The sequence below is a fragment of the Stegodyphus dumicola genome, chromosome 8 (genome assembly GCF_044657685.1).
Source record: "Stegodyphus dumicola isolate Sdum_Otavi_A_Nest chromosome 8, ASM4465768v1".
Classification (NCBI taxonomy): Eukaryota; Metazoa; Arthropoda; class Arachnida; order Araneae; family Eresidae; genus Stegodyphus; species Stegodyphus dumicola.
In genome coordinates this window covers 122,682,438-122,826,616 of record NC_140775.1, presented here as the reverse complement: position 1 = coordinate 122,826,616, position 144,179 = coordinate 122,682,438, and the positions used below count along the sequence as shown (strand labels likewise).

Here is a 144,179-nt window from a genome sequence, read left to right as displayed (position 1 = left end):
TAGGAGACTCAGCAGGCAATCCCAATGTCAAGAAAATTTGCGTGCTCAAGTAAGTGAAGAAGAAACCAGTAGGAGGCACAGACTGGACTCTCATCGTCATCGTCAAGTTCGAGCGGAAGAGTCGGAAGAGGACGCTGCTACACGAAGAACGCGAGACAGACAAGTCCCATCCGAAGAAACAATGTCCGTACGAGAAGACAGGCTACGCATGAATGCAGCACAAAGTCCACGCAGCACTCTTCACAATGCAGGAAGATGTGGACTCGAAGTTTATGTTGAGCAACACAGCGCCGGTTCAATGGAAGCTTCCTGCGATCTCTGCAACGGATTGTTCTTTACGGGAGAAAGGAATGCAAGAGCAAGATACATGCACTGCTGTAACAATGGGAAAATTGTCGAAGCTGAAAGAAGATATCCAGAAGAATGGCACAATTTAATGAATGGGAACCACCCGTTTTCTGAAGAGTTTTTTGCCAACATACGTACTTACAACTGCCTGCTCAGTTTTGCTTCATTGGGTGCCAATATAGAAATGCCTTCGGGTTCGGGTCCCTACTGCTTCAGGATTCACGGTGCCATATATCATCGAACGAGCCACCTTCATCCGCCTCATCCCGGTCAAGAACAGTATGCTCAGCTGTACATTTTAGATTCGGATCTAGCCCTCAGGCAGAGAATGAACATATTTGGAAATGTTGCTCTGAACGCCGAACTCCTGAGACAGTTGGACACAGTTTTAAGGAACGTTAATCCATATGCGGAAGCCTACAAGATGCTGAAGGAATTCGAAGAAGAAACTGTACGAGAGCAAGGTGCCGAAACTGCTGCGGATATCCGCATGTACATCAAGGGTGAAAGTGTTGCTGCAGGCGAGCACAGGGGACGTTACAATGCTCCGAAAGAAAATGAAGTTGCAGTCGTCTTCAAGAGTACGGACGGCGCTCCTCCATCGAAACCGAGACATCGTGATCCATCCGAGAGGTGGCGGTCTCATCAACATCAGTACCTTAAATCCCAACTTGGAACCCATGACGTACGTACTTTTCTTTCCTCACGGCGAGCAAGGATTCAGAGTCGGACAGCAATACACAGAGTTACAGTTTTACAGTCACAGGGTGTCCGTACGACGAGATTGCTACAACCCGATTTTGTATGGCCGGAAATTGTTTCAGCAGTATCTCGTGGATGCATACGTAAAAGTTGAAGGCAACAGGATTGCGTACCTCCGGAGCCATCAGACGAATCTGAGAGTGGAAACTTACATGATGTCTTGCCGATCACATTTACAGAGTTGGTCAAGAGACGGGCGTCCGCCCTGGAATACCGGTTATACTTCCGTCAACGTTTATAGGAAGCCCTCGCTGCATGCAGCAAAACTATCAGGACTCGATGGCCATTGTGCGCGACTTTGGTAAAGCGGATCTGTTTTTGACTTTCACGTGCAACCCTAAATGGCCGGAAATAACAGAAAACTTATTCCCAGGACAGAAGGCTCACGATCGCCCGGACATCGTTTCGAGGGTATTTGACCTGAAGAAAACGGCTTTGATGCAAGATTTGACAAAGAATCACATCTTAGGTGCGACCATTGCAGATATACACGTCATCGAATTTCAGAAGAGAGGATTGCCTCATATGCACCTTTTGTTGTTTTTAGCGGAAGAAGACAAAATAAGAGATGCAGAGTGCATCGACTCGCTGGTGTGTGCTGAACTTCCAGATGCTACTCGACATCCGGAGCTACACAACATTGTGAAGTCATCGATGATTCACGGACCCTGCGGTGAACTGAATAGAAACTCATGAGTGATGGTGTATGTTCGAAAGGATTTCCGAAACCGTTTCGGGCAGAAACTAAAGAGAACGTGAATGGCTACCCACTCTACAGAAGAAGGGACGATGGAAACTTTATCGTGATCAAGGGTCATGCCATCGATAACAGATGGGTCGTTCCTTACAATCCGTATTTATCGAAAAAGTACAACGCCCACATAAACGTTGAAGTATGCAGCTCCATAAAATCGGTGAAGTATTTGTTCAAATACGTGTACAAGGGTCATGATGCAGCTAAAGTTGTTCTGGAAGAATCTGGAGATAGAACTTTAATGTGGGACGAGATCAACTGCTTCTTAAATGCAAGATACGTGTCTGCCCCTGAAGCAGCGTGGAGGCTGTTTGAAAAAAGAATGCATTCTAAGTCGCACTCCATCATACGACTACCGGTTCATTTGGAAAACCTGCAGCCCGTCTATTTTGCCGAATCCGAAGAAAGGAATGCTTTCCAGAAAGCTGCCGAGAAAAATACCATGCTCACCGGATGGTTTGAACTGAACAGGACAGTTCCCGAAGCGAATGGTTACCTGTATGCCGAAATTCCTAAACATTTCACCTGGAGGAATCATGCCTGGCAGACACGAGTTAGACTTGGAGATTACATCATTTCAAGAATGTATTCTGTTAGCCCGAAAGATGTTGAGCGTTTCCATCTGAGGTTGCTGCTGTGTCACGTTAAAGGAGCGAAGAGTTTTGCCGACTTAAGAACTTACGAAGGTGTGGAGTATTCAACGTTCAAGGAAGCCTGCCGTGCAAGGCATCTGCTGCAAGACGACGAAGAATGGAAAAATACTCTGGCAGAAGCATCAGCTTTTCAAATGCCACCGCAGCTAAGACAGCTTTTTTGCTTCATCTGTGTTTTCTGCAACCCTGCGGAACCCGTCGCTTTGTGGAATGAATTCAAAGAGTCCCTTTCTGAAGATTTTGCGAGATCTTACTCCTTAGAAGACAGTTTCAGCCTTGCACTGAGAAGTATAGAAGACCAGTTAGAAGTGCACAATGTTTCGCTATGTTCTCTTGGTCTCCCGCAACCAACATTGACTGATGCTGTTTCTCTCGAAGTCCCGCAGTTCGATGTCCAGTATGAAAACGAACAAGCCGAAGTGTTGAACGGGATGTTGAATCCTGAACAGAAATTAGTTTACGACTCGGTTTTGGAAGCTGTACGAGATGAGAATCCTAACACACCGAAGACATTTTGTGTTAATGCGTTTGCCGGAGCTGGAAAAAGTTTCCTTTTTAGGACGATCCTTCATGCTGTTCGAGGAATGGGCCACGTTGCCATTCCCGTTGCGTGGACAGGCATTGCTGCTGTGCTGTTGACCGGTGGAAGAACTGTACACTCTACTTTCAAGTTGCCCGTTCCACTTCTGGAAAATTCTTCGTGCCGTGTGAGACAAGATAGCGCTGAAGGAAGGTACTTGAAGACTGCGAAACTTTTCATATGGGATGAATGCACCATGACACCATGACGCCTCATTACGCTTTGGAAGCTGTCGACAGATTGCTGAGAGACTTGACCGGACTGGATGTTCCTTTTGGCGGTAAAACCTTAGTTTTAGGAGGTGACTGGAGACAAACATTACCTGTTGTCGCACATGGAAACCGAACTTCTGCGATCGAGAGCTGCCTCAGGAACTCCTTTTTGTGGTCACATTTCAAACAATGCACGCTTTCCACCAATATGCGATTGAATCCGGAAGAACAAGAATTTTCAGAATGGCTTCTGCAGTTGGGAGACGGTCGTCTTAAAAATGACAGTGGCTTGGACGAAGACATTATCGAAATTCCATCTTTGTGTGTGGTCAACAGATCGATAGTAGAAGAAATGTTTGGCTGCGGTAATGAATTCGACTTACAAGACTTGGCCAGTAAAGCGATTTTATGTCCAAAGAACGAGGAAGCTCTGAAGCTTAATGAAGAAATTCTTTCCACGTTTCCAGGTCAAGTTTTCACGCACTACAGTGCAGACTCGGTTATTTGCGATGACGAAGAAGAACAAGAAACGTATCAGCTGGATTTCATCCACAGCCTGACGCCTTCTGGAATGCCACCTCATCGTCTGAATTTGAAAGTTGGAGTTATAGTTATGCTTCTACGAAATCTACATCCATCGGTTGGACTCTGCAACGGAACAAGGCTCATTGTGAAGAGAATTATGCCAAACGTTTTAGATTGTGAAGTCATCTCTGGACAGAATGCTGGATCGAGAGTTTTCATTCCACGTGTTGAACTTTCACCATCAGATTCAAACCTCCCCTTTCAGCTCAAGAGAAGACAGTTTCCCATCAGGCTTGCATTTTGTATGACTATTAATAAGTCACAGGGACAGACACTTAAGAAAGTTGGGATTTATTTACCGCAACCAGTTTTCAGTCACGGAATGCTTTACGTAGCTTTTTCAAGATGTTCGTCTATGAGGAATGTTCGTGTTTTAGTGAAAGACACCAAGAAGCAAGGCCGTTTGATGCCCGCATGTTCTAAAGTATTCACAAGAAATATTGTTTACAGGGAGGTTCTGCAGTAAAAAAGTTACTCGAGACATTGAAACAGTGAGATTTTTGCAACACAAAATGAAGTTAATCAAGCCAAAGCAAAAATGAAAAAGATTTGAGGTTTTTGGATGACTGGGATAAATTGAAGCAAGTCAAGATGAAGCTGAAACAGTTTGAGAATGATGCATTAGTCGGCTTTTATGTCTGTTGTTACAAAGTGGAATTTTGGAGTAGTTAGGCAATCGGAAGCTGTATTATTTTTTCAATGTTGTAAATATTTTTTATAAATTTTCCTTTTCAGGTCTACATACAATTGCGTTAATTAATTTTAAAACATTTTATGTATTTTTCTTTTTTAGGTATGTATGGAACTGATTTCAATCACATAAAAATATTTCTTTTTCAGGTGTATATAGAAATGATTTGATTCAAATTAAAATGTTTTTATACATTTCTTTTCAGATGTACATAGAACTTGTAAATACTTTTTTTCAGGTGTATATAGAAATGATTTCATTCAAATTAAAATGTTTTTCTTTTCAGGTGTACATAGAACATGCTAATTTTCCTTTTCAAATGTAAATAATTTTTCTTATTCATTGCCTGCATTTTTGTAAACACACACAAATATATATATATCTTAATTGTGCGTGTGTGTATATATATGTATATACAATTGCATCAATATATATATATATATATACATATTTATATATAGTGATGCAATTTTGTCTATGATTCTGTAACAGCAGACCAGGGAAGGGGCTGATACCTGGGAGAAAAAATAACCCCCTGGTCGATGAGATTGCAGTGGAGACCCCAGGTGTCAGGCAGTTTATGCCGTCAAAAGCCCACCAATTTTTTTCTGTTTAATTTTTTTTTCTGTGCAAGTTTTTAAGTTTAATATAAACTTATAACTAAGAAATTATTATTATTATTATTATTTCTTTTCAGATAAATGCGGATTGTAGCTCGCCCATCTGGCGTACTTACTCGGTAGATTTAAAAATTATTTTCTGTTTTTCTTTGAACTATTGACGCAATAACTGATTTCATTCATATAAAATATTTTGTTTTGCATGATATTTAATATACTCAAGGGATAGGCCTGTAATGTCTTTCCCAAAGTTGTGTCTTTTATAGACATAGGTACAGTAAAATATTTTACGGGTTCACACGACTGACATTTTATGAAACGTTTGGAAAAGTTTCTGTGTGCTGCCCTACTGTGTTATCCAAAGAACAACAGTTGCAGTAGTTGATGATAATGTGTGTACAGCCCCAAATAATTGGAGACAAGGACATTTTGGAGTTTGTTCAAAGCTAAAAAAATATCATTGATGCAGATTCCGACAAAGAAAACGAAATGAATAATGCAGTTCTTGTGAATGATTTTGTTTCATTGATTTTTTATTAAATACATGCCTATATGCATATCTGTGCAAATAAAATGTACTCTAATAAACTTAATTTTGTTGAAAATATTTTTTTTTTTTTTTTTTTTTTTCAATATCCTTTAACACGAAAAAATTCTTCAGTCCCTTCAGTTTCGTGTTAATAATAATGAAAGTGAGAAAAACAATTTTAATCATAGATTTAAAATTATTTTTCTGTTTTTGATTTAAATATAAAATATTTCCACAAATTTCACACAGAGACTATTTTAGACACCAGCAAAGAATTGAGTGGGTGCAGCCCGCCCATCTGCAATACTTACTCGGTAGATTTTTAAAATTATTTTCTGTTATTTATTTATTTTGAATGCGATAAAAACAGGCGACTAACTAATTTGGTTTATATGTATGTACATATATATTTTCAAATGTATATACAGGGGATATTGGACACATAAAAGACTATTGACACAATATGAGCTATATCCACACAATGATGGAACAAGGTGTGCAGCAGATGCAAGACATGGGCATGATTCACATGATATTTGATATACTCGAGGGATAGGACTGTAATGAGCAAATGAGTTTGTTCCACAAAGTTACGTCTTTTACAAACACCCAACATTCGAATCCCAGTGAATGGGGTGGCTGCATGGGTGTTTTTGTTATTTTCCCCATGCCACTTTCCTTTTCCTTTAAAAAGCCGACAAGAAGGCATCCCTCCCCTTAGGCAGATTGCACTCGAGTGCTTTGCCGTAGCTGAATACGCTACACCACTACATTACACACGGAAGTAAAAATGACACTTCCTGTGGTCGTTGCCTAATTATTCAAAATATTTTGATAATTGTTATCTGTTCTTAGAATTTCCATAGCATTGCACATATTATTATTTAACATTCTGTTATTTACCAGCAATTTTATAATCTGCAAGTTTTAGTTTTACAATTTTTGATTTTTTAAAATTAACACCTTCTTACACAATTTGCAAACGAGTTCAATAGCCAAACATTCCCTTTCATATTACATCTGAAGAACTGTTGTAGCATTATGCAAGAAACATTTCGCTGTTCATTAAAATATAGGAACACTTTTCAATCAAATTTTGATTAGAATTTGATGTAGATTGAAAAGTTGTTTTCAACTCAGCTGTCTTTACACCCGCAGTTGTATTCACAATTGATTTTCACGCTGGACTTTTATCATTTGTCATATCCACTAAATTTTAAGTGTCAGCAATTTTTTCTGCGGTAACAGCATCTACAAATGACCATCTGCCATGAATATTCTTCACACATGCACGAGTTTTATTTTAGAACCGCTGATGCTTTGGGTTTATGATACTACTTGCTAATAGTATGCATTATGATAGCATAAGTAAAAAAAAAATTTACCAGTATAATCAAAATAGAACAAATTCACGACTAAAATATTATCAAGAGTCTTAGAAGACCCTTCGAAGAACATTTTTAGAAGGTAAACAAAGATAACTGACGAAAACTGATCAGCTCGAAAACCCACGCTTGAAAAATGTAAACAAACGCCGCCGAAAGCAGTTACAGTTACGACTAAGATCAAAGGTTTGCTCGCAGTTAAAAGTATTACTTCCGAGCATGAAAAATTTGTAACATAATGCTTTTAAATGTTTTCTACTATTTTAAAGGCATTTAAATGCCAGTATATATTTACTGTTATGAAACATAATTACAAAAGAGATGTTAAGTATAAAATATATAGACAGCAGTTGGAGTTTACCAAAAAGAATTTAAATAAAGGAATTTTAACAACGAGTATACTGTTGGAATATCACACCCGAAAATTTTCGCGATTACACTTCGTACAAGCAGCTGAGCGGTAAAATCGCTGAACACTGGTAGTTCGGTCCAACTTTCTGATCCCGGCGAGCAGGCTGGCTGCATGTGTGTTTTCGTGGTTTTCCGCATGCAGTATCTTCTGCATGCATACGTTAACAAAGCGCGCGCAGCAAATGTAAAATCACTGTACACTGGTAGTTAGGTCCAACTTTCGAATAGCACGAAGGCATCCATCCCCTGAAGTAATGGGCTTCAGCCCGCTCAGCTGGCGGGCTTGCCCGCTAGTCTATACTATTAAAATCTGTGTGCCTCTGTCTGTTTGTGTGTTTGTAACATCATCTCCTCGGGAACGGCTGGGTGTAGAGCTTAGCGGAAGGTACCGTTGGATTCAGAATGCCCGTGGCTCGCCGGATTGACCATCGGCATCTTCGTGCGACTTTAATTAGCCGAGATATTAATTAAAAACTGATTTTCTCCCTACATTTCCCTACGTTTTGCACTTTCTTTCACGGGTTTCCCCTATTTTAGGGATTTGGCCGAGTGCCAAATTCGTTTTTCTCGAATATCTGCGGAACGGCTCCGAGTTGCGATTCGAAACGCATATCCCCGTATTCGAAAAAAATCAACGAATCCATCGATACCGGTCCCATCTTCGTACGACAATAATCGGCGGAGTTATTAATTAAAAACTGCGAAAACGTTATTTCATTTTTCGGAGTGGCAACCGTCTCGGAATTAGCTGAGATAAAATTGCTTTTTCGAAAGCGCCGGGGGGATGACAATTGCTTCCGCTCGAGATTTGTGCTGGCGAAAGGTCACGTGTCAATTTCTTTTTTCTTAAATATCTATGGAACGGCGCTGAGTTGGAATTCGAGACAGGTGTCTGCGGATTCCAAAAAATTCTACGAATCCAATGATACCATTCTCATCTTCGTAGGACGTTAATCAGCTGAGATATTAATTAAAAACTGTGAAAACGCTAATTTTCGGGCTCATTTTTCCGATTGCAACAGTTTCTTGAATCGCCGCAGATACAAATCAAGGTTATATTCTAAAGTTGAATAAAGCACGCGATTGCATGTTACCTAACTGTATTTTAAAAATATTTCGTTAATGTAGGCATTTTAAATAAACAGCTGCTTTTCACAATTTTTTTTTAATTTCAGGTTAGGATGATTGTCACGTTAATTCTTTTATTGATATTGAATAAAAGTTATTATATTACATTAAATTTAAATGATGACGTTCTTGAAGTTGTACAACTTTAATCAGCTGGGATATTAATTAAAAAATCTGAAAAAGCTATTTTTTAAAAATATGTTGTTATTTTTTTAATAATAAATTTGATTTTTTGGAATAATATATTTTTTTATGTTATTAGATACGTGCACTTAATTTAGATATTATCTTTTAATGCAAATGATATTTTAAATAAGTTCGCACCAATAAAAATTAAATTCACACTTTTTTTTTTTTTTAGATTAAAGATTTTTCTTTGCTCCTTTGAGATGGTATACGGTAACTTTCGAATCCCGGTGAGCAGGCAGGCTACATTCATGTTTTTTGTGATTTTACGCATATCTGTTGTGTACGCAGCATCTTCTGGATGCATAAGTGAATAAAGCGGCCGAAATTCGCTCAAAACCTCTGATTACTGGTAGTTCGGTCCAACTTTCGAATCCAAGCGACCGTGTTGGCTCAATGTGTGTTTTCGGGATTTTTCGCATGTGTAACGTGTATGCCGTATCTTCTGCATGCATACTTGAATAAAGCGGGAGCAGCCCGCGCAAAACTACAGAACACTGGTAGTTCGATCCAACTTTCGAATTCCGGGGTACTGTACATAAAATTTGGTCGCATACGTGAATACAGCGCGCGGATACCGGGTAAAACCGCTGAACACTGGTAGTTCGGTCAAACATTCGAATCTCTGCGAGCGGGCTGGCTGCATGGGTGTTTTCCTGATTTTCCGCATGTGTATAGTGTATAAAGTGATTTCTGGATGCATATGTGATAAAAGTGGGCGCAGCCTGCTCAAAACCTCTTAACGCTGGTAGTTCGATCCAACTTTCGGTGTCGGCGAACGAGCTGGCTCCCCGGGTGTTTTCTTGCTTTAACTCATGTGTATCGTTTATGCAGGATCCTCTCCATGCTTATGTGTATAAAGCGGGCGCAGCCCGCTCCACAAAATCGCTGAACACTGGTATTTCGGTCCTACTTTCGAATTCCGGGGTACTGTATATAAAATTTGGATGCATACGTGAATACAGCGCGCGGATACCGGGTAAAACCGCTGAACACTGGTAGTTCGCTCAAACTTTCGAATCTCGGCGAGCGGGCTGGCTGCATGGGTGTTTTCGTGATCGTTCGCATGTGTATCGTTTATAAAGTATCTCATGGATGTATACGTGAATAAAGCGGGCACAGAATACTGGTAATGCGGTTCTGGTAATGCGGTAATTTCGAATCCCGACGAACTGGCTGGCTCCATGGGTGTTTTCGTGATTTTACGCATGTGTATAGTGTATGCAGTATCTTCTGGGTGTATATGTGAATAAAGCGGGCAGAGCCCGCGCAAAGCCACATAACACTGGTAATTCGGTCCAACTTTCGAATACCGGCGAACAGGCAGGCTTCATGTTTGTTTTAGTGATTTTACGCATGTGTATCGTTTATGTACCATCTTCAGCATGCATACGTGAATAAAGCGGGCACAGCACGCGCAAAATCGCTGAAAAATTGTATTTCGGTCCAACTTTCGAATCGGCAGCGGGCTGGCTGGAGGGGTGTTTTCGTGATTTTACGCATGTGTACGGTGTACGCAGTATCTTTTGCATGCACACGTGAACACTGTTTTGGGCGGGCTCCCGCCCAAAAGCGCTGAACACTGGTATTTCGCTCCAAATTTCGAATACCCGCGAAAGGGCTGGAAGCATGGGTGTTTTCGTGATTTTCCGCATATGTATAGTGTATGCTGTAACTTCTGGATGCATAGGTGAAAAAAGCGGGGGAAGCCCGCGGAATGCCGCTAAAAAATGGTAGTTCGGTTCAACTTTTCAATACCGGCCAAATTTAACATAGGATATCTTTTAAAAACGAACAATGATAAGCGGGCTTTAGCCCGCTCAGCTGGCGGGCTTGCCCGCTAGTCTATACTATTAAAATCCGTGCGCGTCTGTGTGTTTGTTTGTTTGTTTGTTTGGATGTTTGTTTGTTTGTAACATCATCTCCTCCGTAACGGCTGGGTGCAGAGCTTAGCGGAAGGTACCGTTGGATTCGGAATCTCCGTGGGAAGCCATTTTGACCATTGGCATCTTCGTGCGATTATAATTAGCCGATATATTAATTAAAAACTAATTTTCTCCCTACTTTCCCTACGTTTTCACTTTCTTACTCGAGTTTTCCCTGTTTTAGGGATTTGGTAATGTGCCAAATTCTTTTTTCTCGAATATCTCCGGAACGGCGCTTAGTTGGATTTCGAAACACATATCCCCGGATGCCAAAAAAATCGACGAATCCATCGATACCGGTCCCATCTTCGTACGACAATAATCGGCGGAGTTATTAATTAAAAACTGTTTAAACGTTATTTCATTTTTCGGAGTGGCAACTGTCTCGGAATTAGCTGAGATAAAATTGCTTTTCGAAAGCGATGGGGAGGGGAAACAGCTGGCATCCGCTGTAGCGTTTTGTTGGCGAAAAGGTCAAAGTTCACGGATTTACACGTGGAGAATTATTTAAAAATTAATAACTATGCTTCTAATTAACTTACGGACTTGAAACAAATATCAACATTTAGATTTTTGCGATATGTTTAATGTTTTGCTTCCTATTTTTTTAAAGATCCATTCATTCGTGTTGTATGTTTCTGTTAATGTTCCTTTAAATATTACATTCACGGTTTATACAATTTCAATTTTGTGTGTGATAAAATAAAACAATAAATAGAAACTGTCTCTTCATTTAGTTGTTGCGAATTGATTACAGGTTGGTTTATCCCATTGATAAGTGGATTAATCTGCAATAAATGAAAACAGCTACATTTTTTTTCAAATATTTAAAATTTATTTTTGATATTTTTTAGATTAAACATTTTCTATGCAGATATTTAAACAAGAAGTTAAAATTACTAGATTTTTTTAGATTAAAAATTTTCTATGCAGATATTTAAACAAGAAGTTGAAATTACTATTTAAAATAGTAGATTAAATTTTCACTAAAAATTTCTTTTCGTTCAGGGATTTAAATTATGTATGTTTTTCTTGGAGATGGTATATAAAAACTTTTCTTATTATAATTAATTATGAATTATTAATTGCATTAATGTATATATTGATACAGTTTTGCGTGTGATCATATTGAAGTTTATAAAATAAAAAGAATTTTAATAACGAATCTACTGTTTGAATAATAAATGCGAAAATTTACGCGATTACACTTTCTACAACGGGCCATTTAGCGGCTGAGCGGTAAAGTCACTGAACACTGGTAGTTAGGTCAAGTTTCGAATCCCGGCGAACGGTTGGCTGCTAAACGGGCTAGGTCCGTGGGTGTTTGCGGGATTTTACGCGTATGCATAATTGAATAAAGCGGTCAAACTTCGCGCAAATCAGCTGAACATTGGTCTTTCGGTTCAACTTTCGAATCTCGGTTAACGGGTTAGCTGCAGGGGTGTTTTCGTGATATTCCTCATGTGTATAGTGTATGCAGTATTTTCTGGATGCATATGCGAGTAAAGCGGGCGCAGTCCGCGCAAAACCGCTGAGCACTGGTAGTTCGGTAATACTTTCGAATCCCGGAAAACGGGCTGGGTCCATGGGTGTTTGCGCGATTTTACGCATGTGTACCGTGTATGCAGTATCTTCTGGATTAATAGGTGAATAAAGCGGATGAATCCCGCAAAAACCCGTTGAACGCTGGTAGTTCGGTCCAACTTACGAATCCCGGCTAGCTGGTTAGCTGCATGGGTGTTTTCGTGATTTTACGCATGTGTATCGTGTACGGAGTATCTTCCGGATGAATACGTGAATAAAGTGGGCGTAACCCGGTCAAAACCGTTGAAAGCTGGTAGTTCGGTCCAACTTTGAATCCCGGCCAACAGACTGACTCTATGTGTGTTTCAGTGATTTTCCGCATGTGTATCGCGAATACAGTATCTTTTGGATGCACAAGTGAATAAAGCGGGCGCAGACCGCGCAAATCCGTTGAACACTGGTAGTTCGGTCCAACTTTCGAATCCCGGCGAGCAGGCAGGCTACGCATGTGTAATGTGTATGCAACGTCTTCTGTATGCATAAGTGGATAAAGCGGGCGTCATAGTCACTGAACACTGGTAGTTCGGTCTAATTTTCGAATCCCGGCGAATGGGCTGCTGCATGAGTGCTTTCGTGATTTTCCGCATGTATATAGTATATTCAGTATCTTCTGGATGCATACATAAATAAAGCGGGCGCAGCCCGCACAAGAAAGCTGGACACTGGTAGTTCACTCCAGCTTACGAGTCCCGGCGAGCAGGCTGTCGCGTGGGTGTTTTCATGATTATCCGCATGTGTATCGTGTATGCAGTGTCTTCTGGATACATATGTGCATAAAGCGAGCGCTTCCCGCCCAAAATCGATGAACACTGGTAGTTCGGTCCAACTTTCGAATCCCGGCGAGCAGGCGGGTTACACGGGTGTTTTTGTGATTTTACGCATGTGTATCATGTATGCAGTGTCTTCTGTATGCATAAGTGAATAAAGCGGGCGCAGCCCGCGCAAGAAAGCTGAACACTGGTAGTTCGGTCCAAATTACGAGTTCCGGCGAGCAGGCTGGCTGCATGAGTGGTAACCGCTGGACTGGTAGTTCGGTTCAACTTTCGAATCCCGGCGAGCAGGCGGGTTACAAGGGTGTTTTTGTGATTTTACGCATGTGTACCATGTATGCAGTGTCTTCTGTATGCATAAGTGAATAAAGCGGGGGCAGCCCGCGCAAGAAAGCTGAACACTGGTAGTTCGGTCCAACTTACGAGTTCCGGCGAGCAGGCTGGCTGCATCAGTGGTAACCGCTGGACACTGTTAGTTCGTTCCAACTTTCGAATCCCGAAAATTTGCGGGCTGGCTGCATGGGTGTTTTCGTGATTTTACGCAAGTGTATCGTGTATGCAGTATATTCTGGATGCAAAATTTAATAAAGCGGGGGCAGACAGCGCGAAACCGCTGGACACAGGTAGTTCGTTTCAAATTTCCAATACCCGCGAAATTACATTAGGAATTCTTTTAACAACGAACAATGATAAGCGGGCTTCAGCCCGCTCAGCTGGCGGGCTTGCCCGCTAGTCTATACTATTAAAATCTGTGTGCCTCTGTCTGTTTGTGTGTTTGTAACATCATCTTCTCAAGAACGGCTGGGTGTAGAGCTTAGCGGAAGGTACCGTTGGATTCAGAATGCCCGTGGCTCGCCATATTGACCATCGGCATCTTCGTGCGACTTTAATTAGCCGAGATATTAATTAAAAACTGATTTTCTCCCTACGTTTCCCTACGTTTTGCACTTTCTTTCACCCGTTTTCCCTGTTTTAGGGATTTGGCCGAGTGCCAAATTCGTTTTTCTCGAATAACTTGGGAACGGCGTCGAGTTGGAATTTGAAACGCATATCTCCGGATTCGAAAAAAATCAACAAATCCATCGATACCGGTCCCATCTTCGTACGACAATAATCCGCGGAGTTATTAATTAAAAACTGCGAAAACAATAATTTCGGCACTCAGTCTCAGTCTTCCGAGTGGCAACAGTCTCGGCAGTCGTCGGAGATAAAAATGCTATGGGAACGCCAAGGCCGTTCGCCACTAACAAACTAAGAATAAAAAATTAAAATAACTTAAAGGAATAAACTGAAAAGCTAAAATAAAACTAAAAATAGAAACATTCTCTTCATTTAGTTGTCGTTAGTTGAATGTAGATTGGTTTATGCCCTTGATAAGTCGAGTAAATGACGTCATAGATAAAATAAAAAGTTTTGTTTCCCGGTCTGGCAACAGATCAAATAGAATCAAAAGTTTAGTTTCCTGGTTTGGCAACAAAAAATTTATTTACGAATTTTGGATTTGGAAGGAGACCGTCGCAATTTTTTCCAGCATTTCAAATTTCGTAAATATTCTTATTATTACTCATTGCACTTAATCTTTATTTCTTTTTACAGGATATTTGATTGTTTTTTGCATTTATATTTGTAGTTTCAGTAATTTAAAGTAGTATTTTAGACTTTTATATGCTCCTGTTAGTTTAGAACTTGAGAATTCTTCGGAACATTAACTTGGTGACTCTTTTTATATATTTAATGTATTATTTTGTATTTTTTTAAAGATCTATTCATTCGTGTTTTATATTTCTGTTATTGTTGCTCGATAAATTGCATTTACATTTTATATTTTTGACATTTTCCTGTGTGCGATAACAATTATCGTTTTAAGGCGATCGAATGTTCTATATTTTATTAGATTTGTTATTTTGTTAGGTTTTGTTATTTGAATTTCAGAATTGATTTCAGAAGTTCCTAATTTATATTTGTATTTATACCTTTTATTTATTTTGTGTTTAGGTTTTAATTTCTGTTTATGTGCATTGTTCTCAGATTGACCTAATTATTAGAAATATTTTCATAATTTTTATCTGTGCTTGGAATTTTTCATAATATTACCCATATTATTTCTTATTTGCCAGCAATTTTTTAACAGGGAAGTTTTTGTTTTACATTTTTGATTTTTTAAAATTAATTTGCTCTTAAGTGGAAAATTTTTCATTTAGTCTAGGATTATTTTAAAATTTGTGTTGTATACATATAGAATGCATTAATTTTTTTTCCATCAGTATTGGTTTAATGAGTAATTTTTTTCTTTCATCTGCGTCGTCGATTTTTTGAGTCGAGTTAATATTTTAGTAGTGCTTTTTTTAACGTACTGAAATGCCGAAACGGAAAAGAGGCACTACAGGAGATGCATCAAGAAGACGAAGAGCTGATGCACAGAGTTTACGGCGAGCTGCAGAAAATGAAGAAGAAACTGCTGCGAGACTGAGCACGCAAGCGCGTCGGCAAGCAAACCAACGCGCTCAAGAAACGGAAGAAGAAACCGCTACGAGACTCGGCAGGAAAGCTCAACATCAAGAAAATTTACGTGCTGCAGAAACGGAACAAGAAACCATTAGGAGACTCAGCAGGCAATCCCAATGTCAAGAAAATTTGCGTGCTCAAGTAAGTGAAGAAGAAACCAGTAGGAGGCACAGACTGGACTCTCATCGTCATCGTCAAGTTCGAGCGGAAGAGTCGGAAGAGGACGCTGCTACACGAAGAACGCGAGACGCTGCACGCCACAGACAAGTCCCATCCGAAGAAACAATGTCCGTACGAGAAGACAGGCTACGCATGAATGCAGCACAACGTTCACGCAGCACTCTTCACAATGCAGGAAGATGTGGACTGGAAGTTTATGTTGAGCAACACAGCGCCGGTTCAATGGAAGTTTCCTGCGATCTCTGCAACGGATTGTTCTTTACGGGAGAAAGGAATGCAAGAGCAAGATACATGCACTGCTGTAACAATGGGAAAATTGTCGAAGCTGAAAGAAGATATCCAGAAGAATGGCACAATTTAATGAATGGGAACCACCCGTTTTCTGAAGAGTTTTTTGCCAACATACGTACTTACAACTGCCTGCTCAGTTTTGCTTCATTGGGTGCCAATATAGAAATGCCTTCGGGTTCGGGTCCCTACTGCTTCAGGATTCACGGTGCCATATATCATCGAACGAGCCACCTTCATCCGCCTCATCCCGGTCAAGAACAGTATGCTCAGCTGTACATTTTAGATTCGGATCTAGCCCTCAGGCAGAGAATGAACATATTTGGAAATGTTGCTCTGAACGCCGAACTCCTGAGACAGTTGGACACAGTTTTAAGGAACGTTAATCCATATGCGGAAGCCTACAAGATGCTGAAGGAATTCGAAGAAGAAACTGTACGAGAGCAAGGTGCCGAAACTGCTGCGGATATCCGCATGTACATCAAGGGTGAAAGTGTTGCTGCAGGCGAGCACAGGGGACGTTACAATGCTCCGAAAGAAAATGAAGTTGCAGTCGTCTTCAAGAGTACGGACGGCGCTCCTCCATCGAAACCGAGACATCGTGATCCATCCGAGAGGTGGCGGTCTCATCAACATCAGTACATTAAATCCCAACTTGGAACCCATGACGTACGTACTTTTCTTTCCTCACGGCGAGCAAGGATTCAGAGTCGGACAGCAATACACAGAGTTACAGTTTTACAGTCACAGGGCGTCCGTACGACGAGATTGCTACAACCCGATTTTGTATGGCCGGAAATTGTTTCAGCAGTATCTCGTGGATGCATACGTAAAAGTTGAAGGCAACAGGATTGCGTACCTCCGGAGCCATCAGACGAATCTGAGAGTGGAAACTTACATGGGTCTTGCCGATCACATTTACAGAGTTGGTCAAGAGACGGGCGTCCGCCCTGGAATACCGGTTATACTTCCGTCAACGTTTATAGGAAGCCCTCGCTGCATGCAGCAAAACTATCAGGACTCGATGGCCATTGTGCGCGACTTTGGTAAACCGGATCTGTTTTTGACTTTCACGTGCAAGCCTAAATGGCCGGAAAAAGAAACAGAAAACTTATTCCCAGGACAGAAGGCTCACGATCGCCCGGACATCGTTTCGAGGGTATTTGACCTGAAGAAAACGGCTTTGATGCAAGATTTGACAAAGAATCACATCTTAGGTGCGACCATTGCAGATATACACGTCATCGAATTTCAGAAGAGAGGATTGCCTCATATGCACCTTTTGTTGTTTTTAGCGGAAGAAGACAAAATAAGAGATGCAGAGTGCATCGACTCGCTGGTGTGTGCTGAACTTCCAGATGCTACTCGACATCCGGAGCTACACAACATTGTGAAGTCATCGATGATTCACGGACCCTGCGGTGAACTGAATAGAAACTCATGAGTGATGGTGTATGTTCGAAAGGATTTCCCAAACCGTTTCAGGCAGAAACTAAAGAGAACGTGAATGGCTACCCACTCTACAGAAGAAGGGAACGATGGAAACTTTATCGTGATCAAGGGTCATGCCATCGATAACAGATGGGTCGTTCCTTACAATCCGTATTTATCGAAAAAGTACAACGCCCACATAAACGTTGAAGTATGCAGCTCCATAAAATCGGTGAAGTATTTGTTCAAATACGTGTACAAGGGTCATGATGCAGCTAAAGTTGTTCTGGAAGAATCTGGAGATAGAACTTTAATGTGGGACGAGATCAAATGCTTCTTAAATGCAAGATACGTGTCTGCCCCTGAAGCAGCGTGGAGGCTGTTTGAAAAAAGAATGCATTCTAAGTCGCACTCCATCATACGACTACCGGTTCATTTGGAAAACCTGCAGCCCGTCTATTTTGCCGAATCCGAAGAAAGGAATGCTTTCCAGAGAGCTGCCGAGAAAAATACCATGCTCACCGGATGGTTTGAACTGAACAGGACAGTTCCCGAAGCGAATGGTTACCTGTATGCCGAAATTCCTAAACATTTCACCTGGAGGAATCATGCCTGGCAGACACGAGTTAGACTTGGAGATTACATCATTTCAAGAATGTATTCTGTTAGCCCGAAAGATGTTGAGCGTTTCCATCTGAGGTTGCTGCTGTGTCACGTTAAAGGAGCGAAGAGTTTTGCCGACTTAAGAACTTACGAAGGTGTGGAGTATTCAACGTTCAAGGAAGCCTGCCGTGCAAGGCATCTGCTGCAAGACGACGAAGAATGGAAAAATACTCTGGCAGAAGCATCAGCTTTTCAAATGCCACCGCAGCTAAGACAGCTTTTTTGCTTCATCTGTGTTTTCTGCAACCCTGCGGAACCCGTCGCTTTGTGGAATGAATTCAAAGAGTCCCTTTCTGAAGATTTTGCGAGATCTTACTCCTTAGAAGACAGTTTCAGCCTTGCACTGAGATGTATAGAAGACCAGTTAGAAGTGCACAATGTTTCGCTATGTTCTCTTGGTCTCCCGCAACCAACATTGACTGATGCTGTTTCTCTCGTAGTCCCGCAGTTCGATGTCCAGTATGAAAACGAACAAGCCGAAGTGTTCAACGGGATGTTGAATCCTGAACAGAAATTAGTTTACGACTCGGTTTTGGAAGCTGTACGAGATGAGAATCCTAACACACCGAAGACATTTTGTGTTAATGCGTTTGCCGGAGCTGGAAAAAGTTTCCTTTTTAGGACGATCCTTCATGCTGTTCGAGGAATGGGCCACGTTGCCATTCCCGTTGCGTGGACAGGCATTGCTGCTGTGCTGTTGACCGGTGGAAGAACTGTACACTCTACTTTCAAGTTGCCCGTTCCACTTCTGGAAAATTCTTCGTGCCGTGTGAGACAAGATAGCGCTGAAGGAAGGTACTTGAAGACTGCGAAACTTTTCATATGGGATGAATGCACCATGACGCCTCATTACGCTTTGGAAGCTGTCGACAGATTGCTGAGAGACTTGACCGGACTGGATGTTCCTTTTGGCGGTAAAACCTTAGTTTTAGGAGGTGACTGGAGACAAACATTACCTGTTGTCGCACATGGAAACCGAACTTCTGCGATCGAGAGCTGCCTCAGGAACTCCTTTTTGTGGCCACATTTCAAACAATGCACGCTTTCCACCAATATGCGATTGAATCCGGAAGAACAAGAATTTTCAGAATGGCTTCTGCAGTTGGGAGACGGTCGTCTTAAAAATGACAGTGGCTTGGACGAAGACATTATCGAAATTCCATCTTTGTGTGTGGTCAACAGATCGATAGTAGAAGAAATGTTTGGCTGCGGTAATGAATTCGACTTACAAGACTTGGCCAGTAAAGCGATTTTATGTCCAAAGAACGAGGAAGCTCTGAAGCTTAATGAAGAAATTCTTTCCACGTTTCCAGGTCAAGTTTTCACGCACTACAGTGCAGACTCGGTTATTTGCGATGACGAAGAAGAACAAGAAACGTATCAGCTGGATTTCATCCACAGCCTGACGCCTTCTGGAATGCCACCTCATCGTCTGAATTTGAAAGTTGGAGTTATAGTTATGCTTCTACGAAATCTACATCCATCGGTTGGACTCTGCAACGGAACAAGGCTCATTGTGAAGAGAATTATGCCAAACGTTTTAGATTGTGAAGTCATCTCTGGACAGAATGCTGGATCGATAGTTTTAATTAAACGTGTTGAACTTTCACCATCAGATTCAAACCTCCCCTTTCAGCTCAAGCGAAGACAGTTTCCCATCAGGCTTGCATTTTGTATGACTATTAATAAGTCACAGGGACAGACACTTAAGAAAGTTGGGATTTATTTACCGCAACCAGTTTTCAGTCACGGAATGCTTTACGTAGCTTTTTCAAGATGTTCGTCTATGAGGAATGTTCGTGTTTTAGTGAAAGACACCAAGAAGCAAGGCCGTTTGATGCCCGCATGTTCTAAAGTATTCACAAGAAATATTGTTTACAGGGAGGTTCTGCAGTAAAAAAGTTACTCGAGAAATTGAAACAGTGAGATTTTGCAACACAAAATGAAGTTAATCAAGCCAAAGCAAAAATGAAAAAGATTTGAGGTTTTAGGATGACTGGGATAAATTGAAGCAAGTCAAGATGAAGCTGAAACAGTTTGAGAATTATGCATTAGTCGGCTTTTATGTCTGTTGTTACAAAGTGGAATTTTGGAGTAGTTAGGCAATCGGAAGCTGTATTATTTTTTCAATGTTGTAAATATTTTTTATAAATTTTCCTTTTCAGGTCTACATACAATTGCGTTAATTAATTTTAAAACATTTTATGTATTTTTCTTTTTTAGGTATGTATGGAACTGATTTCAATCACATAAAAATATTTCTTTTTCAGGTGTATATAGAAATGATTTGATTCAAATTAAAATGTTTTTATACATTTCTTTTCAGATGTACATAGAACTTGTAAATACTTTTTTTCAGGTGTATATAGAAATGATTTCATTCAAATTAAAATGTTTTTCTTTTCAGGTGTACATAGAACATGCTAATTTTCCTTTTCAAATGTAAATAATTTTTCTTATTCATTGCCTGCATTTTTGTAAACACACACAAATATATATATATCTTAATTGTGGGTGTGTGTATATATATGTATATACAATTGCATCAATATATATATATATATATACATATTTATATATAGTGATGCAATTTTGTCTATGATTCTGTAACAGCAGACCAGGGAAGGGGCTGATACCTGGGAGAAAAAATAACCCCCTGGTCGATGAGATTGCAGAGGAGACCCCAGGTGTCAGGCAGTTTATGCCGTCAAAAGCCCACCAATTTTTTTCTGTTTAATTTTTTTTTCTGTGCAAGTTTTTAAGTTTAATATAAACTTATAACGAAGAAATTATTATTATTATTATTATTTCTTTTCAGATAAATACGGATTGTAGCTCGCCCATCTGGCGTACTTACTCGGTAGATTTTAAAAATTATTTTCTGTTTTTCTTTGAACTATTGACGCAATAACTGATTTCATTCATATAAAATATTTTGTTTTGCATGATATTTAATATACTCAAGGGATAGGCCTGTAATGTCTTTCCCAATGTTGTGTCTTTTATAGACATAGGTACAGTAAAATATTTTACGGGTTCACACGACTGACATTTTATGAAACGTTTGGAAAAGTTTCTGTGTGCTGCCCTACTGTGTTATCCAAAGAACAACAGTTGCAGTAGTTGATGATAATGTGTGTACAGCCCCAAATAATTGGAGACAAGGACATTTTGGAGTTTGTTCAAAGCTAAAAAAATATCATTGATGCAGATTCCGACAAAGAAAACGAAATGAATAATGCAGTTCTTGTGAATGATTTTGTTTCATTGATTTTTTATTAAATACATGCCTATATGCATATCTGTGCAAATAAAATGTACTCTAATAAACTTAATTTTGTTGAAAATATTTTTTTTTTTTTTTTTTTTTTTCAATATCCTTTAACACGAAAAAATTCTTCAGTCCCTTCAGTTTCGTGTTAATAATAATGAAAGTGAGAAAAACAATTTTAATCATAGATTTAAAATTATTTTTCTGTTTTTGATTTAAATATAAAATATTTCCACAAATTTCACACAGAGACTATTTTAGACACCAGCAAAGAATTGAGTGGGTGCAGCCCGCCCATCTGCAATACTTACTCGGTAGATTTTTAAAATTATTTTCTGTTATTTATTTATTTTGAATGTGATAAAAACAGGCGACTAACTAATTTGGTTTATATGTATGTACATATATATTTTCAAAAGTATATACAGGGGATATTGGACACATAAAACACTATTGACACAATATGAGCTATATCCACGCAATGATGGAACAAGGTGTGCAGCAGATGCAAGACATGGGCATGATTCACATGATGTTTGATATACTCGAGGGATAGGACTGTAATGAGCAAATGAGTTTGTTCCACAAAGTTGCGTCTTTTACAAACACCCAACATTCGAATCCCAGTGAACGGGGTGGCTGCATGGGTGTTTTTGTTATTTTCCCCATGCATATACGAGCCAATTTCCTTTAAAAAGCCGACAAGAAGGCATCCCTCCCCTTAGGCAGATTGCACTCGAGTGCTTTGCCGTAGCTGAATACGTTACACCACTACTTTACACACGGAAGTAAAAATGGCGCTTCCTGTGGTCGTTACCTAATTATTCAAAATATTTTGATAATTGTTATCTGTTCTTAGAATTTCCATAGCATTGCACATATTATTATTTAACATTCTGTTATTTACCAGCAATTTTACAATCTGCAAGTTTTGGTTTTACAATTTTTTGATTTTTTAAAATTAAAACCTTCTTATTCAATTTGCAAATGAGTTCATTGCCAAACATTCCGTTTCATATTACATCTGAAGAACTGTTGTAGCATTATGCAACAAACATTTCGCTGTTCATTAAAATATAGGAACACATTTCACTCACATTTTGATTAGAATTTAATGTAGATTGAAAAGTTGTTTTCAACTCAGCTGCCTTTACACTCGCAGTTGTATTCACAATTGATTTTCACGCTGGACTTTCATCATTTGTCATATCCACTAAAGGAGATTTATTTTTTAAGTGTCAGTAATTTTTTCTGCAGTAACAGCATCTACAAATGACCATCTGCCATGAATATTCTTCACACATGCACGAGTTTTATTTTAGAACCACTGATGCTTTGGGTTTATGATACTACTTGCTAATAGTATGCATTATGATAGCATACGTAAAACGAAAGAAATTTACCAGTATAATCAAAATAGAACAAATTCACGACTAAAATATTAACAAGAGTCTTAGAAGACCCTTCGAAGAACATTTTTAGAAGGTAAACAAAGATAACTGACGAAAACTCACGCTTGAAAAATGTAAACAAACGCCGCCGAAAGCAGTTACAGTTACGACTAAGATCAAACGTTTGCTCGCAGTTAAAAGTATTATTACTTCCGAGAATGAGAAAATTGTAAAATAATGCTTTTAAATGTTTTCTACAATTTTACAGGCATTTAAATGCCAGTATATATTTACTGTTATGAAACATAATTACGAAAGAGATGTTAAGTATAAAATTTACAGACAGAAGTTGGAGTTTACCAAAAAGTATTTAAATAAAGGAATTTTAACGAGTATACTGTTGGAATATCACGCCCGAAAATTTTCGCGATTACACTTCGTACAAGCGGCTAAGCTGTTAATTCGCTGAACACTGGTAGTTCGGTCAAACTTTCTAATCCCGGCGAGCGGGCTGGCTGCATGTGTGTTTTCGTGATTTTCCGCATGGAGAAAATACTGCATGCATACATTAATAAAGCGGGCGCAGCAAACGTAAAATCGCTGTACACTGTTAGTTCGGTTCAACTTTCGAATACCACGAAGGCATCCGTCCCCTGAAGTAATGGGCTTCAGCCCGCTCAGCTGGCGGGCTTGCCCGCTAGTCTATACTATTAAAATCTGTGTGCCTCTGTCTGTTTGTGTGTTTGTAACATCATCTCCTCGGGAACGGCTGGGTGTAGAGCTTAGCGGAAGGTACCGTTGGATTCAGAATGCCCGTGGCTCGCCGGATTGACCATCGGCATCTTCGTGCGACTTTAATTAGCCGTGATATTAATTAAAAACTGATTTTCTCCCTACATTTCCCTACGTTTTGCACTTTCTTTCACGGGTTTCCCCTATTTTAGGGATTTGGCCGAGTGCCAAATTCGTTTTTCTCGAATATCTGCGGAACGGCTCCGAGTTGCGATTCGAAACGCATATCCCCGTATTCGAAAAAAATCAACGAATCCATCGATACCGGTCCCATCTTCGTACGACAATAATCGGCGGAGTTATTAATTAAAAACTGCGAAAACGTTATTTCATTTTTCGGAGTGGCAACCGTCTCGGAATTAGCTGAGATAAAATTGCTTTTTCGAAAGCGCCGGGGGGATGACAATTGCTTCCGCTCGAGATTTGTGCTGGCGAAAGTTCACGTGTCAATTTCTTTTTTCTTAAATATCTATGGAACGGCGCTGAGTTGTAATTCGAGGCAGGTGTCTGCGGATTCCAAAAAATTCTACGAATCCAATGATACCATTCTCATCTTCGTAGGACGTTAATCAGCTGAGATATTAATTAAAAACTGTGAAAACGCTAATTTTCGCGCTCATTTTTCCGATTGCAACAGTTCCTTGAATCGCCGAAGATACAAATCAAGGTTATATTCTGAAGTTCAATAAAGCACGCAATTGCATGTTACCTAACTGTATTTTAAAAATATTTCGTTAATGTAGGCATTTTAAATAAACAGCTGCTTTTCACAATTTTTTTTTAATTTCAGGTTAGGATGATTGTCACGTTAATTCTTTTATTGATATTGAATAAAAGTTATTATATTACATTAAATTTAAATGATGACGTTCTTGAAGTTGTACAACTTTAATCAGCTGGGATATTAATTAAAAAATCTGAAAAAGCTATTTTTTAAAAATATGTTGTTATTTTTTTAATAATAAATTTGATTTTTTGGAATAATATATTTTTTATGTTATTAGATACGTGCACTTAATTTAGATATTATCTTTTAATGCAAATGATATTTTAAATAAGTTCGCACCAATAAAAATTAAATTCACACTTTTTTTTTTTTTTTTTTTTAGATTAAAGATTTTTCTTTGCTCCTTTGAGATGGTATACGGTAACTTTCGAATCCCGGTGAGCAGGCAGGCTACACTCATGTTTTTTGTGATTTTACGCATATCTGTTGTGTATGCAGTGTCTTCTGGATGCATAAATGAATAAAGCTGAACTCTGGTAGTTCGGTCCTAATTTCGAATCCCGGCGAACGGGCTGGGTCCATGGGTGTTTGCGTGATTTTACGCATGTGCCTCGTGTACGCAGCATCTTCTGGATGCATAAGTGAATAAAGCGGCCGAAATTCGCTCAAAACCTCTGATTACTGGTAGTTCGGTCCAACTTTCGAATCTAAGCGACCGTGTTGGCTCAATGTGTGTTTTCGGGATTTTTAGCATGTGTAACGTGTATGCGGTATCTTCTGCATGCATACTTGAATAAAGCGGGAGCAGCCCGCGCAAAACTACAGAACACTGGTAGTTCGGTCCAACTTTCGACTTCCGGGGTACTGTACATAAAATTTGGTCGCATACGTGAATACAGCGCGCGGATACCGGGTAAAACCGCTGAACACTGGTAGTTCGGTCAAACATTCGAATCTCTGCGAGCGGGCTGGCTGCATGGGTGTTTTCCTTATTTTCCGCATGTGTATAGTGTATAAAGTGATTTCTGGATGCATATGTGATAAAAGTGGGCGCAGCCTGCTCAAAACCTCTTAACGCTGGTAGTTCGATCCAACTTTCGGTGTCGGCGAACGAGCTGGCTCCCCGGGTGTTTTCTTGCTTTAACTCATGTGTATCGTTTATGCAGTATCCTCTCCATGCTTATGTGTATAAAGCGGGCGCAGCCCGCTCCACAAAATCGCTGAACACTGGTATTTCGGTCCTACTTTCGAATTCCGGGGTACTGTATATAAAATTTGGATGCATACGTGAATACAGCGCGCGGATACCGGGTAAAACCGCTGAACGCTGGTAGTTCGCTCAAACTTTCGAATCTCGGCGAGCGGGCTGGCTGCATGGGTGTTTTCGTGATTGTTCGCATGTGTATCGTTTATAAAGTATCTCATGGATGCATACGTGAATAAAGCGGGCACAGAATACTGGTAATGCGGTTCTGGTAATGCGGTAATTTCGAATCCCGACTAACTGGCTGGCTCCATGGGTGTTTTCGTGATTTTACGCATGTGTATAGTGTATGGAGTATCTTCTGGGTGTATATGTGAATAAAGCGGGCAGAGCCCGCGCAAAGCCACATAACACTGGTAATTCGGTCCAACTTTCGAATACCGGCGAACAGGCAGGCTCCATGTTTGTTTTCGTGATTTTACGCATGTGTATCGTTTATGCACCATCTTCAGCATGCATACGTGAATAAAGCGGGCACAGCACGCGCAAAATCGCTGAAAAATTGTATTTCGGTCCAACTTTCGAATCGGCAGCGGGCTGGCTGGAGGGGTGTTTTCGTGATTTTACGCATGTGTACGGTGTACGCAGTATCTTTTGCATGCACACATGAACACTGTTTTGTGCGGGCTCCCGCCCAAAAGCGCTGAACACTGGTATTTCGGTCCAAATTTCGAATACCCGCGAAAGGGCTGGAAGCATGGGTGTTTTCGTGATTTTCCGCATATGTATAGTGTATGCGGTAACTTCTGGATGCTTAGATGAAAAAAGCGGGGGAAGCCCGCGGAATGCCGCTAAAAAATGGTAGTTCGGTTCAACTTTTCAATACCGCCCAAATTTAACATAGGATATCTTTTAAAAACGAACAATGATAAGCGGGCTTCAGCCCGCTCAGCTGGCGGGCTTGCGCGCTAGTCTATACTATTAAAATCTGTGTGCCTCTGTCTGTTTGTGTGTTTGTAACATCATCTTCTCAAGAACGGCTGGGTGTAGAGCTTAGCGGAAGGTACCGTTGGATTTAGAATGCCCGTGGCTCGCCATATTGACCATCGGCATCTTCGTGCGACTTTAATTAGCCGAGATATTAATTAAAAACTGCTTTTCCCCCTACGTTTCCCTACGTTTTGCACTTTCTTTCACGGGTTTCCTCTATTTTAGGGATTTGGCGGCGTGCCAAATTCGTTTTTCTCGAATATCTGCGGAACGGCTCCGAGTTGCGATTCGAAACGCATATCCCCGTATTCGAAAAAAATCAACGAATCCATCGATACCGGTCCCATCTTCGACGACAATAATCGGCGGAGTTATTAATTAAAAACTGCGAAAACAATAATTTCGGCACTCAGTCTTCCGAGTGGCAACAGTCTCGGCAGTCGTCGGAGATAAAAATGCTATGGGAACGCCAAGGCCGTTCGCCACTAACAAACTAAGAATAAAAAATTAAAATAACTTAAAGGAATAAACTGAAAAGCTAAAATAAAACTAAAAATAGAAACATTCTCTTCATTTAGTTGTCGTTAGTTGAATGTAGATTGGTTTATGCCCTTGATAAGTCGAGTAAATGACGTCATAGATAAAATAAAAAGTTTTGTTTCCCGGTCTGGCAACAGATCAAATAGAATCAAAAGTTTAGTTTCCTGGTTTGGCAACAAAAAATTTATTTACGAATTTTGGATTTGGAAGGAGACCGTCGCAATTTTTTCCAGCATTTCAAATTTCGTAAATATTCTTATTATTACTCATTGCACTTAATCTTTATTTCTTTTTACAGGATATTTGATTGTTTTTTGCATTTATATTTGTAGTTTCAGTAATTTAAAGTAGTATTTTAGACTTTTATATGCTCCTGTTAGTTTAGAACTTGAGAATTCTTCGGAACATTAACTTGGTGACTCTTTTTATATATTTAATGTATTATTTTGTATTTTTTTAAAGATCTATTCATTCGTGTTTTATATTTCTGTTATTGTTGCTCGATAAATTGCATTTACATTTTATATTTTTGACATTTTCCTGTGTGCGATAACAATTATCGTTTTAAGGCGATCGAATGTTCTATATTTTATTAGATTTGTTATTTTGTTAGGTTTTGTTATTTGAATTTCAGAATTGATTTCAGAAGTTCCTAATTTATATTTGTATTTATACCTTTTATTTATTTTGTGTTTAGGTTTTCATTTTCTGTTTATGTGCATTGTTCTCAGATTGACCTAATTATTAGAAATATTTTCATAATTTTTATCTGTGCTTGGAATTTTTCATAATATTACCCATATTATTTCTTATTTGCCAGCAATTTTTTAACAGGGAAGTTTTTGTTTTACATTTTTGATTTTTTAAAATTAATTTGCTCTTAAGTGGAAAATTTTTCATTTAGTCTAGGATTATTTTAAAATTTTTTTTTTATACATATAGAATGCATTAATTTTTTTTCCAGCAGTATTGGTTTAATGAGCAATTTTTTTCTTTCATCTGCGTAGTCAATTTTTTGAGTCGAGTTAATATTTTAGTAGTGCTTTTTTTAACGTACTGAAATGCCGAAACAGAAAAGAGGCACTACAGGAGATGCATCAAGAAGACGAAGAGCTGATGCACAGAGTTTACGGCGAGCTGCAGAAAATGAAGAAGAAACTGCTGCGAGACTGAGCACGCAAGCGCGTCGGCAAGCAAACCAACGCGCTCAAGAAACGGAAGAAGAAACCGCTACGAGACTCGGCAGGAAAGCTCAACATCAAGAAAATTTACGTGCTGCAGAAACGGAACAAGAAACCATTAGGAGACTCAGCAGGTAATCCCAATGTCAAGAAAATTTGCGTGCTCAAGAAAGTGAAGAAGAAACCAGTAGGAGGCACAGACTGGACTCTCATCGTCATCGTCAAGTTCGAGCGGAAGAGTCGGAAGAGGACGCTGCTACACGAAGAACGCGAGACGCTGCATGCCACAGACAAGTCCCATCCGAAGAAACAATGTCCGTACGAGAAGACAGGCTACGCATGAATGCAGCACAACGTTCACGCAGCACTCTTCACAATGCAGGAAGATGTGGACTCGAAGTTTATGTTGAGCAACACAGCGCCGGTTCAATGGAAGCTTCCTGCGATCTCTGCAACGGATTGTTCTTTACGGGAGAAAGGAATGCAAGAGGAAGATACATGCACTGCTGTAACAATGGGAAAATTGTCGAAGCTGAAAGAAGATATCCAGAAGAATGGCACAATTTAATGAATGGGAACCACCCGTTTTCTGAAGAGTTTTTTGCCAACATACGTACTTACAACTGCCTGCTCAGTTTTGCTTCATTGGGTGCCAATATAGAAATGCCTTCGGGTTCGGGTCCCTACTGCTTCAGGATTCACGGTGCCATATATCATCGAACGAGCCACCTTCATCCGCCTCATCCCGGTCAAGAACAGTATGCTCAGCTGTACATTTTAGATTCGGATCAAGCCCTCAGGCAGAGAATGAACATATTTGGAAATGTTGCCCTGAACGCCGAACTCCTGAGACAGTTGGACACAGTTTTAAGGAACGTTAATCCATATGCGGAAGCCTACAAGATGCTGAAGGAATTCGAAGAAGAAAGTGTACGAGAGCAAGCTGCCGAAACTGCTGCGGATATCCGCAGGTACATCAAGGGTGAAAGTGTTGCTGCAGGCGAGCACAGGGGACGTTACAATGCTCCGAAAGAAAATGAAGTTGCAGTCGTCTTCAAGAGTACGGACGGCGCTCCTCCATCGAAACCGAGACATCGTGATCCATCCGAGAGGTGGCGGTCTCATCAACATCAGTACCTTAAATCCCAACTTGGAACCAATGACGTACGTACTTTTCTTTCCTCACGGCGAGCAAGGATTCAGAGTCGGACAGCAATACACAGAGTTACAGTTTTACAGTCACAGGGTGTCCGTACGACGAGATTGCTACAACCCGATTTTGTATGGCCGGAAATTGTTTCAGCAGCATCTCGTGGATGCATACGTAAAAGTTGAAGGCAACAGGATTGCGTACCTCCGGAGCCATCAGACGAATCTGAGAGTGGAAACTTACATGGGTCTTGCCGATCACATTTACAGAGTTGGTCAAGAGACGGGCGTCCGCCCTGGAATACCGGTTATACTTCCGTCAACGTTTATAGGAAGCCCTCGCTGCATGCAGCAAAACTATCAGGACTCGATGGCCATTGTGCGCGACTTTGGTAAACCGGATCTGGTTTTGACTTTCACGTGCAAGCCTAAATAGCCGGAAACAGAAACAGAAAACTTATTCCCAGGACAGAAGGCTCACGATCGCCCGGACATCGTTTCGAGGGTATTTGACCTGAAGAAAACGGCTTTGATGCAAGATTTGACAAAGAATCACATCTTAGGTGCGACCATTGCAGATATACACGTCATCGAATTTCAGAAGAGAAGATTGCCTCATACGCACCTTTTGTTGTTTTTAGCGGAAGAAGACAAAATAAGAGATGCAGAGTGCATCGACTCGCTGGTGTTTGCTGAACTTCCAGATGCTACTCGACATCCGGAGCTACACAACATTGTGAAGTCATCGATGATTCACGGACCCTGCGGTGAACTGAATAGAAACTCATGAGTGATGGTGTATGTTCGAAAGGATTTCCGAAACCGTTTCAGGCAGAAACTAAAGAGAACGTGAATGGCTACCCACTCTACAGAAGAAGGGAACGATGGAAACTTTATCGTGATCAAGGGTCATGCCATCGATAACAGATGGGTTTTTCCTTACAATCCGTATTTATCGAAAAAGTACAACGCCCACATAAACGTTGAAGTATGCAGCTCCATAAAATCGGTGAAGTATTTGTTCAAATACGTGTACAAGGGTCATGATGCAGCTAAAGTTGTTCTGGAAGAATCTGGAGATAGTAACTTTAATGTGGGACGAGATCAAATGCTTCTTAAATGCAAGATACGTGTGTGCCCCTGAAGCAGCGTGGAGGCTGTTTGAAAAAAGAATGCATTCTAAGTCGCACTCCATCATACGACTACCGGTTCATTTGGAAAACCTGCAGCCCGTCTATTTTGCCGAATCCGAAGAAAGGAATGCTTTCCAGAGAGCTGCCGAGAAAAATACCATGCTCACCGGATGGTTTGAACTGAACAGGACAGTTCCCGAAGCGAATGGTTACCTGTATGCCGAAATTCCTAAACATTTCACCTGGAGGAATCATGCCTGGCAGACACGAGTTAGACTTGGAGATTACATCATTTCAAGAATGTATTCTGTTAGCCCGAAAGATGTTGAGCGTTTCCATCTGAGGTTGCTGCTGTGTCACGTTAAAGGAGCGAAGAGTTTTGCCGACTTAAGAACTTACGAAGGTGTGGAGTATTCAACGTTCAAGGAAGCCTGCCGTGCAAGGCATCTGCTGCAAGACGACGAAGAATGGAAAAATACTCTGGCAGAAGCATCAGCTTTTCAAATGCCACCGCAGCTAAGACAGCTTTTTTGCTTCATCTGTGTTTTCTGCAACCCTGCGGAACCCGTCGCTTTGTGGAATGAATTCAAAGAGTCCCTTTCTGAAGATTTTGCGAGATCTTACTCCTTAGAAGACAGTTTCAGCCTTGCACTGAGAAGTATAGAAGACCAGTTAGAAGTGCACAATGTTTCGCTATGTTCTCTTGGTCTCCCGCAACCAACATTGACTGATGCTGTTTCTCTCGAAGTCCCGCAGTTCGATGTCCAGTATGAAAACGAACAAGCCGAAGTGTTCAACGGGATGTTGAATCCTGAACAGAAATTAGTTTACGACTTGGTTTTGGAAGCTGTACGAGATGAGAATCCTAACACACCGAAGACATTTTGTGTTAATGCGTTTGCCGGAGCTGGAAAAAGTTTCCTTTTTAGGACGATCCTTCATGCTGTTCGAGGAATGGGCCACGTTGCCATTCCCGTTGCGTGGACAGGCATTGCTGCTGTGCTGTTGACCGGTGGAAGAACTGTACACTCTACTTTCAAGTTGCCCGTTCCACTTCTGGAAAATTCTTCGTGCCGTGTGAGACAAGATAGCGCTGAAGGAAGGTACTTGAAGACTGCGAAACTTTTCATATGGGATGAATGCACCATGACGCCTCATTACGCTTTGGAAGCTTTTGACAGATTGCTGAGAGACTTGACCGGACTGGATGTTCCTTTTGGCGGTAAAACCTTAGTTTTAGGAGGTGACTGGAGACAAACATTACCTGTTGTCGCACATGGAAACCGAACTTCTGCGATCGAGAGCTGCCTCAGGAACTCCTTTTTGTGGCCACATTTCAAACAATGCACGCTTTCCACCAATATGCGATTGAATCCGGAAGAACAAGAATTTTCAGAATGGCTTCTGCAGTTGGGAGACGGTCGTCTTAAAAATGACAGTGGCTTGGACGAAGACATTATCGAAATTCCATCTTTGTGTGTGGTCAACAGATCGATAGTAGAAGAAATGTTTGGCTGCGGTAATGAATTCGACTTACAAGACTTGGCCAGTAAAGCGATTTTATGTCCAAAGAACGAGGAAGCTCTGAAGCTTAATGAAGAAATTCTTTCCACGTTTCCAGGTCAAGTTTTCACGCACTACAGTGCAGACTCGGTTATTTGCGATGACGAAGAAGAACAAGAAACGTATCAGCTGGATTTCATCCACAGCCTGACGCCTTCTGGAATGCCACCTCATCGTCTGAATTTGAAAGTTGGAGTTATAGTTATGCTTCTACGAAATCTACATCCATCGGTTGGACTCTGCAACGGAACAAGGCTCATTGTGAAGAGAATTATGCCAAACGTTTTAGATTGTGAAGTCATCTCTGGACAGAATGCTGGATCGATAGTTTTCATTAAACGTGTTGAACTTTCACCATCAGATTCAAACCTCCCCTTTCAGCTCAAGCGAAGACAGTTTCCCATCAGGCTTGCATTTTGTATGACTATTAATAAGTCACAGGGACAGACACTTAAGAAAGTTGGAATTTATTTACCGCAACCAGTTTTCAGTCATGGAATGCTTTACGTAGCTTTTTCAAGATGTTCGTCTATGAGGAATGTTCGTGTTTTAGTGAAAGACACCAAGAAGCAAGGCCGTTTGATGCCCGCATGTTCTAAAGTATTCACAAGAAATATTGTTTACAGGGAGGTTCTGCAGTAAAAAAGTTACTCGAGACATTGAAACAGTGAGATTTTTGCAACACAAAATGAAGTTAATCAAGCCAAAGCAAAAATGAAAAAGATTTGAGGTTTTTGGATGACTGGGATAAATTGAAGCAAGTCAAGATGAAGCTGAAACAGTTTGAGAATTATGCATTAGTCGGCTTTTATGTCTGTTGTTACAAAGTGGAATTTGTAGTAGTTAGGCAATCGGAAGCTGTATTATTTTTTCAATGTTGTAAATATTTTTTATAAATTTTCCTTTTCAGGTCTACATACAATTGCGTTCATTAATTTTAAAACATTTCATGTATTTTTCTTTTTTAGGTATTTATGGAACTGATTTCAATCACATAAAAATATTTCTTTTTCAGGTGTATATAGAAATGATTTGATTCAAATTAAAATGTTTTTATACATTTCTTTTCAGATGTACATAGAACTTGTAAATACTTTTTTTCAGGTGTATATAGAAATGATTTCATTCAAATTAAAATGTTTTTCTTTTCAGGTGTACATAGAACATGTAAATTTTTGTAAATAATTTTTCTTATTCATTGCTTGCATTTTTGTAAACACATACAAATATATATATATCTTAATTGTGCGTGTGTGTATATATGTATATACAATTGCATCAATATATATATATATATATATATATATACATATTTATATATAGTGATGCAATTTTGTCTATGATTCTGTAACAGCAGACCAGGGAAGGGGCTGATACCTGGGAGAAAAAATAACCCCCTGGTCGATGAGGTTGCAGAGGAGACCCCAGGTGTCAGGCAGTTTATGCCGTCAAAAGCCCACCAATTTTTTCTGTTTACATTTTTTTTTTTCTGTTAAAGTTTTTGTGTTTAATATAAACTTATAACTAAGAAATTATTATTATTATTATTATTTCTTTTCAGATAAATACGGATTGTAGCTCGCCCATCTGGCGTACTTACTCGGTAGATTTTAAAAATTATTTTCTGTTTTTCTTTGAACTATTGACGCAATAACTGATTTCATTCATATAAAATATTTTGTTTTGCATGATATTTAATATATTCAAGGGATAGGCCTGTAATGTCTTTCCCAAAGTTGTGTCTTTTATAGACATAGGTACAGTAAAATATTTTACGGGTTCACACGACTGACATTTTATGAAACGTTTGGAAAAGTTTCTGTGTGCTGCCCTACTGTGTTATCCAAAGAACAACAGTTGCAGTAGTTGATGATAATGTATGTACAGCCCCAAATAATTGGAGACAAGGATATTTTGGAGTTTGTTCAAAGCTAAAAAAATATCATTGATGCAGATTCCGACAAAGAAAACGAAATGAATAATGCAGTTCTTCTGGATGATTTTGTTTCATTGATTTTTTATTAAATACATGCCTATATGCATATCTGCGCAAATAAAATGTACTCTAATAAACTTAATTTTGTTGAAAATATGTTTTTTTTTTTTTTTTTTTTTTTTTTTTCAATATCCTTTAACACGAAAAAATTCTTCAGTCCCTTCGGTTTCGTGTTAATAATAATGAAAGTGAGAAAAACAATTTTAATCATAGATTTAAAATTATTTTTCTGTTTTTGATTTAAATACAAAATATTTCCACAAATTTCACACAGAAACTATTTTAGACACCAGCAAAGAATTGAGTGGGTGCAGCCCACCCATCTGCAATACTTACTCGGTAGATTTTAAAAATTATTTTCTGTTATTTATTTATTTTGAATGCGATAAAAACAGGCGACTAACTAATTTGGTTTATATGTATGTACATATATATTTTCAAATGTATATACAGGGGATATTGGACACATACAACACTATTGACACAATATGAGCTATATCCACACAATGATGGAACAAGGTGTGCAGCAGATGCAAGACATGGGCATGATTCACATGATATTTGACATACTCGAGGGATAGGACTGTAATGAGCAAACGAGTTTGTTCCACAAAGTTACGTCTTTTACAAACACCCAACATTCGAATCCCAGTGAATGGGGTGGCTGCATGGGTGTTTTTGTTATTTTCCCCATGCCACTTTCCTTTAAAAAGCCGACAAGAAGGCATCCCTCCCCTTAGGCAGATTGCACTCGAGTGCTTTGCCGTAGCTGAATACGCTACACCACTACATTACACACGGAAGTAAAAATGACACTTCCTGTGGTCGTTGCCTAATTATTCAAAATATTTTGATAATTGTTATCTGTTCTTAGAATTTCCATAGCATTGCACATATTATTATTTAACATTCTGTTATTTACCAGCAATTTTATAATCTGCAAGTTTTAGTTTTACAATTTTTGATTTTTTAAAATTAACACCTTCTTACACAATTTGCAAACGAGTTCAATAGCCAAACATTCCCTTTCATATTACATCTGAAGAACTGTTGTAGCATTATGCAACAAACATTTCGCTGTTCATTAAAATATAGGAACACTTTTCAATCAAATTTTGATTGGAATTTGATGTAGATTGAAAAGTTGTTTTCAACTCAGCTGCCTTTACACTCGCAGTTGTATTCACAATTGATTTTCACGCTGGACTTTTATCATTTGTCATATCCGCTAAATTTTAAGTGTCAGCAATTTTTTCTGCGGTAACAGCATCTACAAATGACCATCTGCCATGAATATTCTTCACACATGCACGAGTTTTATTTTAGAACCGCTGATGCTTTGGGTTTATGATACTACTTGCTAATAGTATGCATTATGATAGCATAAGTAAAAAAAAAAATTTACCAGTATAATCAAAATAGAACAAATTCACGACTAAAATATTATCAAGAGTCTTGGAAGACCCTTCGAAGAACATTTTTAGAAGGTAAACAAAGATAACTGACGAAAACTGATCAGCTCGAAAACCCACGCTTGAAAAATGTAAACAAACGCCGCCGAAAGCAGTTACAGTTACGACTAAGATCAAAGGTTTGCTCGCAGTTAAAAGTATTACTTCCGAGCATGAAAAAATTGTAACATAATGCTTTTAAATGTTTTCTACTATTTTAAAGGCATTTAAATGCCAGTATATATTTACTGTTATGAAACATAATTACAAAAGAGATGTTAAGTATAAAATATATAGACAACAGTTGGAGTTTACCAAAAAGAATTTAAATAAAGGAATTTTAACAACGAGTATACTGTTGGAATATCACACCCGAAAATTTTCGCGATTACACTTCGTACAAGCAGCTGAGCGGTAAAATCGCTGAACACTGGTAGTTCGGTCCAACTTTCTAATCCCGGCGAGCGGGCTGGCTGCATGTGTGTTTTCGTGGTTTTCCGCATGCAGTATCTTCTGCATGTCATGTTGTTCCGCATGCAGTATCTTCGTTAACAAAGCGGGTGCAGCAAATGTAAAATCGCTGTACACTGGTAGTTAGGTCCAACTTTCGAATACCACGATGGCATCCATCCCCTGAAGTAATGGGCTTCAGTCCGCTCAGCTGGCGGGCTTGCCCGCTAGTCTATACTATTAAAATCTGTGTGCCTCTGTCTGTTTGTGTGTTTGTAACATCATCTCCTCGGGAACGTCTGGGTGCAGAGCTTAGCGGAAGGTACCGTTGGATTGAGAATGCCCGTGGCTCGCCGGATTGACCATCGGCATCTTCGTGCGACTTTAATTAGCCGAGATATTAATTAAAAACTGCTTTTTCCCCTACGTTTCCCTACGTTTTGCACTTTCTTTCACCCGTTTTCCCTGTTTTAGGGATTTGGCCGAGTGCCAAATTCGTTTTTCTCGAATATCTGCGGAACGGCTCCGAGTTGCGATTCGAAACGCATATCCCCGTATTCGAAAAAAATCAACGAATCCATCGATACCGGTCCCATCTTCGTACGACAATAATCGGCGGAGTTATTAATTAAAAACTGCGAAAACGTTATTTCATTTTTCGGAGTGGCATCTTCCGCTCGAGATTTGTGCTAGCGAAAGGTCACGTGTCAATTTCTTTTATCTTAAATATCTATGGAACGGCGCTGAGTTGGAATTCGAGGCAGGTGTCTGCGGATTCCAAAAAATTCTACGAATCCAATGATACCATTCTCATCTTCGTAGGACGTTAATCAGCTGAGATATTAATTAAAAACTGTGAAAACGCTAATTTTCGGGCTCATTTTTCCGATTGCAACAGTTTGTTGAATCGCCGCAGATACAAATCAAGGTTATATTCTAAAGTTGAATAAAGCACGCGATTGCATGTTACCTAACTGTATTTTAAAAATATTTCGTTAATGTAGGCATTTTAAATAAACAGCTACTTTTCACAATTTTTTTTTAATTTCAGGTTAGGATGATTGTCACGTTAATTCTTTTATTGATATTGAATAAAAGTTATTATATTACATTAAATTTAAATGATGACGTTCTTGAAGTTGTACAACTTTAATCAGCTGGGATATTAATTAAAAAATCTGAAAAAGCTATTTTTTAAAAATATGTTGTTATTTTTTTAATAATAAATTTGATTTTTTGGAATAATATATTTTTTTATGTTATTAGATACGTGCACTTAATTTAGATATTATCTTTTAATGCAAATGATATTTTAAATAAGTTCGCACCAATAAAAATTAAATTCACACTTTTTTTTTTTTTTTTTTTATATTAAAGATTTTTCTTTGCTCCTTTGAGATGGTATACGGTAACTTTCGAATCCCGGTGAGCAGGCAGGCTACACTCATGTTTTTTGTGATTTTACGCATATCTGTTGTGTATGCAGTGTCTTCTGGATGCATAAATGAATAAAGCTGAACTCTGGTAGTTCGGTCCTAATTTCGAATCCCGGCGAACGGGCTGGGTCCATGGGTGTTTGCGTGATTTTACGCATGTGCCTCGTGTACGCAGCATCTTCTGGATGCATAAGTGAATAAAGCGGCCGAAATTCGCTCAAAACCTCTGATTACTGGTAGTTCGGTCCTACTTTCGAATCCAAGCGACCGTGTTGGCTCAATGTGTGTTTTCGGGATTTTTCGCATGTGTAACGTGTATGCGGTATCTTCTGCATGCATACTTGAATAAAGCGGGAGCAGCCCGCGCAAAACTACAGAACACTGGTAGTTCGGTCCACTTTCGAATTCCGGGGTACTGTACATAAAATTTGGTCGCATACGTGAATACAGCGCGCGGATACCGGGTAAAACCGCTGAACACTGGTAGTTCGGTCAAACATTCGAATCTCTGCGAGCGGGCTGGCTGCATGGGTGTTTTCCTGATTTTCCGCATGTGTATAGTGTATAAAGTGATTTCTGGATGCATATGTGATAAAAGTGGGCGCAGCCTGCTCAAAACCTCTTAACGCTGGTAGTTCGATCCAACTTTCGGTGTCGGCGAACGAGCTGGCTCCCCGGGTGTTTTCTTGCTTTAACTCATGTGTATCGTTTATGCAGTATCCTCTCCATGCTTATGTGTATAAAGCGGGCGCAGCCCGCTCCACAAAATCGCTGAACACTGGTATTTCGGTCCTACTTTCGAATTCCGGGGTACTGTATATAAAATTTGGATGCATACGTGAATACAGCGCGCGGATACCGGGTAAAACCGCTGAACACTGGTAGTTCGCTCAAACTTTCGAATCTCGGCGAGCGGGCTGGCTGCATGGGTGTTTTCGTGATTGTTCGCATGTGTATCGTTTATAAAGTATCTCATGGATGCATACGTGAATAAAGCGGGCACAGAATACTGGTAATGCGGTTCTGGTAATGCGGTAATTTCGAATCCCGACGAACTGGCTGGCTCCATGGGTGTTTTCGTGATTTTACGCATGTGTATAGTGTATGCAGTATCTTCTGGGTGTATATGTGAATAAAGCGGGCAGAGCCCGCGCAAAGCCACATAACACTGGTAATTCGGTCCAACTTTCGAATACCGGCGAACAGGCAGGCTTCATGTTTGTTTTAGTGATTTTACGCATGTGTATCGTTTATGTACCATCTTCAGCATGCATACGTGAATAAAGCGGGCACAGCACGCGCAAAATCGCTGAAAAATTGTATTTCGGTCCAACTTTCGAATCGGCAGCGGGCTGGCTGGAGGGGTGTTTTCGTGATTTTACGCATGTGTACGGTGTACGCAGTATCTTTTGCATGCACACGTGAACACTGTTTTGGGCGGGCTCCCGCCCAAAAGCGCTGAACACTGGTATTTCGGTCCAAATTTCGAATACACGCGAAAGGGCTGGAAGCATGGGTGTTTTCGTGATTTTCCGCATATGTATAGTGTATGCGGTAACTTCTGGATGCATAGGTGAAAAAAGCGGGGGAAGCCCGCGGAATGCCGCTAAAAAATGGTAGTTCGGTTCAACTTTTCAATACCGGCCAAATTTAACATAGGATATCTTTTAAAAAAGAACAATGATAAGCGGGCTTCAGCCCGCTCAGCTGGCGGGCTTGCCCGCTAGTCTATACTATTAAAATCTGTGGTCGTCTGTTTGTTTATAACCTCATCTTCTCAAGAACGGCTTTATGGAGATCTTAGCGGAAGGTACCGTTGGATTCAGAATTCCCGTATCTCGCCATATTGACCATTCGCATCTTCGCGCGACTTTAATTAGCCGAGATATTAATTAAAAACTAACTTTTCCCTACGTTCTGAGCTTACTTTGTTGCGTTTAGGGATTTAATGGTACTCAATAGCCACTTTAGGGATTTGTTCTTACGTTTTCCCGCTTGGCTTCCATTTTCGAAAGACGTAGGGATTTGGCACCGTGTCAAATGTGTTAAAAGCTTTTTGTTCTAGCTTAGAAAATTATTTGTTATTTGATTTTTAGTCAGTAAGTATTCTTAGACAGTAAGATTTCGTTATTAAAACATTATTTTGAAGTCGGATTAAAAGATTAAAGTTTCAAATAATGACGTCATGTATATTATGTAGGGAATCAAAAGTTTTCTTTTCTCGGTTTGGCAACAAAAGTTTATTTAGGAATTTGTGAATGGGAAGGGAAGTGTGCCGAAATTTTCTCTGATTCCATATTTCGTAAATATACTTATTATTACTTATTGCACTTAATCTTTATTTCTTTTTCTAGGAGATTTTATATCTTTTTGCATTTATATTTGTATTTTTACTCATTTACAGTAGTATTTAGGCTTTTGTACTTGTGGTCAAATTTAGAGCTTGAGGGAAATCGCCATTTTCTTAGGCACATTTAACTTTTCGACTTTTGTGATATATTTAATGTTTTGTTTCGTATTTTTTTAAAGAGAAATTTACTCCTGTTATATATTTCTGTTATTGTTGCTCGAAAGATTGCATTTACATTTTATATTTTTGACATTTATATTTTTACTGTGTGCGATAACAACTATCGTTTTGTCATTTTAAGGCGCTCGAATGTTCTTTATTATTTTGGATGTATTAGTTTATTTTTGCTTTTAAATTTCAATTTTTATTAATTTATCTTTGTATTTATACTTTTATTTTGTGTTTATAATTTTCATTTTCTTTTTATGTGCATTGTTTTCAGCTTAACCTAACTATCTAAAATATTTTCATAATTGTTATTTGTGCTTAGAATTTTCATAATAATACCCATATTATTTGACATTTTGTTATTTACTAGCAATTTTATAATTGGCAAGTTTAGGTTTTACGTTTTTGATTAGTTCTTGAGTGGATAATATTATTTTAATTGTCTATTATTATTTGTGATATATTATCATTTTAAGGCGCTTGAATGTTCTTTATTTTTTTTTTAGATGTTTTAGTTCATTTTTGCTTTTTAATTTCAGTTTTTATTGATTTCAGAATTTCTTAATTTATCTTCGTATTTATACTTTTATTTTGTGTTTATAATTTTCATTTTCTTTTTATGTGCATTGTTTTCAGATTAACCTAACTATCAAAAATATTTTCATGATTGTTATCTGTGCTTAGAATTTTCATAATAATACCCATATTATTTGACGTTTTGTTATTTACCAGCAATTTTACGTTTTACGTTTCTGATTTTTTGAAATTAATTAGCTCTTGAGTGGATAATTTTTTATTTAGTCTATTATTATTTGTGTTATATACATTTAGAACTGCGTAGTTACTTTTTTAGTAAAGTGGTATTTTTTTTTAATGTTCTAAAATGCCAAAACGGAAAAGAGGCATTACGGGAGATTCATCAAGAAGACGAAGAGCTGAAGCACAAAGGTTACGGCGAGCTACAGAAAATGAAGAAGAAACCGCTAGAAGACTCAACATGCAGGCAGTACGCCAAGCAAACCTACGTGCTCGAGAAACCGAAGAAGAAAACCGTAGCACACTCGACAGGATAGCGCATCGAGAATCAATTTTACGCACTCAAGAATCGGAACAGGATGCTACTATACGAAGAATGCGAGACGCTGCACGTCACAGACAAGTCCGATCGGAAGAAACGTTGTCAGTACGAGAAGACAGGCTACGCATGAATGCAGCACAACGTTCACGTAGCACTCTTCACAATGCAGGGAGATGTGGACTCGAAGTTTACGCTGAACAACACAGTGTCGGTTTAATGGAAGGTTCCTGCGATCTCTGCAATGGATTGTTCTTTATGGGAGAAAGGAACGCAAGAGGAAGATACATGCACTGCTGTAACAATGGGAAAATTGTCGAAGCTGAAAGAAGATATCCAGAAGAATGGCGCAATTTAATGAATGGGAACCACCCATTTTCTGAAGAGTTTTATGCCAACATACGTACTTACAACTGCCTGCTCAGTTTTGCTTCAATGGGTGCCAATATAGAAATGCCTACGGGTTCGGGTCCCTATTGCTTCAGGATTCATGGTGCCATATATCATCGAACGAGCCACCTTCATCCGCCTCATGCCGGTCAAGAACAGTATGCTCAGCTGTACATTTTAGATTCGGATCAAGCGCTCAGGCAGAGAATGAACATATTTGGAAATGTTGCCTTGAATGCCGAACTGCTGAGACAGTTGGATGCAGTTTTGAGGAACGTTAATCCATACGCTGAAGCCTACAAGATGCTGAAAGAATTCGAAGAAGAAACTCTACGAGAGCAAGGCGCCGAAACTGCTGCGGATATCCGCATGTACATCAAGGGTGAAAGTGTTGCTGCGGGCGAGCACAAGGGACGTTACAATGCTCCAAAAGAAAACGAAGTTGCAGTTGTCTTCAAGAGTACGGACGGCGCTCCTCCATCGAACCGAGACATCGTGATCCATCCAAGAGGTGGCGGTCTCATCAACATCAGTACCTTAAATCCCAACTTGGAACCGATGACATACGTCCTTTTCTTTCCTCACGGCGACCAAGGATTCAGAGTCGGACAGCAATACACAGAGTTGCAGTTTTACAGTCACAGGGTGTCTGTGCGACGAGATTGCTACAACCCCATTTTGTATGGCCGGAAATTGTTTCAGCAGTATCTCGTGGATGCATACGTAAAAGTCGAAGGCAACAGGATTGCGTACCTCCGGAGCCATCAGACGAATCTGAGAGTGGAAACTTACATGGGTCTTGCCGATCACATTTACAGAGTTGGTCAAGAGACGGGCGTCCGCCCTGGAATACCGGTTATACTTCCGTCAACGTTTATAGGAAGCCCTCGCTGCATGCAGCAAAACTATCAGGACTCGATGGCCATTGTGCGCGACTTTGGTAAACCGGATCTGTTTCTGACTTTCACGTGCAACCCTAAATGGCCGGAAATAACAGAAAACCTATTCCCAGGACAGAAGGCTCACGATCGTCCGGACATCGTGTCCAGGGTATTTGACCTGAAGAAAACAGCTTTGCTGCATGATTTGACGAAGAATCACATCTTGGGTGCGACAATTGCAGATATACACGTCATCGAATTTCAGAAAAGAGTATTGCCTCATATGCACCTTTTGTTGTTTTTAGCGGAAGAAGATAAAATAAGAGATGCAGAGTGCATCGACTCGCTGGTGTGTGCTGAACTTCCAGATGCTACTCGACATCCCATGCTACACAACATTGTGAAGTCATCGATGATTCACGGACCCTGCGGTGAACTGAATAGAAACTCATGAGTGATGGTGTATGTTCGAAAGGATTTCCGAAACCGTTTCAGGCAGAAACTAAAGAGAACGTGAATGGCTACCCACTTTACAGAAGAAGGGATGATGGAAACTTTATCGTGATCAAGGGTCATGCCATCGATAACAGATGGGTTGTACCTTACAATCCGTATTTAACAAAAAAGTACAACGCCCACATAAACATTGAAGTATGCAGCTCCATAAAATCGGTCAAGTATTTGTTCAAATATGTGTATAAAGGTCATTGTGCAGCTAAAGTTGTTCTGGAAGAATCTGGAGATAGAACTTTAATGTGGGACGAGATAAAATGCTTCTTAAATGCAAGATACGTGTCTGCCCCTGAAGCAGTGTGGAGGCTGTTTGAAAAGAGAATGCATTCAGAGTCGCACTCCATCATACGACTACCGGTTCATTTGAAAAACCTGCAGCCCGTCTATTTTGCTGAATCAAAAGAAAGAAATGCTCTGCAGAGAGCTGCCGAGAAAAACACCATGCTCACCGGATGGTTTGAACTGAACAGGACAGTTCCCGAAGCGAATCGTTACCTGTATGCTGAAATTCCTAAACATTTCACCTGGAGGAATCATGCCTGGCAGACACGAGTTAGACTTGGAGATTACATCATTTCAAGAATGTATTCTGTTAGCCCGAAAGATGTTGAGCGTTTGCATCTGAGGTTGCTGCTGTGTCACGTTAAAGGAGCGAAGAGTTTTGCCGACTTAAGAACTTATGAAGGTGTGGAGTATTCAACATTTAAGGAAGCCTGCCGTGCAAGGCATCTGCTGCAAGACGACGAAGAATGGAAAAATTCTCTGGCTGAAGCATCAGCTTTTCAAATGCCATCTCAGCTAAGACAGCTCTTTTGCTTCGTCTGTGTTTTCTGCAACCCTACGGAACCGATCACTTTGTGGAATGAATTTAAAGAGTCCCTTTCTGAAGATTTCACAAGATTTTACTCCTTAGAAGACAGCTTTAGCCTCGCACTGAGAAACATAGAAGACCAGTTACAAGTGCACAACGTTTCACTCACTTCTCTTGGTCTCCCTCAGCGAACATTGAATGAAGTTGTTTCTCTCGACGTCCCGCAGTTCGATGTCGAGTATGAAAGCGAACAAGCCCAAGTGTTGAACCAGATGTTGAATCCTGAACAGAAATTTGTTTACGACTCGGTTTTGGAAGCTGTACAAGATGAGAATCCTAACACACCAAAGACATTTTGCGTTAATGCGTTTGCCGGAGCTGGAAAAACTTTCCTGTTTAGAACGATCCTTCATGCTGTTCGGGGAATGGGCCACGTTGCCGTTCCCGTTGCGTGGACAGGTATTGCTGCTGGGCTGTTGACTGGTGGAAGAACTGTACACTCTACTTTCAAGTTGCCCGTTCCGATTCTGGAAAATTCTTCGTGCCATGTCAGACAAGATAGCGCTGAAGGAAGGTACTTGAAGACTGAGAAACTTTTCATATGGGATGAATGCACCATGACGCCTCATTACGCTTTGGAAGCTGTCGACAGATTACTGAGAGACTTGACCGGACTGGATGTTCCTTTTGGCGGTAAAACCTTAGTTTTAGGAGGTGACTGGAGACAAACATTACCTGTGATCGCACACGGAAACCGAACTTCTGCGATCGAGAGCTGCCTCAGAAATTCCTTTTTGTGGTCACATTTCAAACAGTGCACACTTTCTACGAATATGCGATTGCATCCGGAAGAACAAGAGTTTTCAGAGTGGCTTCTACAGTTGGGAGATGGTCGTCTTAAAAATGACAGTGGCTTGGATGAAGACATTATCGAAATTCCATCTTTGTGTGTGGTAAACAGATCGATAGTAGAAGAAATGTTTGGTTGCGGTAGTGAATTCGACTTACAAGACTTGGCCAGTAAAGCAATTTTATGTCCAAAGAATCAGGAAGCTCTGAAACTTAATGAAGAAATTCTTTCCAAGTTTCCAGGTCAAGTTTTCACACTCTACAGTGCAGACTCCTTTATTTGCGATGACGAAGAAGAACAAGACACGTATCAGCTGGATTTCATCCACAGCCTGACGCCTTCTGGAATGCCACCTCATTGTCTGAATTTGAAACTTGGGTTATAGTTATGCTTCTACGGAATCTAAATCCATCGGCTGGACTCTGCAACTGAACAAGGCTCATTGTGAAGAGAATTATGCAAAACGTTTTAGATTGTGAAGTCATCTCTGGACAGAATGCTGGATCAAGAGTTTTCATTCCACGTGTTGAACTTTCACCATCAGATTCAAACCTCCCCTTTCAGCTCAAGCGAAGACAGTTTCCTATCAGGCTTGCATTTTGTATGACTATTAATAAGTCACAGGGACAGACGCTGAAGAAAGTTGGAATTTATTTACCACAACCGGTTTTCAGTCATGGAATGCTTTACGTAGCTTTTTCAAGATGTTCATCTATGAGGAATGTTTCTGTTTTAGTGAAAGACACCAAGAAGCAAGGCCGTTTGATACCTGGATGTTCTAAAGTATTCACAAGAAATATTGTTTACAGAGAGGTTCTGCAGTAAAAAAAAAAAAAAAAAAAATTCCTCAACACTGTGAAGATGAAACATTGAGATTTTTGCACACAAATTGAAGTGAATCAAGCCAACGTAAAACTAAAAAAGTTTGAGATTTTTGGATGATTAGGATAAACTGAAGCAAGTCAAGATGAAGCTGAAACGGTTTGAGAATTATGCATTAGTCGGTTTTAGGTCTGTCGTTACAAAGTAGAATTTGGAGTTGTATTATTTTTTCAATGTTGTAAATATTTTTTATAAATTTTCCTTTTCAGGTCTACATGCAACTGCGGTCATTAATTTTAAAAAGTTTTATGTATTTTCTTTTTTAGGTACTTATGGAACTGATTTCAATCACATAAAAATATTTTTTTCAGGTGTATATAGAAATGATTTGATTTAAATTAAAATGTTTTTATACGTTTCTTTTCAGATGTTCATAGGTATTTATGGAACTGATTTCAATCACATAAGCATCCACACCAACTTGTAAATACTTCTTTTTCAGGTGTACATAGAACATGTAAATTTCACATGTAAAACATGTAAATGTGTCAGGCAGTTCATGCCGTCAAAAGCCCGCCAATGTCTTTTGTGCAAGATTTTGAGTTCAGTATAAACTTATAACTAATTTATTTATTTTATTTATTTATTTATTTATTTTTTAATATTTTAGATAAATACGGATTGTAGCTCGCCGTTCTGGCGAGGTTGCAGAAGATACCCCAGGTGTCAGGCAGTTCATGCCGTCAAAAGCCCGCCAATGTCTTTTGTGCAAGATTTTGAGTTCAGTATAAACTTATAACTTAATTTATTTATTTATTATTATTTTTTAAAACATTTTAGATGAATACGGATTTTATCTCGTCGTTTAGGCGTACTTACTCGGTAGATTTTTAAAAATTATTTTGTCTTTTTCTTTGAACTTATTACCGATAACTGATTTCATTCATATAAAAAAATTGTTTCACATGATATTTATTATATTTAAGGGACAGGCCAGTAATGAGTGTAATATGTCTTTCACAAAGATGTTTCTTTTATAGACATAGGTAGAGTAAAATATTTTAATGGACTGTCCTACTGTGTTATCCAAAGAATCCGTTTCAGTGGTTGATGATAATGTGTGTACACCCCCAATTCCCAATTATGGCAGACATTTTGGAGTGAGTTTGCTCAAAGCTAAAAAAATGTCATTGATGCGGATTGTAACGACAAAAAGGAAATGAATAATGTAGTTCTTGTGGATGTTTTTGTTTCATTGATTTTTTTTTATTAATTACATGCCCATATGCATATCTATGTAAATAAAATGTACTCTAATAAACTTAATTTTGTTGAAAATATGTTTTTTTCCTTCAATATCCTTCAACACGAAAAAATATTTCAGTCTTTTCAGTTTCATGTTAAACAATTTTCATTGTACAGTACAAAGTCTTTAATCCATGCGTCCATAACGGCACAGCAATTACAGAACTTGAACAGCGGAACTTTGTAACTGAACAAGAAATTATGTATGTTTATAGAATTAAAGAGAAAGTATTAGCACATAAAACAAAGCAAATTAAACAACTTATATTGAAAGAAATATTTAATAAAGTAAAAAAATAAATGTTAAGCATTTTTTTTAAAATTTTGATACCCTTTAGATCATAATTTCTCTTTATTTCATATAAATTATGATTTCATATTTTTAATTTCACAATTTCTGCATGCCATCTTACCAGATTTAAATTGATGATCTGTAATTCACAACAAACCCCTAAATCCAGAATCGCCAAAGTCCCGACAAGTCCGGATTACAGACTTTGTACTGTATGTATATTTTAAATAATCATAGATTTAAAATGATTCTTTTTTCCATTTAAATATAAAATATTTCACACAAACTATTTTAAACACCAGCAATGAATTGAGTGGGTGCATCTCGCCCATTCGGAATACTTACTCGGTAGATTTTAAAAATGATTTTCTCTTATTTGTTTTAAATGCAATATAAACAGGTGAAATTTGTTTCGCATGATATTTAATATACTCAAGGCATAGGCCTGTAATGAGTGTAATACGTCTTTCACAAAGTTCTGTCTTACAAACATAAGTAGATCATAGATTTAAAAATTATTTTTTGTTTTTCTTTTAAATACAAAATATTTCCGCAAATTTCACATAGAAACTACTTTAGACACCACCAATGAATTGAGTGGTCGCAGCTCGCCCATCTGCCATACTTGAGTCTGTAGATTTAAAAAATTATTATCTGATTCACATAGAATTATTTTTTCAGGTGTACATGGAACCTATAATTTTTTCTTTTCAGATGCAAATACATTTTTCACTCATTGCAATCATTTTTGCACACACAAATATATATATATCAAATTGCATTAATAATTTTGTGTACTGCAACTTTTCAATACTTTAATACTGCAACACCGCTTAACACTAACAGTGTGATTCTTTTGAAGTTTACCAAAAGGAATTTCAATAACAAATCTACTGTTGGAATATCGTACCCGAAAAATTTCGCGATTAGCGGCTGAGCTGTAAAATTGCCGAACACTGGTAGTTCGACTCAACTTTCGAATCTTGGCGAACGGGCTAGCTGCATGGGTGTTAATTTTCACATTCAAATGTATGGTTTTCAAACCAAACATTAAATTCAGCACTAACTGCGCAAAGACACCTTTTAGTACCAACATCGGCACAATATTCTGATCATATTTCAAAACTGATTACAAGTCCCGTCTAACATTTACAACTACTGGAATATCGTTCAGTGATGTATGACCGTGTTTATGCCATGTCCCATCGTATGAAACAGTGATGTCGATAACTGATTTATTTAAAAGGTCGACATTTAATTCTTCATGCTTCTTTCGCACTATGTTTCGAACATAGCACATAAAACAAAGCAAATTAAACAACTTATATTGAAAGAAATATTTAATAAAGTAAAAAAATAAATGTTAAGCATTTTTTTTTAAAATTTTGATACCCTTTAGATCATAATTTCTCTTTATTTCATATAAATTATGGTTTCATATTTTTAATTTCACAATTTCTGCATGCCATCTTACCAGATTTAAATTGATGATCTGTAATTCACAACAAACCCCTAAATCCAGAATCGCCAAAGTCCCGACATGCAGTATCTTTTGGATGCATACGCGAATAAAGCGGGCGCAGCCCGGGTAAAATCGCTGAACACTGGTAGTTCGGACGAACTTTCGAATAAAGGCCAACGGGCTGGATCTATGGGTGTTTTCTTGAGTTTCCGCATGTGTGTCCTGTATGCAGTATATTCTGGATGCATAATTTAATAAAGCGGGCGCAGCCCGCCCAAAACCACTAGACACTGGTAGTTCGGTCCAACTTTCGGCAAGCGGGGTGGGTGCAAGGGTTTTTTCGTGATTTTACGCATGTGTAACGTGTATGCAGTATCTTCTCGATACATACGTGAGTTAATCGGGCGCACCCTGGGTAAAATCGGTGAAGACTGGTATTTCGGACAAACTTTCGTATACCGGGGAAATTTAACACGGGAACTCTTTTACACACGAGCAATATATAGCGGGCTTCAGCCTGCTCAGCTGGCGGGCTTGCCCGCTAGTCTTCTACTATATATTAAAATCTGTGCGCGTCTGTTTGTTTGTAACCTCATCTTCTCAAGAACGGCTTTATGGAGAGCTGAGCGGAAGGTACCGTTGGATTCAGAATTCCCGTATCTCGCCATATTGACCATTGTCATCTTCGTGCGACTTTAATTAGCCGAGATATTAATTAAAAACTAATTTTTCCCTACGTTTTTGGCATTTCTTTCTCTTTCTTTGTTGGGTTTTTCCCTATTGAAGGGACATTTCTCCGCGGGAAGGGGCGAAATTAAGGTACTGGAGCATTTTTAGTCATGTCGCTAATTAAGCGTCTAATTGGCCGATCGACTTGGGACAAACGGCATCCGTCATTTGAAGATCCGAGAATTAAAAATTTCGAAATTTCAAGAAAATTGGATGATTGGTTCCCAAATTACGAATTTTCCTTAATTAAACAAAATGAGTCGGAAAAATGCACCAAAAATACGTATCTCCCGATCTAACCGACCGATGTTTTTCAAATTTTGAATTTTGCACTTCCCGGATGCTCAAATGAACGTTAGCGTCGATTGTAAACTGTTTTGCTAATGAGGAGCCTAATTAGCAGGTTCATTAAAAATGCGCTACTACGTTTATCTCCCCTTCCTAACTGGTGGTTGACGGCCTTCGACTCGGAAAGCGACGGGTGTCGGGGGGGGGGGAGATGGTATCCGCTCCACTGTTGGAATCGTCAAGGCCATTCGCTGGGAATGAAATTAGCGTAGTGGCGCTTTTTTATTCATTATGCTAATTACTGATCTAATTTTCCAATCAATCTAGAACAAAGAGCATCTTTCATCTGACCATCTATCAGTTGTAAATTTCTAAATTTGGAGCCGATCGCATGATTGGTTCCCGAGATACAAAATTTTTCTGAATTTTTCTTAATTAAAGAAATTGAGCCGGAAAAATGCACAAAAATACGTAACTTTTCAAAGAAATAACCGATTTCTTTCAAATTTTGAATTTTGCATTTCCCGGAAGATCAAATAAAGGTTGGCGTTCATTGTAAACTGTTTTGCTAATTAGAAGCCCAGTTAGAAGGTTCATTAAAAAAGCGCTACTACCTTATCTACCCTTCCTAACTCTTGGTTGACGGCCTTTGATTCGAAAGCCACTGGTGTCGCTGAATGGGAGATGGTTTCCGCAGGACTTTTGGAATCGTCAAGGCCATTCGCCATGGATGAAATTAAAGTAGTGGAGGATTTTTATTCATTATGCTAATTAATCTTCTAATTTGCCAATCTCTCTGGAACAAAGACCAAACCTCTTTTCAAAATCTGGCAATTATAAGATTGTAAATTTCGAGCCGATCGGACTGTTAGTTGTTGAGATAGTATTTTTTGTGCATTTTTCGACCAATTCGTGATTTTTGGATCTGAATAAGAAAAGCAACTTTGAATAATACAAATTAATATTTCTAATAGCTTAAATCAGCGTGCTCATTTGTCTTACTGAGCTACGTAATCATTCACTGCTTTTGTTATTATATATAAATTCATTAATTAATATATATACTGTCGTATTTTTGGTAACAAATGTTTCTGTTCGCATAAAGCTAATATTAAATATAATTTTAATTAAGAAATTTTAATTGCAAAAAAATAAATATAAATATAAATAAACTATTTATTTAAATTCCGACTAATTATTTTTTCGTTCAGGATTTTAAATTAAATTTCTGTTGCTTGAACATGGTATATGGAAAGTTTTCTTAATATAAATAATTAAGGTTGATTAATTACATTAATAAATATTGATGCACTTTTGTGTGTGATTATGTTGAAGTTTATCAAAAGGAGTTTTAATAACGAATCTACTGTTTGAATATTATACCCGAAAAGTTTTGCGGTTACACTTGGCAAAAAGCCTGAACAGTAAAATCGCTGAACACTGGTAGTTCAGTCCAAATTTCGAATCCCGGCAAACGGGTTGGCTCCATAAGTGTTTTCGTAATTTTGAGTATGTGTAACGTGTATGCAGTATATTGTGAATGCATACCTAAATAAAGCGGGCACAGCCCTCCCAAACCGCAAAACTCTGGTAGTTCGGTCCAGCTTTCGAATAAAGGCGATCGGGCTGGCTGCATAAGTATTTTCGTGATTTAACGCATGTGTATCGTGGACGCAGTACCTTCTGGACGCATATGTGAATAAAGCGGGCGCAGCCCGCTCAAAACCGCTGAACACTGGTAGTTCGGTCCAACTTTCGAATAGTCGTTAAAGAGCTGTCTGTATGGGTATTTTCGTGATTTCACGCACGTGTATCGTGTATGCAGTATCTTCTGAATGCATACGAGAATAGAGCGGGCGAAGCCAGCGCAAATCTGCTGATCACTGGTAGTTCGATCCAACTTTCGAATCTCGGCGAACAGGCTGCCTCCATGTATGTTTCATGATTTTCCGCATGTGTAATGTGTATGCAGTATCTTTTGGATGCATACGCGAATAAAGCGGGCGCAGCCCGGGTAAAATCGCTGAACACTGGTAGTTCGAACGAACTTTCGAATAAAGGCCAACGGGCTGGATCTATGGGTGTTTTCTTGAGTTTCCGCATGTGTGTCCTGTATGCAGTATATTCTGGATGCATAATTTAATAAAGCGGCCGCAGCCCGCCCAAAACCGCTAGACACTGGTAGTTCGTTCCAACTTTCGCCAAGCGGGCTGGGTGCAAGTTGTTTTCGTGATTGTACGCATGTGCAACGTGTATGCAGTATCTTCTCGATGCATACGTGAATTAAGCGAGCGCAGCCCGGGTAAAACCGGTGAACACTGGTATTTCGGTCCAACTTTCGTATACCGGGGAAATTTAACACGGGAACTCTTTTACACACGAGCAATATATAGCGGGCTTCAGCCCGCTCAGCTGGCGGGCTTGCCCGCTAGTTTTGCTATTAAAAGACGAAAATTATTTTATTTATAACTAAACAATAATTTGATTTAGCTTTTCTTTTTCAAAATGACTTATTATATAACTATCAAAGCAGTATTATTTGTCAGACATTTTTGAGAAAGTAAACAGTTTCAACTTGCTTTTTCAAAGAAAAGATAGCAATATGCTTACTTCAAATTAAAGAACTGAAGGTTTTATTAAAAGAAAGTATATTTGGACGAATAGGGTGGAAAATAATTCATTCAAAATTTTTTCGACTCTCAACAATTTTATAACTGAAAAAAATAATTGTAAAATCTAAATTTCTATAGATCATATTATGACCCTAGAAACACAGTTTTGCAAATACTTTATACTAGATTTTGATTTCGAAAAATTAAAATGGGTTCACAAAACTCTGATTAACATTAGTGAGATTATAGCCCAAGAAGAATTTGCTCAGCTGTCAAGCGATTTACAGTTTGAGTTTCCGCAAAAATTTTGTGTGAGAGCTAGAAGTAAATTTTCATAATTTCTGTAACGGCATTAAATGTGTTTCTACCATTCGGTACCACATACTTATATGAAATGACTTTTTCAGCTTCAACGCTTGTTAAATTCAAACATGGTTTCAACGCTGAAATACGTTGAAGATGCTTTATATCCAGCAGTACCAAATATTGCACCAAGATTTAGTTTGTTATGCAGCAAAAAATAAGTGCATCCGTCTTATTAAAATATTATTTTCTTTCATTAATTTTTGTATACTTCAAACAAATCCTAAACTATTTGTTTTCATATGTATATTGTGCATCAAAGAAACAAATCGTTTATGGGAAAATATTTATTTTTATATCTTTATTTCATATGTAACATCTTGAGTCGCAAAAAATCTCGGTAAAAGTTTAATAAACCATGGTCTGTATTATCACATTTGGTACTGCTGGTACATTTGGTACTGCATATCAATATTTCGTACTGCTGGATATACTAGCATGATAAAGACTACAAGCTGCAGCTGCCTGGACTGCAGTATCCCAAAATGTTATCTGAAGTTTCTTCGACTATATAATCGCCATATAGTAGCAGTGGTTATTGTTCATGCTGCTCTCATTTAGCATTGATTATAAGACATTCCATCTTTCAAACATGCCTGAAATTTTTATAATTTTATATTTATATTATAATAAATATGTAAATTAAACTTAATTGTATTGTCCTTTCTAGTTCTGCAATTTTAATGACTTTTAGTGTATTCATATCTTATTTGAAATTAATAAAAAATCCTTTGAAAGTAATGTAGAGTGTTAACCAGAAGAAATATATTTAGACTTGTCTGAACTTCAATGAGATCCAGCAATACAGGAAAAGAAAATCTGATTCTATAGTCAACTGAGTCAATTTGAAATTACACATTTAAGGATTTTACTTACTTTTGATAATGCTTATGTTTGTGAAGTAACTTTTTCTACTATGCAGGTATGAAATCGATATTTAAAAATAGATTAATTGATGTAGCATTGTCAAATATTCTCAGGTTTACAAATCATAGGTACGATATTTCATCAAACCACACCTTTCCCATTAAATGTCATGTTTAATATTTCTTTAAAAATTCGTGTTGTTGTAAATCTTAAGTAAATGCTTATTTATCGGACATCTAAATAAGTTATTTGATTAGAAGAAATTATCTGATTGCTCTGTGCATGCTATTGTAGTTAAGTAGAAGGAAATCAAGCTAGCAATGGATAATTAGTAGTTGGAATTCCGGTGCAGGCATAATCGATTTCTCAAACTATTTGACAGCAAATATATATATATATATATATATATATATGCTACTACAGTATCGACTAAACTAAAATTATGGACAGTAATTCGTCACCACTTGGATTTGGTCGACTGCATTTCGTGTTTCTCCCTACTTGCCTCTTAAGTGAGGGAGAGAATGCAAGGAAGTCCCCCATTCCTCCATGCTTGCTGTAGTGGGTAACTGGCAGCATTCCCAATTAACAGTGAAAGATCCGTTTTTCCAATCTCGACCAGAGCATATTTAATTTTTCACATTTCCTGTTCTAAAAAACTTAATACGCTTTCCAAGATAATGTCTGTATTTTAATATATATTTTTATGAAATAATGATAAAAATTGTTATGAAATCCTTATGAATTTGGCTTTCCGCTGGTTGAATTTATGATTTTCTGGGTTTAGGCCAATTCTGATTAGTCATCACTACTTTAGATTATCACATTATTAAGTCTTTATTTCTATTAGCAACCTATAAAACCGATTAAAGTATGATACAGTAAGAATTTTCTACTTGTAGCTCACATGCGCTATGTAGCATCAACCAAACAGGCTTTGGTTCATTGACAGTTATACAGCATTTTAAGTCTTTTCTCATCTGATGCTGCCATCCCGGGTTTGTTGTAGGCTTCCGGCAAGTGCCTGCCGTCCGTGGATTCCATACTCTTGCCAATTCCGTCGATGCTAAAAGACTTCTCACCATAAAGCATAATGGATTCGTAGTCGAAAGGAGTCAGGAGACGATTTTCAAAAGGCTCTAACTTTTTGAAAGCATAATGCCACTCTGCAAATAATAAATAAATGAATAACGTATGGTGGGTTAAAAAGAATCATCTTTTTATAAATATTTATCTCAAAAGTTGCACATATTTACATGCGATGTATCAAATTCAACTTCAACTACCCAAGTTTCTTATCTCATACTACAGAGCCAAAACGTGAGACTTTTTGTCATGCGTCGCATATTTATCCAATGTTTAGATTAAATTACGTTATTTAATTATGGCAAAGCACTCATTGGGCTATTTTGGGGGAATATATTAAGAGCGGAAATTGCTGAGTAGTCAAATTGTTCGATTTAAGTTTCTAAAATATATGTTTCAGAGTACAAACAAAAATGCTTTATGAAAACATTTTTAGGTTTGGATTTGAGCTCCATTTCTCACTTTGAAAATTGGTTAACGGCTTTAAATCATTTACAGAATTATAAAAGGATTCTCTTGAAAAGTACTACAGAATGAAAAAACAATGGATAGAAGATTACCTTTTGCAAGTTAAAAGTATTTTATCTAAGGAAAATAATCTGAATACAGAGTATTCAATGATATATCGTATTTAAAGAGATTTATAGCCACTGAAAAATTAAACAGTTATTCAGACGCGAAATTTAAATTGAACCGAAATGGAATGAGATATTTCCTTTTCAAAGAAATCATATTTGTTTCGAATCTGTAGCATTAATAACTAAAGTGTGCTAATTGAGAACAATTTTTCTAATGAGACTACCTCTACAAAAGACCAAAAGTCTGGAATCATGAGTGGTGGTCCCAGAGAGTTCTTTTACTGCGAAATTATTGTATGACTAATGATATCTTTATAAAGGATTGAAAAGTATTTTCTTCCGGTAATTAAAAATAAAATATTTTTCCTTACGAAAAATAGTTAAGCCACAAATTTTTGAATGCAATTCCTTAAATAGTTATGCTAAGTTTTGCTTTACAATTTTGAATAAATTTAATAGAATAATTTTAGCCCGCCTATCCAGCTGCCTCTTAAGGAACACTGGAAGAGTTATCGGTGTTTACCTGTTTTTAGCACTTGTAACTAATTTATAGGTAGATAAATTCGAAAATACATAGTGAAACTAATTAAAAATGTGTAGCATTACATATACAGCTCTTAAAATATAAACTGAATAACTCTCTCTAAGCCGATGATCTTTTGTAAATATGGTCACCTCGAAGAAATCTGCTTGAACGTATAGTTTATGACAGTGTTAAAACAACATGTTAATGGCTATTAAACTGGTGCTGGAAGTAGCATTATAGTACTTAACTCGGTACTAAAAATATTTCACTTACTTGGGTCAATATTATGCCAGTTAATGATTAGGTAATCATCTCTGTCAGACCTATTTTGTTCATGCCAAAAACCAAGGGCGTGAAGAATCTCATGAACCACAATTCCAAAATTCTCGCATCCGCGACCTAATGACAATTTCTGTTCACCATTGCCTAATCTGCCCACGAACGACCAGCATCTGCGGAGAAGAAAGTAGGACAGAACATTTTTTTTAATTTTGAATTATGCAGCATAAATAAGTAGAGGCAATTTACAAAACTAGCATATACATTAATTACTGTTACTGTAAATTGATTGATTGCTGTTGTTGTTATAGTCTTATTATTATGAATTGTTCCTTTGGCCTGGAACTACCAATCTTAAGATTAGAATACAAGGAACGGGTTATATTTAGCTTAAATTATAAGTGTAACGACTGAAGTTTGTTTAACCACTTTTGCAGTGAAAATGAACTAGAAATAAAACGTCCCTAGGTGATCTTCCATAGTTTTTAAAATGAAAATAAAATAATAATATAAATGATCTCTTAAATATGATGGCATTCCTTTGTAACTTGGACGAATGCAGTGCTTGCAAAAGTAGACTATTTATATATTTCCAATGTTTGTCATTATTTGAAATGCCGATTGCGCTGCACTGCCTCTTTCCGTGATTTTGGTAGTTGTTTTTTCCAGGGTTGAAAAATGCTGTTTTATTGGCTGCGTATCCAGTAAAATGACTAAACGCTAAATGACAGCTGTAATGACGTTGTCCCGAAAATGATATACTACAAGTTCACGTTTCTATTTAGAAGCCATCGCTACACAGGCAAAGGCATTTTATCAGTCTTTCAGGTGTCCTTGCTAATGATGACCCCAAACCATCATTACGTTGAAAGTGCGTGTAATGAAGGGAATATCCAGGAATATTTATGTGCTACAAGAATTCCGTATGAAACATTCAACAGTCTTGGCATTACTTGAATAGCTTGCAGGTTTTCCATTACTGTTGTATGGTTAAATTACATTTTAATTAATTTTAGATTAAATTTAAAGAGCGTCTCTTTAAATATTTATATAAGCTCAATTTAAGTTGATTAAGATGAAAATAGGAAACTTATATATCTGGCTGAAAGAAAATACTAGTGCTTGTCAACTTGCATTAGATCTAAATATAATAAACACTTCTCATACCTCTAACATACCAAATATTATAGTTCACCCTAACCTGATTAAAATGGTTGCAAAAGATGTGCGTTAACTTGAGTTGGACAAAACCATTTAACATTCTGCCTATCTCATAATGAATTCAATTTTCAATTTCAAAAGTACATTTTTGAATGCTATGCTAAACTTATTGAATATTATGTTAAAAGTGAGAAAACATTTCTGCTGATTGCATTATCTTGATTTTATTTGACTATGGATAAAAACATTAGAGAAATCTAGTACATCTGTGTGATTTTATGGTTGTTTACCATTAACAATCACATCGTCAAACGTTCTAAATCCAATGAATGCTCGAAGTGAGCTTACATTAATTGATGGATTTCTAGATGCCTTGTTCTCTCTTCTGAGGGTCAAGAAAAGCTCGTAGAAAACTCTGAATGATCTACATTTAATTGATGTTTAGATGACATGGTGTTCAAGTTTTCGATCTAGAATTATCCGTTCATATTAATATTATTTTCTTGTAATAATCTACATAAATGCATATTTGTTTTACAAAATTATCATCTTAAAGCATTTACTTTACCATACCGTATCTTGTAACCGATAGACAAAAAAGATCAGTATTAAAATTACTGTTTCGAATAAATACTTTACTTAAAACCGCCATTTTACAGTTCAAATGACTTAATGATTGGGAGTGGGACAATCTGTAACGTAAGAATGAAATTAGGGTTCTTTTTACCCATTAGATTGCACCATTCGGATATAATCCTTTTCATCTGTTTTATGCTTGAATCGAATGCAAGTCCTGTCTTCGATGTGACGTATTGCTCTCATCAAAAGATTCCAGATAGGATCTACGTTACAAAATAGGCAAAATTAGAAATCCCGTATATTTCCATACATAATCCGAAGAATTTTAGCGAATTTTAGCAACTGAAATTTGAAGGTCGGCTTATGTAAGAGTTCAAAATGATTTATAAGTAATTCTATCAGAAAAATAGTGACATATTTTAAATGATTAGAAAATATTAAAGTCATTTCATTTTATCCTAATTATTTATTTAGGGTAAAACAGAATTTACAACATTAGCTATGGAGAAATGTCTTGAGGTGGGACTCATATAGACACCGCTGGAAACAACTTTGCAGATTTTAACATTAATAAGGATACTCGCATTTTCATTACATTCCTTACGAACTATGAAAGCGGTTTCAAACATAATGACATCATTTGAAGCAGTATATTATATTTTAATTTATTTTATCTATTAAGCGAACATTTCAGTATCGGTGTCTCACTGAGAATTTTCGAAGGCCTTGGGTTTTTAATATCAGCAAATAACTTGGAATTTTCAAGCAATTCTCCTTCGGTGGAGGCAAATCTGTGTGAATGTCATTGATTCCTGTTTCATCATTAGCGTCATTCTTATATGCTTCACAGATAATATCATCTTCAATTTCCTCCATAGCATCGTTTAGCAAAAGTGATAACTTTTAGTTTTACAATTAGTAAAATACGCAATCCTTTTCCGTCGGCAGTTTACACTATAGAAGTAATGATAAATAGTGTTTTATTCGAAAAAGCGAGAGTGGTATTTCGAGGATGAGAAAATATAATGACTGCTGAGAACTCAGGTAAAATTCGACATTCTGTTCCCAGACTCCGAATTATATTCATCCTTCATGTCCTCAAGTTGGGAGAATTGAAAAAAAAAGTAACTTTTGCCACCGCCAACAATATCCTTTAATTCTACAATGTTCTCATTCCTATATATAGTGGAAACTATGGCATTCATCTTCAGCTCGTTTAATAAGTCTGCCTATATTAGAATGACAAATTATTCTATTATTTAAAGATATATAAAGCTGTATTTATAAAGTAATTTTAACTTCAGCTTATACATATATTTTAATGTTTGAAGAGTTTTTACCGTAAAATTGTATTTGTCGGCTAATTCACCGATCGAACTATATTGAGAAAGTTAAGGCAAACAGATCTTAGTTAGCTTTCAGATATTTATACAAGTCTGAATATTCCGTGGCTTTTTTTTTTTTATATTACAACAGGATTTTATGGTTTTAAATGACGAATGTTGTTAAAATTATAATAGGTTTTGTAACTTTTCAGATAGAGCTCGACTTACTATCTAACCTCATTCTTTATTTGTATTAAAAGCAATGCTTCGTTACAGCAAGCAAAATAACCCAGCTAGTATTCAAAAAGGAGTTTAAGCCTCTTAAGGCGATTATTAGCTTTCTTGCACAGCTTGATACTTATGGTGTTTGTATCCGTCGAAAACATTGTGTCAAAAATATCGCGGACGAAAACAACGCAAGGCGAAAACGTCGCGGTACAAAACATCGTGGGAGAAAATAAAGCATCGCAGTTCTAAAACGTCTGGTACAAAATATGGTAGTCGAAAAGAAAGCGGTTAAAAAATTTCGCCGTTTAAAAACATAGTCGTCGAAAATACCATAGTAAAAAATAAAGTACCTACAAAATCATCGCATGACGGTAACATCGCACACACGCGTTTTTCGAGTTTGAAAAGTTGCAAATGCGTTTTCACATAATAATTTGGGAGCGCAAAAAGGAGAAAGAGACATTTTTACTTCTATATTTCATATTTTTGAAAGAATTAATTTTTGTTGAAAATGTAAAAAGGAAATTTAACTGTTTATAAATTAAAAATGAGCAGAAAATTAACGCAACTTATAGCACTTAAGAATTTTAAATTTACATACTTAATTAACAAAGGCTATTAATATATTAATATTTTTTTGTAAAGTTTTACTCATAATTTAGTCTAATAGTGTTTAGAAAAAGGAAAATAAATAACTGCATGAGATTACCTCTATGAAAATTGCTTAGTTAATTAGCAAGTTATTTTCTTTCACGTTTGTTAATCTGATATTGTTTTAGTGAAAATTATATCTTGTTTTGTTTCCGTTTTTTCCACATGATGTACAATGAAAATGTCATTAACATTTTCATTGTACATCATGCGGTGATGAATGCCATAGATTCCACTATATATAGGAATGAGAACATTGTAGAATTAAAGGATATTGTTGGCGGTGGCAAAAGTTACTTTTTTTTCAATTCTCCCAACTTGAGGACATGAAGGATGAATATAATTCGGAGTCTGGGAACAGAATGTCGAATTTTACCTGAGTTCTCAGCAGTCATTAGATTTTCTCATCCTCGAAATACCACTCTCGCTTTTTCGAATAAAACACTATTCATCATTACTTCTATAGTGTAAACTGCCGACGGAAAAGGATTGCGTATTTTACTAATTGTAAAACTAAAAGTTATCACTTTTGCTAAAGAATGTTATGGAGGAAATTGAAGATGATATCTTATCTCATGCAGTTAAAATCAACATCCAAATAAATTATTGCATGATGTACAATGAAAATGCCATTAACATTTTCATTGTACATCATGCAATAATTTATATGCATGTTGATTTTTTAGTTATGACGAAAGTCAGTTACGTAATATATCAGTATGAGATTTGCATTTCCTGAATTATGCCAAAGCACCTAAAGATTATCTGCTTAAGAGGTCATTAATTTACAATAACATTCGTTAATTAACTATGTAAATTTAAAATTAAGTGCTATAAGTTGCTTTAATTTCCTACTCATTTATTATTTCTATTTCATTCTATTTTTAATATTTATTATTTTCATTCGAAGCACAATTAAGCTATGGTTATAGCATGCGCAGTATATGACATATTTTCTTACGCTTCTGTACTATTTGAATTTTATTTCGCTTATGTCGATTTCTTAAACTGAGGGACTCTTGAAGTACCAAAAGGACAAATCATACATCTATTTATCTCAGTTATACACTCATGTCCATAAATTAAGGATAATTCGGAGTCACGCGGAAATAGAACTCTAAAATAAACATATCACCTGTAAAATCACTACACACATCTTCAAGAATCATATTATGCAAATTTCAGGAAGTAACCAGATGACACCGATGGTACGTAAAAATGACGAGAGTGTAAGAGAGTGATATATAAGGAATACAGGAAAAGAAGAAAAATTGTTCGCCGGCGCTTTATAAGCATTTTAGTGCAATAACCGAATAGTTATGACACAAAGGACGCATTTGGATGATTTTTTACGTCGTAGAATTATCGGCCGTCTGGAATGTGGGCGTACCCAACTGGAAGTATCAGACGAACTTGGAATTTCCCAGAGTGTCATCTCCAAGCTTTGGCAACGATTCCAAGATGATGGTAATGTGAGTAGACGGCACAGGTCGCCCCAGACTTACAACGCCGAATGAGGACCGGTATTTGGCAGTTACTGCCAAAAGAAACAGGCGGAGCACAGCCTCAGACCTGTCTCGTCAGCTCACTTCAGCCACTGGTACGACAATTTCAAGGCAGACCGTGTACAGACGGTTAGGGCAGATTGGTCTATATGCTCGTAGACCTGTCAGATGCGTTCCACCTACTGCAACTCACTGTCCGTTAGCCTGGAGTAGAGAGCATGCATTGTGGGCACCTCAACAGTAGGCTTGTGTGATGTTTTCCGACGAGTTTAGGTTTAGCTTGCAGTCTGATTCTGGCCAGACTTTCATATGGTAGCTCAAGGTACCCGTTACCACCAAGAAAACATCATTGAACGACACCGTTACGGTGGTGCAGGAGTGCTCGTTTAGGGTGGAATTATTCTGGGTTCCAGAACTGACCTACATGTTCAAATTGGAACCATGACAAGCCAAATCTATCGGGACGTCATTCTGGAACAACATGTACGTTTGTTTCGGGGCGCCATGGGCGCACAATTTGTGTTTATGGATGACAACGCCCGTCCTCACCGTGCAAACATCGTCAGCGAATGTCTTCAATCGGAGGATATCACCCATATGGACTGGCCAGCATTCTCACCGGACTTGAATCCAGTAGAGCATGTGTGAGACATGCTTGGCATACGAGTTGCAGCCCGTTAACCTCCTCCTGCATGTCTACCGGAACTTCGGAGAGCATTGCTTTTTGAGTGGTGTAATATCCCCCAAGATCAGATCGATAATTTGATACTCAGCATGCCTAGGCATTGTACGGACTGTATTGCATCGTCTGGGAGACATACAATGTATTAACAATTATACCAACCATGTAATATTGGTTTTTTGTAAATAGGTTTTTTTTTGTAATTTGCTCCAGGGAGAAAAAATCGCTAATTTGTTTTAATAATATCAAACATATAGCATCCTTTTTTGCTCTTTACGTTTTGTTTAATAAATAAGCTTTACAAATAAGTCAAATTTGTTTTGCTTCTAACTCTTCCTTTGCCTGATTTTGCATTATCCTTAATTTATGGACATGAATGTAAATCATTAATATCACGAGTGAAAATAATGACTTTTCTTAGTTCCGTTTTCAGATCTAATTGGGAATCCTCAGAGAATGAGATTCCTGTCTTCCCTTTTATTACCGATGTTTTAAACAGACTTCTAGACCAACGGATTTTAACAGCGTGAAGTCCTTGTAGACAGGACTTTAACAAATGACCGGGCTTTAACCTGGATCGGAACCTTTGCAGATTGGAAAGGAAACATCCTGTTCTGATTGCCACATTAATTGGACAGCACGTTCGAAGTAAATTTATGTACACTGGAAGTTACTTTATAATTATATGCAAAAATATGTCAACGAAATGTGTTTTTTGTACGTGCTGGTGGTGTTTTACAAAAGAAGTCACATAATGTAATGTCCTTTGTCCTCGGCTATTTTGATAATATTAGCCGACTAAAAAGATTAAACTATGAAAATGGTATCTTTCAAACTAACAATGGAACTTAACTAATTTAATATAAATCTTGTTAGAAACATATAAATAATTTTGCAGCATTTTATTTAGGAATGTTATCTACAACATTTTACTTAGAATATCATTACAAGTAGAATATCTCCAAGTATTAATTAGATCATTTATTAACTGTTCATAATATTTCTAGAAGTTATTTGACAGATCCTCTACCCTGGGACGACCTCTACTCTTACAGAAATTTTTTGATGCAAGAAAAAGAAAAGTCTGTCGAAATAGTTTTTGACTCTGAAGAAACTGTACTTGTGCCTGAACTGCTTCGAAATCGATACTGTTATTCAAAATTTACAGTAAATCAAGGTTGCTTTTCTGCTTAGTTTTAAATGGATGATCAATTAATCCTTTGGTGATAGTTTGTGTCATTTGATAAGTTTGTAATTTATTTTGGCCTTAGCGAATTTACTTTAGTTTGAAAAGTTCATTCTATAATACTTTGATCACATTATCCGAATTGTTGATCGTGTTAAGCGAAATACTTACTATGTTTTTATATAGAAATGGGTGGGACTTTGCCAATTGGATGATGATAACATTAACGACGATCGTGATCACATTAAGCAAGGTCTTCTGAATAAGAGGTGACTTATTTCGCTACTTATGAAAAAAAAAAATGGCAAGAAAAGAATTATTACTTACACAGGGCTTCATCCACCTCGTAAGGCACTACGCCGTTGGGCCATCGTCGGGAATCTCTTGGAATGGCATTTCTGTCCTGTGTAGAAAATGAATACTGAAACTGATTATTATATTTCTTTATTAAAATGTAATGTATTTGTCTATGCTATTAGTTTGCTTTAATAAGTATTCCAAATTTTACTGTACAGAGACAAAGAGAAAGAAACTATGTTCTCAAAACGCATTTTGTGAACTTCTTGCAATTCAGAACTTTGATTCACAATTCAAGTATACTTTGAATACGCCAACCTTTAGATTCTGATACATTTATGTCTAGACAAGGATTGATCTTAAAATATGGGGTGTTCTCTGTACCTACGTTTGTTACTTTATCATGCTTTATGAACAAAACGCGTTCAGGCAAAGGGAAATTTTTCAATTATTTTCTAATTCATAGTACTTGTTGGCTATTTGAAATAGAAATGATAAACACTTATGGCGGAACTTTGCAGTGAAATTGCTCAATATTCATGTTTCTTATTGAGGAAACTTCATGAAGCCTTACTCTTATTGTCAACCGAACACTGAATGAGCTACCGGTGTATGACTGCACTTCATTCGAGTCAGAATAACATGAAATGCAAGGATGATACTTCTTGCGTCGAATGATACTTCTTGTGTGGAATCTGATAACTATATTTTTCCTTTATAAATTGATATCGTATTCAGTTTAGTCTCTATATTCAGAGAATATAGAGACTAAACTGACTTTTGTCCAGCGCATCTACTTGTGATAATTTTACTAAATGTAATCCTAGAATCTTCTTTATAGAATATTAGTAATAAATTTAGACAGAACCAGAGATCATACAAACAATTGGATGACTTTCAGAGGGGCCGAATGATCGAACTGTACAAAGCTAGCTGGCCATATCGAGCAAAAGATCGCTACTTGAATTGTACGTACATGGCCGTACAAAGTTGCTGGCAACAGTGAATTACGCAAAATACGTATCAACGAATTTTTCGATTATTTACTGATTCAAAGTACTTGTTGGATATTTGCCATAGAAAGGATAAACATTTATGAAGCAACTATTAAGAGAATCTGTCTTCTAATCACGTTTCACATTGAGAAAACTTTATGAAGCCTTTCTATTACTGGGAACCGAACACTGGATGTGCTACCTGTTTATGGTAAGGTGAAAATTACTGCACTTGTTTCGAGTCAGAATAATAAAACCACTATTAGTCCTTTGAATGATCTTTAAGTAATTATATAATTAGCAAAAAAGACGGATTTTGCAGATCTGAAAGACCCTCAGCTTTCGATTTCTTCTTGTGGTGAATCTGACAACTATATTTTCCCTATATAAGACGATAACGTTTAATCCATTGAATATATAGACTAAACTGAATTTTGTCTAGCGTATCTACCTGTGATAATTTTGCTAAATGTAATCTCAGAGTCTCCTTTATAGAATATTAGTCATGAATTTCGACATAGTCATACACACAACTGGGTGACTATGAGGGGGGCCGAATGGTTGAACTGTGCAAAGCTAGCTGCCCATATTGAGCAAAAGATCGCTACTTGAATTGTACGTATATGGCCCTGCAAAGTTGCTGGTAGGAGTGAAATCCGCAAGACATGCATCAATGAAATAGACTCCAGCAGGCCAAGGTGCATAAATGGGATGCAAGATTCTAATTGTGCAATAAGCCCAAACTGCTCCAGCATCCCTACTGTGCAGAGCATACCGCGCTTTTGCTTCTCTCATACCATCTAAAATGCCCTGTGTAATATACTAAAAAATAGTGACCAATCTAGAAAAGCCATAAGGCGAGCTTCGGCTTGCCAGGAGTTTGGATCTCGCCATACCAACCTACCATCAGAAATACTTTCCACCAATTGGCCCCGCTTGTCTGAATCAGATTATGTTTATGTCGTACTTTTGTAAGGATCTTAAGTTTTACTAACGTTTATTTTATTTTAAATCTTTACTATCACTTCTTATTTTCTACTTCCGGCCAGAATTATAAGCGTGAAGGAGTTTATGCAAAGTTGTCTGGCGAACGCCAAGTATTTAAGTGTGGCCTTTTTGCCAAGCAGAAGAGAGGAAGCCGTGAGTTCGAAGCAGGCCGCTTACCTTAGAAGTTACGCAGTTGCTACTTTGCCTTCCAGGCCAGAGGTTTTAATCCTCTTGATAAATTAAACGTATTGTAAACGTATTGTAGTGTTCACAGTCTCTGTGCTACATACGCTTTCTGTTATTATAAGGCCAATCTTATTCTAAAGTTAAATTAGAGTTTAGTTTTATTTTGATATCTTTTAAGTTAGACCCCGAGTGGAGGGTCATTGTATTCCGAAGTACGGAAGTCATTGTATATAAAGAAAAAATAAAGGGTTTTGTATACCCTTCGTCTGTATCCTGTCTACTTACTACAATTAGGGAACATAGCTTTAGTAAGCTCTCTGTTCTAGTCAGGTCATTGTATGTTTCCGAAGAAGGTTAGAAGAAACATTGAAACTGATAGTGGCGCCCGACGAAGAATAACCATGGCCGAGTTTCAAGAAGAACCTGTGCTGCCTGCAGAAACAGCTCAGAATCCAGAAATGCCAGCTGCCGCCCTGGAAGGATTTGGGTATATTGTCCAGACCATGCGCGCTTCGATGAAACCAGAAGCAACGTTTAATGGAAACTCACAGGTAACCAGTTTTTTGGAAAAATTGGATGACCACTTCATGCTCTACCCCGTGCACGAGTTTCAAAAAGTTACCTTAGCTACCAGCGCTTTGAGGGGCCAAGCGCTTAACTGGTTCAAATATATCGGCAGAAGTCTCTTGGGTCAAGCAGGAAGTCCCACCTATACCTACGAAAATTTCGAGACTGCCCTACTAAAAGCCTTCCCTGTTGTAAGGGATCGTGCGAAATTAGAAACAGAACTTTTCAGTATATATCAACAAAGAATGGAAAACATCTCCAGGTTTATTTTAAGAAAAATTCACGTTTTCAAGCTCTTGTATGGAAACCGTCCGGATCCTGAAATAATTCAAGTGATTTTGCCGAGGTTACTACCCCAAGTGCAAGACTTTATTGAATTGAGAAATCCGACTACACTGGAAAAATTATTTGAGCTAGCAATCCAGTTTGAAAGTAGAAGAACGGCGGACGTCGAAAGAAGACGCCAATATCAACAGCGAAACCAATTTGGTACGCCAAGACTACAGCAAACTCAAGCACATGGCTACGGAGAAAAAGCGAATCAGTGGGCAAGGAAACCCGAGCATTCAAAAACAGCCGGCGAACGTCGACAGTTCAATAGCAACCCAGGAAAAAAGTCTCAAGGCCAGTGGAGAAAGAAGGAAAGCACCGAAAGAAAAAATAATTTAAACTAAAACGGATTTCTGCTGACGAGAGGGTGCGGAAATCCGAAGGCCACGAAAACCCCTCTTCCTACAAGTTAAATACAGTAATGGTGAAAAATTTAACTCTTCCGAAGATTGAAGTCTTGGTAAATAATATCCCGGCCACCGCGCTCCTGGATACCGGCGCGCAGTGTTCCTGTGTGGCAGAAGTCTTTTTTAGAAAGTATTTTCGCAAATACCGCATATATAATGCGGATAATACAACAGTATTAGCGGCGCAAGGAGAACAATGTAAGTGCGTAGGTAAAGTACCTTTGTACATCCGTATCAAGGACGAACAAGTAAAGGTGATGTTTTTTATAGTAAAGAATTTGCAAGCACACTTAATACTAGGAATAGACTTTCTTTCAGACGCACAAGCTACACTGGATTTTAATGAAGCGTCTCTTAAGCTGACGATGAAACCAGTGCATGTAGAAAAGGTTGAACCGCCAAGGTTAAATCTCGACCACCTGCCTAATGACGAGCAAGATAGAATCCGACAAGTGGTAAGTGAATTTGCTTCCTTATTTAGTGATATTCCAGGATTTACCCAGGTTACTAACCATAGTATTGACACCGGAGATGCATTGCCGGTTCGTCAAAAACCATACCGGTATGATAAGAATAAGGAAAAAATTATAGAATGGCATATTACCGATATGCTACGTAAAAAGATCGTAACGCCTATCTCAAGTAGTTATGCTACTCCGGTGGTTTTATGTAAGAAAAATAATGATTATCCTTTGGAGCATCCAAAAAGGTGGAGATTCGCTATTGATTACCGTAAATTAAATTCCATAACGAAATATCCGGTATATCCCTTACCGATTATAGAAGAAATTTTAAGGAACATAAAATCAACCAAATTTATGACAACTTTAGACTTAACGAATGGTTATTTTCAAATAGGGATCAGGCCTGAGGACGTGCCTAAGACTGCTTTTATAACCAAGTCTGGCACTTATGCATTTTTGCGAATGCCGTTTGGCCTTTCAGGCGCCCCAGCAACATTTCAGCGATGCATGGACATTGTGTTAAGACCTGTTCTCGGAAAGTCCACATTTATCTATTTAGACGATATCATTATTACTAGTGATAATGTAGACCAACATGTACAGGATTTAAGACAGGTGTTTTCTTTATTAAATGAGGCCGGTCTAAAATTTAATGTCGAAAAATGCAAATTTACAGCCCCTGAATTAAAATATTTAGGTTACAAAATATCGCAAAAAGGGATCGAGACAGATGAATCAAAAATAATCGCTGTACAAAAGTATCCGACTCCAAACACGGCAAAGAAGCTCTCTTCTTTTCTAGGACTTTGTTCATATTATAGGTCCTTTATAAAAGATTTTGCGGCTATCGCTGAGCCGTTGTTAAAATTAAAAAGGAAAAAGGCAAGATTCTCGTGGACGGCCGAAGCCAATAGTGCTTTCGAAAAATTAAAACAAGCATTAACGCAAGCCCCTGTGTTGAAATTTCCTGAAAAGGATGAAAATTTAGAAATTTCAGCGGATGCTTCGGATTATGCGGTAGGAGCGGTACTTTCGCAAAATCAGCAGCCAGTAGCATTTTTTAGCCGAACTTTAAATCAAATACAAAGAAACTATTCCGCGACCGAGAGAGAGGCACTTGCAGTTCTGTTAGCAGTGCAAAAGTTCCGAGTCTATTTTGGAAAGGCGCCGATAACAGTATATTCTGATCATGCGGCGGTAACTAGATTGTACTCTGGAAAAAATTTATCCCCAAGGTTAATAAGATGGGCACTCAAGCTGCAAGAATATAATCTGGTAATCAAGCATACCCCCGGAAAGGAAAATATCGTAGCAGATGCCCTGTCACGAATTAAATTAGACGAACAGGGTAATACCGTAAAAGTTGCAATGCTGACAGCGTGTACAATAAATTCCCGAGAAACTGTAATAACCGAACTGGGTAAGGATCCTGAGTTTGGAAGTATTTATGAGTATTTGAAGGATCCTGAAAATTTTAGCCACCAAGATATTGTGGCGATAAGAAATAGGGCGGCCCATTACGAACTAATAGATGGTCTATTATTCTACACAAAAACTACGAATTCGAACAACGAATTTCGACCTGTTATCCCAGCTAGTCTTAGATTAAATATCCTGCAAGAGCTCCATGACAGCCCTTTAGCTTCTCATGCTGGTATTCGAAAAACTACTCAACGCGTACGCGAGGCAGTCTACTTTCCTGAACTGCAAAAGTTAACAAGGGCGTATGTCCAGTCCTGCCCAACATGTCAAGCCGTTAATTATATTAATTTCCGCCCGGCCGGGTTTCTAAATAGTATTAAATCCGAATTTCCAAATGAAATAATCGGCATCGATTTATTGGGCCCTTTCCCAAAAAGTCAGTTAAACAAAAGTCGCTATCTCCTTGTTATAGTTGATCATTTTAGTAAATGGACCGAAATTGTTCCCTTAAAACGAGCCTCCGCGAAGTTAGTTACCGATTCTATTTTAAATAAATATATTTTAAAATACGGGGCGCCCCTAAAAGTTATATCGGATAATGGTCCTCAATTTGTAAGTAATATATTTGAAGACATGTGCCAAAAACTGGGCATACGTCATTTAAAAATGGTCCCGTATCGGCCGCAATCAAATATAGCGGAACGGGTCAACAGAAATATAGTGAAAATTATCCGTAGTTATGTTAAAAATTTTCATAAAAGCTGGGATAACTATGTCAATGAATTTGCTTTCGCCCTTAGGACCGCAAAACATGATACAACGGGCAAAACTCCTGCTGAGTTATTTCTAGGCAGAAAGGTTATAACACCGTTAGATAAACTATTTTATGTGCAACAAAGAGCCCCGGAATTTAAAATGGGTGATATAGAAAAACTAATAAAAGAAGCAAAAAAGAATACGGAAGTAGCACAAAGAAAACAAAAATTGTATTATGACTTGAAACGACGGGGAGTAACTTATAAAGTAGGGGATGAAGTACTAAAAATTAAGCATTCACTTTCTTCAGCACCAGAAGATAAAACTGCCAAATTTTTTCCACGCTTTGAAGGACCATATGTTATAGAAAAAATAACTCACGCTGTTGTAGTATTAAAGGCAAGAAATGGTGAAACCTGTTCCGCAAACATTGACCAGATAAAACCATTCTATGACCGTAATAAAATGCAAATCTTTTCAGATCTTTTGCAGGATCCGGTACGGCAGACACCGCAGGTACAAGTTCCAGAGGTGGGAAAACGACAAGTACAAGGGCAAGCCAATGAGAGACAGAAGCAAGTGAAAAGAAAATTGCCCCGCGGAAAAATTGAAGGAAAAAACAGAGTTCACGAACACCCCCAGAATGAAGAAGGGAGAAGGACGACGTATGTGGAAAAGACCGGGAGAAAGGACGGCAACTATAACCCGGCTGTGAAACGGAAGATTGACTCATCCGACAGAACTCTCCGCAGCAAAAGTCGCCGAACTGCGGAAGGGCCATCAGCGGCGGAGGAAAAAGTACAAGAAAAATTTGAACGGCCAACAACGAGGTCCAAGCAGGATCACGACAGAAGTTTCCCGGTTCCACCAAGACCAGCTGCCTTCAAACGGCCAAGACCACAAGCAGAGGACAGAAGGAAGATGTTCAAGGGTGGCCGTAGTGGTGAAAAACGGAAGCTTCCAGAGGAAAGCACTGAAGGGCGAGCCCGTACAAGAAGGAGGATCAACCAAGCTACGGTCTGCAGCACCTTTAAAGACTGGGCCCAGAAAAGGATGTCTGAATTTTACAAAGATAAGTAAAATTTTATGTTACTTTACAAACTTAAGTTAATCTTTCATTCTTACTGCAAGTGGCAGATTTCAAGAAGTTTTACCTCATGCGAGGTCTACCTTTATCGCCAAAAGGGCGAGAAATGAGTTGTGACCGATTTTCTTATTATGTTTTTCAATTACTCGCGCGTAAAACTAAAGTTGATGTATAATAGCGTTGTATAAAGACTTAAATATTGTAAAAAGTTATTGTATAAATTTTATTTAAAACATTCTAACAAGAAAGACGTTTTAGTCTGAAAGACTTTTTGAAATGTAGTATTATTTCAATGTAGAAAGAATTGGCACTTGCTTTGAAAAGAATAGAAGTTAACAATGTACTACTAATGTATGTTTTCAAATGTGTAAAATTAACGGCATCTTGATATGTTCTTGTATACATGTGAACTGTTATTTTGAATGTTTAGAAATACCGTGATATGGTAAAAGTGAAAGTAATGTTAAAAAAATTTGTTATTCGTGTGACTGTAAAGATTAAATCATGGTGAATATGTGTTAAAGGTTGAATGATGTAGTTAGGCTCTCTGACGCTACACTTTAGAGTTAGCCACTTTCAGAATAGTACCTCAGGGTCTAGAGTTGAAATTAGGGTGTGTTAAGAGGTCTCGTATGTTGAATTTTAACACGTTAGTGTTTTGATTGTAGGAGGAAGTGTTGAACACATAGACAGAAACACATTCGTGTTTGGTGTTTTTACAACACATGTCAGAGAGCACGGGGAGAGATAATTAAAATAGTCATGAATGAAATAAGAATGTTAAGAAAAGTATATTCTATATGTTATTTACAATGTCATTCTGTAACATTTCATTAAACTAGTTTTCCTTCCAGATCTCTGGAAGGAACCAGAATTGAATAAAGCTCCTGTTTTGATGCAGTACAGATGAAAAAGAAAAAAGATTGTTGTATATTCCGGGAGCTGCTATTGTAACAAATTTCTTTCTTTTAAAATTTTCTAGTTTCTAGCTAAGTTATGTTTGTAAAAGGTTGGTCTCGCGTTAGTTTCTAGAGCTAAAAGTTTTCAACAAGGTCGTTTTAGACCTCAGTTTCAAACTAATTAACTCTGGCGGGAAGTATGTAAGGATCTTAAGTTTTACTAACGGTTATTTTATTTTAAATCTTTACTATCACTTCTTATTTTCTACTTCCGGCCAGAATTATAAGCGTGAAGGAGTTTATGCAAAGTTGTCTGGCGAACGCCAAGTATTTAAGTGTGGCCTTTTTGCCAAGCAGAAGAGAGGAAGCCGTGAGTTCGAAGCAGGCCGCTTACCTTAGAAGTTACGCAGTTGCTACTTTGCCTTCCAGGCCAGAGGTTTTAATCCTCTTGATAAATTAAACGTATTGTAAACGTATTGTAGTGTTCACAGTCTCTGTGCTACATACGCTTTCTGTTATTATAAGGCCAATCTTATTCTAAAGTTAAATTAGAGTTTAGTTTTATTTTGATATCTTTTAAGTTAGACCCCGAGTGGAGGGTCATTGTATTCCGAAGTACGGAAGTCATTGTATATAAAGAAAAAATAAAGGGTTTTGTATACCCTTCGTCTGTATCCTGTCTACTTACTACAATTAGGGAACATAGCTTTAGTAAGCTCTCTGTTCTAGTCAGGTCATTGTATGTTTCCGAAGAAGGTTAGAAGAAACATTGAACCTGATACTTTAACCTGTTAACCGAATAAAATTTTGTGAAACTCTTTTCACACTGGGGACTCTTTTGCAGTGATGAGTAATATCATCACACCTCAAGTAATAAAAGGAAGTTCGATTTTTTATTGCCATTTAATATATAAATAAAGTGTTTTCAGTATACAAAGAATTAATTTGCCGTGTCACACTCCTTGAAGCCATGTGGCATACTTTTAAACAAATAACCTTTAGCCATATTTTGAAGAAAATAACAATTACTAAAATCACAAATACATGTTAAATACATATTAAATATATATAAATCCATATTAATTACATAACAATTGATGTATTAGATGTTACATTACCAAGAGCTTTGTAATTGGGTAACATGTTACGTACTTCTGATAAGTCAATATATGTTTTAGTTACTTTTCACTATTATGGTACATTTGAACTTTTCTTTGGCAAGGGAGGTCCCCAGATATTTCACCATTCAAACATGTATTGACATACTAGTAATTAAGAATTTAATTAAGAAATGACTTTAATTAAGAATTGAACCAGGCAAAATTGATCTTAGAATGACATTATAAATCTTTAGCATACCTATGCAGCAACAAGCATCACAGTTACTTGAAATTTCATAAATTACTAATCGTAATATTGCAGATGCAGCTTCTAGCTATTTATTTTCAGAAACTTTGAAATCATAATCATTTCAGGTTATTTACACATGTTTAATTTACACATGCTCTATGCATGGGATTTACAGATGTTTAATTCGTCAATAACATGCACTTCCTTCATTTATTTTTGAAAAGGAATGTATAAAGCTATGAAAAACATAAACTCATTTTTTAAAGGATCTAATATTGCATACGAAAATATAACTTTTCTCATTGAATTCAATTTCACAATATAATTTTAATGCTACAGAATGCTTCAAGTCACTTACCGTATTAGGATCTATGCCCATTATATCACCTTCAAAGAGACTTTCGTTCACCATCGGATTTTTCATCGCTTAAGGAGAGATGAAAAATTAATGAATTTTAAAGTGTTAAATCATTGCAAAAATATTACATTTGCAAAATTTGAAGAATTTGTTTCGTACATTTTTTCGGAAGAAATGAAATAATACAGAATAAGTAATCTAGATATAACCTTCAATTTGAAATTTAGATTTCATTGTACTTAATTTCCTTTCTTTTGAAGTAGAGAAATTTAAGAAAAAAATTTCAGAAATCATATATTTGTGATAAATTATAATATACTGTTATTATTTTTTGACTGAAATTAATTATTTTAAAATGAGTTAGTTAAAAGTAGCTTATTAAATGAAGTAGAGTCTAAAAATTTTAATAAAATGGATTTGAATATATTTTTAAATAGCTGTTTGAAACTGGGAGCATTATCAGACGGAAATTAAATAACTGATGTCTAGTTTAATAAACGTACTTCAGTTTGTTTAATTGTATCAGTGATCTGAACCTAATAAATTTGCCAGTTTTTCTTTACTCCTCGGCGGTTGTGATACTAAACAGTCCTTTCTTCCCAAAACGCGCGATATCTATCAGTCTTAAATTTGTAATGCGAGCTGTGTTCGTTTGCACCGTCTGCTGTGTGTAATTAAAATGTGAGCTGAGCTGGTTGATGACCATCCAAAGCAAAGAAGCAGTTTAGTCATACTTATGAAGAAAACAAATTTCGCATTCTTTTGAAATAAGAAATATGATCAATCGAAGAATCATAATATTTATACGTATTACGGTTGATAATAAATTGATCGTAATAATATTGTTAATAATAACAGAAGGTTCTACAAAAGGATATATGATATTGTTGCGTGCGTACGGGTTCGTTATGAAATGAATGCACAAGTCCGATGAAAAATGAACAAAAATTTATTATTATCACAACAAAAATGCTTAAATTTTCTCAAATTATCATGCAGTATTACAATATCTCACAGTAGTTTTCTTTTAACTACTCAAATGTCCAATAGAACGTAATTCGAAACAGCTAAAGAACGCTAATCCGCGAATTCGCTACAATCAACAAGAGCAGTTTTCTAAACAACAACGAACTAAGCAACAACTACAAACTGAGATGTTTTCCTCCTTTTGTAATATTTTAAAAATCACGCGCTAGAATTTTCCAGTACTTTCTCGAAATCAAAAAGAGATATTTATTTATTTAATGCACGCGCTCTTGTATTTTCAATTTTCCGGCTTAGCTTTCTTTTAATATTGCGCTGCACTACGCGAGAAATAAAACCATTTAATTTATAATTGAACTAACATTAGCTTTTTAAATACCAAATTCGTAACAATTTCTTACAATACGTAGGAGGCTTTTTTTTTGAGTAAATAAATTTTGATATTACTTAAACACAAGAACAATTTTTAAATTTGCACGAAATCCCGGCCTTAATTTACTTTCCAGTATACTTTTTATCTACATTATCGCACTTATCGAACCGTACCATCAGCTTCTGAATTCCAACTTTATGGAAATCTACCGTCTGATTCAACTACTATCTTTGTGCCAAGCAGGAGCCCAACTTTCAATAATTTTAGAGTTCTCTAACAATTTCATACTGAACACTTCTTAACACTGGAGGTACTTCTTTAGAAAATGACGAAATCATAAATCATATCTATTTTTTGAAAAATTATCTCGACTTTCTGCACCAAATCATGGGCGATCGCTCGCTATATCCTTCTTCAACACACTTTAATTTAAATGAAGATCTAAAATTATGAAAATAAGAATGCACTTGTAGACTACATGCTTGTAAAAATATTTTTGTCAGATCCGTTCTTTTGCCACCTTGTCTCGAATATAAACTATTGTGTACTCTTACCTCGCATTTGCTATTTTTTTAGGCAGTTTTGAGATTATCATTTATATATTTCATTATTTATACATTTGATTTATTCATTTACATATATATTTATATATTTCCAAGTATTCCTTTGTGGTGGATCAGGTTTTCTCGGGCTGTTAGCACTATTTGGTAGTGAACGTGCTAGCTGTCGTCACTACGAAGTTGCTATTTGTGGCGTAGCCGTTACGGTAGTGATGGTCTTGCGCCGTCGTGAAGGTCGAACCCCTATCTATTAATTAGATATCGAATATTTTACCTCTTAAGTGTAATTATGCATCTGAAAACAGGATTTCGGTTTCTTCATGAATATGAATGCTGGTTGGTCGTTACATGCTAGTTGCTTTGTTAGAAGGGATATATTTTGATGACGATGGTGATATAAATGGTCAGAGAAGTTTCTTTTTGATATAATTAAAAATTAAATTAAAAACTTCGTATCGAAAATTTGTGGCAAAACGGATAAAATCACTGATCATTGATAAATCGATGCTAGTTTGAATCCTACTGGGATTCGAACTAGCAGCGATTTATCAATGATCGGGTCACTGCATGGATTTTCCCCGGCTTTCTTGTATGTAACATAAACAAGGTTCAATTTCCCTTAACAGATCCTTGACAGAGACATCTATCCCGTTGTAAACTGTCACGTGTTTTGCCGTTTTAAATTAAACAGACAGCAAACAAACTCATCTAAAATTTAAGCAAACTGCCGGTTTTTCCTTACGAAATGGGCACCCCAAAACCCACAGCTAATACTGGGAAGCTCAATGGTGCAAGTTGAAAGTATCAGCATGCTGATTTTAATTGTTAAAAAAAGAAAATATAAGTGATAAAACTTTTAAGAATATGAAAAATGTGGGAAACATACCTGGTATTGCCCATGTTACGGCCACCAAAAGTGAAAAAATGAAAGTCCTCATATTGCTTCTGAGATCATGGAACATCTACATTTTTAAAAATTCTTTCTGATTTTATAGCTCTTTATCTCAAAATGCAAATGGGAATGAAAACAGCTGTTACTTCTTCTTCCAGATGAGGATTTAATCAAATCTTTCAGGTAACGCGATAACAGATGATTTAAAAAAACTTAGAATGTTTATATATATATATATATATATATATATATATAAATATATATATATATATATATATGTCTGTATTATGTAGGGTTACATTTCTGATAATATGACAAAATTCAACAAGGACACAAAAAAATCTTGAAAGTAGCTTCATTTATAATGCCAGTAAAATAGCTTTCGAAATTTGGTGCAGAAATCTAGTAAGAGTGTCTTGTAGGAAAATCACTGCAGTGTACCGGATCTGTTTGGAATAGAATTCTTTACATTGGGTTGTAGAGACATTAAGTTATTTCGAGGCCAGAGAGATGAAAAAGGATCATCTTCGCCTGTAATCGAAACACGGACCTCTGGAATACGTGCCCAAAGTGCAGACCACTACACCACGAAGACACTGCAGAAGTTGGGAGAAATACCTTATATACTCCCCCTTTTAAATCGCGACTGGGATTTTTTTAGGGGATCCAATCGCCAAATCCTGGTTGGGGAGAATCATCATCCACCACCCTTTTATTTCGGGCGCCACTGTAGAGACATTAGGTTATTTGGAAGCAGGAGATGTGAAAAATGAGCAACGCCTTCTCCGGGAATCGAACCACGGACCACTGTAATACGTGCCCAGCGTGCAGACTACGACACCACGAAGGCATGCCAAGAAGGCGGGTGAAATATCTTATAGAATTTAATTCGAACTACAGCCCATCGAATGCTCGAAGCATCAAGATAATTGTGCAGTCCTTTGTTTGTAGGGCAAATGCGTGGGCAGAGATAGTGTAGTGTCAGTGCTGGCAAAGTGTAGATTAGGTCGCTTGTATCATAAAATTTTTGTTTCATTGCCGCTTTAAAGAAGCAATCAGTCTTGCTCATTTTATTGTTTATATATATATATATATATATTTATTGTTTATATATGTATATATATAAATTATTAATTGTTTATATATATATATTGTTTATAATATATATATATATATATATATATATTTTTTTTTTTTTTGCCAAAATTTTGATAAAAATAATCATGAAACTTATGCAGATAGCTTGCATGCTTTGACTAAATTTAAATTAGTTCAACTTGCGGTGATTTGTTTCTATCTGATATCCTTGATTTGGCTATAGGTCGAATTCTTCCTCAAAGTAAACATTTTTTAGCCCCCATTACATCAATGTTTCACATATTCCTTCTTGGGCCATTTTCCAAAGTCCGTTCAGTGCTCCTCGATGGTGTTATCTTAAACATCATTTTAACAAACCGAAAGCTAAGCCCATAGAAGAAGCGTTAGGGAATTTTATAGGCATTTCATTAAATGGAATGTATTTTATTCCTTTTCTGATTCTTTATTTGCTAAATAAGCAGTATTTGACCTGTAACTAGAGGCTTTGTCTATATGAAGCTCAAATTTATGGTTGTCCTTTACATATAAGACTGAACATTCTTTTCCTTTACATATTTTTTTAAATACTATTCTGATAGTACAATGGATTAATTTTAGCCTTACGCGGATAAAATTAATTATTTTTTTTTTCAATTTAATTTACTGTTGTAACAAAATCCTGAACTATCATGATTGATATTGGGAACTTTTCTCTACATTGACGTAGCCATTTCGGACAGTCAGTTTCGTCAGTTGAGCAATAAAACTTACCTTTTTCATTACAGTCACTTAAATATACCCATGCTTCATCGAGTGTTACTACAAAGTTTTATTTTTAATATATTAGTATTTTGCATATATTTTTCTATAATTTGTTTTCCGCAATAGATTTTGGTTAAAGTAGATGAACTTTAGATTTAAACTTCTTTTTAAGTTCAAATCTTTTTGAATAAGATCCGTATAGATATTTTCCTTATAGTGCCATAAGATATATTTCATTCCGATGCAATGGATCTTAGTGTCAGTGGATTATTTTTCAGGATCAGAGACTTCACTTTCTTGATCCGCGTTTGATGCCGATAACAACAATTTTTACACCATAATACAATTTGTTGCATTCGGAAAATGCATTTATGTAACCTTTGAGTCATTTGTCAATTTTATCAGACATTTCCAAAAATAAAAATAAATCTATTATTTTGCAATTCTCTTATTTTATCCGATCAAAGCGAAAGAACAGCAGACTATGCTAACGGAAATGCCAAATCTTTACCTCAAAATACTAAGATGAAAACTGAAATAAAAAGTCATTTCCATGAAATGTGAACAATCTTCTCTACTAACCACTTCTGAGAATTTTGCCCCATGATTTTTATCGCTGATACAAAATTCGTCCTATCTAAAATTTTCCCATATTCTGTATCGTTAAAGACTACTGCATTTTAAAACTATCTATCTCAGAAATTTCTCTTTTAATGTCAGATATGTCTTTATCGAAATGCTTTCAAGACTCTTGAATCGCTGCATTAAGCTACTACGCGTTTATCATCCATGCGGACTTTGCAAATTTTATCTGTGCCTGAAGCTTAAATGTTTCATTTACCTTCATACAGAATAGTTGTTTTGCTAATAGCTAGCTCTCCGAATACTGCCATTTTCGACAAAGAATATATATGATATTTAATTTATACTTGAAATTAAATTATGGAGTAAATGATTAAGAGGCTGAGATAATAAAGCAATAAACATACTTTATAGAGATTTTAATTGTTTATTATTTAACAATATTTCTAATTGAAACAATTTAAAATAAACTTCATTAATAATATAACCAGCTAATAATTATAAATATTTATTTCATACCTCTAACCTTTTAATGTTGTGTCTATTTCGGTGATGTATAATTTGTTTTTCCTTCAGAATGTTCAAGTATGCCTTCAAATTTTTACATTTAAGGGATAGATTCTAAATTTTCTCTACCGTTAAAGATTTTCAATTATTGTATTGAAACCAAAACTAATATTAATTTATTCAATTAGTCTCATGCCTCTTACTTTAAGTCTAAAGCCAGAAAGGGTTAATTAAAGTATGACAAAGATATATCGAATGCCGAGATAATACATTGTCTAAAGCCAAGCGTTTAGTCCAGTTGTCAATGCAAAGAAACTATTCACGAAGGAACGCTTTCGCTTATTTTATTAAGTTCTTAATAATGAACCCAAATTATTTTACTTTGAAAACCTGAAATAAAATTCGATTTTTAATTTACAAACTTCAAATACTAGATATCTTCCCTTTATTTACGAACATGAGGAAGTGATGCAATTCATTTTATAAATTTAAAACGTCTGTGACGCTATTAAGTCATCACTTTTAAATATGAAGATTTTAGAAAGCATTATATTCTAGTATTACATTTGAAATTCAGAGCTGATATCACTTTATTTTATTTTAACGTAGACTTTAAAGATGAAAAATTTGAATTTTAGTAACATAATTTTATATAACAGACTTAAACATCAAATCTTGCTAGATTTTCGTTTTAATATCAGAAACCAGGTATTATTGTTTTCATTGCACGAAAACTTTGCATCCGGCATTAAGTAAAATACTCCCTTTTAGCGTAATCGAAAGCAGTCTGCCAATTTACTCATGCAAGATCTTGCATGCAATATTTGACTATTCTTAATTTGCGAAATTAAATATACAGAATAGTTAAAATTTGTCTTAATAACATCGCGATACCTTCCGAAGTCTGCAGATGTTTTTGTTTGTTTTGGTTTATTTATGTCCTAATTTAATTTACTGTACGGCTCTGAATTCTGTTATATTGTGTTTTGATTTGCTTCCTGGAAAATTAATTGTATAAGCAAATACTTACCGAAAGCAAAGATTCGTTTTGATTTTTAACTGTAAATTTTCTGTCATGTGATAAAGTGGAATCTGTAAATGTGATTGTAAGAGTCATCTGGCAATTTTATTCATTCATTTATTTATTTTTAGTTTACTGGGTATAATAGCATTTAAAAACAGCAGTTCGTAAATTTAAGATAATGATATTTGGAATTATTTTATAGTTTAATATTGAGTGCAAAAAATATCTTTGGGAAATTGTCCTTAGGTGACATACAAATAAAATACAGCATAAAAAGATAAAATTCAATATCAGATTCAGAATTCGGAAAACAGAATTTTAAAATACAAGAAACAAAAGTTTAACTCTCTCGAAGTTAATTGTCAAAGTCCTTGTTTTATATTATTTTATATTATAAAGTCTTTTTAATGCTATTTTAGGCATTACAAATAAAGAAACTTGTGGTCCATAACCCTACAAGTTGTATTAAAAGATGTTTTATTGGATATATTCTGAGCTACTTTCATACCCTTCTTTACCAATTGATCCGCTACCTTAACTTAATCCCAGGTATTCCACAATGAGAGGGTATGTATAGCCTCTTAGATGGAACGATTCTTTTTTGGGTATCTTATAGATAATGGGGTAATAATCACCATTCTTGAACTTTTAAGCATAGAACTGCTTTACTTTGATTCGTTGTGCTTTGAAAGGTAAAGGAGAAATCTAAGAGGAAAGCAGAACTTGAGAAATCTTGAGGTCTATATTTTAGGGTTAAACGTTTTGCTTGAATGGACTCAAACTCACCGTCAAAGGCCGTGCTTCTAAAATCAGAATGGAAGTAATGGGAGAGAACTGAGTTAAAAATAGCAAGGACGCCGGTACCATATTCATCATGTGGAAACATATGCAAGCATTTATCATTTGATATCAATTTTTATTTGTTTACATCTCTAAGGAAAATAAAATTTCTAGACCTCAGTTCAATTTCAAATAAGCTGAAAGGATACAATCACTTGTATAATGTAGCAGAGCATTTATTGGTGCTGTTTTTACATCTCCAGTAACAAGGGAAAGAGCTTTGATTTTAAAATTTTCCAGCTTGTTCTTTGTAGCAGTATTTCATGAAAGGTTCTGTAAGCATTTTATAAGTTCTTAAAAGCACACCGCCGAGGGATATCTGTTAGGACTTGAACTGAATTTAGAGCTTATTTACACTTAACATTAGTTCTTTCACCTAGGAAATCCATGACAATTTTCCATATAATAGGACAGTTAAATATTTAAAATTCTGGCTTTGATGCATGGAGCTATTAACTATTATTACCTTAAGATTGTTAGGATTGTGACAGAATGAGAAAATCAGACAAGTGATGTTTCCATTGTTTTCATTCATGTTATTTAATTTTGTACTAAATACACAACTTCTTAATAATTCCATTTATTTTATCTTGTAACTTCTCCTGTGAACCATTTTATGGGGGGGGGTGATCATATCACAAAATCGTCAGCACAAATGAGTACATTTACACTGTTTTATTTAGCATTCGTATAAAATAATTGATATACTCATTAAAAAGACAGCAGTTGGTCACTGCAACCTGAGGTAGACCTGGCTAAAGTTGCTTGTGACGATATATAGAATTTCCATAACTAATGTGTAAAACTCTTTGGCCAGTAAAGATATTGATGCATTTTAGCATATTTCTGGGTCTTCCAAATTTCCAAAAACACTTGAGCAAAAAACTCCTCCGAGTGCAACCATATTCTATTTTAAAATAAGAAAAAAGCTGAGACAAAAGCTTCATCAGGCACAATCATATGTTTTTTAAAAATAAATTAATAAAAAAAAAACTGCAGCTACAATAAGAGCCTTGTCTAAATCATCCTTTATATTTCGACTAATATCTTCAATATGCTCCTCTCCTGATTGATGCTTCCTAAAACTTACTTGGGCAGGATTGAATACTCCAGGAGACTTTCTGAGAATTATCTTTGAAGGATATATCTAGTTCAGATTCTTATCCTCTGGGCTTTATTTCGGAGTCTTATTTCGCTCTTTTTTCATTGCTTTTAATTTAGTACTCCGGAAACATTTGCATTGCTTCAGTTTTAATCAATTCAATAACTGGAATAGGATCATTAATAAAAAATGAGTTAAAGACGAATTGTTTTTATTTCTAATCATCTCTTAATCAGAAACTTTTATTTATTGTGCTGCTTCTGACAGAACTAAAATATGATGATGGTATTAATTTTTTTCTTTCTGTCAATGGTAAGGCTGTTCTGGAAATTTTTGTTTATGGTGTCAGAAATAACACTTCATCGTAATAAGCTATCTGGGTAATTTCATTATCATCGTACTTTCTCATCCTACTGCTTGGATTTTACATAAATTCAAATTCCAAATTATTGCTTTTGTATCAAAATTTTGGAAATATTTTAGTTATAGGAAATGAATAAATGAGTGTATCACAAAGCAGTAAGTAGCGCTGTAATAGGCTCGAAAGTAAATTCCCATCTCGAATTTCTCCAAAGCAGTTGTTAAGAGAGGAATATCTATAATTTTTCCATTAGCATATACATCCAGAGGTTTAGAAACCACTAGAAAAAGTCAGAAAGGTCCACAACTTTATTAGAACATTTTGTAAAAACTTAAAAGGACTATTGCTTTTATTTTCGATGTTATATTTCTGACTGTCTGACTTCAATAACATCTCTCATAACCATTATCTTGATCAAAATTGTGCCTTTTAGTTTACATTTTTGATGCAGCATAATAATAAAATAATAATAAGCTGTAAAATTACTTAAATATGAGTTAACTAATTTATTTTATTAATTTCTGCCAGTCAGGTTCTTTTACTAAACATTTGTTATTGGTCTATCTAAGATAACAGGTTCCACTGAATGTTTAATTGCTCCTTTTAATAGTGAAGGTAGGGGGAACAATTATAAATTGTAAAAGTAAAAGCTGTTTCTTTGTAAGCTCTAGATCAAAATTACATACAGATTTAACTAATTTAAATAAAATTTATTTTAGTAAAAAAAATTCCCCATGTACAGCAAAGTATCATATGGGGCTTACTGAAGTAAACATGAAACACAATACAGAAAAATAAAAAGCAAAGGAAAATTTAACAGAATTTATGAAGGATTACAATAACTTATATTTATTAAAATCTCAAAGTACTTTCCTCAGAAATAAACTGATGAAAATCTGGAGGCCAGTTAATATTAAGTATTTTTAAGTGCTAGTTTTAAGACCTTTCACTGTCACATTTGGAACATAGAAGACGCACAATTTCAACATTTTCCTCGCCACCGACCCAGATTTCTATTATATAACAATCTGATTTTGATGGAAAATCTCTTAATTAAGCTCTTTTTATTTGAACTAACGTATTCTTGATGCCCCAACTCCAAAATACTCTCATCCATGAGCGTCTTATAAAACGATTTATGGATATTGACTAAAATGGGTAAATTCGCACTTGGTTTCTGTGTGAAAAAAAATCGGCCCTTTCATTCTCAAGAGCATCCGTATTTTCACGAACCAATTCAAAAGCAACCAAAATGTTTTATTTTTCAGGTTTTTAAGTTGTCATTGATCTCGACGATTTTGTGATTAGAAGAAGAAATATATTTGAGGTCCTCCAAGAAGGAAAGGTGATCGACAGAAATGCTATGCGACTGAAGCAACACTATTTTATTATCAGTCCAAAGGTGAAATTTTCCCTGAAGGACTATTAATTTCGTTTCGGCTTTTTGTCTTGAAAACTATAAACGGCGAATCACTTTTCAAATTGTTGCCACCAAATATTATTGCCTATTTAAAGAAATTAAATAATGAAGAGTCTGCATGAATGTATGTATATTGTGATAAAACAACGGTACAAAGAGCCTTCAAAATTTGAATAACGTAATCAAATTAGGGCATGTGGAAGCCCTAATTTGATTTTGAAGTTTGTTTTATTATCGATTTCATATTTCTTAATACTTCAACGAATTTTTGTTTAAAAATTAAAATATTTCAAAGTGAGAAATCATAGCACTGTATGAAAAAAAAAAAAAAAAAAAAAAAAAAAAAACATTTTTATATCCAGCGCGCGAGACTCTGTAACGGAAATTCTAAACATATGCTCATTTTAAAATTACTTTGCGGTATTGCTGTTGAACTGAATTTTATGGCTTGAGTACGTAGAACATAATATTTAATAAATAAAGGTAACACACAAAAAGTTTAAAAAACGCCCCTTTGGACGTAATTTAAAATCTGAAACCTTTAAGATTTTTTATTTTTTCAGTGGTTCATTAGATGGCGAAGCTTTAAAACAAAAATTCAGCTATAAAAATCGTGTATTCATCTCGAATTCTAATCTGAAAGTGCTCGAATTCAAGATGATTTCCGAAGACAACAAATGTGAAACAAATTTTGCGATCAATTTTATTGCCATCAGTATAGTAAGTTATCAGAAAATCGTCTACAACTTTAGTGATAAATTGAATAAATTATCAGCATTTCTTTTTGCGGAATGAGGAAGAACAGATGGAGGCAAATCAGAACCAGAGATAGAAGAAGCAGAGAGATTTTTCCCTAAAGGCAAGACTGTAAAGAATGGCAAAGTCGAGAGGAGGAAAAGCAGTATCTCATTAAACAGAGCACATGGTACGATATCTAAAAATGACCCCTAGAAATATCCGTCTTTGAATGCGTCGCAGATATTTATAATTTACTTTTTTAAAAGCCATAGCTCGAACTCTAGAACCACACATTATGAAGAAATCAGTTGTTTGCTTATGGATGAAAGAATGTATGTTGAAATTAATACTGTACATTTTGAGTGCAATTTGACTTAATGCACTCTGTAATTTATCACATTTCTCATTTTCATTGTAAGTTATATGCCGTTTTGAAGAAAATTTACAATCAAGGAAAATCCCAAGATATTTCGTTTGCTTTAACACAGCCAATGGTGTTTACGTCGAGAAATAACTGAAATGCATCATAAAAAACGTTTCGCTTTTCAGCAGTCATGATTTTCGTTTTGTCAGGAGATTAAAGTCCAAAATTTAAAACATTTTGGCTAAACGGAGTTGAGGTTTAGCGTCTTCTGTGAATGGGAAAAAGTAGTATAAATATCTTTATAAGCAAACCACGATATAATCCGCAATTGCTATAGTATCGCAACAAGGAACAGTTTTAAGCTCTGAGAAGCGATCCTTACGAATATGTCAAAAGGTAGGTCCCGAAATTGAGCTTTGAGGGCAACCCATTTCAAGGCGAGGGATTACAAAACCCGAGCACAGTTGCAGTTTGGTGGACCTATCCTTTAAAAAAAGTCAGCAGTAAGTAAAATAGCATTCCTTTAAAATTCCGATATTTTTAAGAAGGGTTGAGAATACAAGGTAACCACGCATTTTCGAAAGAAACTTAAATGAATGAAAAACAAACTTTGCAAAAAACCGCAAATTTTTTTCTTTTCTTGTCTGAACAGTCCCATTCAAGCGTAATAGAGAATCTCCAGTACTCTTCTGTGGTGTAAAATCGTATTGATCACCAGAAAGAAAGTCTCATCGGCCCAGATACCAGTAAAATTTGTTAACAAAAAGTTTTTACAAGCACTTAACTAGAGCAGGAAGTAAGTTTATATATACATAGTTATCCAAATCAGGAACACTAGACACATTTCCCTTAGCAACAAGTATCACTTGAGCATGATTCGAAACACGTGGAAAAATACCAACATTTAGTCAAAAATTAAAAAGTATGAAGAAGAGAGGAAAAATAGAGTGAAATTGTTTAATAATCTCATTTGATGTAGAATGAAAAACAGATGATTTATTTTGTTCCAGCACAGAAATAACTCTGTTAACTTCATCACAAAAAAGAATAATAATAATAAACAATAATAATAATAATAATAATAATAATAATAATAAAACAAGTCGTATACGCAAACCGAAGGCACTTCTGTAAATCATTATTATTTTCCTCCGGGTTAGTAGGGAAGGATTTCTGAAGCACAACATTTATTTTCTCGTCTAAAGCGTTGGTTGCCTCTCTCGTAGATAGATGAATATTAGTTATTTCAATTCTTTTTCACGGTTTGTCTTTTAACCCTTTCCGGCACGCTATCTTTCAAAGTCGGAGTTTTGATAAAAAAAAAAAAAAAGGTAGGCAGTCTAATTAGGCCTAGAGGAGTACACAAGTAAAATTTTGTGAAGATAGCACTTATCGCTTTAATTCTGTGGATGTGTCCAAAGTGGCACACTGATTGAATAGAGCTTCGAAAAGAGTGCTAAAACGAGCATTGTTGTCAATGAACTGACCGATGAGATGCGAAGAAACAAAGAATACAGACTCTCAGTTGACCTAGATTATCGGCGAGCCTTGTCTGGACACACCTAGGGTTCGCCGTTTGATTTTAGGAAAAAGGTAAAAATTTAAAACTAATATAGAATAAGGAGATTAGCATACAGCCAAAAAATAACATAGAAATTTCTTTTCAAACAATTCCTTTTATACCCTAAAAAAATCTGGAAGATTTCTTTGAAAATGAGGGTCTTAAAAAACTAAACATGGCTAAAATATATGGACTGGTTTGTGTTGAGCTGCCATCTACTATAAATAAAGAAGGTTCAGAGTAACCTATAACCTATAAATTCTTTTCATTCAATTTTTCTGTGCGTACAGAAGGAAATATTTAGGTGGGTCCAATACCGGGCACACTGTGCCCGTGTGTATAAATTTTTTTACCACACATCCTGAGCATCAGTGGTCGAAAGGTTTTTGATATGGCAAAAACTCAAAATGAAAAGTTATCTAAAGTTGATAACTTCAATTATTTGCTTAGTTCATTAGATGCTGAAAAAACTATCGGAGGAATTTCATTATCGTCAGAGAATTATGATGAAGCGCTTAAAATTCTTAAGAAAAGATTTTGTCGGAAAGAACTCTTTATTAATTTATATATGCGTAAACTGTTAGATTTACGACCTGTTCGAAGTTCCACTTAAATTTGTGTTTTGAGAGAATTGTATGATACATGTGACGTACAAATAAGATCACTAAATTCACCAGGAATGAAAACTTATAACCATGCAAAAGTTTACCCTTTATTAATGAAATGTATTCCTAGGGATATAGAGCTCGATTTCACACATCAGAAAGCAAATGCTGAAAATTTTAATGTCGAAAACCTCAAATTTCTAAAACGGGAAATCGAATGTCTTGAACGAACTTCATTTACGAGTATTTACTCCAAGAGTTATGCGACTTTGTTTGAAAACTTTACTTTCCTAAGGAAAACGAAACCGTTTACACACTCAACGTACTGTTACAACAAACCGTACTGTTACAACTCTCATTCCGTTCAACGCCAATCTGATTACCGGCGCCATTCATTGTAATAATGTAGACAAAATTGCAGCTAATCGAAGTTTTTCCTTTTTTATTGTCTTTCGCCACCTGGAAGTGTTATTCTAACGCCAGCGTTCGGACAATCTTCAAAGGCTCCCCTCACTTGCTTACCTCTATCGATGTATGTATTTTGAAAATAGTAAAATTAAGTCACCTGTTTTTATAACATGTCCAACGGCTCATAGTTATGCAATGATTTACTTTTGTCGAAGTGCTTTTAATGAGTCAAATGGAAATAATAAATTGTCATTAGATTTTAGGCTACTTAGGAGATTAGTTTTTTTTTTTTTTTTTTTTTTTTTTTTTTTTTTTTATTCAGTGCCCACGCCGGGACTCGAACCCGGACCTCTCGAATATGCGCCGACGGTGCTACCGTTATACCACGAAGGCATCTGGAAGGAGGGAGAAAATACCTTATAAAATGAGAGTTTAATTTTGAATGCAAAATTATAAACATTATTAATAATAGATTTGTTGAAATGCCTTTTTATGAAATTGGAAATAATGACAAAATACCGGGTGGCCATAATTAAACTGACAGTGCTCACAGTGTTCTGTAGCGCGATCTATTTGCCAGAATGACGCCACATTTTGTAGGAAGATTAAACAAGACGGGGAACGAAGGATTCCGCGAAAATACAAATTAGTTCCAAAAGTCACTGCTAGGGGAATATTTGGCGCTGCGTAATAGAAAATAGAGCGTTAAAAAATGCAGATTAATACGGAATAAAATTACCTTTTATTATGCGCATTTTCTGATTTAGTTCAAGTGCGATATGGCAACACTTTTAAAAAAGCGTAAAATCTACATAAACACTGATAAAGTCTCGTGATCTGCAATATCACATGGAATATCACACACCGATAAAGTCTCGTGATCTGCAATATCACGTACGCTGAGCAGAAGTTCTTTATTCAAATTTCACGTTACATCCATCCGCAGTGTTCATAGTAGGAGTAATTACGTCTTAAATGAGGAAAAAAATATATGTATATAAACAATATAACATATACAGATTGTTATGTGACCAGACTACATTCGCGAAAGTGATGTTATACTAGAGGTACGGATATATTGGACAATTTCTACGACCTATATGACATATAAAGAGTTCGGGTTAAATGATACAATACAGTACAGGTTATAATATTACGTATAGATTTATTACAACGACGCTGTTCACGTAAACTACAACATAATATACAATAAGTATACGGCCCCCACCAAATGGGACAGCTCTACGTCTTCCATTCTACCGGGCTGATTGACGAAATTCAGATTGCGCCTTCCACGTCTCTAAATGGCGACTTAGGACATAAGCCCATAATGTAGGGATGTCCGAAACACGCGTTGTGATATCGAACTGAAAATGTGTCTAATGCGGTATAATCATCTCTTACAACAGACAGGTCGCGCATGTGACACAAAACTGGATAGGAGGCAGTTGAGATGTCCCTGTGGCAGTCGATTCCACTCCTGCAGCAAGGCAGTTTTCAGTTCCGGGTTGGTTCTGGGAGGGAAAACGCCAACATTAAATTTCCTTGCTAAGAGTGCTAACTCAGAAGTCAAACAGCAACAACAACAACAACAACAACAAAAAATACAATTGTTCGGCGTGTTATTGTGTCTCCTAAGAGTGTTCCAGACATGCTATATAGGGTCAAGGTCAGGAGATCCGGTTGACTAAAACTTGCTGTGGATATCCTCATTTACCACGTAATCGTCGGCCAGCTGAGCCCTATGTAAACGAGCATTATCTTCCATTAACAGGAATCTGGAACCATCTGCTCCACTAAAACCTCAAACATAGAGCTTTAAGATCTCCTCTCTGTACGTAATAGTTGCCACGGAGCCTTTGGCAAACCCATTCAGCTGTATGAGCCGGTCCCACATAATGTCTCCCAAATCATTTTACAACCACAACTGTAATGATACTTTTGCTTGATTACAGAGAAATGGTATCGTGTTTCAGGCTGTTTGCAGATACAGGCACGCCGATGATCAGTGCCCAGGCTGAATCTCGATTCATCTATTAAACGGACGGTGCTCACTGTTATCTGTTCCAAGGCGCATATTATCTGCACTATGCTAAACGCGCTCTCTTTTGTGCTGCAGTGAGCAGGACACAAGCAGCGGGTTTTTTAGAATATAACTCTGTCTCAGGAAGCCTTAAAGCAATTGTAGACAGTGAAAATTTGATTCCATTGGCAGCATACAGCTCATGTGTGAAGCTGTAGCATCCTGTGTCGCCGAATTGAAAATGCCAAATAACGATCCTTGATCGTCGCCCCCTACGCATCTTTGATGATCTTATCTAGGTCCTTACGTTATGAATCCAGTGTCCTGAAACTATTTCCGTAAATGACCGAAGAGATTAGGCGTGACAATGAATTCTGCAGCCACCTGCGCTTATAACAGGCTTGCCTTCAATCTATTGACAGTTCTTCATTTCATTTAGTCATCCATACGTTCGTAGTTACTACTTTTTTCTGGTATCTTATAAAATTTTGGACATAGCCCAATAAAGTCATAAAACGACTTGATTAGGTGGGCTGTGCTAGGCCCAATTTCAGTACCTTTGAAAATTTCTCCAACTCTGAAAAGAAACCCGGCGATGGTCGTGAAGAAGAACGAACACACAAATCAGAGAAAATTCCTTGTGCGCTTGTACCCTTCCACAATGACAACTGTGCAGATACGCACGTGTACGCTTATGTAGTCGACTCTAAATATTCTCATATTTTTAGGCGGCATAATTTGTACATTTGGTTCAATGCTTTTGGTAGAAATTGACATAACTTTCAAATTTTCTTAGCCGTAGAAAGAAAAAGCCGTAGAAGTTCTTTTGCACACGAATGTAGTAGCCTATTAAAGGCATTCACTTTTAAATTTTATGCATATTGTTTGCTTGTAATTTAACACTGCAAGAAACAGAAAAGGTAAATAAAGTCTTAAATACTGTTTTCATAAAACTGCATGTTCGAAGCGAGGATTGAGCCGGTTTCGCATTCAGACCACTGGATTGTCCGAGTGGAGGTTTTCGTGGTTTTCTCTGCGTGTAAAATAAAGACGCTCCAGTTGTGTCTGTAAGGTATTTTATTTTAGTTAACCATTTATTATGATTTAATTATAAATTCTTTTTTCTGAAATTTATGAGAATGCGAATGTGTTGTTCCGTGTATTCAAGCTGAGGTTTTTGAATGTTTAGAGCTTCAGCCAGAGGCATCTTGCTGTTATTTAATATCCCGGCTCTGTCAAAGTTGTATTCCGACTTAAGCTTCTTGCTAACTGATATTTAAAAATAGAGCCACTAAATATCTGAGCCAGCTTAAGAAGACTATTTATATGTGATGTCCAACTACTTTATCTTTATTCGAAATAGAACTTTCTGTTTTGTTAATTTAAATGCTTCTTCAAAGCCGTAGAAGTTCTTTTGCAGCACAAGCTGTACATTTCTTTTTACTTTAAGATTAAATAAAAAGGTTATTTTAACATTCTTCGGACTTTGTGATTCTTTCATACTCAGCGATAACTAGCCAGCAATCTAGGATGTCTGCAGGACCCAAGCATATGTTTGTAGTAACACAAGAACCCTCACACGTTTCGAAAGTCCTTTTCAAAGGAATCATTTCCCTTAGATAGATAGTTTTCGTATGTTTTCATCTAAACAAACAAATATAATAGAAAATAACGCTTTCTCCACAGAAAATAATGGAATAAAATTTCTGAAATCAAAAGTACTGGCGTGGAATGTGGGCGGAGTCAGACGAAGTGAACCACGGGATTTGAGACAAGTCTATTAGGAAATCGGTTTTTAATTTTATGCATATTGCTTGCGTGGAATTTAATACTGCAAGAAACAGAAAAGATAAATGAAGTCTTAAAAACAAAAACGAAATTTTTAAAAGTGCATGCTCAGTAAAGGAAACCTTTGAAAAATGGCCATTTTTCCCCATAAAACATAAATTAAGTAATCAAGTAGAGTGGTAGAGTTTGAAGAAATTACTTAGCAATTTGCTTCTTTAAAAAGGAAAATATAAGTTAAAAAGCTTAAAATTATCACAGTGCTAATTCAGAAGTCAAACAACAAAAATCAGCGTTATATTTACAAAATTGTAATTTGTAAATATAACGCTGATTTTTGTTGTTTGACTTCTGAATTAGTATTTATTCGGCGTGTTATTGTGTCTTAATTATCACAGTGCTTTTTAGATTAATTATATTATTTATGCTGTTTTGATGTTATTTGCTGTTTTTAAAATATATTTTTTAAGGTTTTCATTTAAAATTATAAAACATTATATATATTATTTTTTTAAATATATGAAGCTACGATTAAAAATCTTGTAAGAATTCTGATGTTATGATTTTAGATAGTTTTCCTTAAATGAATTCAAGAGTTTATGGGTACTTTTAATTTGAATGTCTACATGTCACCTGTTTTCGTTTTTCGCCTCAGGTGACAAATATATATATATACACTGTCATGCTATAGATGTTTCTGACTTGAAAACTCTCTGTTTATAGGGTTTTTATTTTTTACATTCTTTATTTAGATTTTTATCAGATGTGCCTTCGATTATCTGTACAAATCAGTGCATTAATTAACATGGATAATTGGAAATTTTATGTAGTCGCTAGGAAAAAGGTATTATAGACATAGTGATTCGTGTCTGACAAAATGATAATTTGAGATTTGCATGTTGCATTACTTACAGAAGACGGAAGAGAAAAAAAATTCATTTTGGATCATTAGAAGTATTTATTTTGATTAGTTATATGTAAATCTGGTTAAGAAAAGAAAGCAGGAAAAATGAGTTTCAGAAAAGATTAAGTCTTGATACTGCACTAATCAAATAATTTTTGCTTTATTCACAGTTGTATAGCATTTTAAGTCTTTTTTCATCAGAGGCGGACATTCCGGGTTTCGAAAAAGGGTCTTGTAAATGCCTTCCATCCTTGGCTTCCATACTTTTCCTTACCTCGCCGAAGCTAAAAATCGTCTCACCATACAGCATGATGGAGTTGTAGTCGAAAGGAGTTAAGAGGCGATTTTGGTGGGGTTGCAACAATCTGAAGGCATAATGCCACTCTGCAAATGACACAGAAATGAATGAAAATTTTGCATTTAATACTACATAGATTGACGCTGTTAGGAGATTTTATATTAATTTCCATAACGGAATGGAATGATTAACAAGACATTACGTTTTATTGACATAAAATAGTATGTATTGATCATTGTATTACACATATGAAAATTATTGTTTTAATTTTCATCTGGAGAAAGAGGCTTTGCATTATATTTTCCACTAGTAAAATTTAATTTTATTACATTAAATATACTTTGTTTAACGGAAATAAAATATTTTCTCCTTTTAATTTTGTATTCTCCGTTTGAATAAAACAGGACAAACAAATAAATAAAAAGAACCCTCTCAACAATCATAAAATACGTATATAGCCTAGAGATAAAAAAATAATCCATTCATTCATTTTTCTGATTATAAGGACAGACAGTGGTTTTATTTATAAAGAAAAGACATACAAGAAGATAGTTATTAATCCTCTTGATTATCCGCATAGGTTTTGGCCTTACACTGGTGTGCAAAAATTAAGGACGAGACGGTATTTTTCAATATAACTTTGTACAAAAGCTTTCCAAATCAACACATTTAATACCGTAAGATCCCCAATACGTAAGGACATGAGTAATGTAAACAACACTTACTAAAAGAGAAATCAGAGGGATAAAAAGAAGCTCTATTGAAAAAGTAGCAGGGAAAGCAATGCGAATGAAAGCCGAAACATCCCTGTGATGGGTGTCCAGCAAGAAATATCCGGTCTTTAATAGGGGATATGATCTCCCCTGACTGCTAGGCAGGTTTCACAGCGTCTGCCCATGCTGAGAATGAGGGTGTCAATGAGTTGTTGAGGCATTGCTGCCCATTCGTCTTGCAGCGCCAATCGAAGCTCCGGAATCGTTACTGGTGGTAAGGTACGCGCTGCCAAGCGTCTGCCTAGAAAATCCCATACATGCTCGATGGGATTGAGATCCGGAGATCGTGCAGGCCAATCCATACGTTCAATATCCTCACTCTCTAAGAGCTGTTCGGCAGCTACTGTGCGATGACATGGTGCATTGTCGTCCATGAAAAGGAACTGCGGACCCATAGCGCCTCTAAAAAGACGCGCATATGGAAGAAGAATCTCGTTACAATAACGGGTCCCGTTGACTGAACCTGCGTCGAAGATGTGAAGGTCTGTACGACTACCAAGCATGATGCCTCCCTAAACGTGAACACCCTCACCTCCATACCTGTCTCTTTCAATGATGTTCGAGGGATGATTGCGGCTCCCCGCTGTCTCCAGATGAGTATGCGATGAGAATCGCTACTCAGACTGAATCTGTATAGAGTACTCGTCCCCATTCATTGTCTCTCCAATTCCGGTGTTCCCGACACCACAGAGAACGCCTTCTCCGATGGGCAGGCGTTAGAGGTACACACCGTACAGGGCATCGTGCAAACAGACCACCACCGTGCAGTCTTCTGGCCACGGTAAAACGCGATATCGGTCGTCCAATCGCCTGTGTCGTGTGTCTAGCCATTTCTCCCGCTGTCTGCCGCCTGTTTCTTCTGGCCTGTAAGGCAATATACCGGTCATCATCGGGTGTGGTTCCTCGTGGACGACCACTACTAAACCCCCGGATAGCTGTTCCTGTAGTTTGAAATTGTCTCCAAAGTCTTGAAACGATGCGGTGAGCAATTCCGAACTCTGCAGCCACACTTGTCACACTGCGGCCTTCCTCCAACTTCCCAATGATTCAACCTCGGGTAAAAGCATCCAGATGTCGTCTAACAGATTGATTATTCGCCATTTCTCGCTGAGGCAGCAACTCGGTGTGATTTTAACTGCTATACGGCGTTCAATCTCTTTGCCAGAAATACTGATCTTACACCGACAACATGCTTTATACTACTCAGACACTCCCCCATTACGTCTACCTGCATATCTGCGCATGTGCTACCGTACATCACCTTACTTAATCTCCTGATTGGTCTTTCTGTCAGCTCTGCCTCTTCGTTCAGCTTATCAGGTTCAATGTTCCGTCTTACTTTCTTTGGGAACATGCACAGACCTGACTCGGAACAGGAAGCTTACTAAAGCTATGTTCAATAACTGTGGGAAGTAGACAAGATACACAGGAAGGGTATACAAAACCGTTTATTTTTCACTCTTTACAATAATTTCCGTACTTCGGAATACAGAGACCAACTACTTGTGGTCTGAACGTAAGAATATAAAAATATAACTAAACTCTAACTTAAATTTGGAATAATAAACGTGGAAGATTGGCCTTATATTAACAGGAAGCCGTATGTAGTACAGAGAACTGTTAACACTACAATACGTATAAAATATTATCACGAGGATTAAACCTCTGGCCTGGAAGGCAAACAGCAACCGAGTAAAACTTCTAAGGCAAGCAGCCTGCTTCGACTAACTCCTTCCTCTCTCTCGCTTGGCAAAAGGCCACAACTTAAGTACTTGGCGTTCGCCAGACAAATTTTGCATAAATAAGTTAACGCTTTTAATTCTGGCCGGAAGTAGAAAATAAGAAGTGATAGTAAAGATTTAAAATAAAATAAACGTTAGTAAAACTTAAGATCCTTACAAGCTGATATGCTAATTTTTCGACTTCGTCCTTAATTTTTGCACACCAGTGCATTTGAATAGAAAGATTTGAATATCAAGTAGAGTATATATCAAGTAAATTGCAAGTAGACAATAAAGCTAGTTATCCGTTTTCCTGAGCATACAGACAGGCTATGAGTTCATTTAAAAACCACACACACACACACACACACCAAAAAAAAAAAAAAAAAAAAAAAAAAAAAAAAAAAAAAAAGCTCAATTATCCATTTTTCTGACTATCCAAAAAAGCTGTAATTTCATGTTCCGGGTAATTGTAATTCAATTGCTTCTAGAATTTAATCTACTTTTAGGAATGAATGTTACTCTGCATCCTATTTCCTAAATTTGTGCGTCATATAAGGTTCTTTTTCTGAGAAATTATTGCATGACCATAATTTAATATTAATTCTATAAAAATTAGAAAAGTATTTCCTTCTTGTAATAAAAAAACTTTTTTTTTACTTACGAAAAATAGTTAAACAACCAAGTTTTTAATGAAGGTCATTAAATACTTACGCTAAGATTTGCTTTATATTGTTGAATAAATTTATTTGAATATTTTTAGCCCGCCCATCCAACTGCCTCTTAATGAGGCATGGGACGAGTTATCGGTGTTTCCCAGTTTTAGCATTTATGAATAAGTTATAGATAGATAACTTTGAAAATATGTAGTGAAATTAATTAAAAATGGGTAACATTACTCGTAGTTTTTAAAATGTAAATTCAATAACACTCCCTAAGCCGATAGTCTTTTGTAAAGTTAGTCACCTGGAAGAAATCTTGTTGAACGGTAGTTTATGCTAGTGTTGAAACAACATGTTAATGGCTATTAAACTGGAACTGGGAGTACCAGTAAAATACTTAACTCGGTATTAAAAATATTTTGCTTACTTGGGTCGATATTATGCCAATTAATGGTTAGATAATCATCTCTGTCAGACCTATTTTGTTCATGCCAAAAACCAAGGGCGTGCATAATCTCGTGAACCACAGCTCCAAAATTCTCGCATCCATGACCTAATGAGAGTTTCTGTTCACCATTGCCTAACCTGCCCACGAAAGACCAGCATCTGGAGAGAAGAACATAACAGATAGTTTTTTTTTAATTTTGAATTAAGCAGCATCATTAAATTAAGGCAATTTACAAAACTTGCAGATATATTACTTAGCGTTACTGACTGATTGTTTTGTTATAGCCTCATTATTCCGAATTGTTCCGTTGGCCTGAAACTACTAATCTTAAGATTAGAATACAAGGAACGGGTTATTTAGTTTAAATTACTAGTCGGATGAATGACTGAAATTTGCTTAACCCTTTTTGAGTATTGGAGTATCTTGATAAAATGAAAATAAAATAATAATATAAGTAATGTGTTTATATGATGACATTTATTCATGACTTGGATGAATGCAGTTATTTCAAAAATAGAATAGTTATATACCTGCAATGAATGCCATTATTTGAAATGCCAGTTGCGCTGCGATGCATCTTTCGCTACTGAAAGATGCTGTTTTATTGGATGCGTTTCCAATAAAATGACTAAATGCCAAAGAACAGCTGTAAAGACGTTGTCTCGAAAATGAAGTACTACAAGATCACGTTTCAGCTTACAATCATTCGCTATGCAGGCAAAGGCATTTCACCAATCTTTCAGATGCCCTGTGCTAATGATGAGATCAAACCATCATTACATTGCAAATGTGTGTAATGAAGAGGATATTCTGGGACATTCATATGCTGCAAAAATCATCATATGAAACATTCAACAATCACTTGAATACCTTGCAGTTTTTCCGTTATTGTTGTATGGTTGAATTAGGTTTTCTGGTAATGACCGTGGAGATATTTTTTCATTTCCTTTCAGTTTTTGCATAACAGATAATTACTGTTATTATTAAATCTTAGTCTTTTTAAATTATAGAGACATTAGGTACTTTTTGGAAGCAGACAAAATGAAAAATTAGCAGCGCCATCGCCGGGAATCGAACCGTGGACCTCTCAATTACGCGCTGAGGTGTGCATCTTCATCCAACACTCCTTTTTAGTTCTGGCGCCGCTGTAGAGACGTTGAGTATTTTTTGGAAGCAGGCAAGATGAAAAATTAGCAAAATATACCTCTCAATTACGCGCTGAGTGTGCTACCGTTACACCACAAAGGCTCGTTAAGAAGGCGGACGAAATACCTTCTAAAATATTTGTCTAAGCTAAATTTAAATTCAAATTTATTGAAATGAGAATAAGAAACTTAAACGTCTGGCTGAAAGAAAATACCAGTGCTTGTCAACTTGTATTAGAGCTAAGTACAATAAACATTTCTCCATACCTCTAACATATTACAGTTTGCCCTAACCTAGTTTAGATAGTTGCTAAAGATAAACATTAACTTGAGCTGGATAAAATCATTTAATACTCGGCCTGTCTCACAATGATTTGGAAAATTAAAGCACATTTTTTAACGTTATGCTAAATTTATTGAATATTGTATTAAAAGTGAAAATCCAAGTCTCTTGATTGCGTTATCTTGAATTATTTGACTAGGATAAGAACATTCGAGAAATCTAGTCCATCTCTGCGGTTGTATGGTTGTTTACCATTAACAATCTCATCGTAAAGTGCTCTGGATCCAAAGAATGCTTGAAGTGAGCTTACATTAATTGATGGACTTTATCGATACCTTATTTTGTCTTAATCTAAGGACAAAAAAACAAAAGAGTTCGCAGAAAACTCTGAATGATCTACATTTAATTGACAGTTCAGATCAGTGCTTCTCAACCTTTTTTGGTCCACGGACCGGTAAAACTTACGAAAACATTTCACGGACCGGTGGTGTTTTTTCCCCCTCCCTCTCCAAAAAACTTTACAAGGTATTCAAGAATTACTACATAAGTTAATTGTAATATTTTTGTTACCATTTGCTACGATCATATTAAAATATAATGATAAGTAAATATTGTAATTTTTACACATCAGTATAATTATCATATATAAGTAAATAAATCTTTGAGAAAAATCACACAATATTACAAAAAAATAATCACAAAAACCCTTGCATATAAAAACGGATCAGTGACGGTCCCTGGACAAGAGAATGAGGAACCCTTGTATACCATACCTGAAGCGCCACTTGTCAACCTCTTCTCGTCCTCAAGTGGCAACAACTGAAATAATCGGAATTCATAATAATGCTTTCGTTGGAAAGAACATCTCTACAAACAACACATTCAGGTTTTGGACAATTTTCTTCTGATTGTGGACAAAGAACAAAACCGTATTTCAAATAAACTGCAATATTGTGCCTTACAAAGCTTTTTCTGTGTTTTTGGCAGATTGTGGACTATATTCACCTTCATCTGTATTCGAAGGGGCGGACGACGTATTTGGTTTTGGAGAATCCTTTCTTTGCACGAAATTTAGTGATATGCCTTTCGTTTCCTTCTTACTCTTCCTGGTTACTGATTTTTAATCTACCTAAAGTTACAGAAATAGTAGTTAATTATAGCACCGTATTAAATTCAGAAGTTATTAAAAACAGTTATTAAAAGCGGGCAGAAGAATGTAAGCAAGATACAAAGCTAAACCTAACCTAAGACGCCTTAAACACTACGATAGATATTCAGCGTTCAAGTAATCAGCGATACTCAAGGCAGACAGGGGCACACTAACTGGTGTACTAAGTGTACGGCACGGCAATTTATTAAAGGTACATAGTTCCCAGTTTGTTATATTTTTCATCATCGATCATATTATTTTCTAAACTAGTAAACTATTGCTATTTTAAGGTAGGTGCTGTTGTAATATCGGTTGTCGGCCGATCACACTTTGGGTTTTGGAAAGATAACTGGATATTTCGCGGACCGGCAAATATTTATTGAGGACTGATGCCGGTCCGCGGACCGGCGGTTGAGAAACACTGGTTTAGATGACATAGTGTTCAAGTTTTGAATCCAGAATTACGCATTTATATTAATATTATTTTTTGGAATAGTCTACATAATTGCGAATTTATTTGACGATATCATCATATAAAGCTATTTTTTTACCATTCTGTATCTTGTAACTGATATACAAAAAAGATCAAAATTCATAATTACTGTTTATATTAAATGCTTTACTTTAAAATAGACATTTTATAGTTACAATGAATTAAATTGAAGTGGAGTGCGGATAATCTGTAACGCTGGGAGTGCGGATAATCTCTAACGTAAGAATGAAATTATTGTTAAATTATTTTACCCATTAGATTGCACCATTCGGATATAATCCTTTTCATCTGTTTTGTGCTTGAATCTTATGCAAGTCCTTTCTTCGATGTGACGTATTGCTCTCATCAAAAGAGTCCAGATAGGATCTACGTTACAAAATATGCAGAATTAGAAATGCCGTATATTTTCATGTATAAGCCGAGAAACTTCGAATTTTTGCAACTGAAATTTGAAGGTTGGCTTATGTAAGAGTGCGAAATGATTTACAAATAATTCAAGCAGAAAAATAATGATGTATTTTAAATGCTCAGAATGCATTAAAGTCATTTTATTTTATCCTAATTCTTTATCTAGTATAAAAATAAATATACCACAGCAGCTGTGAAGAAATACCTTGAGATGGGATGCACATAGACCCCCTTCCCGAAAAAAAGTTCACAGATGTTCAGGTTAATAAGGATACCCGCATTTTCACTCATATCCTTACGAACTATTCAAGCAGCAAGGAATATAAAAAATAATGGCATCGTTCGAAGCAATATATTAAGTTATTTTATCTATTAAGCAAACGTTTCAGTATCGGCGTCTCACTGGGAATTTTTAAAGTCCTTGGGATTTTAATATCAGTAAATAACTTGGAAATTTCCAGTAATTCTCCGAAGTCTGTGTGAATGTCATTGCCTCCTGTTTCATCATTAGCATCACTGTTATATGCTTCACAGAAAACATCATCTTCAATTTCTTCCATAGCATTATTCAACAAAAATGTTTAGTTCAAAATTAGCGGAATACGCAATCCTTTTCCATCGGGCAGTTTTCGTATTAAAGCAAAGATGGATAATGTTTTATTCGTAAAAGCAACCTTGCAACTGCGAGGAGGGGAAGAATCTTATGACTACTGAGAAAGATTAACGCAACTGAGAATTCAACTAAAATTCGACATTTTGTTGCCAAAACTTCAAATTATATTCTGCCTTCATGTCCTCAAGTTGGGAGAATTGAGATAAAGTAACCTTTGTCACCACGAACAATGCCCTTTCATTCTGCAATGCTTGCATCCATATCTAGTGGAAGTTATGGCATTCATCTTCAGCTCGTTTAATAAGTCTGCCTATATTAGATGACAGATTATTCGCTAATATGGAGGCACATATAACTGTATTTACAAAGATTATACATAGATTCAATATTTGAAGACTTTTTACAGTAAAATGCTATTTGTTGGCCAATTCATCGATCGAACTGCATTCAGAAAAAGGTAAGGTAAAAAGATCATAGTAGTTACCTATCAGATATTTATACAATATCTGAATATTCCGTAACATTTTCTGATATTACAAGATTTTCAGGTTTCAAATTATGAGCATTGTTAAAATTACAATGGATTTTTTAACTTTTCAGATGGAGCTTGACTTACTGCTAAAATTCAGCTTTTATTTGTACTAAGAGCTGTGCTTCGTTACAGCAAGCAAAGTAATGCAGCTCGTATGTAAAAAGAAATTTAGGGCATGAAATCTGTGGAATATATCAATAAATGTGGTAGCTGATCTAATTGAATGAGACTAATTTGTTTTTCTAGTTAGGAGGCTCGATGTATGAAATTTCAGTTTTGGAGATAATTTATTGAAACTTACTTATCTATGAATTATTAGAAGCACAATTAAGCTACGGTAATTGTATGCGCAGTAAATGATATATTTTTTTGCGCTTCTTAACTATATGAACTTTATTTCGCTTATGTCGATTTCTTAAGCTGACTGTCTCTTGATCAAGCATGAAAGGATAAGGCATTCATCTATCTATCTCGCTCATAATTCTTTGAAAGCAAGAGCGAAAATAATTATTTTTGCTTAGTTCCGTTTTCAGTTGGGAATATTCAGAGAATGAGATTAATATCTCCTATCTTCCCTTTTATTCCCCACTTTTTAAAAAGACTTCTAGACCAACGGATTTTAACAACGTCAAGTCTTTGTACATAAGAATTCAACAAATTAATTGAATTGGAACCTTTGCCGTTTGGCAAGGAAACATCCTGTACTGATTTCCGCATAAATTGGACAGTACTGTTCGCAGTAAATTTATGTATACTGGAAGTTATATTATTTTAGATTCCATTAACATATGCAAAAATCTGTCAACAAAATGCGTTTTTTTATACATGCTGGTATATTCTACGGAAGGCTTCTTTAATCCCATAATATTGGGCGTACAAATAGGTTTTTAGGGATTTACATAAGATGGCATTATTGGTATTAAATCCTATCAGACAGTCTTGTAACTATACTCATGTTAAAGCGCCAGCATTTCCATCTAAAAATCAGTCTGCTACATGTCGCTGAAATGTAAACAAACTTTCTTTGTGCTCAACCCATGTCAACATTTGTACTAATAAAACAAAATTTGCGGGAAGCGGTTCTTTTGTGTTTTAATTTGAAGAAAAGAGCAGTTGATGAACATCGATTGCTGTGTGAAGCATATGGGGAACACGCTCGATCAATAAAAACATGTGACCGGTAAAGCTTGAAGAAGCTGAGTTGGAGGGGTTATTGGACTAAGATTCATGCCAAATTCAAGAGGAGCTTACCCAAACCTTGGGAGTGACTTTTTTAGAGTGTTTTAGAACTTTTTTAGTGAAGCGATTTTAAAGCGTCTCAAGGCCATGGGTATGATGCAAAAAGAAGGAAACTGGTTTCTGTATGAACTCAAGCCAAGAGACGTCAAATCCCGTTTTTTCACGTGTGAAAAACCCTCCAAAGGCAAAATTGGAAGGGTTTATTGCGTCGAATCGCGACGGGGGACGAAATATGGATCTAGTGCGACACTCTAAAGCGCAGAAAATTGTGGGGAAGAAAAAGCCCGGCCATGCGTCAAACTTCAACGGCCAAACCGAATATCCAAGGAAAGAAGCTAATGCTGTGCATCTGGTGGGATCAGCTCGGAGAGATCCATTATGAACTATTCTATCCTTACGAAACTATCACTGGGTAACGTTACAAACTACAGTTGATGCAAATGAGCCGAGCATTGAAGCTCAAACGCCCCCGATATTCGAAAAAACATGACAAAATGATCTTTTAGCACGACAACGCTCGCCCACATGCTGCAAATGTCGTCAAGGAAACTTTGGAAGCTCTTCAATGGGATGTCGCACCCCACCCACCATATTCACCAGACACTGCTCCTTCCGACTTCATCTAGTTTCGGTCGATGACTCATGACTTGGCCGAAGAAGAAAAAAATTGGGTCAGTTCTTGGATCGCCTCAAAAAAGGAGGAATTTTTTAAACGCGGAACCTGTATGCTACCTGAAAAATGTGGACAATAGTTTGAACAAAATACATTTTTCCAATTTCTCTAAATAAAGCTTCAAAGTTTAAAAAAAAAAAAAAAAAAAAAACTTCGCTGGAAACTTATTTGTACACCCACAATAATGTTTATCATGCACATCACGGTAATGGCATTATAAAATAATTACCTTTGTCCACGACTATTTTGACAGCATTAACAGAATTAAAGATTAACCTATGAAAACGGTATACTTCAAAATAGCAATGGAACATAATAATAATAAATAGCAATGGAAGATAACTAAGTTAATGTAAATCTTGCTAGAAACACATAAGTAATTTCGCCGAATTTTAATTAGGAATGTTATATCACATCATTTCAACTGGGAAGAAAATCATTACAAGTAGAATACCCTAAATTGTTAAGAAAAAGTTTATTAACTACTGTTCATAATGTTTCTAGAAATTATTTGACCGATTCTGTACCTCTAATCTTAATATTTGGAGAGCATCTCTCATCTCACCTATTGTAGGGAATTCACCCGATTCATTATAAGCATTTTCGTAAAGTTTTGTTACATGATGTGCTTGGAGTTGTTTCAGAAAGCGACTGGTAGATTCCATCTTCGTTAAAGTGATGGTCAGCACATCTTCGTAAAACTTGGAAAATGTACTGACTTGGCTGAATTAATAAATCTGGAAGAGAACATGCCAATATCAAATTTAAAATTAGGTAAGAAAGCAACCTCAGCATGCTATAAATTTTAATTGTTTTCACAGAAATCTTCTGCCGGAAGAAAAAAAAAAAAAAATGTGTGTAGAATTTTTTTGATTCTGAAGAAGATGCACGTGTGTCCGATCGGCTGCCAAATCGATATTCTTATACAATATTTATGGTAAATTAAGGCTGTTTTTTTGCGTAATTTTAAATGGTTGACCAATTAATCCTTCGGCGATATTTTGTGTTACAAATTTGTAATTTATTTGGTCCTTAATTAGTGAATTTATTTCAGCTTACAAAGTTCATTCTATAATACATCGATCACATTAACCAAATTGTTGATCACGTTAAGGGAAATACTTTCCTTGTTATCATGTGAAAACGGGCGGGACTTTGGCAATTCGATAACAATAACCGAATGAAAACATTAACGGTGATCGTGATCACATTAAGCAAGGTCTACTACATAAGAGGTGACTTATCTTGCTACTTAGGGAAGGAAAAGAAAAGAATTGTTACTTACATAGGGCTTCATCCACCTCATAAGGCACTACTCCGTTGGGCCATCGTTGGGAGTCTCTTGGAATGGCATTTCTGTCCTGTGTGGGAAATGAATACTGAACTGATTATTATATTTCATTATTAAATTACAATGTATTTGTCTATGCTATTAGTTTGCTTTAATAAGTATTTCAAATTTCAAATTTCACTATTAGTTTGCTTTAATAAGTATTTCAAAAAATTAAGTAAAGAAACAAAGGGAAAAAAATTATTTCCTCCAAACGCATTTTGTGATTTTTTGAGAACTTCTTGCAATTCAGAACTTTGTTTCACAATTTAAGTACATTTTGCACGTGTCAACCTTTGAATTCTGATACATTTACGCCTAAGATAGACTTGATCTTAAAATACGAGTTTTTCTGTATCTGTATTTGTACAATGACATATACATGATTCGTCAGAAATATCATGCCATGTAACCACGCTAGGATTAAATATGTAAGAACTAAATAAAACGTAATGCATTCAATATAATACGGTTAATTTCAATGACGAAAAATGTGGTCATTCGCATATTGGTAATCCTCCGGGCATGACGAAAATTGTCGTCATACTCAGTTAACAGGTTAAGATGTTTGGTAAGATAATAGATTGTTTCTTAAGGGTCATGTCCGTAACTTTAAAAGCGCAGTAATGTGTTGATCACATACTGCGATTAATTGTGTTACCTTTAACGGCCACGTGGTTGTATGAAGTTTCTGAGACCATTTTGTTATAAGATAATGCTCCGCTTCATACAGCTTTAATAACTCTGGAGGTTTCCGAGCTTTCGTTCTTTCCTCCATCGACCGAACAGCTGGCTCGCTGGGTTAGGTGCTCTTCAGCCTGTTGGATTCCTTCGATGGAATAAAAGAAAAGAGCTTAGCACTGTATACTTCGGGAAATGATTACATTCAGATCTTAGTGCTGTGTCCTCCAGAATTTGACTACGTTAAGTGAGGAATACTGAAAGAGGTACCAGAGCATGGAATTAAAGAGTATGTTGGGGTCTGTTGAGACTTAGGGGAAAATGCTGACCACCACCTATCTTGAGCACTGTAAGATTGCTGTTGCTTGCAAGGCAGTAATATTATTGTCAAGTTCAATGTGTTGTTGTAATGTGTACTGACAGTTATACAATTAAATTAAATACATATTAAATATATATAAATACATATTAAATACATATAAATGCATATTAAATACATAAAAATGGCGTTGTAGATGTCAGATTACCAAGAGCTTTGCAAATTGGTAACATGATACGTACTTCTGCTAATTCAATATAATATATTTTAGTTAATTTTCATTATTATGGTACATTTGAAATTTTGTTTGGCAACGAAGGTCCCCCGATATTTCACAATTCAAACATGTATTAACATACTGAGTAATGAAGTGCAAGCGCAAAAGAATATCGAAGACGTGGAAGAGCAATTGAATAACACCTGAGAAAATTTATCTTAGAATGACATTATAAATCTGTAGCATACTTATACAAGTACCACAGTCACTCCAAATTTCGTAAATTACTAGTCTTAATATTGTCGTAAGATGCAACTTCTAGCTATTAATTCTCAGAGGCTTTGAAATTATAATAATTTCACGTCTTTTACACATGTTTAACTTACACATGCTCTATGAATGGGATTTACAGATATTTAATTTCTCAATAACATATAATAAGGAATATATAAAGCTATGAAAAACATAAATTCATTTTTTAAAGGAACAAGTATTGCTTACGAAAATATAACTTCCTTCTTTGAATTCAACTTTTCAATTTCAATGTTTTAATGCTACAGAATGCTCCAAATCACTTACCGTATTAGGATCTATGCCCATTATATCACCTTCGAAGAGACTTTCGTTCACCATCGGATTTTTCATCACTTGGATCACTTGGAGAGATGAAAAATTAATGAGTGTTAAATCATTCGAAATATTACATTTGCAAAATTTAAGGAATTTGCTTCGTACTTGAAAGAAATAAAATAATAGTGGAAAAATTAATCTTGATATAACCTTTGCTTTGAAATTTATACTTAATTGTACTTGATTTCCATGCTTTTTGTTTAAAAAACAATTATCAGAAATCATATATTTGCAATAAATTATAGTATCTTATTATTGTGTTTTATTCTTTGACTGAAATTTATTATTTTAAAATGACTTCACAGCAAGTGGAAACAGTCAAAAAAGTGTCCTCGTCCCCCAAAACAACCCGTTAAAAGGGAGGACGCTGGACTGCCAAGTTGGCACAACTCACTCTTCGTTAAAAGTTAAAATAGTTGCAACAACAACATTCCCTCCTGTTAGCAAACTCGCCAAATCCACCACTTTGAAACCTCAACGGAAATTCTATGTCGCCAAACCCTCTCCAAAATAACCCGCCTTGTGAAAGGGGAAATTTGGAATTTCAACAACCCTGCAGCAGTCCCAACGAAAGAATGCTGAAACTCGCAAAAAGTGACTTTTCAACCGGAAAAGGGCATTTCATCCCCCATTACCGAAATCAGAATGCACAACGGAAAAATCTACTAATTAAAGCTCATAACTGAAATACAATTAAAGTTAGAAAAACGAAAGTTATGTCAAATTAAAGAGCTAATTTTTCTGCAACTAATGATATTAAATACTAAGAAATCAAATTAATTTTTGATATGAAAACTGAGTTTATTACGTGAAAAAATTCACCTAAATCCATTGTTTGCATGTACAAGATTGAAGACGCAGTTCGCGTAAACTCGGAAAGCCAAAATATATTACACTAGAATTAATAAGCCAAAAAAGAATATAACCAAACTTGTGTAGCTCAAATTTTGAATAATTACAAATTAAAATTTTTATTTTTATGAATCACTTAATTAAATTAAATTAAATTCGCTACACAACAGTATAAGTGCTCTGAATATAATGCACTTGCCAGCTTTTACTAACTCTTAAGCGGCTGTGATATTATGAAATTCTCTCTTCTCAAAATGCGCGATATCTGTCAGTCCTAAATTTGTAACGCGAGCTGTGTTCCTTTCGCCCTCTGTTGTGTTTAATTGGAATATGAGCTGAACTGGTTAATCACCATCCAAAGATTAATATGCAGAGTACAGAAGCAGTTTAATCATACAAAACAAAATTCGCATCCTCTCGAAATAAGAAACATAATTAAACCACGAACCGCAATATTTCTACGTATTACGATCGATTAAAAATTGCTACGTAATAACAATAAAAGGTTCTATAGAAGAATAAAATGTATTAGTTTAGCTTTCTTATAATAGGTAAGTGACATATTTTTTCAGTAAACACAGTTTTCCTATTACGTAAACATTAGGAAAATTTTTAAATTTACACGAAATTACGGGCCTTAATTTACTTTTCAATATTATTTCCATTTACATTAAGGCACATCGAATCGTGCGATCAGCTTCTGAATTCTATCTTTACAGAAATCTACCGCCTGATTTGATTACTATTTTTGAGCCAAGCAGGAGCTCAACTTTCAATAAGTTTAGTGTTCTCTTGCATTTTCACACAGAACATTTGTTGTCACTTGAGGAATTTTTTTAGCAAATGAAAAATCATAATAAATCATATCCGTTTGCTCAAACGTGTTTTCGAGATTCTGCACCACGTCATGAACGGTGGCCCGTTCGTCCAATCACACTGTTATGGAGTTTTTGAATTTACCTTTAAATTTTTCAAAGTTACCAAAAGGTACCCTACAAGTTGACCATAACATATAAAATAAAACTCAATTCAGCAATAAGATACTAGTAACAATAAAGTTGAAAGTTTTGCGTTGTGTTTCTCCGGATTAACCCTTAAATCAATTTGAGTAAAAGACTGGTAAAAATCATGAGCACACAAAATAAATTTAACCATTGAATGATCTAGAAAACTTATTTATTTAATTCTTATGCATTTAGTATATGCATTTCTTAGAAAATCAACACAAATTCAAACAGTTCAGTACTACTGAGATTTCAATCCATACTCTTACTGAGTAATATTACTTTAGCCTTAGAATCACTATTAAAATTTACCTTTACAATCTAGTAAGCATATCAGAAATAAACTATGAATAAATGGACAATACCCTCCCCGGGGAGTGAAAAAAAATAATTTAACAAGTTACACTTTCCAAAAAAAGGAAACACTTCACACAGAATAATCAATACAAAAAATATATTGCATACTATTGCACTCAATCACATCAGTTAAGATACTGCTATTGCACATAATAATTTTCTATTTTTTTTATAGTTTAACCGGATAAAAGTCAAGTAGTTACGCTATTACAATTCAACAAACAAAGTTAATCCCTGAGAGGAGCAAAAGTGCTCAGATACTGGTACTATTACAAATCAATCCTCACCATGAGAGATCTCCAAAAGTTCAATTAAATAATTTCATGAAGAACTTATTTTTCTTTTACAATTAAGTTCAGTTACAATAATTAAAAAAAATAAATCCTTAGTCAATTTAACGCTTTACTTCAACTCAACAAACAGAATTAATTCCCTAACCATTAACTATTAGGGAAAAAAAAAAAAAAAAAAAAAAAAAAAACATAATGACTTAGCTGAAACTTTACAGGAGCCTGGTTAGCGAGAGTAAGAGGCGGTGGAACTCCAAACCAATTACTTGAAACCAGCTGTTAACACACCAAAAGAGACGTTAAGAAACAGTTCCTGTAGGCTATGGTCACGGAATTCCTTGAAATAGTAACTTTAAAATTTTTGAGTCCCAAAAGTCTAATAGAAAAGTTCTTGGATGCTATGGGCAAGGAATGTCCTTAATTAGAAGCTTTAAAATTTTCTTGAAAAAACCGCACTGATATCTGTTGAAGAAATTTGTTGTCGAAAAAAAATCTTGACATTCTGGAGATAAGGACAGTATTCAGTTATCAACTAATATTTTCCTTTTTTTCTTAGTAGGGATCTTGAAGAAGGCACCAACTGGTCAACATTTTTAAGAGCTATTATCGATGCTTAAAGTATTTAGCTATTGCAGATCATACATTTTAAGAGCTATTATCGCTGCAGTAGGAATTCACCTTATAAAGATGCCGAACATTTTTCTCGGGCCGCGTGCCACGAGAAACGGCTACTGGAGCCAACATCATTAGGGTAATATCGGAAAGCTACGGCCTAACAATGGCCCTTCAGAAATTTTCATGTCGAACATGGCTCCACAAGAAAAATCAGCTGCCGGCTAGCTCCTTCACGGCAAGTGAAAACAGTCAAAAAACTGTCCTCGTCCCTCAAAACAACCCGTTAAAAGGGAGGACGCTGGACTGCAAGTTGGCACAACTCACTCTTCGCGAAAAGTTAAAGTAGTTGCAACAACAGCATTCCCTCATGTTAGCAAACTCGCCAAATCCACCACTTTGAAACCTCAACGGAAATTCTATGTCGGTAAACCCTCGCCAAAATAATCCCGCCTTGTGGAAGGGGAATTTGGAATTTCAACAACCCTGCAGCAGTCCCAACGAAAGAATGCTGAAACTCGCAAAAAGTGACTTTTCAACCGGAAAAGGGCATTTCATCCCCCATTACCGAAATCAGAATGCACAACGGAAAAATCTACTAATTAAAGCTCATAACTGAAATACAATTAAAGTTAGAAAAACGAAAGTTATGTCAAATTAAAGAGCTAATTTTTCTGCAACTAATGATATTAAATACTAAGAAATCAAATTAATTTTTGACATGAAAACTGAGTTTATTACGTGAAAAAATTCACCTAAAAATCCATTGTTTGCGTGTACAAGATTGAAGACGCAGTTCGCGTAAACTCGGAAATATATATTACACTAGAATTAATAAGCCAAAAAAGAATATAACCAAACTTGTGTAGCTCAAATTTTGAATAATTACAAATTAAAATTTTTATTTCTATGAATCACTTAATTAAATTAAATTAAATTCGCTACACAACATCCCTCCTATGATCGGGAATGCGAAAAAAATTTTAGGACCCACAGACAATGGAAAAGGTTTACATAAGTTACTAAATACGAAGAGAAAAAAAATCAGAGTACATGATGGTACCACATGTTAATCACAAAGAAGGATACATATACCTATTTACAGTTAATCCTACCATGAGTCATGGTTAGCAAATATAAATCCTACCAAATCAATGGTTAGAAAATCCAAAGTCCTACCATAATTGGTTTGCAAAATCAAATCCTACCGTAATTGTATGGTTAGCAAAAATCCATTAGTGAACGGAGTAAGAGGGTCAAGAAGTGTCCCTGGCACACAACAAGCATACATCAAAACAAAATAAAAGTGTTGTCAAACAACACGTGACACGCCCTAAAATAAAATGTGTAAAGTAAAATGTAAAATCACGAAACCCCCTAAAGGCAAGTCAAGTGAAAAGTGTGTAAACAAACCAAAATATATGTAAACAAACACCACTGATTATACTAGTGTTCAAAGCAAAACAATTCAAGAGCTACTGGCGCTTGACACAAAATGTAAACAAACTAATTCTTGCAATCACCAATTGAAGTGACAATACCAACTCAAAAGTACGCTTAAGGAAAAGTGTACCGTATAAATCATAATTTTCCCTAACACACAGAATTTCACTTTCCTAAGAACTGACACCCCACCAATACGAGAGGGCAAACGAGTAAACACCGCGACTGTACAGCGCAAACTAAACTACTAATAAATCCCTGGCATAAGAAATTAAAACGAGTTGCACTAATATGAACAGAAGACAATCACCACGAAGTGTTGGCTGGAAAACTATCTAGTCTAACCGAAACAAATCCCGACTACCATGGCTAAGGGATTTCAAGAGAGAGAGAAAAAAAATTTTGAACTTAAGAAGAAGAGAAAACGGGGACCAGCCCAGCAAAACCTAAAAAAAAAAAAACAAAACAAAAAAAAACCGGGCTATTGAGACTAGAAAGTTCCAAGTTCCAAGACAACTTGATCACAACCTCACATGCCAAAACATGTAAAATCCAAATGCAACACTCGACCAATGATAAGCCAAGAAGACTACACAACTATATTAATTGATTATAAAATTTAGCTACAAGAATACAATTACCAGAAACAAATAATAATTTAACCAAAATTGTATACAAAACACACTATATTCTCAAAATATTTCATTTCACTTTTTCGACACAAAACCATGTGTATCTCTAGGCCTTAGATGGTAAGGTGAATCGTGTGACGAGTTCTTTACATTATCTGTCAAAATTGAGTCATCCTTTTGAAGTGTGGGAAAAGTAATTCTCTCTGGTACCTTCGTGAGTCTGTCCACGTGTATCGTCTGAATCCGATCAGGATTTGTAATTGAAGAGATTTTATAGTTGACTTTAGTCACTTTCTCAATAACCCTGAGAGGTCCCTGATTCAATTTAGAGAGTTTTCTAGCCATACCTGGCTGAACTACTGGAGTGTATAAATACACCAAATCTCCCACTTCTATGTCCTTATCAAGAGAATTTTTTCCACGTAAATTTTCTTGCTTATCAGCAGCCTTCGTTAAATTCTGATTGACTAATTTAAAAGCCAAATCTTTAGAATAGTTGTTTGTGTCATCATAAGTTCTAAAATTGGTTTGCAATAATAAATCAATTGGTAAGCACAAATCCCTGCCATATAAAATAAAAGCTGGACATTCCTGAAGTGCACTATGACGACCAGTTCTGTGTGCCAATAAGGCAAAAGGCAGATGTCTATCCCAATCCTCCTGAGTTTGAGAAACTAAGTGGCTAAGTGAATTAATTAAAGTGGCATTTAATCTTTCTACTACACGATCAGACTGTGGATGATAACTAGTAGTAGTATGTTTAGTAACCCCCAATTTCTTATAAACATCCATTATAGCTTGAGAAATAAAATTAGTACCTTTATCTGTAACAATGTGTTGAGGTATACTATGAGCTGAAATAAATTGTTCTAATTTCTCAATTATGGATATGGATGTTGTGTCCTGCAAAGGATAAGCTTCAGGCCATCGTGAAAAATAGTCAGGTACTACCAAAATATATCTGTTGCCTGCCATAGTAACTGGAAGGGGACTCACTATATCCATCGCAATTCGCTCAATGGGACGGGAAGCCATAGGCATTCTCATAAGGGGAGCCTTATGAGCAGGTCTATGACCCCTCCTCTGGATACAGGAGTGACAGGACTTAGTGTAATTGTGCACCTGTTTATGCATACCCTTCCAGAAAAAAGACTTTTGAACCCTATGAAATGTTCTCTGATAGCCTGAGTGTGCAGCAGTAGGAGAATCATGATGCTCCTGCAAAATTCTTAATACTAGTGTTTTAGGAACAACTAGTCTATCTTGTTTCTGCCAACGTGACTTGGGGTTCTTGTATTTGCAATACAAAACATCTTCCTTTACAAAAAATATCTGAGAATTAGGTGTAGGAGACTTATTATTCTTAAGATCATTTACAATCTGTTGGCAAGAAGGATCAGAAGCTTATTCTTTTTTGAATAATTCCAACAATTCAGCAGTAATGGAAGTTTGAATTAACTGTGTAACATTTACTGCTCTAGATAAATAGTCTGCTGTTAAATTTAATCTACCTGGTTTATGAGCAATCTTATAATCAAACTGGGATAAGCACATAATCCAACGTGCAATTCTAGAAGAGGGATCTTTAAGTTTTAAAACATGAGATAATGAAGCTTGATCAGAATATACTGTAAATGGTTTACCAAGAAGATATTGTCTAAAATGTGCTGTGGCCCAAACAACTGCCAAAATTTCCCTCTCTACAGTACTATAACGTGTTTCAGGACCTTTTAATTTTCTATTAGCATAACAAATTGGATGTTGGAAACCGTTAGAATCTTCCTGACACAAGACAGCACCCAGTGCATAATTAGAAGCATCTGTACTCAAGGAAAAAGGTTTAAGAAAATTAGGTAAAGCCAAAATGGGTTCATTCAGAAGTTCAGCTTTTAGAATATCAAAGGCGTGCTGAGCTTCAAGTGACCAATAAAACTTTAGTGAGCTGAGTTAAAGGAAGTGCCTTTTGGGCAAAATTTGGAATGAACCTTCTGTAAAAGCCAATAAAGCCTAAAAATCGCCTAATTTCTTTCCTATTTTTAGGTGCAATAAAACTCTGAATGGTCTTTAAATTTTTATCATCAGGCTGTATGGTAACTTTATATCCCAAATACATAATTTGTTCTTTCAGAAAATGACATTTAGAAGGTGATATTAAACTCTGCACCTGTGTTTGAAGAAAGCCCATCATTTTTGTAAGTTGAGCTATATTTTCCTGTTGCATTTTAATAGTTGTAGTGAGCTCTGAGTTGGTTACTGATGGTGTTGTAACTGACTTTTCGACTGCTGGCTTAGCAGCATTCACTGCTCTAACCTCAGCTGTTTCAAAATCACTACTAGCATGGCTCTTAGCCCACATGTCTTCCTCAATAATTGTATGTTGTTTAGCAGATGCAAAAGTTTTGTGATTCTGTGGCAATAACAAGCGTCGCAAATGCAACTGCAATCCTTCGATAAACACTGACAGAAGTAAATCCTGCCTCTGTGCTTCTGCTGCAGGGTCACTGCTTCTTTCCAGTGGTACAGTTTTGTACGAAAGCGCCTCTATACGTGCTGAAAATTGTCGCACTGACTCGTGTGGTTTCTGAAAAGCCTGAATAAGAGCACGGATGTTAGAGTGCAAATTGTGCACTGAACTGAACCTCTCTTTCAACGCTTTCACGACATAGTCAAGACTGGCTTCTTTCTTTAACCTAGGATTATTCCTAATTAATTCAGCAGCCTCACCTGTCACCTTGACTCTGATCACTGTTAACTTGCCTTCATCTGACCAACCCACATGAGTGGCAATGAGATCAATCCTATCTAAAAGTCATTCAGACTAATTCCCTTGTCTGTACCTGAGAACAGAGGAACAGAATCCAGAGGATCAGAACCAAAAACTGATAGAGCCATTACTTCTTGACTCTCCTCCCAGTCTATTGCACTATTACTAGCCGCTCTGGCTGCTCGTTTTGACACTTTCTTTGGCATTTTAAACTGCAATCAGCAATTGTCAGCACATAAAAGTAGGGATGTATCCCAATGTGTGATTAACATGCGTGCCTCTTAACCTTATGTTGCAAACATAAGTTGCAAAAATGTGAAACAGTAATCCTCAAAACCAATATGTTAAAAATGCAATGCAAAATTTTGCACAAAAGAAAATACTTAACTAAACAGGTACTGCTTGAAAATGTTTGTGTTTGGATACAATAGTTTCAAAGCCCAAATGTGTATCAGTAGTACATATCTGGTATGCAACCTCAAATAATAAGTATAAAATAAGCACAGTAATACTACCACTGTAAAGACCTGTCACTGTAACTAACTAACGAGTACAGTTTCAGTAAAAAGCCTAGACATGTATAAGAAAACTTTCACATAAATATGCAATAGTACACATGACAATCACCAGTCTCACGTCAAAATCAAGTTCAATTAAAAGTGCAAGCCAAAAGGTGGTGTAAAAAAAATCACAGCACAAAAAAAAATTGTTAAGTGCTAAGATGGTTCGAAAGGGAACGGCACCAAAAATGTTAGGTGCTAAATTTGGTTCGAAGATTCACGGCACCAAAAATGTTATGGGGTTTTTGAATTTACCTTTAAATTTTCCAAAGTTACCAAAAGGTACCCTACAAGTTGACCATAACATATAAAAAAAAAACTCAATTCAGCAATAAGATACTAGTAACAATAAAGTTGAAAGTTTTGCGTTGTGTTTCTTCCGGATTAACCCTTAAATCAATTTGAGTAAAAGACTGGTAAAAATCATGAGCACACAAAATAAATTTAACCATTGAATGATCTAGAAAACTTATTTATTTAATTCTTATGCATTTAGTATATCCATTTCTTAGAAAATCAACACAAATTTAAACACTTCAGTACTATTGAGATTTCAATCCATACTCTTACTGAGTAATATTACTTTAGCCTTAGAATCTCTATTAAAATTTACCTTTACAATCTAGTAAGCATATCAGAAATAAACTATGAATAAATGAACAATACCCTCCCCGGGGAGTGAAAAAAATAATTTAACAAGTTACACTTTCCAAAAAAAGGAAACACTTCACACAGAATAATCAATACAAAAAAAAATATATTGCCTACTATAGCACTCAATCACATCACTTAAGATACTGCTATTGCACATAATAATTTTCTATTTTTTTTTTAAAGTATAGTTTAACCGGATAAAAGTCAAGTAGTTACGCTATTACAATTCAACAAACAAAATTAATCCCTGAGAGGAGCAAAAGTGCTCAGATACTGGTACTATTACATATGAATCCTCACCATGAGGGATCTCCAAAAGTTCAATTAAATAATTTCATGACGAACTTATTTTTCTTTTACAATTCAGTTACAATAATTAAAAAAAAATTAAATGCTTAGTCAATTTAACGCTTTACTTCAACTCAACAAACAGAATTAATTCCCTAACCATTAACTATTAGAAAAAAAAAAAAAAAAAAAAAAAAAAAAAAAAAAAAAAAAAAATCACTTAGCTGAAACTTCACAGGAGCCTGGTTGACGAGTAAGAGGCGGTGGAACTAGAAACCAATTTCTTGAAACCAGCTGTTAACACACCAAAAGAGACGTTAAGAAAAAGTTCCTGTAGGCTATGGTCACGGAATTTCTTGAAATAATAACTTTAAAATTTTTGAGTCCCAAAAGTTCTTGGATGCTATGGGCGAGGAATGTCCTTAATTAGAAGCTTTAAAATTTTCTTGAAAAAACCGCACTGATATCTGTTGAAGAAATTTGTTGTCGAAAAAAAAAATCTTGACATTCTGGAGATAAGGACAGCATTCAGTTATCAACTAATATTTTCCTTTTTTGCTTAGTAGGGATCTTGAAGAAGGCACCAACTAGTCAACATTTTTAAGAGCTATTATCGATGCTTAAGGTATTTAGCTATTGCAGATCATACATTTTAAGAGCTATTATCGCTGCAGTAGGAATTCACCTTATAAAGATGCCGAACATTTTTCTCGGGCCGCGTGCCACGAGAAACGGCTACTGGAGCCGACATCATTAGGGTAATATCGGAAAGCTATGGCCTAACAATTGCCCTTCAGAAATTTTCATGTAGAACATGGCTCCAGAAGTAAAATCAGCTGCCGGCTAGCTCCTACTCCGCGGCAAGTGAAAACAGTATAAAAAGTGTCCTCGTCCCCCAAAACAACCCGTTAAAAGGGAGGACGCTGGACTGCAAGTTGGCACAACTCACTCTTCGCCAAAAGTTAAAATAGTTGCAACAACAGCATTCCCTCATGTTAGCAAACTCGCGAAATCCACCACTTTGAAACCTCAACGGAAGTTCTATGTCGCCAAACCCTCGCCAAAATAACGCTGCCTTGTGGAAGGGGAAATTTGGAATTTCAACAACCCTGCAGCAGTCCCAACGAAAGAATGCTGAAACTCGCAAAAAGTGACTTTTCAACCGGAAAAGGGCATTTCATCCCCCATTACCGAAATCAGAATGCACAACGGAAAAATCTACTAATTAAAGCTAATAACTGAAATACAATTAAAGTTAGAAAAACGAAAGTTATGTCAAATTAAAGAGCTAATTTTCTGCAACTAATGATATTAAATACTAAAAAATGAAATTAATTTTTGACATGAAAGCGGAGTATATTACGTGAAAAAATTCACCTAAATTCATTGTTTGCGTGTACAAGATTGAAGACGCAGTTCGCGTAAACTCGGAAAACCAAAATATATTACACTAGAATTAATAAGCCAAAAAAGAATATAACCAAACTTGTGTAGCTCAAATTTTGAATAATTACAAATTAAAATTTTTATTTTTATGAATCACTTAATTAAATTAAATTAAATTCGCTACACAACAACACTTTAATTTATATGAAGATTTAAAATTATGAAAGTATGAATGCACTTATAGACTGCATACTTGTAATATATTTATATCAGAACCGTTCTTTTGCCAACGTTTATGGAATGTAAGCTAGTGTGTAATTTTACATGCATTGGTATTTTTAAGGCAATTTCGTGATTATCATTTAATTATTTCCAAATACGTTTTTCTTCTGCATCAGATTTGTTTGGCGAGAGTACTAATTGATATGACTGCGAAGTTCCTATTTGGGACGTAGCCGTTACGAAGGTGAAAGTCTTGCGCCCGCGTGGAAGTCTATTGAATAGAGACCGAATAATATACCTCTTATTTGAAAGTATAACTATGCATCTGAAACCAGTATATATCGGTTTCTGTATGAAAATAAATGCTCATTGGTCGCCACATGCTAGTTACTTTATTAGTAGAAAGGGATTTCAATGACGATGGTGATATAAATCTTCAGAGAAGTTTTCTGTTCGAATAATTTAAAATTAAATAAAAAACATTATATCGAAAATCTGTGGGAAAATGGATAAAAATCACCGATCTAAATAATTGGACTTTAGTTCGAATCCTAGTAAGCAGATTGACTGCACGGATTTCACACTGCTTTCCCGTATGTAACATAAATACCGTTTAATTACCATTAAAAGATCCTTTACGGAGATATTCCATTCCTTACGCGGTAAACTGCAATGCGTTTTGCCGTTTCAAATTAAACAGACAACAAACAAACTCATCGAAAACATTTAGTACGATAAAACTGTCATTTTATCGTACTAAATGGGTACCGCACAGCTCATGGCTAATATTGGAGGGCTCATCGTTGCAAGTTGAAATTATGAGCATGCTGTTTTAAATTAAAAAAACATTTAAGATCAAGAAAAATGTGTGAAACATACCTGGTGTTGCCCATGTTATTGCCGCAAGCAGTGAAAAAATGAAAGTCCTCATGTTGCTGCTGAGATTACGGAGCATCTGCATTTTTAACGATTTTTTATGATTTTTATAGCACTTTATCTCAAAATGCAAATGAGAATGAAAACAGCTGTTACTTCTTCCAGATAACGATTTAACCAAATCTTTCAAGTAACGAGATAAGAGATGATTTAAATTATATATAAATAAATATATATATATTATAAGAAATGTAAACCTCGTAGGTTTACATTTCTGATAATATTAAAAAATTCAACAATGATATCCGGAAAAAAATTGAAATTAGCTTGATTTGCAATGCTAGTAATATAGTTTTCAAAATTTGGTGCAGAACTCTAGTAAAAGGGTCAGGGCAATGTACCAAATCTTTCTGGAATAGAATTCTTTATATGGTGTTTAACTCGAACCATAGCCCATTCGAATGCTTGAAGCATCAAGATAATAAATTGTGCAGATATTGGTCTGTAGGGGCATATACGTGCGCAGAGAAAGTGTGGCGTCAGTGCTGGCAAAGTATTGGTTAGGCCGTTTGTGACATAAAGTTTTGTTTCATTGCTGCTTCAATGAGCAATTAATTTGATCATTTTATTATATATATATTTTATGTTATCTTCGTTTTCTGAAATTTCAATAAAAATAATCATGAAACTTATGCAGATAGCTTGTGTGCTTTGACTAAATTAAAAGTAGTCCAACTGGAAAAACTCATTTTCCCAAGTCAGCGAACATCGATCACGGAAAGTTGGAGAAATCAAATTCAATTTTGAAAATGATTGTAAAAAGTTATAAACATTGAAAACCACAATATTTTAATAAGTTTTGCGTTAATCAGAAGTTTTGTTATACGTTTGGATTACAGAAGATTGATCGCACTTTTGGAAAAGATTTTGATAATTAATTTTTATGGACATAACTTTTACTTATTTTTATTTAAAAGGGATTTTCTTTCGACGATTTGCTTCTATCTGATAGACTTGATTTGGCTGCTATAGGTCGAATTCTTCGTGAAAGTAACTTTTTTTAGGCAGCGTTATGTCAGTTTTTGACATATTCCCCTTGGGTCATTTTCCAAAGTCCATTCAATGATCCTCGATGCTGTTTTCCTAATGGCCATTTTAACAAACCGAAAGCGAAGCCCATAGAAGAAGTGTTAGGAGATTTTATAGGTATTTCATTAAATGAAATGTATTTTATTCCTTTTCTGATTCTTTATTTGTTAAATAAGCAGTAGTTGACCCGAAATATCAAAATCCAGCCTAACATTCTTATGATTTTCGCATAAATTGAGAAGTAAGATAAAAAGTTCTCACTTACATTAGATTCATTCTCCACCAAAGTAGTACATTTCGTCCTTTGTTTTATAACTTTTGGCTTCATCAAAAGTCATCTGGTTTCGGCCAATCCTTTCCATCTAGTTATAACCAAACGGTGTCCTCCCAAAATTTCAAGAAAACGAACTTTGCCACTAAACATCCTCTTGAAGGTAAATCAGCCAGATTGATTATATGGATCGAGAATGGTTTCCAGCCTTGCATTCTAGTCAACCTAAGAATATGCTAACCAAGGATCATCTCTTCTTAGCCACTGTAAAGCTGTGGTTGAATCTGTACAAAAATATTCGAAGATATTTTGAAGTTTGAGGCTCATTTTCACAAATTCAGCTTAACATGAACTGAGACAAGAAGATAAAAGTTCAAAGCTGGGTATTGATATTTCCTGCAAAGGCGCTACCCTCGACTTTACATCAATAGCTGTACAGAAACTTCTTTGTCGGATTTACACATTAAGTAAACAACAGCAGCATAAGAAGTCCGGCAAACATCGGAAAAAAATGTGTAGATTCACCTCTGAGTGCTCAGCAAGAAAAACATGTCTGGGAATTTCCACAAAGCGCAGCAGATGTAGATCTTCATCTCATTTTAGGAATTTTCTTTTAATATTACCGCTGAGTTCTAGCTCAGTTTAAATTTCCAACTTGCCTGAAGCATACGTTTAGGTAACAACGCGGCTGGACAAGAAAATCCAAATGGATAAAAAGTCTTTTGCGTGAGAGACAATTTGCTTCGTCTTGTGACAGGATCTCGATTTATCTTTGGTGGGTATGCAACATCTAAGCGTATCTGTTGACCTATTCCACACTAATACAGAAGATATCTTTGAATCAACACATAATTCGTCGGAGACTTTTTGATTTCTGTATATCGGTATACTCCCACCTTCTCAGGTCAAATTTGGCTTCACCCGTAACCTTTGTTGAAATCTCTATAAATTGCTTTAATTCGTCCTTGGCTTAAACTGAGGCGACTCAGTTGTCCACCTAGAAGGAAATACTGAGCTTTTTAATAACTTTACAATCGAAAGATACAGAATCAAGGGAGGAAAGCACCTTCTCTAAATGAAATTGTAAAATTGCACTTAATGACATCGGACTGAACTTTATATCAAAAACAACTTTACAGTGATGAAACATCTTCTTCTGCCCGTCTTCACCCCACCAGAGGAATTTCATTTATTCACGATCTTATTTGGCTACTGAAATTGGGACGAAGACCTTCTTTATATCAGATATTATTCCAATTTTTTCTTGACGAAATTTCATGAGCACTGACGGAATTCGTTCTAAATAGTTAGGCCTCCTTCATTAAAGAGTCATTTAAAGACAGGTTTCTTTTTGTTTATTTGAAAGACACATCTAACACAGGACGAACTTTTGTTTGCAATTTTCTTTGAACACCGATGAGGCAAGCAATGGCCTGGACCTTCTACACCTTCTTCGATAATACTGTGAACCAACCACTCTTTGAATACGTCATCATAAACATAAAACTTATTATCTCCTCTCAACTTTGAAGTAATAAAATTTAAATAACGTTCTGCTCCTTCTCTATTACTTAGTAAGTCTACTTTACTTTCTACCTAAGGAAGAATAATTTCGTATTTTCCTTTTTGTCAGTAGTATGAACAGTCTGCCTAAATGATGTAAGGCGACTTGTTCCAATTCTTCTTTACTTTTCCTCTCACATATGTCTGTAATACCTATCGCTTCGAGATTCCACAAATTAGCGATATCATCACTTCGAACTAACAGAGATATGACACAACGATCTACATTATTAACTTCTGGTTTTCATATTACTAACCATTTCATGTGTCTTCATTGCAACGAGTCCATATTTTAACTGATATGTCGATCCATCAAAAAGTTTTACTGCGTAATCTGCTCCTATCAATAGTTCTATTTGAGGAGAATTCGTTCCCACATTGTAAAAGTAAATATCGTTTTTTTAAATCTCTTTTAAAAAAATCTTTTTCTTTCAATCTCAGCGCAGTGCAACAATTTCCTGGTTGATCCAAAACTTCCATTTGGCAGGAGTAATTACCTCTCAATCCTTTTATCTGTCAGTACTGCATAACATTTATGATTCGTTTCGAAGTACCACCCCCAAACACTGTATTGTTTAAAAACTCTGACCCGGATGGTTTTAACCCAAGCTTTCTAATGTATATTTCTATAAGAGCTCTTACTATTGTCTGTTTTTCACAAACTTCTGTTATAACAAATATTGCCCAAAACCTCACCAGACTGCTGTGACTTGAAAGCGACGAATCTGAATAAAATTTATGATCTTCCGCTGTTGACGATTTCAATTTATTCTTTACCTCAGAGTACATAATCGGCCAGTGTTTTGTAGAGACATTAGGATTTTTTGAAGCAGGAGAAATGAAAAATGAGCAATGCCCTCGCCGGGACTCGAACATTGGATGTCTCGAATCCGCGGAGTGTGCTGACCACTACACCACGAAGGCATGCTAAGAAGGCGGGAGAAATACTTTACGTACTCCCCCTTAAAGGAGGAGTACGCATCAATCAAGTAATAAATGCAGGAATTTCTAATAATTAATGCTCAATAATCCCCTAATCCTAATTTAACAATTAATGTGACAATTAACATTTCTAGGAATTAATGTCCTCTAATCCTGGTGGTGCAGAATCTTCATTCACCACCTTTTTTAGTTGGAGCGCTACTCTAGAGACATTAGGTTATTTCGATGCTGATAGAGGTGAAAAATGAGCAATGCCCTCGCCGGGACTTGAACCACGATCTCTTGATACACGCCTAGCGTGCTGACCACTACACCGCGAATGCATGCTAAGAAGGCGAGAGAAATACCGTATAGTCTTTTACCGCAAATGACACATTTAATATGTATATTTTGCAATTTCTTGATAAATGACCTAGCTTCAAACATGAAAAATAACATTTATTACTCTAAAATATTTTGTTTTTCTTCAAGCGTAAGATTATGACCTTTAAATAATCTTTAGTCTCATGAGCTTTCCCAGAAAACAAACAATGCAAAGCAGTTCCTTTCTTTGTATCAGAAAGTAAATCCTTAGAGTCATTAGAAATAAAATTATTAGAATTATTAGAAATCCTTAAAATCATTCATTATTAGAAATTATTCATATTATTATTAGAAATCATTAATTCATTATTCCTGCATTAATTATTAGAAATTCCTGCATTAATTATTAGAAATTCCTGCATTTATTATTATGAATAATTAAATCATTAGAATGATTAGAAAGTAAATCATTAGAATTATCAACATAATTCAACATCTTTGAAATTAATCTTTCTAGGAGACATCGTTTGGTTCAATCTCTACTTTCGCAAATGAAACAGGTTTTTCGCTTTCAACTTCCATACGAAGAAACTCTCATAATTGCCATAATTTATTAGAGTAGGAATTTTCACATTTGTTCAACATAGGATTCCTTAGCCAAACTCTAAGCAATCCTTTGTATATTCAAGATTCAACTAAAGGGAACAATATAACAGAATATATACCAGAAGTCATTATCAATAGACTCAAGTTACCTCAAATAGGATCAAATAGGATTCTAATTTGTCATAAAATTGAACTATGTCACCTTTAGTTTTACCATTCGTAGCCTTTTTCACAACTAAACTCAAAAGTTCGAGTACATAAAATTTCACAAGTAATCCGTCATGACCGAATATTGTTTTTAAGCTTTCAATCGCTTTTCTGTAGTTTTCAATCGCTTTTCTGTAACTATAAATAATTTGCTTTGTTACCTGGAGACATACACTGCATTAAATAATGGAACTTATGTATCTCCACCAGTCATCCATCGTCGTGATTTCGCCGAAAAATGACTCCAAAAAAGTGAGCCATTTCCCCGCAAAACTTTAGAAGCTCAATTTTAGGAAGCTTCCATTTAGTCTCATGGACATTAAAGGAAGCAGCATTTTGCTATTTTAGTTAAAACCGAGTCATCAAATCTTTCCCTATAAATCTATACGACTTCATACTCGTCCGCGTGTTTTGTTTCCGATTCATGGCTAAGCATTAATTCCAATATTTTGTTATAAAGATCCACTAAACTACAAAATGCTCTTTCCAATGATGAAAATTTTACTTCCATATTCTCAATAGTTATAAAAATACCTTCAAATATTGGTTTTATGTTTTTATATAGTTTTGTAAAGTTTACTCTTACTGACGTTCTTTTCTTAATTAGAACATGGTTACAGCCGAAAACATCGCGGCAAAAACATCGCAAACGAAAACGTCGCGGAGAAAACAACGCAAGGCGAAAACGTCGTGCTACAAAACATCGTGGAAGAAAACATCGCAAAGAGAAAGCATCGCAGTTCTAAAACATCGTGGTACAAAACATCGTCGTCGAAAATAAAGCGGTTCAAAAACTTCGCAGTTTAAAAACCTCGTCGTCGAAAATATCGTGGTAAAAAATAAAGTATCTACAAATCATCGCATGACGATAACATCGCAGACATGCTTTTTTCGGACCTGCTTTATAACTGTAAATGGATATTCCCATAATGATTTGTGAGCTCAAAATGGAAAGAAGGATAATTTTTACTTTCATATTTTTTATTAATTAAAAAAATTTGCTGAGAAAATAAAAAGGAAACTTAAGCATAGAAAATTAATGCAACTTATAGCAGTTAATAGAATTTTAAACCGACATAGTTAACTAACAAAGGCCATTAATAAATCATTTTTTATAAAGTTTTTACTGGTAATTTTTCATGAAAAGTATAATCTATAAGTTGCATTTAATTTTCTATGCTTAAGTTTCCTTCTTACCTTTTCAGCAAAGATTTATTAGTAAATAAAAAAATGTAAAAGTAAAAATTATCCCTCTTTACACCTTGCGCTCACAAATCATTATGGGAATATCCATTTAAAATTATTAAAACCTGAAAAAAAGCAAGTCTGCGATGATATTGTCATGCGATGATTTGTAGATACTTTATTTTTTACCACGATATTTTCGACGACGATGTTTTTAAACTGCGAAGTTTTCAAGCCACTTTATTTTCGACGACGATGTTTTGTACCACGATGTTTTAGAACTGTCTTTGCGATGATTTCTCCCACGATGTTTTGTAGCACGACGTTTCCGCCTTGCGTTGTTTTCTCCGCGACGTTTTCGTGCTCGTAAATTTGTATTTAGTTAAATTAGTCAATTTTTAAATCCAATTACTTTATTATACAATTATTTTACAGACCATCAGCTCTCTCATGGCAGACGTTTTCGTCGAAAATAACAGACAATGTTGCCAATACATCAAGAGAAACTTATATTGCAGCGCCATATACATAAAAAAGCAGGTATAGACGCAACGGTACAAATTAATGCATTAATTAACATGTATTATCGGAAATTTCGCGTAATCGCTAGGAAAAAGGCGATTATAGACTTAATAGATTCGTATTTTGCAAATGGTAATTTGAGCTGTGCATGCTGCGTTACCTAAAGAAAGCGAGAAGAGAAGTAATTTCAGTTTCGGTTATTAGAAGTATTTATTTTGATTAGTAAGTAACATGTAAATCCAGTTAAAAATAGAAGGCAGAAATAACGAGTTTCAGAAAAGATGTCACCAAATAAAAAATATCTGCTTTATTGACAATTGTATAGCATTTTAAGCCTTTTCTCATCCGAGGCGGACATTCCGGATTTCCAGTTTGGTAGATGCCTGCCATCCTTGGCTTCCATGCTTTTCTTTATCCCGTCGATGCTGAAGGCAGTCTCACCGTATAGCATGACGGAGTCGTAGTCGAAAGGCGTCAAGAGGCGATTTTCGTGGGGTTTCAACAATCTGAATGCGTATTGCCACTCTGCAAATGACACAGAAATGAATGAAAATTTTGCATCTAATACATAGATTGACGCTGTTAGGAGTTTTCATATTAATTTACATAACGGAATGGAATGATTAACAAGACATTACATTTTATTGACATAAAATAGTATGTATTGATCATTGTATTACACATATGAAAATTATTGTTTTAATTTTCATTTGTAGAAAGAGGTTTTACCCTTTCTTTTACGCTAGTAATATTTAATGGGTACTTAAGTAGTAAAGAATAGATTCTGCGACTTTCGTGAAATATCGTTTTATATAACTTAACTGTAACCATGTCGTGAAACATTTCGCTTTGGATTATATTATATTTTGTTTTTTAGATAGAATCGTTTGTAAGTGATAGTTCGCTCTGTAACATTTAATAATTTATAAATGGCAACATTTATTATTTAGTAGCTTGTGATTGGCAACACTTTGGATAGATATATGAAAATAGAACTATGCTGGTATTGCAGTCCTCTGTAATATTCTATGATTATAAATAAATAGTTTCTAAAAACTAAAAGTGCACCCTCATTATTTTATATGGTGTCAGGAGTATTTTCTTTCAAAATGGAAAGTTTAAAACCACCAGAGCCGATGAAATATGATGGAAATCTTGCTTCAAATTGGCAAAGATGGCTGCAGTCGTTCGAAATATATGAAGTAGCTAGTGGATTACATAAAAATAAAGGAGAGAAGGTAAGAGTTAATATTTTTCTTTATGCAATAGGAGTTCGTGGTCTTGAAATATATAATACATTTCCTATAGAAGAAAGTAAAGAATTTAAATTAAATTAAATTAAGGACAAATTTACCGAATACTGTATTCCTAAGAAAAATATTACATATGAAAGACCATTTATTCTTTACTTGAAATCAAACCGCGTCAGAACCCATAGATGAAAATGTAAATGACCTACGAAATAAAGCTAGAACATGCCAGTTTGCACAGTTAATGGCTAATTTAATAAGGATGAAATTGTTTGTGGTATTAAAGATGATGTAGTGAGAGAAAGATTATTACACGAAACATAATTAACATTAGAAAAAGCTCTTAATATATGCAGATCTGCTGAAATAAGTGCACATCAAATGAAAATCATAAAAGATGAGGAAACTGTTGTGAACTTAGTGAAAAAGAAGCTAAGTTAACATAATAATAATACATAAAAAGAGGTAAATACTGAGAAACTAGAGAAAAAAGTTTGTTCTAAATATGGAACATCTCATGAGTATCGCAAATGTCATATGGAAAAATCTGTCATAAATGTAAAAGGCAAATAATTTCGCGAATCAGTGTAAAAACTATAAAATAAAAAATGAAGCAGTCAAGGTAAACGAAAAAGAGAAACAAATTAAATTAATAAATCACGACTCTGAGGAAGAGTTAGAATTTTATGTAGATACATTTAACCTTAATTCAGATAACAAAGAAGAGAAATGGACTGTTGACGTTAATGTAAATAAAAGTAAACTAAATTTGCAGTTAAATACTGGAGCAATGTGCAATGTTTATAATGTTAATGAAAAAAATGTTATTTCTAAAAGCAAAGTGAAATTGCTAAACGTTCCGAAACAGAAGTCTAAAATTAAAAGATTAGTTACATTATCTGGGAATAAAACGGATACTTTAGGAAAAGTAGTACTTAACTGCCAATATGGAAAAAATAATTATGTTGTGGAATTCCAAGTTATTGACTAAGAAGTACCTTCTATATTAGGATTAAAATCATATTTGCAACTAGGTTTGATTCAAAAAGTAATGTCTGTTTAGACTGAAGACTTACTGGAGGAATACAAAGATGAATTTGAAGGCTTAGGTTGTTTGAATGGAGAATATAAAATCCAGTTAAAACAAGATGCAATACCAGTAATTCATTCTCCAAGAAAAATACCCATAGCTATACGAGATAAAGTGAAGAAAGAAATACAAAGAATGGAAAATTTAAATGTTATTGAGAAAGTAAGAAAACCACTGAATGGGTAAATTCAATGGTCATAGTTATCAAACCTAACAAAATAAGAACATGTTTAGATCCAAGAGATTTAAATAAAGCTATAAAACGAGAACAGTATCCTATGTTAACCATAGATGAAGTTGTACTAGAATGCCAAACGCAAAAATATTTTCTGTTTTATATGCTAAATAGTGATTTTTTGGCAAATCCAGCTTGACCAAGAAAGTAGTAGTTTGTGTACATTCAATACATCTTTTGGCAGGCACAAATTTAAAAGATTACCTTTTGGCATATGTTCAGCTCCAGAAATTTGCCAAAGAAAATTAAACCAAGTAATAGAAGGTCTAGAAGGCATTGAATGCACAATAAATGATATCTTAATATGGGGATCTAATGAAAAGGAACATCAACTACGATTTAAAAAAGTACTCCAGAGAGCACGAGAAAATAATATGAAGTTCAATAAGGCTAAATGTAAAATAAAAGTTATTCGTGTGAATTATATAGAGCATGAGTTAAGTGAAAAATGGAGTAAAACCTGATTTTTCTAAAGTGGAAGCAATTGTTAAAATGACAGAACCCTACAGATGTGCCTTCTCTACAAAGATTTTTAAGAATGATTAATTATTTAGACAAATTTATTCCTAACTTAATAACTATTACTGCACCATTAACACAGTTACTTGAGAAAAATGTTCTCTGGCACTGGACAGAAAAACATCAAAAAGCTCTCGCAACACTTAAAGAACTGGTTGTAAAAGCCCCCGTATTAAAATTCTATGATGTTAATAAGGATGTAAGTCTTTCAGTAGACGCATGTTCTGAAGGATTAGCTGCTGTTTTACTGCAAGAAAATCAACCAATTGCTTACCCTTCCAGAGCTCTAACAAAAAGTCAGAAAAATTATGCTCAAATAGAAAAAGAGCTTTTAGCTATTACTATTACTTTTGGATGTTCTAAATTTCATTAATATCTATATATATGGCAAACGTATTATAGTTGCAACTGATCATCGACCATTAGAAAGCTCTTTTTAAAGCACCACAGCGATTGCGAAGAATGCTGTTAAATTTACAAAAAATATGATCTAGATGTACGATACAAAAAGGGGAAAGACCTATTAATAGCAGGCACTTTGAGTAGAGCATCTTAGAATACAACAGAAGGAAATAATGATGAAGATACAGAAATTTGTACTCTGATTCCAGAATCTGATGACAAAATTTATGAACTCAAGAAATAAAGTGAATGTGATGCTACACTATAGTGCTTAAAGAAATATATTCTGAGAGGTTAGCCAGAAAGGAAACATCAGGTGGAAACATCAGGAAGTCAAAGTATTCTGGGACTATAGAGATGAGTTGACAATGGAAAATGATTTATGCTTCAATGGAGGAAGGGTAATTATTCCTTTATCTATGCAAAAAGAGATGTTAAATTTAATTCATGAGGGTCATTTTTGTATAGAAAAGTGTAATAAAAGAGCTACAGATGTTTTGTTTTAGCCACTTATGAACAAGCAGATAGAAGATAAAATTTCAAAATGTCCTATATGTAATGAACACCAGAATAAAAACAAAAGAGAGCCTATGATACCAAATGAAGTTCCCAATTTACCTTGGTATAAAGTTGCAACAGATTTATTTGAGATTAGCAAAGATGTATACTTATTAATTGTAGATTACTATTCCAACTTTTTTGAAATCTCCAAACTACCGGATACTCGAAGTCGGAAAGTGATCAGTTACATGAAATCTCATTTTGCAAGATACGGTATACCATTGACAGTGATATCTGATAATGGACCTCAGTTTGCAAGTAAAGAATTTTCAGAATTTGCAAAGAAATACCAATTTAAACATATAACAAGCAGTCCATACTATCCACAGTCAAATGGATTAGCAAAGCCTTCAGTACAAACGGCTGAGAAATTGTTAAAGAAAGCTCACGCAGATCATGCTGATCCTTATTTAGCATTGTTAGCTCATGGGAACATTCCAACTAATGCGATACTAGGATCATCCCAGCTCAACTACTTATGAGTAGAAGAACAAGAACGATTCATCCTACATCCAAAGAACTACTAAAACCTCAAGTTGTGAAAAATGTAAAAGAAAAAATTCAACCAAGAAAGAACAAAGCAGAAGTCATATTATAATAGTCATACAAAAACATTACTAATGCTAAACAAAGGAGATTGAGTTCAGGTACGTCAAGATAATCGCTGGAAAGCAGCAGTTGTATAAGAAGTATATAAGACGCCTAGATAATATATATTGAGATCAGGTGGATCAGTATTGAGAAGAAATAGAAAAGACATTAGAGAAAACAGTTCAGCTATTGAAGAGAATATCAGAGGAACAGAACAAGGACTTAATGCGCAGAAAACAGAGGTAAAAAGGACATGATTCCAGATATTTTCAAGAGCAAAGTTTAGAAGATCAACTACCAAACTCTGCTAACTCAGAAACAAGGAATGGTGAGCAAAGAACTAGAAGTAGGAGAGGGATTAGAAAGCCGGCCAGGTACTTGGTCTCATTTTAGACTGTTAAAAAAATGGCAACCCTTAATATTTAGTAACTTGTAATTAGCAACACTTTGGAAAATAGAGCTATGCTGGTATTGCAGTTCTCTGTACTATAATACATCCTATGATTATAAATAAATAGTTTCTAAAAACTAAAAGTGCACCCTCATTATTTTATATGCTCTACAAGCAATGCTCGTTTTAATCTGTTTACAGTACATTTTTATGTGTAAATATGTAAATAAAGTCTCAAAATATAATTTATGGAGATGCTTTATCGTAGACTGCTACCAGAAATTTTTAGAAGTACGAAAATCTATAGAGATATACGATGAACTAGTAAGTAACTCTTGCTACGTTTAGACGTGAATTTCTATAGGTTTAATTTTAATTTAACACGGTATCCCTTGCCAGGATCAGCAGTAGATAACTGTTGAATTTTGAATAAATAGAATGCATTTTACATACAAGAAAACATGTATACTAAGAAATTAGTTAACTTGGGGAAAAAACGCGGCATATTTGCATGCATCTTTTACTGAAACATTGAATATGTTGGAAAATTAATTGGCGAAAACGGAAAAAAATAACATCCATTAATTTAGAAGAACTTGTTACAATTCTGACACGTACATAAATTAGATTAACTTTAAGTCGTTGATAATGAGTTAGATTTATTATTGGATTAACTGACTAACTATTTGAACTGAAAGCCGAAATGATATAGCAGGTGAAGAATGTAATGATAATATAATTATCGGGAAATTTCACAAAATGAAAGAATTCGCTACTAAAATAAAAGTATATCATATAATAATACGCGCAGAGGAGAGGATAACAATATTGTCACACCAAATACGAATTCGAAACAAATTGAACTTATGCATATTAAACTGCCTAAAGTTTAAGGTGATATTAATGGATGGTTAACATTTTAGAACAGTTTTGAATCCGCAGTTCGTAAAATTATTCTTTAAGTAAATTCTTGGTTTAAAATGTTTCTATTGTTTATGCACTATTATTTTAAAGGACCTGCCACAGTCGAAGTGAGTAAAAGAGAAAATTTAAAAGTTTATTCTGATGTTAATGAATTAATGAAAAACGTTTCCAAAGTTTTGAATTTACTCTTGCGAGCTGTATTAACGACTCAGTCTCATTGCAAGATTTACGTATAAGCTACACAAGCTATAGTTTAGGGTCCCCGCTTTCTTGGGGCCCCCTTCAAAATCGTCTAGGTTTCGAAAATCATATTTAGCACTGACATATAATATCGGGACATATAAAGGGCCACATATCTTAAATAGTTTACGGTCTTATATCAAGTCTAAATCTGGCCCTGCTCAGTCTGCTGACATTTATTTCTCGGAGGCAGGAGGCAGCCAGATTTCACTACCGGTGTTCTGAAAAAATACTCAGAAAACTATAAATCTGTAAACACAAGATTGCTTTTGCATCGGAATTCCTTTCAACACATTCAAAATACAATAGTCGAAACCTAATCGTGTATTTTGCGATTCTTCAGAATATTTCAGTAAAGATTGAGATTATGCTCTTCTCTGGATGAAAGGAAAGTGATTTTAATGAAAAGGAGAGCATGATTTAAATGTTTGAGAATTGAGAAACATGTTTCACGCTTCTTCAAAAGTAATGTAACTTGTGTGTAATTCAGGAAAATATTCGTCATTCATATGATTTTCTAAATACAAACATAAATCTAAGTATGAAATGAATCTAGCGAAAACCCAGTACTTACGAACCAGTAATTTAAAAGTGAAGTTTATTTACTAACATTCATTGTTCGCATCAAAAATAATAACTTATGCATTATGACAGATGTATTTACTACAGCGGATCTCAAAGAAATTACATTTCAAAACTTGTCACCGAGAAAAGCGGATTTGAAAGCTTGGGAGAAGGAAATATTAATCACGGCCTGTTCGGAGTCATAGAATAGTATGAAAAGCATCAGAGGTATCGGATTAAATTAATGAGGTTTGACGGAAGTTATGAAAATGAGTTTGAAGTGGTGGAGCAAACAAAATTTTGTAGTCCCATTCCAAAAATTGACGAGTCTCCAACGTTGGGTGAATTAAAGAAACTAGACATCTTTGTAAACGATATACGCACAAATGGAAAAACTTGTTTATTTGAAAGACATTTTGATGAGATTCATTGACTCACAGGAACAGATTTATTGAGAAAACTGCGCACTGTGATTACCTACGTGTCTAATTTAGCTATCAAACTAAAGGAATACGCGTATTATACAATTAAAAAAATTACATTTCTAGTTTTTACTGTTCCAGCAAAATTATTTTCATTTAACAAAATAAGTTATCGATAATTCAGTTTGACTTATTTAATTGCTTATTTAACTGGATACGCACAAGAATTATCTATTTAGCATCGTCTAATTAATCTCACAACAGGCTTGCTTCGGATAATATAACAGCATTCTTTGATGTCTTACATTTCGGTATTGTTTATACCAACCATTTACATTTCTTGCTTGAGCATCTGATGTTATAAAATAAATAAACGCTAAAAAGATGCTAGAAGTAATTCGCTCTTTTTTTTTTCAGTCGGTCGTGCTAATTTTGAAGTTGACAGTTTCATGTATCTATGTACTTAATAAATTTTAATTGATTAATGTTTGTTTATTAATTTTGTTTTGGTCTACGCAAAACATTTTCCGTGTATTTTAAAATACTGCTTACTTAAAAGTTTCTAAAAACTTGGTATTAAGTAATTTGCTGTTTATTTATTTTTCCTAATATCACCTTTACTTATTTTTGTAATTAATTTTATTAAATTAACAGACAATATTACAATTAACAGACCTACCACATTTCTACTCTATTTTTCTTTGGCAGACGGCACAGGCCTTGAATAGGGTAAATCCATTATGAAAATCGGTAATAGCAATCGCTGACTGTCAACTACTTTATGAAAACCACCTCTACAGGAGACCAAAATTATCAGAAACCATGTGTAGTCAGTTAAAAAAGGTTGTATTACATTTAAAAGTATGAATAACAATGGAAAACTGCATGTGCAAAGTTTGCATCTTTACGACAATTGAATTTTCAGTTTTCGCATATCATAAATTTACATTCTTACAATTCTTCATCTTTAGAAATTACGGGTTGTTATTAATATGCCACATTAATACTTTTTATGCACGTTTTATATTGGATGTGATTTCTATCCGATAACTAACAAAGTACAGCTCTTCAAGTAGTGATTAGAAATTTTTCATATGTATCATATGTTATTATATGAAATTTCATATGTTATTATGAAAAATCACAAGCCTAAACATACTTACATACTTTCCTAGAAGATTGTCTAGAGGAACTGGTTAGTAATGTTACACATAAGAGAAATTGTGAATATCCTATGTAACCACTGCGATCTCCTTAAATCGGACGACCAGTGTCCAGCAGTCTATTTGTTAGGCTCAAACTACTGATGATTCATAAATGATTAGCATTACATGCATTCCTTTAAAATCCCACATTTTCTTAAGTCATGTAAAGTTGTAATTTGAAAGATAAATTAAAGGCCTTATACTACTTGCACTGGTAACACGTCTGAGAACTAGCACTCAGCTAGGCCATAGAGTAAACGCTCTTGTAGCCCAGCATATCATTAGAATAGAATACATTACTGTACATTAATTTTCTGGGTAACTTTGTATCAATTTCTGTAATAGCGGAGAGCAGTGTTTATATTTATTTCAAGATGTGAAGTATATCTATTTGACATGAGGCAATATATGTTTCAAAAAGTACCGGATAATTTTTGTCCATTACTTTTCGACCAGTGACAAAATTAGTTTATACATATGCATGATGTAATACTAAATAATTTAGTTATCTTATTATTTTAGCTTTACTTATTTTTTCTTTCGTCAGCTCCCACCGAATTCTGTGCAGCGGAGGGCATGTTCATATTCATTTCAATATGAGATGCATAGCTATTTGACATGAGGCTAAAGGTATGTTTCAAGAAATACTGGATAATTTCTATCCATTTTTTTTCAACCAATAGCAAAAATAGCTTCTATGTATGCTAGATTTTACACTTATCAACCCAGTTATTTTATTAATTTGGCTTTACTTTCAGTTCTCCTTTCGTCACCTCCCACCAGAATGCAAGATTAGTTGAACTATAAATGAGCGGAATTCACATAACCAGCGTTTTGCAACCTAGGCTGACCGTCACGCTGCTTAGCTTCTGTGCTCTTTGAATTCAACTTATCGGCTTACACTTTGGCTCGCAGCTTTGTAAACACTTAGGGTCGAGAAAAACTTCGGTAGGGCATGTTGATTTTTTACTTCGCTCTGAGTTTAAACTAAATATGTTTTTTCAATCACGTGCTATTTGCAGCCTCAATTTTTTTAAGCTTGTGTAACGTCAATTTAACTTATTATCGAAAAGCTTTTATTTTAAACTTTACTTTGAGTTGTAATGCCTTTAGAAAGCAGTAGGAACGAAAAGTGGTTTAACAATTTTGTGGTTATTTGTAGCTCATCTGATAGTTTATGTAATAGAATAACCGCACATATATATCATTTTATAAATAAAGTACTTACGCGGACTGATATTTTGCCAGTTGATGATCAGGTAATCGTCCCTGTCAGACCTGTTTTGTTCGTGAATAAAACCCAAAGCGTGCAGGAGCTCGTGAACCACAGTCCCCAGATATTCACAGCCTCGGCCTAATGATACCTTTTGTTCTCCGATGCCGAGTCTGCCCCAGAATGACCAACATCTACAAAGTACATGTATGTCAGGTTAGAACCTTGTTTATGATGAAAGACCTGAGGCTTCTCTGCAGAAAACGAAATATGCTAATTAATTTGACAAGGTTTTAATTATCTTATATTAATACAATAGGCAAACATGTGCTGTGGACGCAGTCAGTGTTCTCGTTTACAGATTGTTAAATGTTGCTATCTTTTTTTTTATTCGCTATATTATTTATATTTGAAATGTAAATTGATGAAAAGTATCCGAATGATTTGCTCTGGATATCTTTACCTGTAAAAATTGTTTCTGCTTAGATTTATAAACAAAGGTTCAAAATTTTTGTTTAATTTTTTGCTCTTCTGACATGCGTTTTCACAAAGTTTATACGAACTATACTTATATTCTTAATGCACAAAGGTACTAATTCAATATCTGAAAATACGGGAAAATATCAAAATGTTTAATTGAATTGTTCTCTGTTTCGAAGCTGTGGATGGCAATTTACAGCGATTTAAAATGGTATAAAATTAATTTTATGTTTTTTTTGGAAACCAAGTAGGATGCTATTTTTATATATTTTAAACTGTGAATTTTAAAATCCCAGTAATACAATCCATCGGATATTATAAGCTTTGTTATTATGTTTTAATTTTATGATTTCATTCTGTGAACTGTTTTGTTAGTAATATAAAGACATTATGAGATAAATGAATTTAAAGGCATGAGTTGCTTACTTTAGATCGAATTTATTGTTACTTATTATTCCTAATGTTAGCAATGGTATCAGTATCTTGGTTAATATGATTCAGAAAGATGAAGATAAAATAAATGACGAAGAAACAAGGGAGGGCGAAGAGAAAAAACTGCATGTAGCGTGAACGTGTAACTGCAGCTGCCGATATTTAACAAAAAAGAAAACATTAGAAAAACGAACTTCAATAATGTATTTTATTTTAAATTATTTAATTCTTCTGTTGCCCTCCATTCTGAAGTATGGAAAAAAGTCTGTAGTCTTAATTTAACTATTACCGTCTTTTTTCGACTGTAGTAGTTAAATTAAGTACAAGTTGAGATTGCGAAACTATTACAAGCATAAAAAAGATCACGTTTAATAATATGCATATGTACGTAAGATAATGACAATTCGAACATTTCAATTTTAAACCACAATAGACACACTCATCTGATTAGTGTTTATGTTTACAAGCAGTGTTTTCCAAAATGGGAATAATCAAAAACAGTTTGAGACTACGGTAAAAAAAATTTAGTTCTCTCTGTGAACTTGATGGGCTACCATCGTCAGTAAGCAGTCACAAAAGGCTAGTTCTCTCCTGTGCGCTCGAGGAGAGCTAACATTAACACATCAAAAATATTATTTGAGACAAATCATTGGGGATTGAAAATTATTACTCAATTTGTTAGAAAACGAGGGGTTTAATTGTAGGTATATAAGAGGAAATCTTTTGCAAAACTAATAGGTAAATTTTCTTATTTGTAATCATCATTATTGTTTCGGAATTTTTCCAAGAAGCTAGTCTCTTTATATTTTCGAATAAATTGCCAGAATTACCTGATGTGAATTTAATACCATTTAGTTTGCAATACTCAAATAACTTTTAGTTTACAATATTCAAATAACAATAAGGAAAATGATAAAAAAAATTCCTATTTACTGTTCTTATGAAACGTTAGAGGATAAAAGCTGCATAGATTTCTATTTATGTCTTTAAATATTGTTGCAATCATTTATGTAATGTTAAAGCCATATACACAAGCAGTGGCAAGTTATAAAGCACAGCTTAAATTACAGAATAAAAACACATGAAAATAAGAACATGAAAATAAGAAGAACAAGTTATGGAGCTTACCAATGTACTAAACCTCTAAATGATAAGCCTTGTTTGTTTGTATTCTTCAGCATATCGCATTATAGAACAGCGATTCCAAAATTAAATCGCTTGTTAATGTTAGACACAAATAGTGTATATCACTAGCTAGTGATTTAATTTTGACTAACATTAAAAATTAAGTTTTATCTAGTTTTCCTGTTGATACGTCTATCTCTGAGTCACGCTTATTCTCTCTAAAAAGCGAAAATAAGTTTAGTATAAAAGACTGTTGTAAAGAAAGGAAATGTGTCTTCTTCAAGCGACAAGAACTCAGTAACTGAAAATGAATGGGCGTTGATTATACTAGATATATTTGTAATGTATTGGGAAATTTACAGGGTTCTGATGTTGTAAATAATAGCTGTTAATATGATTATGAATAAAAAAGGAGAGAGATAGATGTTCTCATATTTGAATTATCCGCTAGATTGACGTTATCAGGGGCAAGAATCAAAAAGCAACCTTTGATTAGCCCAGATTTCAAATAAAACCTTGTCGATTTCAGTAGCTATCTGAGATAGTCTATCTTCTTCAGATATAAATTTGTTTTAGAAAAGTCGGAGAGAATAAATCTACTTTATATGCAGAATTTCAAAGAGTGAAGCAAGATGAAAATTAATTCACTATTATCTGTTGAAGAAAACAATAATCAAACTTAAAAGAGTTAATATATTAGAATTTTAAAACGAACGGAATAAATGGATTGGAATTATTGTCAATACTAGAGAAGATGTGGCTAACTGCAATTCTGAGTTAGTTCTTACCCGTTTGCTTGGACTATTCTGATGTAGTCCTTTTCATTTGTTCTTTGTTTGAATCGAATGCAACTTCTTTCTTCAATGTGGCGCATGGATTTCATTAAGAGGTCCCATATTGGATCTAAAGAACAAAAGTAAATTAGGAAGAACCTAATAATAATATAAAGGGTAATAAAAAGGCTTATTTTGTTACTTACAAATTTCTTCATCCACTTCATAAGGGACCACTCCGTTGGGCCATCGCTGAGAATCTCTTGGAATGGCGTTCCTATCCTGCGTGGAAAAAGGACATTAAACTGATCATTCTACGTTACTGATGAAATTTAAAACATACATGAATTTGTTTGATTTTGTTTTATTTAATAATGCGCAGATTCACTTTTCTTTTATTATCTATTGTAGGAGGGAAAATCAGTAAATAAGTTACAAACTGTTATGGAACAACTATAAATGGCACTGGGTAGTTTCAAAAGTTGTAAACAGGTAGCAGTCTAACAAGGTTTCGTACTCAGTAACAGCATGGATCATTGAGAGCAAATCAGACCAAAATTTAAATTGCTACGATGCTGAAGGAATGGGCTTAAAAAGAGCAATAGGCTGTGGTGACTGTTTTGTGAGCAACAACTCTTTCTGCTAAGAACATTCGTAAGGGAATATCTTTGCGTATGGGATGAAATGTTTATAGTGTTAAGCGATGCACAAATAGGCCATTATATTTTTCCAAGGAAATTTACACTATAGTAGATAGTAGGTAAGTAGTAGAAGTGCGTCATGGATCACAACAGTAACGCCCCAGCACACTAAAATTAACCCCAGCCTAGGGCCATTAGTTCACTGCTGAGTTTAAATGGAAGAAGTGAAGAGCTATTATTGGGGATGAGTCGCCTTTGATACCACAGTTGGATATTTATTCCGTAGTACATGTTCATCTGGGAAAATTTCTGATTTACTGAATCATACATTTGCACAGATTGTTACATACCACAGTTGGATATTTATTCCGTAGTACATGTTCATCTGGGAAAATTTCTGATTTACTGAATCATACATTTGCACAGATTGTTACATTATTTAGTATATTGTGGATGCAGATTACATTTGGAATTTCTTACATTATTCTTCTTGGCAAATTGAAAGCCCGTATTGCTCAGTTTTTGCATAATATTTTTGATTTTCAGCAGGATGTGAATGCGTCTGAATGAGCTTGGAAGGTTCACACTATAGCGAAAGATAGCGCCGCGTGGAAATTGCGATGGAGGAAACATTGTGGCCATCGAGGGAGGGGGGAGGTGATTCAAGCTCTATTGGATACTTTGCCAATAGAATTGTCTAATGTAATGAAAGCCATTCCAACGAATCATTCCCGAACTATATCCATCAGTAGGATTCGAAGGGAGAAGATATCCTTATTATGATCGTTACATTGTACGAAACTTAAGCGTATCGTTTACCAACCGGAAGCACAATTTGCTGTTGATTGTAATGGAAGCATTGTTTTTGTTGCCAACCAAAGAACTGTAGGGTTCGTCTCCACTACGGACTGTTTCTTTAGACCAAGGCCATTGCAAGCCTCTCCTCCATTTGCAATCGTAACTCGTGTCGTCATCATCACACAGCACTTATTTTCTCAGCTTCATTTAAAGCTGTAATTCAAGCTAACCTTCATTAATGTGCTTAGTCACGTCTCTTCGCATGCACTTGGAAGCTGATTTAGTATAGACAGACATAAATACTTAGAAATAAAATTCATTTTGAATCTGATATTGTATAAAATAGAATCATAATTTAAATTTGTATTCGAATAGCTATTGAATATTAGCCGTTCGCATATTAATTAAATGCATATTTAATACATAGAAACATAGTAAGCAAAAAAAAACACATGTAAATTTATAATTCTGTGTACATCATTATATTATTCAGCTATCGTAATGAACTTTTCTTAAGAGAGGTAAAATGTGTATTTGTGCTGCTCTAGTTATTATCATGGTAGTTAACTACCCGTAAGTATTCAGTGTTTTGTTAGATAATCATGAATGTATCTTTGTTTTCATCGATTCAGTTTTAGTTTCTTCATCGCTCTGGTGGCCTTAAAATCGTGTTTGTTTTTCCGATGAGCAGTATGACGGGGAAAGGTATTTTATGTTAAAATTTCTAAAGTCATTTGCCGCGAAAATATTAATTTGAAATTTCTAAAAGTTATTTAACAACTGAAAAATTTTAAGTCTCTGAAATTAAAATTTTTCTTTAGAGTTTAAAACAAGCTTTTCGGTGCTATATAACATAAGATTCAGTTCTGTTATGAACTAAGATCCTTAACCGAACTTCATACAATTGTCTCTATATCCAGCAGATTATATGCATTGCAAAAAGATGTAATCTAAAGAAAGAAAGCAATAAAGCGATAAAATATTCCTTATTTTTCTCTTAATATTATTTATTTCATTGTGTTTTGTAACAACAATGCCAGAGAACTTGCATTTACCTTTTTAATTTCAAAATTCTTATTCTTATCTCGACTGCAAACATTTCGAACTCTTTTCATTCATACAGATTGTCGTACTTTCGAGACTGTGTAAATTTATGCTCAATAATAATTTATTTGCGTTTTTTAAAATTTTTTCTAGATTTGTTCCATCAAAACCGAGGTTTTTAGAAGTTTTCCTTCAAATTAAAATCAGTACAAATTATAAATGCAAAAATTAAAAAACCCAAGGAAAAATTATTTCATTGTTAAAATAAAAATAAAGCGTAAGTTACATAAAGTTAAGTAAAACAATTATTGAGGTTGACATGAGTTTTCTATAAAATCTACTCTGATTTACGATTGATCTTTTGTCTAACTGTATTATTTCATATTGCCATATGACTTTGCTAACTATATTTGACGCCCATATGAATGAAAATTTATTTCGTTCTTTAAGTTTAATTCAAAGAGAAATGAGTCGTATAGTAGAATAGTTTTACATCACAAATAAAAATTAAAAAAAAAAAATCTGAAATGTTTCAGATTTTAAATTACGTCCAAAGGGGCGTTTTTTAACATTTTGTGTGTTACCTTTCTTTATTAAATATCATGTTCCTCGCACTTAAACCATAAGATCCAGTGCAACAGTAATATCGCAAAATAGTTTTAAAACGAGCATATCTTTAGAATTTCCGATACAGAGACTCACGCGCTGGAGATAAAAATGTTTTTTCTGCACAACGTTGCCATTGCTCGCTTTGAAATCCTTGAGTTTGTTAATCAAAAATTCGTCAAAGTTTTAAAAAATAGGAAATCGATCATAAAACAAATTTCAAATTTCAAATTTGGTCTTCCACATGCTCATATTCGTTGGAGGATTACGTTATTCAAAATTCGACGACTCTATGTACCGTTATTTTATGACAATGTGAGAAATATACATATATTTACGCAGATTTTCATTATTTAATTTCTTCAAATATAATGCAGGACTCTAACATTTTATGGCAACAGTTTGAAAAGTGAACCGACATTTATCCGTCCGACGCAAAATGCCAAAACGAAACTAATAGTCCTTCGGGATTCAAATCCCTTTGGACTAAAAAATACGTCCCAGGAGTATTGAAAATATTTACCGCATCGGGGTCAATTCCCATGATGTCACCTTCGAAGAGCCCTTCGTTGATCATCGGGTTTTTCACCACTTAAAAACAAACAAAAAGATGCTTATAACTACCAATAATATATTAAATCAATCTACAGTGTATTTCATAGATAGAACATTACAAATAGATAAAGATCTAATAAATAAAATAAATCTAATGGCTAGAAGCACTTAACGCCACAATAGCAAATCGCAAGCACAGTCAAGATAACAGCGGGGCCTACAGACAGGCATCACACGCTCTACAATCATCTTCTGAAACTTTAAGTGAAACAGCATTTCTTTCTCCCTTAATCTGAATAAACGAGCGTTATCTAAGTTATATTTTTGGTATGGAAAGCGGGGGTGAAAAGGAGAGTGAAAAGAAAGTAACTTTAACTCAAAATTAACTATTAGTCAAAATAAGTAAATAAATCTTCACAGCTAAAACAATTAAACAAAATTTTATATTTCTCCTAATTCAGCGAATAAACTTTAAATGTTTGTAACTTTAGGCGTACACTTATTTAGTTGTCTAGTTAATTAATTATGATAAAGAAAATGAGTCTTATTAGGTTTAGAAAGAATTCCTCCCTGGAAGGGTTTCTAAATGGAACTGTACATATTCACGTTATACTTGGAGAATATCACAAAAACTCCATGAAGCCAGCAGTAATATTTAAAGATGTACACTAGATGTTTAAAGATTTACCCACACTAGTAGGACTGCTCCATAATTATTATATAACGTTTACTGTTGTGTAACTCCCATTTCTAACAATTACGTAATATTACCACCTGCTTTAGAGGAATGACAAATTACGGAAATTGTTTTTTTAACACTTTTCTGCCTAAATCATTAACGGTTTCGTGGATCGCTACTATAATTCCTATGGCATGTTAAATTGAGCAAGAAATGGGAAAACTGGTTGTTGTTGCATGTGGCCACTTCTGAAATTTGTGAAATTTAGCTAAATTTAAACTGTTAGGGCTAATATGTAAAGTAAGATAGTGTGATATTTGAAAACAACATTGAAACATTAAAGATCAAAATAAAGAGTGTTCTGGATAGAAACGAGACAAATTTGAGCTTCTTTTTACGGTTAATGTAATAAGTATTATAAAATTGTAATATCTGTTACAATATATTTACTTAGTACTCTCTTTAGTGTGTTTTAAATTGCTCCGAAAATTACTTTTCAGTCACTCTTACGAAGATTTACATGTTTTCATGTATATTTCTACTGTTTCCTTAGAAATGATTTACACTTAATCAAAGGTATGATCTCTTAGACTGAATCAAACTTTGTGAGCACTTGCCTTTTAACGCCCCCAAGTATTTCTATCCTTACAAATGAAAAGTATTGGACTATAAAAACGTAAGCCATAGCATGTATGCAACCTTTCAAATGTCTCTGCTGCTGCCTTCACCGGCTTTGCAACGTAACATTAGTGTTGTTCTTTGCTCAGTTTTGTAATCCACGACAAACGATGTTCACTGCATCAAAGCAAATAACTAACTGCACAGAGAATTTTGACCGTAAGCAGACGATATTTTAAAGCGCTAGTTGGAATATTATTGCAAGAAATCCTGCAATTATCATTCGGCAACTTTATGTAGAATTTTTTATAAAAGCAGTCCTAAAACTTTGTACACACATTATGATGTACCTGTGTTGCTCTTCAAAATGTAGATGAGTAGCTGCTATTAAAACATCGTAAGAAAAATTAAAATACAGTTCATTCATTATTTTGAAAAACATAGGGACTTAATAGACACGTCGAATAATATATATGTGCGGTCAAAACAGTGCTATGTATATTATTTTCTGTGTTCATCTTCCAAATGTAGCTCAAATGGCTATCAAAACTATTTTATATGAATGGTTTCAAGCTCCAATAATTTCCTATGCAGTTTTATTATTGCTTATTAAAAATTATTGGATTGATTATTATGAACTATGTTTTATTTAACTAGCACGCTAATATTAACCGAAATCCGTTAAATTAGTAATAAAGAAGGATGCAACGTACCTGGCGTTGCCCATGCTACGGCCAATAAAAGTGAAAAAATAAGAGTCCTCATCCTGCTGACGTCTCGACGTAGAATCTATATTTTTTCCTAATCTTCTGTGATTTTATAACACTTTATCACAAAAGGAAATTGGGATGAAAGGCATCTGTTACTTCTCCCACATAATTTTTTTAGCGATTACATATGGCATAACTGATAATATTAACATAATATTACATTATTGATAATATTAACGTATTTAATTAAAACATTTATTGATATTTAATTAATTTTTAAATAAACTAATCTGGTGTAGTCTGAGTGAAAATTCCAAACAAACACTTCTGAAAGATGTTGCCTGCTTAATATTGGCTTACCAAACGTATTTTTGCAGAAAGCTATGAGGTTAAAAACATCTTTAAGGATAATTCGAAATGTTTTAGGAAATTAAGTTGTGAGTTTTCTTTAACTTAAATAAAAAAATATTTTAAGTTTGATTTTACGTTTGCAGTCTGTACTGTCAGATTACTGTCACTTTGGAATCTGTACTGTATTTCTTTTAACGTTATCCCGCCAGAGTGCAATGAGTTCGCATGTATTTAAAGGGAGGTTATGTTATGTTATGTGGAAGTGAGGGGGCCACCTAATATTTACCCTAAGTAAGCAGGTATTAGCCCCACACACTAACTAGAAAACTAACAACATTCTGGCATCATTCCTCGAGTCGTGATGGAAAATGTGACTCCAGTGAGCACTATAAGTACTGCCACCGGCGGCGGCATCAACGGTACTCCTTCCTTTCAGCGTTAAATTAGCTCAAGTAAAAGGGATTGAATTACATGATATACATTGCGAAATACATAGTTGTGCAGGTGCATATTTTGAAGATGTTATCTGTTGTAGTGGGTACAGGCAACATGTTTCCAGGACATTATATATTGCATTAGAAACAGGCGGGATGTTCCCACGTTACAAATCATTTTTGTAAACATGATCTGTTTACTATCAGAATTAATTAAGAACTATAAAATTGTTTATAAAGCTTACATTTAAGTACTGTTGTAAAGTTGTGCTCAAACTTTAACAGCTCAATTTTGACGATTCATTATGTGCTATTACGTATGTTTTTGTGTTAATTGATTTTCAGAAAATACATTATTGTCTAGCAGTACATTGTTATTTGCATGTAAAAATTGATAATGACATTATAAATTGAGGTGGCTAGAAGCAACTTATTTCTAGTATATAGATCATGCCTACAATCATGATTTGTTTACATAACTTTACCAACTGAATGCTGGTTATTTATTATATGTGTTCACTTATCAGGTAATGTGACCTTATGTTACATTTAAGTACTGTTGTAAAGTTGTGCTCAAACTTTAACAGCTCAATTTTGACGATTCATTATGTGCTATTACGTATGTTTTTGTGTTAATTGATTTTCAGAAAATACATTATTGTCTAGCAGTACATTGTTATTTGCATGTAAAAATTGATAATGACATTATAAATTGAGGTGGCTAGAAGCAACTTATTTCTAGTATATAGATCATGCCTACAATCATGATTTGTTTACATAACTTTACCAACTGAATGCTGGTTATTTATTATATGTGTTCACTTATCAGGTAATGTGACCTTATGTTACATAGAAATGTAGGGATCATATATTGTTTACCTAAAGTAAACAGATAGGAGCCCCTTACCCTACTTGTGAGTGACCAATTTTGTGCTTCAACTCGCACTGTTATCCCTCAGATTGTTTCATCAGACCAAGGAACTAACTTTAGTGCGTCTTTGACTCATGGGATTTTATAAAGGATTGGACCTTCACGTAGGTTCTCTACCCCTTAAGGAATGATATACCTTACCATCAG

General features: G+C 35.6%; 3 protein-coding genes across 4 annotated transcripts; all 3 read right to left on the bottom strand.

The window, feature by feature from the left end:
- Positions 1 to 54,060: 54,060 nt before the first annotated feature.
- Positions 54,061 to 76,025, bottom strand: LOC118199930 (astacin-like metalloprotease toxin 5). Its single transcript, XM_035371817.2, has 6 exons — positions 75,937 to 76,025; positions 73,134 to 73,201; positions 63,356 to 63,431; positions 57,600 to 57,714; positions 55,706 to 55,884; positions 54,061 to 54,408 (listed from the first exon to the last, which is right to left on the bottom strand). Exons 1-6 carry the CDS (start codon positions 76,010 to 76,012, stop codon positions 54,185 to 54,187), a joined length of 738 nt encoding a protein of 245 aa, XP_035227708.1. The 5' UTR covers positions 76,013 to 76,025; the 3' UTR covers positions 54,061 to 54,184.
- A 16,121-nt stretch (positions 76,026 to 92,146) lies between these two features.
- On the bottom strand, positions 92,147 to 117,654 carry LOC118199932 (astacin-like metalloprotease toxin 5). 2 transcript variants are annotated; one of them, XM_085822349.1, is made up of 6 exons: positions 117,564 to 117,654; positions 105,570 to 105,646; positions 103,729 to 103,804; positions 99,230 to 99,344; positions 95,887 to 96,065; positions 92,147 to 92,389 (listed from the first exon to the last, which is right to left on the bottom strand). In XM_085822349.1, exons 1-6 carry the CDS (start codon positions 117,643 to 117,645, stop codon positions 92,166 to 92,168), a joined length of 753 nt encoding a protein of 250 aa, XP_085678475.1. In that variant the 5' UTR covers positions 117,646 to 117,654; the 3' UTR covers positions 92,147 to 92,165. The 2 variants fall into 2 exon arrangements, with proteins under 2 accessions (XP_085678475.1, XP_035227710.1); XM_035371819.2 differs by lacking the exon at positions 117,564 to 117,654 and adding an exon at positions 117,306 to 117,351.
- Positions 117,655 to 124,532: 6,878 nt separating this feature from the next.
- On the bottom strand, positions 124,533 to 142,415 carry LOC118199931 (astacin-like metalloprotease toxin 5). The gene is made up of 6 exons (XM_035371818.2): positions 142,320 to 142,415; positions 140,278 to 140,345; positions 136,872 to 136,947; positions 136,681 to 136,795; positions 133,871 to 134,049; positions 124,533 to 124,773 (listed from the first exon to the last, which is right to left on the bottom strand). The coding sequence occupies exons 1-6, from the start codon at positions 142,369 to 142,371 to the stop codon at positions 124,556 to 124,558; spliced, it is 708 nt and encodes a 235-aa protein (XP_035227709.1). The 5' UTR covers positions 142,372 to 142,415; the 3' UTR covers positions 124,533 to 124,555.
- Positions 142,416 to 144,179: the final 1,764 nt, after the last annotated feature.

What these genes read in the sequence shown, in the direction of transcription:
- LOC118199930 (XM_035371817.2), bottom strand. Translation starts at nt 76,012, where the DNA reads ATGTTCCATGATCTCAGAAGCAATATGAGGACTTTCATTTTTTCACTT. An exon ending in CGTAACATGGGCAATACCAG is followed by an intron (nt 73,202 to 75,936) that starts GTATGTTTCCCA and finishes TCTCTCCTTAAG; the next exon opens with CGATGAAAAATCCGATGGTG. An exon ending in CGAATGGTGCAATCTAATGG is followed by an intron (nt 55,885 to 57,599) that starts GTAAAAAGAACC and finishes TCTTCTCCGCAG; the next exon opens with ATGCTGGTCGTTCGTGGGCA.
- LOC118199932 (XM_085822349.1), bottom strand. Translation starts at nt 117,645, where the DNA reads ATGCAGATGCTCCGTAATCTCAGCAGCAACATGAGGACTTTCATTTTT. An exon ending in AATAACATGGGCAACACCAG is followed by an intron (nt 105,647 to 117,563) that starts GTATGTTTCACA and finishes CATCTCTCCAAG; the next exon opens with TGATCCAAGTGATGAAAAAT. An exon ending in TGGGCATAGATCCTAATACG is followed by an intron (nt 103,805 to 105,569) that starts GTAAGTGATTTG and finishes TTTCCCACACAG; the next exon opens with GACAGAAATGCCATTCCAAG.
- LOC118199931 (XM_035371818.2), bottom strand. Translation starts at nt 142,371, where the DNA reads ATGAGGACTCTTATTTTTTCACTTTTATTGGCCGTAGCATGGGCAACG. An exon ending in TGAAGTGGATGAAGAAATTT is followed by an intron (nt 136,796 to 136,871) that starts GTAAGTAACAAA and finishes TTTGTTCTTTAG; the next exon opens with ATCCAATATGGGACCTCTTA. An exon ending in CTGGCAAAATATCAGTCCGC is followed by an intron (nt 124,774 to 133,870) that starts GTAAGTACTTTA and finishes TGTCATTTGCAG; the next exon opens with AGTGGCAATACGCATTCAGA.